General features: G+C 38.3%; 20 protein-coding genes across 22 annotated transcripts; 7 read left to right on the top strand and 13 right to left on the bottom strand.

Annotated features, from left to right (window-relative positions):
- Positions 1-4,172: 4,172 nt before the first annotated feature.
- Positions 4,173-7,363, top strand: LOC133719932 (uncharacterized). The gene is made up of 3 exons (XM_062146123.1): positions 4,173-4,425; positions 4,804-5,886; positions 6,175-7,363. Exons 2-3 carry the CDS (start codon positions 4,809-4,811, stop codon positions 7,224-7,226), a joined length of 2,130 nt encoding a protein of 709 aa, XP_062002107.1. The 5' UTR covers positions 4,173-4,425; positions 4,804-4,808; the 3' UTR covers positions 7,227-7,363.
- Positions 7,364-8,081: 718 nt separating this feature from the next.
- Positions 8,082-10,560, bottom strand: LOC133722776 (uncharacterized). The gene is made up of 5 exons (XM_062149647.1): positions 9,629-10,560; positions 9,067-9,253; positions 8,735-8,962; positions 8,429-8,664; positions 8,082-8,338 (listed from the first exon to the last, which is right to left on the bottom strand). The coding sequence occupies exons 1-5, from the start codon at positions 10,558-10,560 to the stop codon at positions 8,182-8,184; spliced, it is 1,740 nt and encodes a 579-aa protein (XP_062005631.1). The 3' UTR covers positions 8,082-8,181.
- Positions 10,561-14,390: 3,830 nt separating this feature from the next.
- On the bottom strand, positions 14,391-15,754 carry LOC133720056 (uncharacterized). The gene is made up of 4 exons (XM_062146249.1): positions 15,375-15,754; positions 15,060-15,287; positions 14,739-14,971; positions 14,391-14,655 (listed from the first exon to the last, which is right to left on the bottom strand). The coding sequence occupies exons 1-4, from the start codon at positions 15,588-15,590 to the stop codon at positions 14,490-14,492; spliced, it is 843 nt and encodes a 280-aa protein (XP_062002233.1). The 5' UTR covers positions 15,591-15,754; the 3' UTR covers positions 14,391-14,489.
- Positions 15,755-20,651: 4,897 nt separating this feature from the next.
- On the top strand, positions 20,652-22,788 carry LOC133720102 (hsp70 nucleotide exchange factor fes1-like). Its single transcript, XM_062146285.1, has 6 exons — positions 20,652-20,930; positions 21,026-21,168; positions 21,293-21,343; positions 21,486-21,707; positions 21,819-21,921; positions 22,048-22,788. The coding sequence occupies exons 1-6, from the start codon at positions 20,845-20,847 to the stop codon at positions 22,592-22,594; spliced, it is 1,152 nt and encodes a 383-aa protein (XP_062002269.1). The 5' UTR covers positions 20,652-20,844; the 3' UTR covers positions 22,595-22,788.
- A 159-nt stretch (positions 22,789-22,947) lies between these two features.
- Positions 22,948-28,307, bottom strand: LOC133720101 (calcium-dependent protein kinase 13). Its single transcript, XM_062146284.1, has 7 exons — positions 27,254-28,307; positions 25,761-25,904; positions 25,444-25,596; positions 25,051-25,166; positions 24,795-24,962; positions 23,661-23,891; positions 22,948-23,580 (listed from the first exon to the last, which is right to left on the bottom strand). The coding sequence occupies exons 1-7, from the start codon at positions 27,873-27,875 to the stop codon at positions 23,431-23,433; spliced, it is 1,584 nt and encodes a 527-aa protein (XP_062002268.1). The 5' UTR covers positions 27,876-28,307; the 3' UTR covers positions 22,948-23,430.
- Positions 28,308-36,823: 8,516 nt separating this feature from the next.
- LOC133721166 (trihelix transcription factor GT-3b-like) lies at positions 36,824-38,476 on the top strand. The gene is made up of 2 exons (XM_062147702.1): positions 36,824-37,428; positions 37,731-38,476. Exons 1-2 carry the CDS (start codon positions 37,063-37,065, stop codon positions 38,301-38,303), a joined length of 939 nt encoding a protein of 312 aa, XP_062003686.1. The 5' UTR covers positions 36,824-37,062; the 3' UTR covers positions 38,304-38,476.
- A 16,961-nt stretch (positions 38,477-55,437) lies between these two features.
- Positions 55,438-57,196, bottom strand: LOC133720612 (uncharacterized). Its single transcript, XM_062147020.1, has 2 exons — positions 56,147-57,196; positions 55,438-56,059 (listed from the first exon to the last, which is right to left on the bottom strand). The coding sequence occupies exons 1-2, from the start codon at positions 57,072-57,074 to the stop codon at positions 55,746-55,748; spliced, it is 1,242 nt and encodes a 413-aa protein (XP_062003004.1). The 5' UTR covers positions 57,075-57,196; the 3' UTR covers positions 55,438-55,745.
- A 6,291-nt stretch (positions 57,197-63,487) lies between these two features.
- Positions 63,488-66,176, bottom strand: LOC133721351 (omega-3 fatty acid desaturase, chloroplastic-like). The gene is made up of 8 exons (XM_062147933.1): positions 65,374-66,176; positions 65,175-65,264; positions 64,994-65,060; positions 64,786-64,878; positions 64,521-64,706; positions 64,288-64,368; positions 63,994-64,131; positions 63,488-63,915 (listed from the first exon to the last, which is right to left on the bottom strand). The coding sequence occupies exons 1-8, from the start codon at positions 65,880-65,882 to the stop codon at positions 63,742-63,744; spliced, it is 1,338 nt and encodes a 445-aa protein (XP_062003917.1). The 5' UTR covers positions 65,883-66,176; the 3' UTR covers positions 63,488-63,741.
- An 849-nt stretch (positions 66,177-67,025) lies between these two features.
- LOC133720247 (selT-like protein) lies at positions 67,026-68,631 on the top strand. 2 transcript variants are annotated; one of them, XM_062146460.1, is made up of 4 exons: positions 67,026-67,450; positions 67,567-67,643; positions 67,875-68,193; positions 68,326-68,631. In XM_062146460.1, the coding sequence occupies exons 1-4, from the start codon at positions 67,253-67,255 to the stop codon at positions 68,434-68,436; spliced, it is 705 nt and encodes a 234-aa protein (XP_062002444.1). In that variant the 5' UTR covers positions 67,026-67,252; the 3' UTR covers positions 68,437-68,631. The 2 variants fall into 2 exon arrangements, with proteins under 2 accessions (XP_062002444.1, XP_062002445.1); XM_062146461.1 differs by having other exon boundaries at positions 67,027-67,450; positions 67,570-67,643.
- LOC133720246 (uncharacterized) lies at positions 68,603-77,625 on the bottom strand. Its single transcript, XM_062146459.1, has 24 exons — positions 77,394-77,625; positions 77,029-77,159; positions 76,629-76,713; positions 76,123-76,176; positions 75,664-75,755; positions 75,454-75,557; positions 74,630-74,705; positions 73,591-74,050; positions 72,749-73,087; positions 72,415-72,621; positions 72,191-72,289; positions 72,037-72,109; positions 71,795-71,922; positions 71,400-71,694; positions 71,068-71,306; positions 70,847-70,971; positions 70,499-70,613; positions 70,342-70,397; positions 70,111-70,204; positions 69,836-70,022; positions 69,648-69,722; positions 69,466-69,569; positions 69,321-69,383; positions 68,603-69,083 (listed from the first exon to the last, which is right to left on the bottom strand). Exons 1-24 carry the CDS (start codon positions 77,445-77,447, stop codon positions 68,976-68,978), a joined length of 3,363 nt encoding a protein of 1,120 aa, XP_062002443.1. The 5' UTR covers positions 77,448-77,625; the 3' UTR covers positions 68,603-68,975.
- Positions 77,626-87,401: 9,776 nt separating this feature from the next.
- LOC133723334 (acyl-coenzyme A oxidase 4, peroxisomal) lies at positions 87,402-91,831 on the top strand. The gene is made up of 13 exons (XM_062150143.1): positions 87,402-87,561; positions 87,783-87,884; positions 88,325-88,431; positions 88,581-88,658; positions 88,758-88,881; positions 89,081-89,154; positions 89,252-89,311; positions 89,475-89,584; positions 89,798-89,957; positions 90,457-90,533; positions 90,632-90,803; positions 90,884-90,976; positions 91,526-91,831. Exons 1-13 carry the CDS (start codon positions 87,540-87,542, stop codon positions 91,655-91,657), a joined length of 1,311 nt encoding a protein of 436 aa, XP_062006127.1. The 5' UTR covers positions 87,402-87,539; the 3' UTR covers positions 91,658-91,831.
- A 708-nt stretch (positions 91,832-92,539) lies between these two features.
- On the bottom strand, positions 92,540-94,243 carry LOC133723493 (protein RESPONSE TO ABA AND SALT 1-like). The gene has a single exon (XM_062150339.1). The coding sequence runs from the start codon at positions 93,326-93,328 to the stop codon at positions 92,630-92,632; it is 699 nt and encodes a 232-aa protein (XP_062006323.1). The 5' UTR covers positions 93,329-94,243; the 3' UTR covers positions 92,540-92,629.
- Positions 94,244-94,443: 200 nt separating this feature from the next.
- On the bottom strand, positions 94,444-97,031 carry LOC133723495 (PHD finger-like domain-containing protein 5A). The gene is made up of 2 exons (XM_062150341.1): positions 96,895-97,031; positions 94,444-95,099 (listed from the first exon to the last, which is right to left on the bottom strand). Exon 2 carries the CDS (start codon positions 95,071-95,073, stop codon positions 94,741-94,743), a length of 333 nt encoding a protein of 110 aa, XP_062006325.1. The 5' UTR covers positions 95,074-95,099; positions 96,895-97,031; the 3' UTR covers positions 94,444-94,740.
- Positions 95,470-97,030, bottom strand: LOC133723494 (uncharacterized). Its single transcript, XM_062150340.1, has 2 exons — positions 96,895-97,030; positions 95,470-96,377 (listed from the first exon to the last, which is right to left on the bottom strand). Exon 2 carries the CDS (start codon positions 96,280-96,282, stop codon positions 95,650-95,652), a length of 633 nt encoding a protein of 210 aa, XP_062006324.1. The 5' UTR covers positions 96,283-96,377; positions 96,895-97,030; the 3' UTR covers positions 95,470-95,649.
- An 801-nt stretch (positions 97,032-97,832) lies between the features above and the next one.
- Positions 97,833-103,198, bottom strand: LOC133723491 (phosphoinositide phosphatase SAC8). Its single transcript, XM_062150337.1, has 20 exons — positions 102,808-103,198; positions 102,628-102,702; positions 102,181-102,308; positions 102,004-102,095; positions 101,772-101,829; positions 101,567-101,623; positions 101,359-101,390; positions 101,135-101,217; positions 100,929-101,035; positions 100,609-100,695; positions 100,442-100,519; positions 100,228-100,292; positions 99,874-99,972; positions 99,657-99,756; positions 99,416-99,524; positions 99,268-99,340; positions 99,090-99,183; positions 98,883-98,957; positions 98,333-98,399; positions 97,833-98,218 (listed from the first exon to the last, which is right to left on the bottom strand). The coding sequence occupies exons 1-20, from the start codon at positions 102,977-102,979 to the stop codon at positions 98,091-98,093; spliced, it is 1,779 nt and encodes a 592-aa protein (XP_062006321.1). The 5' UTR covers positions 102,980-103,198; the 3' UTR covers positions 97,833-98,090.
- A 486-nt stretch (positions 103,199-103,684) lies between these two features.
- On the bottom strand, positions 103,685-105,807 carry LOC133723492 (bifunctional monothiol glutaredoxin-S16, chloroplastic). The gene is made up of 2 exons (XM_062150338.1): positions 105,388-105,807; positions 103,685-104,478 (listed from the first exon to the last, which is right to left on the bottom strand). The coding sequence occupies exons 1-2, from the start codon at positions 105,769-105,771 to the stop codon at positions 103,972-103,974; spliced, it is 891 nt and encodes a 296-aa protein (XP_062006322.1). The 5' UTR covers positions 105,772-105,807; the 3' UTR covers positions 103,685-103,971.
- A 2,054-nt stretch (positions 105,808-107,861) lies between these two features.
- LOC133721952 (protein trichome birefringence-like 3) lies at positions 107,862-110,141 on the top strand. Its single transcript, XM_062148730.1, has 6 exons — positions 107,862-108,147; positions 108,254-108,500; positions 108,804-108,975; positions 109,067-109,266; positions 109,374-109,532; positions 109,674-110,141. Exons 1-6 carry the CDS (start codon positions 107,952-107,954, stop codon positions 110,005-110,007), a joined length of 1,308 nt encoding a protein of 435 aa, XP_062004714.1. The 5' UTR covers positions 107,862-107,951; the 3' UTR covers positions 110,008-110,141.
- A 421-nt stretch (positions 110,142-110,562) lies between these two features.
- On the bottom strand, positions 110,563-111,755 carry LOC133722775 (UPF0481 protein At3g47200-like). Its single transcript, XM_062149646.1, has 2 exons — positions 111,189-111,755; positions 110,563-111,078 (listed from the first exon to the last, which is right to left on the bottom strand). Exons 1-2 carry the CDS (start codon positions 111,753-111,755, stop codon positions 110,563-110,565), a joined length of 1,083 nt encoding a protein of 360 aa, XP_062005630.1.
- An 8,346-nt stretch (positions 111,756-120,101) lies between these two features.
- On the top strand, positions 120,102-122,216 carry LOC133721167 (uncharacterized). 2 transcript variants are annotated; one of them, XM_062147703.1, is made up of 5 exons: positions 120,102-120,230; positions 120,420-120,518; positions 121,682-121,743; positions 121,824-121,873; positions 121,965-122,216. In XM_062147703.1, exons 2-5 carry the CDS (start codon positions 120,439-120,441, stop codon positions 121,980-121,982), a joined length of 210 nt encoding a protein of 69 aa, XP_062003687.1. In that variant the 5' UTR covers positions 120,102-120,230; positions 120,420-120,438; the 3' UTR covers positions 121,983-122,216. The 2 variants fall into 2 exon arrangements, with proteins under 2 accessions (XP_062003687.1, XP_062003688.1); XM_062147704.1 differs by having other exon boundaries at positions 120,229-120,333.
- A 607-nt stretch (positions 122,217-122,823) lies between these two features.
- Positions 122,824-129,726, bottom strand: LOC133720994 (AMP deaminase). The gene is made up of 20 exons (XM_062147490.1): positions 129,199-129,726; positions 128,459-128,598; positions 128,063-128,249; positions 127,481-127,659; positions 127,335-127,386; positions 127,102-127,229; positions 126,816-126,995; positions 126,574-126,641; positions 126,296-126,438; positions 126,119-126,180; positions 125,644-125,757; positions 125,369-125,509; positions 124,792-124,944; positions 124,395-124,448; positions 124,209-124,319; positions 123,946-124,119; positions 123,774-123,854; positions 123,422-123,520; positions 123,188-123,307; positions 122,824-123,105 (listed from the first exon to the last, which is right to left on the bottom strand). Exons 1-19 carry the CDS (start codon positions 129,545-129,547, stop codon positions 123,239-123,241), a joined length of 2,484 nt encoding a protein of 827 aa, XP_062003474.1. The 5' UTR covers positions 129,548-129,726; the 3' UTR covers positions 122,824-123,105; positions 123,188-123,238.
- Between the last annotated feature and the right edge of the window lie 8,412 nt (positions 129,727-138,138).

Here is a 138,138-nt window from a genome sequence, read left to right as displayed (position 1 = left end):
CATGCTACTTGTATCACAGGCAAAACCAGTGATCCACTGCAACCAAATCCAGCGATGCCAGACGAAAGGGAAATCGCTCCCATCCTCCCCACACGAGAAGCTCTGATCTGAGGCCAAACCAGCCCTAAGCCAGTCTCTCGACCTCCATCACAGACATCGAAAAGTCTGATCCCAACCCGGTCGTTGTAGCCATCAGTCCAGCCACCGCTACCAGGCATACTAACCTTCGCCTTCGTTTCAATCGAACTCCGATCCAAATTCTGATCGGCCGCAAAGCCTTGCGCCAGCAGCCTACCTGCCACAAAAGCCCAAATCCCTCCAGTTCTCATAACCCGAGAGCCATCACCAGGAAAACCTGGATCGGCAAACCGATCTCTAGCACTGCCATCCCAGGCGTCAATATTACTCCTAACGTAGAGACCTCGTCGAGCAATCCCGCCAGCGCCCCCAAGAAATAGACGAGAAAGGAATGGAAGACCACCCTTCCCTGTCACAGATGCACAACCGTCGCCCCCCTGAGTTGGCCGCAATTGAGAAGTCTCTTGCGAGAGAGTCAGAGAAGAAGCCATAATTCAAGTTTTAGGTTTATGCTAGCCTAATCATAAATTGATCCTCATTGTTAATCACACAATGAGAAATTCAAAATTGATTGTGAGTCTCCCACAATTCCTAAGAATTATTACAGCAAAGGTGTTAGTTGAGAAAGATCCAAAATTCTATAGTATATCTGATGTATTGATGCTCTATATTATATGATATTATGTTATACAGTGTTATTGAAAAACTAACTTTTAAATAGTTTCTTATGCTTAATTAGTAATTTATAATATGGTGCGGCTATTGACATCCTACTAACTACTTTGTTCACCCTACATTCTCTTCTCACCCTACACATATTTTTTTTAATTTCATGTTTACTTTGTTCATACATTTGCAGTACCTAAAATACCATTTTTCAATATAGGGTTTAATTCGAATCTTTTTTCTATTTTGCTCCTTCTACATCTCTCTTAAGTTGTTTTTGGCTTCCTCTCGTCTCTCTCAATCAATCTCATGAAGTCTTAGTCAACTAGTCTCACTGAGTTTAACGATGAATAAAAAGATTAAGAATGAAGTTTAAATACGTATTCTGTATGGGTAATAAGAAAAACTAATTGTAATTTTTAATAGATATTGTCTTTTATTGTAATTTCATATTAGGATATTTTAGTATTTTAATAAATCATAAACTTGTAGGTGAACAAAGTACTTAGTAGGGTGGCAATAGTAGCATCCTTTATAATATTAAAATTAAAGTTTGTAGATACCTCTACTAGCAAGCTTGTTTTCTATGTCACCAAGCATAAGCAACACCCTCTTAGGGGGCCCACAAGCCATGGTAGGGCCCAACCTCGAGATACATCCCGTAGCCCGAGATCTAACCTATCTCATGGTGGTCGGAGGCGGCCAAGACCTTTCTGAGAAGCAACCTTCCCGGCCTTGCCAACTTGCCTTCACAACATGCTTTGAAGACTAGAAATTGGACTCTTTGTCCCACATTGAAAAAAATGTAAAGGAGAGGGGCTCCCTTACTTATAAAAGGGACCCATTCTCCCACTTAGAGACCATCCTATTACATACTCTACTCATGTAATCAACTTGGGCCGCAATGCCCAAACACATATAGTTAAATACTTCAAGTGGACGTAGTCTCCCACTAAAGCGGGAGACGAACCACTATACGTAAAGTCTCTCACTCTCTTTCTCTCTCTCTTTCTTTCTCTAACGTTAACTAGACCCCTCGGTTCTAACGTTAACAAAGTTATTTAGTTAAAAGAAAGATAAACAGTTCATACTTGTAGAAACTAGATTTGATAATTTTCTCAAAAAATAAATTATAAAATAAAAAAAAATCTGTACCAAAGACATAATTTCTACCAATACCATAAGCTATCATTTGCAGAACATAATTTTTACTAGGTGTTCAAATTGATGGAACGTCGAAACTTCGAGCAAATTTTTATTTAATTTTTTTTTTTCAAGGAATAAGGTCAAACTTGTATCGAGAATCAGCAAGCAGTGCAAATATAACTCACCTCTTCGGGGTCGTCAAAAAGAGTTATCTTACATAGTACCAAAATCTATTCTAGACAAAGAACAAGCTCCCAATAGCTCCAATACACCCACATTTGAATATGAAGCACATTTATTATAACAAAAAATCTAAACCTCCAAAGTAGACTAAATTTGATCAACAGAGTGAATAGATTTCTTGCGACCTAAAAAGAAATTAAGCAGACAATAGAATAATTGATGGAGGCTCACCATTTGCACCCTCAGTTGGAACAACTACCCCTTCCATGCTTGTCACATTTACAAGTTTTTAGTTTTTCTCTGCAACCAGGACCTCCTTCTCATCTTGTGGATACCATTTCCACTTCTTAGCCTGCTTACCCTTCACATTGATGCAAAACACGGGAAGCCGTAGGTTTGTTCTTGCTTCCCTTTGGTCGTCACAATTTCTTCTTTTTTGGAGAGACAAAAATCTTTCCATGCTTTTGTTTCAAAGCTAGAGTTTGATCCTCCACTTGCAACGATGGCACAGGCAGTGCAAGCTATCTCTTGCCAAACCTGTCAAGATCATATTCAGCACGCCGTTTAGTGCCAATCAATAAAGCTTGCACTACTTTCTCTAGATTCACAACAAAGTTCTTCTCCACATGAGAATCAATAACTGCTAAAGGAATAGAAGTTGTAAAAAAATTAGGAGTTATAGGGAATACCAGATCCTTTAGGAATCCTGCAAGCTTAAGCTAAGATTGAAGTTGATTTGGCAAAACTAGGGTTCCAGGTTTCTTGGAGTCAGACCCCGAAGCTATCTGTCCCCTTGTACCCCACGACCTGCAGCCCATGCATCAGTTCACGGCGTCTGGCCTCTTGCCGTCGCTTCACATGCCAGTAGCGCCTGGCCTTCCTGAACACCCATGCCAGCTGCTCTTGGCGTTGCCACCGAAATGAGGTTCAACCTCTTTAAAGCGACTGCAAGCCCCTGTACCTCCTTCTCCTCTTTCTCAAGCAAAAACAACTTACCACAACCAATTGCATCATGTTGAAACAGTCCACATACCTTGCAAAAGCCTCGGATTCGTTCAAAATTGAACAATAATTCAGGTTCAACCTCCGATGAAAAAGAGAAAGATTTCAAAACCCGAACCCATTGTCGAATATCCAACTCAAGCTGAACCCACTGCTCCTCCTCCTTCCTCTTCAGTGCAGGTTAATCAAATCGGATGACCCAACCCATTGAAGAGCCGACCAGCGAGAGCGCAACCTTCTTGCGTAGCCGCGGTGCAAGCCCACGCACTCTAACCCAAGTTTCCAGTGTCTTCAACGGAGGAGCATGTACATCACCAATCCCGTCATACTCTTCTAGAACCACATTGTGTTCTTATAGTGCCACGGTCCTCCATGAAGGATCTTGTTTCTCTCCGACTCCCTATCAAATTGAAAGACAAACCTATCCCCTGCATCTTGAATAGACAAACTTGATTTCACCTTCGAGATAGTCAGAATTGTTCCCTTGAAACCCAGAAACTTGTTCTTCGGTCCCAGAAGACACCTAACCATATAGGAGTGATCATCTTGAAAAGCTGCTGCACCAGCCGCTCCGAGTTCCACATGAGCGGTTTCAGCTGAGTTGAAAGGCTGCTGCAAGGCTTGCAATAGTGTCAGCCATGGAGGTTTGATAGTTTTGTTGAAGAAGAGTCAACGAGAAACCCTAGCAGAGAAGACGGCTAGGTCAAGAGTTTTTTTTTTCACTCCAAAAAAAAAAATCCGTATTAATTTGAATCTTATTGTTTTAGTATTTGAAAAATTGAAGAATTTTTTTTTATTTTGAGTTCCGTCAGTTTGAAAAGTGCTTAAAATCATAGGGAAATGATGGAAAATGTCACTTTAGATAGTGAAATGATAATAAGGTCACCTAGTTTTCCACTTGATAAGAAGGTCCATTGTAAATTGTTATTAATATTAGTTTAGTCCTTATGAATAATGAGGTCATGTTAAAAAAGGTCAGTTTTTAATTTTTATCATTCCGATTCTGCCCCTAAGGTAACAAACCTTTATAACATTCCATTTCAAAATCGGGGAGCTCAAATTTTCTCTCTCCTTTGATCAGAAAGCTTCTGATTCGATTTGATCGGAGATCTCTTTCCGAGATTTTTTCTTCGCCGCTCTCTCCGTCGGAAGCTTCCGATTTCTCTTTGTGCCTCTGCGACGATCTGAAAGTGGTTTTGGAGCTTCCTCAGCTCTTTTCTCTTTTTCTGGATCTCTGGCTTCGTCGGTGTTCGTCTTGATCACGTTATTGTGTTCTTCTTCTTCGTTGACTCAGTGCTTAGTTACAGTCTCTCTATTTCTTCCTCTCTCTGGTTTTCTCTGATTTGATCGGTAAGCCATCTCTCTGTGAATTTGTTCGTTTTGGATTTTGCAGTGTATTTTTGTTGTTTGTGTTAAATTGTTGAATTGTTCGTTTTGGATTACTGTTTTCTTCTCCTTCGTCGGACTCAGTGCTATGTTGAATTGTTGATGATGTTTTGTGCTATTGCTGTACTATATTTGTTCTATACTGTGATTTTTTTATCAGTGACATGGCCAGTTACATTTTTAATACTGCTGTTTTGTTCAGGAATTATCATTTATTTTGCGAGTATGAGGTTGTTCTTCTGTTCAGGCATTAACAGTTACTTTGGCAGTGACTTGTTTGTGTTGATTCTGTTGATTTCCTTAGTAGTGACATGGATAGTGATTTGTTTTATTCTTGTGCAGTTGTTATGGATACTAGCTATGTTGTCAAGTTTATTTATTCTGGTGAAGCAGCGACAGTTCCATTGTTGCATAATTGGTCGTTTGTTGACCTATGCAATTCCATACGCTCTCGTTTTCCTGATTTGATTCAAGGCAATTTCATGTTGAGGTACATTATTCCTCCGGATTCTACTTCATGTTTTCTAGAGAGTGAAGTTGATATGAGAATGATTTTTAGGAATTTGGTTCGTTACAATTCTGATTTTGTTGAAGTGTTTGTGACTGATTTGCCTTCTATTAGTGAAAGTGTGGTGAGTAACACAGTGTGTGAGGATTCTAGTACCATGCTTGAGGAGAATGATTATTTGGGGTGTTATAGGGCAGAGGCACCGAAGAGTTATATGACGAAAGGTTGGGAGAGTTATATTCATTCTGAAGGCCAAAAGTTTGAGGGTGGGGTTGTTGAGTTTAGGGATAAGCTGCGTAAGTATGCTATAGAAATTGGCTTTTCATATGAGTTTGTTAGAAATGACAAGGTTCGTGTTATTGCTCAGTGTTCTAAGAAACATTCTCAAGGCTGCAATTGGCTGGTGAAGGCTTATTTATGTAGGGCTAATGGTTTCTTTATGATTAAAAGGTTGGTTAATGTTCACACTTGTCATGGTGTGATTCGTTTGCAGAAGAGTAAGATGATGGGATCCAAGGTTGTCAAGTCTATTGTGCTTGATAAGATTCGTGCCAATCCAAACAAAAAGCCAATTGATATAGCTGATGAGATCAAGAGTGATTATGGTTTGGATGTTGCTTATCGTACAGTTTGGTATGGTACGGAGTTGGCAAAAACAGCCCTACATGGTGATGAAGCTGAGTCTTATGCTCAGCTACTTTGGTTCAGTGAGTCTGTTATGAAGTCAAACCCCGACTCTAGGATAGTGGTTGAGTTTCATCGAGAAACACACAGGTTTCAGCGTATGTTTGTGAGCTATGGTGCATGGATGAAGGGTTTTCAATCTTGTAGACCTATTCTTTTCATTGATGCTACATTCATCACCAACAAGTACAAGGGGCAGATTATTGCTGCATCGGCAAAGGATGCCAATCAAGGTTGAATCTCCTTCATTACTTGTAGTTTTTTATTTTTCTTGTTTTCTATTTGCTGCCATGTCTTGTTTTTTTTTTTTGTAATGTAAGTGACATGGTTAGTTACATAGCTACTGACATGGTCACTTACATGTTCATTGACAGTTACATGTCCAATGACCTAAATGTTCTGTGATTTGAATGACATGTCTCTGGCCATGTCACTGTCAAGTAATATGCAGTTATGTCAGCGACATGGTCAGTGACATTAACAGTTACATGACAGTGACATCATTTTGTTTTTCTGTTCAGGCTTGTATCCAGTTGCTTATGCTATTGTGGATTCTGAAAATGAGAGTAATTGGAGTTTTTTTCTTGAGGTTTTGGCTGAAGAGTTTGCAAAACACCCTATGAGGAGGGTGACATTCATTTCTGATCGTCATGTTGGGCTTGTTAGTGCTTTCCCTAGAGTGTTTCCTAATAATCCACATGGGTTTTGTTTTAGACACCTGATGTCTAACCTTTCTGACAAATTTCCAGCTGGATCTTACCTCAAGGATCGGATTCCTTACTTGTTTATGTGTTGTGCTTATTCTCGCACACCGGAGATGTATGAGTTCAACATGGAAATCTTGAGGAGTGAAGGCGGGGACATAGTTGCTCAATTTCTGGAGGATCTTCCCAAGGAGAACTGGTGTATGGCTTACTTTAATGGTGAAAGATTTGGTGAAATGACAAATAACTTGGCTGAGTCTTTCAATAATTGGGTGTTGCCTTTGAAGAGTCTTCCTATTCTTGATATTAATGATGGCATTAGAGTGAAGTCCATGGCTTCAATTGCTGCTCGGAAGCAGGATGCTCATGAATGGTTTTCTGAGTTGCGCCCAGTGATTGAAAAGAAGCTGAAGGACAATTTGGAAGTCGGAAGGCATTGGAGAGTGAGCAGGTCTGATACCTATGTGTATGAAGTTCACTGTCAGAAGTACAATAGCATGGTAAATTTGGAAAGTCGGTTTTGTTCGTGTGGAGAATGGCAGCTGTATGGCTTCCCATGTTCCCATGCACTTGTAGTGATCCAACAACATGGTTCTTCCCCGTATTTGTATGTCAATGAGCTGTACAAGGTGGATAAATATCGAGAAACTTATTCTTTCCCAATTAATCCTCTTCCCTCTATTTCGAAGCAAGTGCATGATTTTGGTAGAGATGCTGTGATCTTGCAGCCGCCTTTGACTAGAAGACCACCGGGAAGGCCTAGAAAGAAGAGGTTCAGAAAAAGGAGCGAGAAAACCAGGGTGATCAAGTGTGGTAGGTGTGGAAAATGTGATGGTCACAACAGAAAGAGTTGTACAGCTCCGATATAGGTTCAATTCTGCCTACATGCCTTTAACAGTGACATGGCAAGTGACATAGCAAGTGACTCCAATACAGTTTGAATATTTGTTTTGATTTTTCATTTTTTTCAATAAATGATAAGAAGTGCTTGTAAGGTGCTTACTCATTGGAATTTTTTTTTTTGACTATGAGACAGTTTTTCTGCTTTCTTCTTTTATAAATCCTTCAGTATTCTTTGTGTCTACAGGTTTTAATAGTTACATGTACAGTGACATAACCATTTGTAAACTAATTGATTTGTCCATTGACATTAGTTTTTAGTTATCTTGTCGGTGACTTGTTCTATGACTTGTAGTTGGATTACTGCATATAGATTTGGTCATTGGCAGCGGAACGCTGCCGTTGCGGTGCAGCGGCACGCTGCAAATATTAATGAAAATTAAAAAATGAAGTAGCTACAACAACTTTGGTTTATTAATTGGCAGCGGAACGCTGCCGTTGCGGTGCAGCGGCACGCTGCAAACTGAAATAGGAATATCATTTTGGCTGTGACTTCTCTAGTGACTTATAGTTTTAATGTTTTTTGTCCAGTTACATATTCAGCTACATGTTTAGTTACATGTTCAGTTACATGGTCAGTTACATATATTGTAAGTTACATGGTCAGTTACATGGTCAGCTACATTATCAGTGACTTGGTCAGTTACTTGAGTTTTACAGTAACTTGCCTAGTGACTTGGCCACTGACATTCAGTTTTCTTTTTACTTGGCCAGTGACTTAAGCAGTTACATAATGGGCAGTAGTGAATTTAACAATGACACTTTCAATTATATGCGTTCTTCATATTTACATAGTCAGTGACTTGCCCTATGAATTCAGAAGATGCATTAAACTTGAATAAAAAGATCCATACAAGTATATTTGCTGAACTAAACAAACAAATTTCTGAAATTCTGAACTAAACAAACAAATTTCTAAAATTCTTAATTTGCTGAGTTCCAGCTCTGCTTATGTTCTGCAAATTTTTTGAATATTTGAGCTTTGAACTTCATCATCTGAGCTTTGGTGACTTTGTTTGGCAGCTTCTCCTCTTTTGCCATTCTGTCCATGTAATACATTACAAAAGGTCCGCAATCTAATCTGTTGACAATTAAAAATTTCAAGTTAATGATTTTGACCAAACTTAGTAACAGTAAAGTTATCATTTTAAATTTTTGAATATAGACTTACGATCCTTGGTCTTGTTGGGGGCAGATTCTGGCATGGTTCAAAGGGATCCTTCCACCATCATAATTTTCCTTTATCCAGCTTATTGTTCTTATTTCGTCATCGCTCAAAATACTTTCAACCATCTTTAATTTTGTGTGAGTGCTTTGACTCTTGTCAAATTTCATTCGGCAGCCTTGCTGCAGCATATCATCTGCTTGATCTTTCACTGCTCTCATCCACAGCTCGACCATTTCAACCTGTAGTTTTTAACAGATTAGTGAGTGATAGTTACATGGTAAGTTACATGGTCAGTAAGAAGTTTCTTACCAATTTTTTTATACTTTTAAAGCACTCCCCTGTTCCTGCTCTTCTTGGTTTCATTGAATCAAAATGCAGCCATTGCGGTATGTCCTTGTCAAAGACCAAGAGCGTGTGGTGAAATTCTTCATTATGGGTAATTGGGAAGAAAAGCATGTTGCATTTTCCCATGTTTTGGAACAGCGGCTCACACAAGTATTGATGGAGGTTTCTCACAGTTAAATGTATTGTCGAATACTATTTAGAAAAAGAAAGAAAGAAATACATAGAACGAGTTATAAATAAACAAAGAATGAGAGATAAGGATTCAATGTTTATGAGAAAGTGCTCGTCATACTTACCCAACACATGCTATGCATAAAAGCAGATCTTCCCAAACTTTGTGAACTTTCGTTTTGCAGTTCATCCTTCAACATTTCCCCATAGCAATCAATCCAGTTGTTTGCTATTGATTGATCGCTTATGAACATTTTGACATCTGCCCTTGTGATTTCGCTTCCAGGCTCTTTTCCCTCCCAGAATAATACGCTGCATAACATAGAACGTTGTTAGTCCTGTGACTTAGCCAGTTACTTTTCACTTGCCAATGATCTGGACAGTGACTTGGCCAGCTACATGGCAATTGCCATGATCTGGACAGTGAGTTGATCAGTGACTTAGCCAGCTACATGGCAATTGCCATGATCTGGACAGTGACTAGGCCAGCTACATGGTAATTGCCATGATCTGGACAGTGACTTGGCCAGCTACATGGCAATTGCCATGATTTGGACAGTGACTTGACCAGTGACTAGGCCAGCTACATGGCAATTGCCATGATCTGGACAGTGACTTGTCCAGTGACTCAGACAGCTACATGGCAAGTTAAGTCACTATCTTGTGAGCTGTAACATGAAACATTACCTTTGTTCTGCCTTGTTCCAGTACTTCTCTAGTTTGCTTTTAGTTGGGCTGTCAAGTAGGTTGTACAGTTGTCGTTTTTGCCAATCTATCACTTCAATTTCGTTTTTTTCTGTTTGTTCCTCGTCATCCACATTAATCGTCAAATCATGTATCACTTCCTCCTGTGGCTTCTGTTCAGCTGTCTGTCCTTTTTTCTTTTCCTGTGCTGTGATTCTGGTCATTTTCGCCCTCTGCCTTTGCTCTTTCACCTCGTCCCACCAGAAAATATGATGTGTTTTTTGTACTCTCTCCTTTCTCTTCGTCCTAACCACATAACAATAGAGGCCAATAGATTCTGAGTCCTGCCCTGATATCTCCTCTAAAATTGGCTTGATGAACTCAGCTCTTGTCATCTGTTCTGTAGGAGGAATGTAATTGACTGGTTCGACGTCAAAAACAGGCTGAACCTCTGGTGATATAATGATCTGATACTTGTTTGGCTCTGCTTGCATATCTTCCAAACTGACTTTTCTTGGAGGTGGAGTTTGAAACACGCCCGGAGGTGGAAACACAAACAATGCATTAACCCAAGTAGTGTTCGGTGTGCAAGCATCTTCCGTCATTCTCAATTTAACCTCAGGAGAGGTTGGTGAATGAATCTGTGCAGCTGCTTGGGCAAGGCATTGAAGTGGTGACTGATGTCCTTGGTCGGTTGAGTGAGGTGCTGCAGATGCCATCTCAGATGCGCTTGCTGTGGAGCAGGCAGGTTGTGATTGAGTTCCCTGACTACCACCTTGAGATTTTGTGTTTTTGGAGTGCTTGCTGTCAGTTGGCTTGTCCTGAGGGGCCTTTGGTTTTGGCGGAGGGAAACTAGGTGGTGGGGGAGGAGGAGTTGAGTCGTTGTCATCACCTGGACGTGCTATTGGCGACTCAAACTTCTCAGTTAGTGCCATCACTATGCCCTCCAAGTGCTTCACTCTGTTAATTAGTGAGGCTTTCTCAATTTTCAGCACCTCATTTTCCAATAACACATCCTCATTCTCTTCATTTATTCTGCCAATTTCCTTGTCCTTCTCCTCAACTTCTTTTTTCAAAGCACTTAGCTCTTCTTCCTTTCCCTCCAGCTTTCTCTGTAATTCCTTCTTCTTTTCATTGTTCTTCCCTATCTCTGTCTCCATCTTCTCATCCTTAATGTTTCCACTGGTTCTATTTTCAACAATATCTTCTTGCCCATCATTCTCTTTTTCTTTACTTTCTGTGTCTGTATTAGACTCAGAATCTTCTTCCTCTGCATCTTCTTTAACTTTATCAAAGATTTTCTGAAACAAAATTACAAAAGTTGTCAGTGACATAAGCAGTGACAGAAAAAAAACAACAACACAATCATAGACATGCAAAGATACATGCACTGTGACATGAAAATATAACAATAACATGACCAGTGACATAGTCAATGACTTGGTCAGTGACCTGACCAAGACCAGGTCACTGAGCAAGTGACAAGACCATTGACCTAGTTTATCTACATCAAATTAACATACCTTCAACTTTCCCATGGTGTTGAAATCCCCTTTTTTTTCTATCAGGGTCTTTAATTGCCACTTTCTTATTCCGTGTTTTTCGGTTTCTCTTCCAGAGATTGGCGGCACTACTCCTGTCTTGTGGCAAAACCAATACTGTTTGGAAAATAAAAAATAAAAATAGAAAACTAGTTAGTTATTTTTCAAACAGCTGCTTACCCATATGAATATCACAAACATAACCAATGACATATGCAAATACAACAGTGACATTGTCAGTGACAAAAACTTGACAGTAACATTAACAGTGACCTAGCCAGTTACCTGTCCAGTGACCTTAACAGTGACATGACACTGATCTAGTTTTTGTACTTACAACAGCATACGACAGCAAAATGATGCATAAACAAATTTTTAACAAGTTACGGGAATTTACCATCACCAATATCACGCAACCTGCCATGTTTTGGGATTCTTTTGCCTTTCGTTTAATTGATTTTTTAAGGAAGTCGCCAACTTCCTTTGCCCAGCTATATTTTCCCAGACTTTCCACCTCTTCACATACTCTTATATAGTCCCAAGATATTGTTCCTCCAGAGTTTGGGAACAGGAGTTTGATGAAAAAGTTCAAGAGTACTAATACGGCAACATTTCTGTCCCGTTTCGTTTTTTCATCCCCTGTTTCTGGAGTTTCTGCCAATGCCTTCTTCAAAGCTTCCTCTGCAGCCGCCTTGTTGATCCTCTGCTTTTTGTCAAAGTATTTAGTCACGAACTCAGATTTGTATGCCCCTTCTTTAGTCTTTGGTACTGATAACCCGGATGCCGGCACTCCTAAAATCATAGATATATCACTTGTTGACATTCTGAATTTCCTGTTCCCAAACACAAAAAGGTCTGTGTCACTGTTGTATGCTTGTAGCAGAAGTGTGATTAAATCATCTGATTTCTTTGCATCCTTTTCTTTAATTGAACCTCCATGGAATGCATCTATCAGCGTTGCAAAGGGTGTTTTCTGCAGCAGCTCTAAAGTACCTTCAGTCAGGTTATTTTTGTCTTCTGCAATTGTTTTCAGAAAAGCAAGCATTGTGCAGCGATACTGCACATAACCCTCTTTTACATATCTTTTCCTTTTCCCTGGGACTTTTTCCTCTTCATCATCCTTTGTATCTTCTTCCTCGTCAGTTTCTTCCTTCTTCTTTGTACTCTCTTTTTTGGTCTTCCTTTTATCCATTTTCTTCTTCTTCTTTGCACGAACTTCTTCTTCATCTTCATTTTCTTCCCTTTTTCTTCTTTTCTCCTTTTTAATCTCATTCTTCTTCTTACTGCGGACTTGTTCTTCATTAGATTGTTCTTCATCTTCAGTTCCTTCCGGTTTTCTTCTTTTCTGCTTTCCAGTTTTCTTCTTTTTATCCTTCTTCGTCTTGTTACGCCGGACTTGTTCTTCATCAGATTCTTCTTCATCTCCAGTTGTTCCTTCCTCATCTTCACTTGATTCTTCTTCATCTTCAGTTTTCTGCTTTCGCTTTTTTCTCTCTTTCAGTTTCTTCCATTTTATCACTTTCAACTTTTCTGCAATTGTTTCTTCTGGACTTTGTCCTTCAGATTGTTCTTCTCCAGATTCCTTACTTTGTTTTCTTTTTAGTTGGTCCATTCCTCGAACTTTTTTAAAAAAATCCTGTAAACAGTTAAGAAAATTAGAATTCAATAGTTATTTTTGACAGTTACTTAACCAGTGACATATTTATGCACATGTTTATGATAGTGACATGACCAGTTACATGACCAGTTACATGACCATAGCCAGTGACCAGTGCAGCGACATGGGCAGTGACAAAGACATTGAACAATGACAAAATGCTGAAATTTTCTCGCATCATCCCACATGTAATTCAAACAAAACTAACATGGAAATTCATTTTGTCATCAAATTCCACATGTAATTCAAACAGAAATCATCATTTTCTCTCATTAGATTCCGCATGTAATTTAAACAAGTCTCACCATTTTCTCATCAGATTCCACATGTAATTCAAACAAATGTCGCATGCAAATTCATTTTCTGATGAGACTCCACATGTAATTGAAATATGTCTTTTCTAATTCAAACAAAACGCAAGCTATTCAAATCGAAATTATATGAAAGAAGGAGGAGGAAGTTACCGGTAAATTTTCGGTAAATTTGTAGAACCCTAGAATTTGGGGTTTAGTCGGTGAATCACTCTTGCTTACCCACCGTTTACGGTGGAGGAAAGCAGTCGTTGTCCGCTGTTTTAGCCGGAGAGAAAATCTTTGAGCAGTTTCTCTGAGTTTAGGGCAAAAATCGTATAAAGTTTCTCTGAGTTTTGAAATTGTGAAAATGAACCAAGAGAAATAGTCGCGCTCGGGTTAGATAACTGCCACTGGCAGTTTACTTGTAGTTGAATGGTTAGATAGGTAATTTCAAACATAGAAAGTGACATAAGCAGTGACTTTAATTTTTACAGGTACTTGTACTTGTTCTATTTATTGGCTCATGACATTAGTTTTTAAAGTTACTTGGCCAGTGACTTGGCCAGTTACTTTATAGGGTACATAAGGACATGAATTTTTTTTACAGTTACTTGCTTTATGTATTGGTTCATGACATTAGCTTTTACAGATTTTTAATTGAAACTTAAACTTTGTTTGTTGTTGTGCAGCGGAACGCTGCAGTTGCGGTGCAGCGGCACGCTGCATTTAAAAATAAAAAGATCAGTTTGGTAATGTCTTGTCTTTTGCTAGTGAGTGACTTTGTCAGTTACTTTGCCAGTGACTTGGCCAGTTACTTTATAGGGTGCATAAGGACATGAATTTTTTTACAGTTACTTTGCCAGTGACTTGGCCAGTTACTTTATAGGGTACATAAGGACATGAATTTTTTTACAGTTACTTGCTTTATGTATTGGCTCATAACATTACCTTTTACAATTATTTTTGCCAAATCATGGCTGATTACTTGTTCAGTGTCTTGCTATAAGATCTGTAGACTTATTGATTGACTCGTTTAGTGTTTAGGCTAGTTACTTGGGCAGTTACGTTGTCAGTGACTTTGCCAGTTACTTGAGACGTACAGTGACTTGACCAGTGACTTGGTCTATGACATACAGGTTGCCATTTCCAGTGACATTCAGTGTCTCTGTAACTTAGCCAGTTACTTACTTTAAAAGGTACCTAAGTACATGAATTCGTTTCAGAAGATCATATCAAACAAACTTTTATATACTGAAGCAATATCTGCAAGAAAATATTAAAAAATTGAAATTCCGATTGAACAAATGAATGGATATATATGATGAATCAATTCGAAAAAACTATATAACCTATCCTATTCCCTAAACAAATTTCTACGATTCTTCATGTGTTGAGTTCCAGCTGTGCCTACTTTCTGCAAATGACTTTACAACATGAGCTCTAAACTTCAAAATATCATCCTTTGTGAGCTTCTTTGGAACTCTCCCTTTTTTCGAAATTGTCTCCATTGTGTACATTACAAAAAGTCCGCAATCCAATCTGTTCATCATATAAAAATTGAAGTAAATGAATTTGAACTTTATAATGATTATATTGACATTTTTAAAGAGCTGTGTACTTACGAATCTTCTCCTTGCTGAGGGCTGTCTTTGAGTTCTGTCACTGCCATTTTTGTTTTATAGTTATTCTTGATCCACTTTATGCTTTCTCTCTCGGTTTTAGTCAATGGAACTTCCATCATTTTCAGTTCTTCTTCTGAACTGTTCTTTTCATCAAATTTCATTCTGCATCCCTGTTCCAGCATGTCATCGGCTTGTTCTTTTACTGCTGTCATCCAAAGTTCTACCATGTCAACCTGCATTTCCAACATCGCAACATAATCAATAATATGCTTTCTGCTTAAATTAAATATATGAAATTAGTATGACGAAAGTGTTCCATACCATTTTTTGTACATTTTTAAAGGATTTTCCAGTTGATGATTTTTTCGGTCTTTTTGAATCACAGTGGTACCAGTTCTTTAATTCCTTGTCAAAAATGAGCAGTGTATGATGAAATCCTGATTCATGTGAGATTGGGAACAATATATAGTTGGATCTTGCCAGATTCTGGAACAGTGGTTCGCATAGGTACAGATGTACATAATACACCGTCAAATTTTCTGCAGAATTCTGTTTGTAAGAAGAAAAGAAGACAAGTTATTATCAATTAAGAATCATTTGCTTTGATTGTAGATTGATAATCGTTCCACTACTTACCCAGCACAAGGGATTCATAAAAGTTGGGACATCCAATCCTTGTGATTCTTTCTCCAACAGCTGATCAGTCAAGAGAATTCCATAACATTCGATGCAATTGCTTGCTATCGGTTCGTCCATGATCATGTCTTTTAAATCCTGTCTTGAAACTTGTGCTCCATACTGTCTTCCATCCCAGAAGTATACTCTGCAAAGAATGAATAGTGTAAGTAACATAGATAGTGATGTCGTTTATTTAACAATCACATGTCCAATGACTTGGCCTGGCCAGTGACTTCCACAGTTACATGGACAGTGACTTGGCCAGCGATTTACTTGGCCAGTTACTTTGTCAGTTACATGGACAGTGACTTGGCCAGTGACAATAAGTTTAAAATAGAACTTTCGTCTTGGCCAGTTACTTTGATAGTTACATAAACAGTTACTTGGCCAGTGACAATAAGTTTAAAATAGAATTTTGACTTAATTAAAGTATTACCATGATGGTGCATTTTGCCAGTATTTCTGGACTCTCCTCTTGGTGTCCTGGTCCATAAATTTGTATACTTTGCTCTCCTCCCAGTCTACGACCTCAGGAGGTAGCTGCTTCTCTTCTTGCTCTTTATTGATTTGTGCATTTTCTGCAGCGTCCATCTGTCTTATTGCTTCCCGAACATCCTCTGGTACATCGTCCAACTTCTGTTGTGCTACCATCTGTTCTAGCCTTTTACGTTCAGCATCTGGCAGTGAGGCCTTCATCTCCTTTTCTTTTTCTTCTTTTTCTTTCTTTTCAGCCTCTTTCAATCTCTGTTCAATCTCCTTTGCTTTCTTCTTTCGTTTTGCTTTCACATCCCCCCACCAGTAAATGTTGTCCTTTTTCTGTATTCTTCTCCTATTCTTTAATCTCACAACGTAAGAGTAGAGACCCATTGATGATACAGTTTCACCAGAATGTTGCTCTGTAAGGCGCATTGTTAACTCTCCTGTTTTGTTCTCCTCTGGTGTCTTCTCCTCTTTCTCTGGGCTCAACGTACAAAGTGGAAGGCCACGCGCAGCTACAGGACTTTTTTCTATCTGAAACATGTCAGCTTGTTTTTCCATTTCTTCGACTGTGAGCATGCAGACTGTGGGGCTCTGGAACAGTGAGTCCTTTTGCGATGGAGTTGTCGATTGAGTTTCTTCTTGCACTGTGCAGTGAGGTGGAGATTGAGCTGCTGCTGCTGCTGCACATTCTTCGACTGTGCAGATGCCATGGGACTGAGCTTCCTCAACAGTCGATTGATCTTTATTTTCTGCGTTTTCAGCAGCCTTAGATGCAGCTCCATTTGATTCATTTTTTTCTTCTGCAGAGGTAGGTGGTGGGGAGCTGTGCTGCTGAGCTGCTGTTGAGGTGTGAGTCTTTTGGCTCAACATTTGCTCCAATTCCTTCAATTTTATCTCTAACTCCTTCACCGATGATGCAAGGCAGAAATTGTCGGTCACAAGTGTAGCATTTCGTTCCTCCAGATTCATCATTTCCTCCGTGATTTTCCTCAGTTCCTGTTCCTTTTCGTTCAGTTTTGTCTTCAAATTATCTTTCTCCACAGTGATATATCTTATCTCCTCCTCCTTTTTCTGAAGCTCTTTCTCCCACTTGTTTTTTTCTGAAGTTGTTTCCTGTTCAGCCACCTCAACTTGTAGGTTATCTTCATTGTTTTCACAATTCTGATCATCAGTTCCTTTTTCCTCTCTTTCCGGAACTGTCTTTGCTTCATCTGATCTATTCTCCTCTTCCTCGGATTCTGATTCCTCTCTATCCTCCTTCAGGTTTTCAAAGATTTTCTGAAAGAAACATATTCAATATGTCAGTGACATGCTATGTGACATGAGCAATGACATGTTTACAACAGTTATGAAGGCCAGTGACATGAAGTGAGAATTGGCCATTGACATGCAGTGTGATAGTGACTTAATCGGTGACTTTTAACCAAGATAGTTACTTGGCCAGTTACTTGGCCAGTGACAACTACTTTGACAGAGAAGAAAATACCTCTAGTTTTTTCAAGCTATTAAAACTTGTCCAATTCTGTATCAGCTTCTGGATGTCCCATTTTCTCATCCCATGATCTTCGTTCTCCCTTCCAGATATTGGGTTGATTTTTCCAGTCTTTTGACAGAACCAGTACTGCTTGCACAAAAAAACAAAAAAAAATTAGTCATAGTGACTTGACGAGTGACATGCAGTTTGTCTTGATTAGTGACTTGACCAGTTACATCTCAGTCTGACAGTAACTTACCAGTATTATCAGAACGCAGCCCCCCGTATTACCATATGGGCTGCTTGACTCCTTTTTCTTTTTCAAAGTCTTTATAGACTTTTTTAAGAAGCTTCCAACTTCCCTTGCCCAGTCATAAGATCCGATCTTATCCAAATTTTCGCAGGCTTTGACGTAGTCCCATGAAATTGTTCCTCCTGCGTTTGGGAACAGAAACTTGATGGACAAGTCCAGCAAGATTAATCTTGCCACATTTTTGTCCTTCTTCTCAATCCCATCCTCTGTTGTTGGATTGTCTTTCAGCGCATCTTGCAGAGCTTTCTCTACGGCTTTCTTGTTAATTCTCGCTGTGTTTGAAAAAAACTGCTGGACAAAGTCGGACTGATATGCACCCTCAGAAGTCTTTGGGACCAAGTCACCTTTTTCTGGCATTCCTAGGATCTTTGAAATATCTCTTGTCGAGATCCTGAATTTCTTCTTTCCAAAGAAGAAGAGGTCAGTTTCATGGTCGTAGGCCTGCAGGAGGAGTGTAATGAAATCATCAGATTTCTTGGCTGACTTCTCCTCTATGTAGCCACCATGGAATGCATCGACAATATTTCCAAATGGTGACTGCCTGAGCAAATCTAATGTTCTTGCACTGAGATTCTTCTTGTTATCTTTAATTGTGTTCAAGAAACTTATTAATGTGCACCTGTACTGCACATGTCCTGGTTTCACATTTCTCTTCCTCTTTGGTGCTGCTTCAGTTTTTTGAAATAGCACCAAAGAGGAACCCTTGTTTGGTGATTGTTCTACTTTTTCTTCTTCTTCTTCTGTTTCTTCCTATCTTTTTTTTTTGATTTTAAGCTCTTCTTGAGAATCTGCTTCAGTGATGGTTCTTCTTCTTCTTCTTCTTCTATTTCTTCCTGTCTCCTTTTTTTTTATTTCTTCAAGCTCTTCTTCGAATTCTTCTTTCTGTGTATCGTTCGATCGTGTTCTTCATCTTCTGATTCCACCTCTTGGTAGTCTTCGTCATCATCGCTTGGTTCCCTTTCTTTTCTTTTTGTTCTTGCCATTTTCTGATGTTTAAATTCTGTTGAAAAAATAAGAAGGTTAGCATTGAGTTTGCAGTTACATAATCAGTTACGTAGTCAGTTACTTGGCCAGATACATATATTGTAAGTTACATGATCAGTTACATGGTCAGTTACAGCTCATTTCAATGACAACGTCAGTTACATGATCAGTTACTTGGCCAGTTACATATGTTGTAAGTTACAACGTCAGTTACATGACCAGTTACATGATAAGTTGCATGCATTGTAAGTTACATGGCCAGTTACATGGCCAGTTACATGGCCAGTTACATGATCATTGACAGGAGTTTAACACACGTTGCCAATGAGTTGGCCTTTTCCAGTGACTTATTTGGCCTTTGACTTGTCTAGCGACCTGGCCAGTGACCTCACTGGCCAGTTTCATTATCTGAGCCTATAAAATATGTATTTGCACTAGCAGAATTTCCATTCAAGTAAAGCCTAAAGCCTAAACAGCATGACACACAGTCATTATCTCCATATAAATTGTTATGTTACTGTCCATGTCTCTGTATCAAATCACACCAAAATGGAAACAGAGCCCCTCCAAAATCAAATGATACCCAGTCAGTAGCCTATGTCACTGGCTATGTTACAGCATCAAACTAAAATTTGAAGACAGTCATTGATCATCTCCACTCAAAAAAGCTTTAAATCTTCACTCAAACCAAAACTTGGAATCGAATTGTTTTGTTTCAGAATCAAATGCAGAAATAATTATATCATATTCGACTTATAATTCCAAAACTAAATACTATATCAATGACTCGAAATTAAGTAAGAGAAGTTTCTGAGAATCAAGGCTGAAAGATTACCCGGTCGAGGTAGACGATTCGAGTTCTGCAATTCTTCAAATCCCTAAAATTTGGGGCTTTTTCTGTGAAGTACTTTTCAGAGTTGGCGTTGCTTCACCGTTGAGCAAAACAGTCGTCGGAGAAGGTATGTGTCTAAGAATGTGGCCGCCGGAGATTAATATTTCTCTATTTCGGAGTAGGTTTGAGCGGTTTTTTGAGGTTTGAATTTCCGAAGTAATGTGGAGAAGACGAAACAATAGTGCCGTTTTAGTCTACCTCTTACAAACCGCCAGAGAAAACTGACGGTGGCAGTTTTGTAATTAAATTGAAGTACAGTGGTAGAACGTGAACAAGTGACCTTAATTATCATAGGGACATTTGTGCTGTTTGAATTATAATAAGGTACTTCAAAATGACCTTTTTTATCATTATCCCTAAAATCATTGTTTGAGGGTAAAAAAAATTTAGTGAGAAAATAATATCTTTTTGCCAAAAATCTTTAGTCCACAGTTTTTTATGAGAATTTTGGTCACAAAGAATGTTTTATTTATTTATTTTTTTAATATATATATATATTTTTTATACAGTTTCAGGGCATGAAATATATATATTTTTTAATTTGATAATAAAAAATAATTTTGTATTGAATATTATAAATTACTAATTTGAGCATAGAAAACAAGTTAAAAAGTTAGAGACTTATAATATAATGTTATATATATCATCATTATATCAAATCCACTATAAATTTTTTGCATAATATCCAACTTACAACGAACAAAATTACTAGACATATTGCTAATCATCTTTTAACACTTTCAAGAATTCTAAAAGTTACTATCAAATATTGTAAAAACTTAATTAAGAAGTGTTTTTTTTTTTTTCTCAAAGCACTCCTGAATTCCTGTTGAAGCATATGACTAAAACAAACACATTAAATTTCGAAAGAGGAAGTGTTTACAAATGCTTCCTCTTAATCTATACGTATGAAAATCGTAGAAGAGTGTACAAAAAAAAAATGTTTTGCTATGGATACCAAATGTTACCAGAAGCTTGTCCTCGAAATCATTGGGCCTAGAAAATGAGCCGACAAAATGGACTAGCAGGCCTCAGGCCCTAACCAGTGGTGCCTTTCCCCTCCTAGTCTCTTCTTTTTCCTATACTCTCAGTCAGGAAGTTCCAGAGCCTTCAAGAGGTTTCGGGAACCTGAAGTTTAAGCGGTGCTCTACACTTCCTTTCTATTATATATGTAAACCATTTGCTGCTACCTCAATAATTCTCCTTCACAATTTCCTGTCTCCCATCAATTAGCAGAACCCAAGTCATAGTTTTCTAGGGTTTCTTTTGCTCAGACAGAGCAACAATGGCCGGAGACGCACCCAACTGGGATGGACTGCTTAAATGGAGTCTTGCCCACTCCGACGGCACCCGCCCTAATCGAAATTTGAGGTATCTTATCTCCCAAAATCTTAGTTAGTCTGCAATTTCCTGTGTTTTGATTTGTTTGAGATGAAATTGAGTGGGTTTGTGGTTGTGGTTTACAGCGATGAGGATCGAAAATGGTTTATGGAAGCTATGCAAGCTCAGAGTATTGACGTTGTAAAGAGGATGAAGGAAATAACTCTTGTGATGAAAACTCCTGAGGAGGTTTTGGAGTCTCAGGGAGTTACTGCTGCTGACATTGAAGGTACCTCATTTCATTTCTTGCTTTATTTTAGTACAAATGGTCGTGTTCAAGTTTTCGGCTTTTTGGATTTTTGAACTATATCTTGCTTATTGGTATTGTTAGTAATTGTTTGTGAACTTGGCAGATTTGTTGGATGAGTTGCAGGAGCATGTTGAGTCCATTGACATGGCCAATGGTAAATTTTCGAACCTTTTTCGTTGAATTTAGTCTCTGTTGTGTGTTACGATGTTGATTGATAATTGGGTATTGTATGTGATGAAGATCATTGTAATGCACTGGCAATGTTTAATTAGCTGTTAATGTTATGTGTGTTATAGATCTTCACTCCATTGGTGGTTTGGTCCCTCTACTCGATTATCTGAAGAACTCCCATGCTAATATTCGAGCCAAGGCTGCAGAAGTTGTGACCACGATTGTGCAGAACAATCCCAAGAGCCAACAACTGGTTATGGAAGCAAATGGCTTGGAATATTTGTATTCTTTGTTCACGTCTGACCCTGACGTCACTGTTCGCACCAAAGCTCTTGGTGCAATATCCTGTAAGTGCTGTTTATAGAACTATCAATTGTATTTGCTTTGCTGTACATGCTTAAGTTTTGAAGGCACTGGTTGCCATGCTCTGATGCTTTGCAAATGGATGACTCTTTCAGCTTTAATTCGGGACAACAAACCTGGTGTCATTGCATTTCGTCTAGCAAATGGTTATGCAGGCTTGAGAGATGCTTTATCTTCCGAAAGCGTGAGATTTCAGAGGTAATCAAAGGATTTACTTTTCATCTTCAGTTCCTTGTATTTCGCCCGCTATTTGCAATCTTTGTTGTCTCTCATTTAGTCTCCCCAATGATGCATTTCTCATGAAAGTTGACCATTGTTTTTCAGGAAAGCTCTGAACTTGATTTCTTACCTTCTGCGTGAGAATAGTTCTGATTGCAACATAATAAGTGACCTAGGATTTCCACGCATAATGGTTCACCTTGCCTCCAGCGAAGATCTAGAAGTGCGAGAAGCTGCACTCCGGGGCCTACTTGAGCTTGCTCGAGAAAAAACTGATGGTGCCAAGGTGACACTAGCTGAAGAAGATGAGAAATTGAAGCAGCTTCTTGAAGACCGAATTAAAGGTATTAGTCTGATGTCTCCTGAAGATCTTGGAGCAGCTAGAGAGGAGAGGCAGCTGGTAGATTCCCTATGGGGTGCCTGCTTTAAGGAGCCATCTTCTCTTCGTGAGAAGGGGCTTCTTGTGCTTCCTGGGGAAGATGCACCGCCACCTGATGTTGCAAGCAAGCATTTTGAGCCTCCCCTTAGAGCATTCGCTCCACATCCTGCTCATATAAAACCTGATACTGAGAAGAAAGAAACTCCTCCACTGCTGCTAGGCGCAGGCCCTCCTCCCGATGCTAGAGATGACTCCAATGGGAGGTTACAGTGATATAACCATGGGTGTTCTTGTTAGCTAGTCAGAATTTGTTTATGTATCATCCTTTTGGTTGTAATTTGCTTTGGTCCTTTTCCATCTAGATTCTAAAGCTTTATTCTGCATCCTTTTTGCGTAGCCGGGTTTTATTGAAACACGGCTGAATTACAAGTTTAGTACCAACAACGTGCTTTGACACCATTTGTATACATTGCATATGATTTTTTTTTTTTTAATTTAAAATAGAGGAAAGCTATATTAGCACCTTGTTAGCTGTCTTTGCACAGAGCGACTACCCTCCCCGTAAAGAGGATTTGATACTTGACAACCAACAAGGGCAATTTTATACTGAGTGAGATTAAGGAGAATATCCAAGTTCAGTTGGGTATCTCATTCACAAACTCTAGGCATTGGTACAATTAGGAGGGTTTGAAGATTAACAAATCAATAGCAAGGTTCAGTACAAATGATGACCCTGACCACAGTAAAGGGTATGAATGATGATGATGACACAAGTAGCCCAGAACATGACGGCCTGGCATTCATATTTCTTTTAAAGTATACCACACTACAAAGACAGTTCAATCCAATATGATCAATGAAAATACAGCTACAGAAGATTAGACGTGGACAGGGTAGGAGAGAATCATACATGGTGTGCCATACCTACTAGGTAACCCCGTGCCTCCATGATCCTTGTATGGCACCGAAGAAAAACGAGCCCCATCTCTAAACCAAAAAAAGGACTCTACAACAATAATCACAAAAGAAAGCAAGTAGCTGATTTGCAGGAAAAGATCCACTATTCTTTTGCATCAATAATCCGAAGACCAACTTTGCCGAGTATGTTTTTACTCATTCCCCAAATTTATTGAACCATCCTTCATCAGCTTTATGCTTAGGCTGTTAAATCTCCCTCTTGAGTAATGCCGAGAAGCCTTTCTCCAATCTGTCCCGGTCTTCATCATAGCAACAAATTCATCATAACTGATAAGCCCATCCTGCATCCACACAAAAAATAACATCAGTCTATCATCTGCCATATCATAGTTAAAACATAAGCAACTGCTTGGGCTCTCACCTTATCTGTGTCCACTTCGTGAAAGATGTCGTTTGCTACATCTGTACAATCATCTGCGCCATCTTCCATCAAAGCATCGCGGAGTTCGTCTGGCTCAATGTAGCCATTGCTATTCTTGTCAAAGTACGAAAATGCCTTGTGAAGATGCTCATCATTGGCCATTCTCTGTAGGTGGAGGGAAACAGCAACAAACTCTCCATAGTCAAGGGTTCCCTTTCCATTAGTATCAACCTGTTACAACAACCTCACCCAATCAAAATCACAAGAGACAGATATTGATAGAAAGAGGACTGGTGAAGATCAATACAACATGATGGCAATCAATCTAACAGAACACCACAACAGGTAACATAAATAAGCTTTATCATCACTTTCTCCTATGGTTCCTTTTCCATACAAATGACATATATGTAATATGTTTCCCACAAGAGAATCGAGACGGATAATTGTTTCCAAAGTGAAAAGTTTTTGGGTTTAGAAGTCTAAAGACAAGTAGGACATGTCTTAGCAGTGTCAAGGAAGGTCATTTCCAGATGAAAAATGTCTTTTAGAACTGCCCTCAATGAGGAAACCATAAGTCGCAAACAACAAACCAATAACTTATGTCATTGGGTGAGGAAGCTCATCTAAGACTTGTAACAAAGGCTGTCTAAGCAATGTGGAAATATTCTGTTGAACAGCCTACCGTCCTCGTCAATTGAAGCTTACCTGCTAGAACACTAGTTGCAGAATCCCAAGACTGATGATTTATGAAAGGCTGGAACATGCAATGAGGTGGATAAAGCAAGACATCCTGCTGTAAGTGTGAGGCCCAATTTAACAGCCTTGAGTGAAGCAACTCCCTAAATGAGCTAAAAAAAAGTTTGGGCTTGAAGAAAACCCAAAGAAGCCATCTAACTAATATGAGGTTATGAGTTAGGCAGAGGGTCCCTCTCTGATATTCTTAAACCCAATCTTATACGGAAGATCATATCTAACTACTAATATGAGGTCTTTACTGTTAAAAATGGATGAGATGATTAGCCTTTGTCTAATTAATATGATACTTATGTTTAATGCACAAGAGACTATGCAACAGGTGAAGTCATGGAACAGTCAACTGTTAATTAAAGCAAGCTATGAAGTGATACTCACGGCTTCTATAAGCAATTGAACGTCTGACTCGGCAAGTTGTGATCCATAATTCTTAAGTCCTGATTTTAACTCTTCAATTGAAACAATGCCATCATTATCAGTGTCCATCTTCTTAAACATCTCTTTAATGTCTTCCACTTCTTCCTTGGAAAAGAAATCAGCAATAACCTGTTTGAAGTTCAGAAAAATTGTTCATACATTCAAAAATACTACTACAAACAGAAAACATAAGAAGTTTTGCAAGCAGTCAACTAACCCTCAGAGCCTTTCTTTTGAATCTGTTCATCATGGAAAACTGCTTAAGCCTTGACTTGACAACATCTCCCAGAGGAACATTTGGAGCTTTCTTAGCATTTGTGAGCCAAGGATGCTCTGGGAAAAGAAAACAGACAGACATCAGTTATAAATTAACTACACCTTCTGCTTGCACATAACAAACTGTATTTGGTACTTAGTTAAGTTAAATTTAACAAGATGGCAAAGAAATGGCTGAAAAAATCATACTACCTAGTATAATTCATCCTAACAACAAAATAGCGCATATTGATGTACGTAGCCACAAATAGCCATGGCAAAAAACTTGCAATTTTCCCTAACCAATTTTACCATTCGATGGCATCAGAAGGTATCAGAAGGACCAGAAAAGTACCAAGCACTTGCTTTGCAGTTAATCTTAGCTTTGGGTCTGGCTCCAACATTTGCTTCACTAAACTCTTGGCACCCTCTGAAATACTTGGCCACGGATCACGTTTGAAATCTATCAGCCCACGGAGAATTGCTTGTGCAACCCCTTGTTCAGACTCTGCATAGCCATGCAAAAGTTAAAATAGAAAGCCCTTTTTACGGAGGAAAGAGATAAGAGAAGTAAATTTAGGCATCAGGGTCATCCATAGAAAGAACACCGACAGGAAAAGAGGGAAGTGTTAAGCTTTTGGAAAGGAAGAAGGAAAAGTAGGAAATAATTACCGGCCCAAAAGGGAGGAACCCCACACAACAAAATATAGAGTATAACTCCAGCACTCCATATATCTATTTCTGGCCCGTAATTCCGCTTCAGCACCTCAGGAGCCATGTAATATGGACTTCCAACAATTTCTGAGAACCTCTCACCTAAAACAAGGAGAAGTTAGGATTACATATAACAAGAAGAAATTAGCATAATGAGTGAAAATGGTAGGTCAGTCATGCCTACAATGTTATAATTTTCAGCAATAAGGACTTCAGGATTTCCTAACTTACACCCCACAATAGGAGTTGTAAAAAAAAAGACATATACAATACATATGTATATTCTTGTGAACCTCTATGGTTGGAAATAGAGTTTGTAACTCATTCACTTTCCACTTAAGAAGCTCTTAATTTCTTATCAAAAATGGAGAAATGTTCCTTCAACCACACTTGCTGTTCTGGTATTCGAATATCCATCTCTTAGAATAGCTCAAAACTATTTCGGATTGATGTTTTTTTCTCAATTTAATGGTCTGTTTAGCTGTTACAGTATTCTCTTGCTAGCTACTGTAAAAAACTCTTTCAAGTTCGTTCATTACCTGAACAAAGCACCTATATTAGATTTCATTTCCTCCAGACTAAGAAGTTTAACTTCCAGCTGCTAGCAACTAAGGTTTCTCTAGCACCACTCTTCTAACATTCACAGGGAGTTCACAGGATTGGAGAACCTAAGACCAAGAAACAAATTTTGGAAGCACTATAGAAATTCATCCAAAGTTAAGTGTAAAATTAAGAAGAATTGACGTTAACTATGGTGCAACTTCTCTAATAAGACACTACACATGTATTACTAGACTCTATTATCTTAACCACGAATGCTGTACTTGCCCTTCATCTCTTTCACTTCCATATTATTGCTAAGCTCTGCGCGAGTCCTTTAATTCCTTGCTGCATTACAAGAACCCCAGCTCATTTATCTTTTCCCCACATCACCCATTCAAACTCACATACACAAAGAGAAAAGATAGATAAACCAATTAATATTTCCATAGCTTCCACTTCTAGCGAGCTGAAATGAATGTTTTCGGCTACGCATCCAAGACTGAGATTGCAACATAAGGCTAGAACCTTGAAATATGACTTTTTCACTAAGAGCCACATCAGCATCCATTTGTGTATGGTACATTAACTTAACCTGACTGTGGAGCAGTAAACACTAGAGGTATTGCAATAGAATAAACAACACAGATTCAACTGCTCTACAGAACTAAACCACAGTTCAAGCTTTACGAACCACTATAAATCAGTAAGTACAAATTCATCGAATATGAATAATCCAAGAAACAAGTGACGCCACAATAATAAGCCAAATAATTTTCCGCAGAGGTCAAATCAAAACTCTTCAAGACACTATACAGATATATTTTCACACACACACACACACACCAGTAATTGTTTCAATTCGAAGACTAGCATTGCAAGAATCAAAAGCCCTAAGTTCAAATTGGTACCTGGCTTGAAGAATATAGACAATCCGAAATCGATAGCCTTGAGAGGCGAGTTCTCCTTCTTGTTTGCAAACAGAAAGTTCTCGGGCTTCAAGTCCCTGTGTATGACTCCATGCTTGTGACAGAGCTGCACAACCTCCACAATAGTCCTCGTCACCGCGGCGGCGGCTCTCTCAGTATAATGCCCCCTGGCCACAATCCGATCGAAGAGCTCGCCGCCCTCGCACAACTCCATGACCAAATGCACGGCGTGGTCGTCTTCACAAGCCTCCTTCAAGCTCACAATACTCGAATTCTTGGGCAGATGCTTCATTATCGCCACCTCGCGCCGCACGTCCTCCACATCCACCGCCGTCCTCAGCTTCCGCTTCGAAATGCTCTTGCAGGCCAAGAGCTCCCTGGAGCTCCGGTCAATACAGAGGTAGGTCACCCCAAACTCGCCGCGGCCGAGCTCCCGATCCACCAGGTACTTCTCATCAATGTTCTCCTTGGGCACGCCGGTCAAGACAGTCGTCGGAGCCTTCTTGCCGGCACTGGAGTCCCTCCGGCCGTGATCTTGGCCGGAAAAGCTCGATTTCACATCCTCCCTGGCAACGGCAGCCGGAGATCTGCAACAATTTCCCATTTCTAAACCCTCCGCTCGCACCACCACTCCACGGATCTCACTGAAACCCTAACAACCCCTGCGCTAGGGTTTCCACATGATAATGCGGAAGCCCTAAGCCTCAATCTAGCAGTACACCGAAATCAACAAGAAATAGAGAGAGATGAAAAGGTGTGGAGAGAAACAGTGAGGTCTAGTGTATAGTACGGTGTACCTTCGCTGTGTAGCTGAGAGAGTGAGAGAGAGTGATGGTGGTTTTGAGAGAGAGAGAGAGATTTAATTATTATATTTTGAAAATTTTAGAATAAGGGAAAGAAGAAAGTTATAACATTTAGAGAATATTTTATGTTCTTCTTTGGTTCTGGGACTTTTGTCGGCTAATCGAGGAGGAGGGGTTGGTTTGAACGGGACGGAGGAGGAGGGAGGTGGGTTGGCCGTTGGGAGGGTTTATATGTTATTGTTGTTGTCCTTGGGTTTGGGATTTTGGGATTTATTTTATTTTATTTTATTTTTGGGTGTATATTAATTAATTATTAAGCAACACCTACCTAGAACCAGAGGCCAGGGCTAAAAGAAACAGACAGAATGATAGGGTGTGATTAATTAATGAATATTTGTTGTGATGCCCCTCAATTTGAGGTCATTCCAATATTCTTCCTTAATTAGATTTGGGTTTCTATCTCCAAGTCAGGTTCTTGCCTGAAATTTTGATTCATTTCCTCACATGGAACATTGCTATATTTGAGAAGGTGTGGGATAAAAATAAGTGAAATGGAAATATGAAAGGAGGTGTATTATTTTGATTATGGGGAAATTTCTTATACATGAATGACTTCTCTGTCATAATATTTTAACATATGAAACAAATGCAACAAAAAATTATAGCCCAAACACGGTAATCTATAAAACAACCCCCCAAAAATAGAGAGCTCAATTCAGACTATTGATTACTAAAAAATATTGAGAAGTCGCTTTCTTCGTTGAGAAATATATTGTTGTTGAAAAAAGTTGATATAATTCTGCCACCATCTTTTTAAATTTTTTTTTTTTTTTTTTTGCCACGGTTGAGCTTATATCTTTTATTTGTGTATTATATTCCATCAAAATATGTTATGAATTCTCTCAAATAAGTAATGTTCTGATGACATAATGTGTTCATAAATTACCTTCAATTTAAACTATCGTTTGTCCTAAGTTTCACAAGGTCTATTGAAAGAACATATCGGGAATGCAAGCAAGGAAATGTAATAGATCATTTTCATATTTTCACTCTTACATTTAGTTTCCAGTCAAACCTTTTACAATAAGAAATTTGGTCTATACTCAAGTTGAATCGAATTAAATAGAGTATTTTTATAATGTAATGAAGTTCATATTTACTATCTTGTGCGGAGTGTCAACCCCATAAATTCCTCATCAGTTTTCACAACATACATTTACTTAGTAAGGTGCACAGCATGAAGATCAAGGTAAACAAGCTCACTTCATTTTTAACTCCTTGCATCCAAAGCTTAAGTAAGTCTACAGCCAAGAATTACATTGTTTGCTTGACTACAATCGCTTTACAAAACACTTTGTTTTCTTTTTAATGATACTGAACAAGCATGAATTATCCCCTACTTGGGGAGTTGTGGAAAGGAAAGGAATCATTTTCCTTTCCATTGGGAAAGTGGATCCTGGGGTGGGTTGGGAGAATCATTTTCCACCTCTTTTTCCTTTCCATTGAGAAGCATTTTCTCTTCCATTGTCACTCCCAAACACAGGAAAGGAATGACACATTCCTTTCCTAATGCCCAAAATCTGTGAAACAAACACAGCCTTAGGGTGAAGGAGGATTCAGACGTAAAGAGAGCAAGTGTAATGGGCAATAGTTATAATAACCAAATAGCATGAGGGCTTAAACAGGATTAAGGAGAATGTCAGGCCACAATGAGAAAAAGCCAAACAGAAAAAGAAAAACTCTGAAAATCAAGAAGAGAAGATGCTGCAATGCTGTCTGTTTTATTAGTGCACATTGGAGATTAAAGAGGGACTTGTTGTCTGCTCCCTTTTGTGTTCATTGGGTTCAATTCAATTCTCAAATTAAAGACTGGTTATGAGTGAGTGGGTCTCGTTTGACACTCTAAACAACTTTTTTGATATATTTTCTTTTGCTTCTGTTTTGCTTGCATCCTCAGATTGGAGAAGAACTTGATCATTTTGTTTGAATGTGGGCTTGATGTAAATTGCTGGGTCCAATATGTTGTACAACACAAGATTACTTTTGCAATTTTAGATTAATTTTCATTAGTTTGATCAATAAGCAATTGACAAATTAGTTCTAGGCCTCCACACAAGTAGATTTTCCTTTTTCGAGCTCCTTCTACTTTCAATATTTTCGGTCATCCTAACCTCCGGTTCCGTATGCCACTCCGGTCGACTTTGTTCATTGGGGTAGTAGTTCTTTTACTTAGTTACGTAATAATAAGTACATAGGTAATGGATCGAAACCCGCAAGTAAAAAAGACTATATCCAACTAATGTAACAAGCGTAATGGGATATCAAGCGTAGTAAGTGTAATTATTTCTCGATCATGATCCGAATTAATCTGACTGCAGGTAAAGCTGGGTCAATGAGCTCTCTAATCAGTCTAATTAATCCGAGACTGAAAGTGTGAGAGAAACATTTGAATGTCCCCTGATCGGAGGACCAAATAAAACCTACACACAACAAGATTAAAAGATGATATCCAACATACAACAACTTCTCGAGTGTGGTATTGCCAAAACTCTCTTTTCTGGAAAAAGCAATCATGACAAAAATGCTTCTACGAAAGACCAACAAAGGCGACATGCAATGTCACAAAATAAAGAGTGCGGCCGAAATGGCAAAAGAAGAACATTGATTAACAACAAAGAAATTATGTGCATATGTGACACTAGTAGAGTAGCTCATTCTCAAAAAAAAAAAAAAAAAAACACAAACAAATAAACTAGTAGAGTAGCTATATATTCATGTATTTTTGAAGAATTAAGGATATTTAAACTGGTTGTTAAGTAATAAATAAACACAAATCCAAGGCTGAAGATAAGGGCAAGAGAGTGCACCGGATACCCCTTCTTCTACCTCTGCTCGTTTCCAAGTTCCTCCATGAAAGAGTAGGGGTAATATGTGAAGTGGTGGGCAGTAAGCACGGCTTCCCGAAAGCTCTAATGATGTCTCGTAACATAATTGTGTATCTTCGCGAGTGTTTTTGGAATTTTTGATGAAGTGATGATATTAGCATTTATTTGTGTTTTAGTTTTCTTTTCGATTCTAATGCTCTTCGCTCACTTTAATAAATCATGAGTTAAAAAATTTTATTTTCGGTTTAGCCACTTTTAAGTGTGCAACCTAATTAATTTGTAATAGCTATGTGTATTATTTGCTAAAAGTCTTTCCGTTTAGGACAAATATGATACAAGTGCAATTTTGTTGCTACGAGACAAGCTCTAGAGTTGTAATACTCTGTTATTAACATCATACGATTTTTTACTTTTTAAACCATACTACCATCCTTGATGAGGCTCGAATATATGACTTCTCAAATGAGAAGTCATTGTCTTGTAACCTTACCAAACACACGCACTTAAAATATTAAGCCCCTACCCCAATAGGGGATTGAACCTCTAACCTCAATACGTTGTTGAATATTATATTTATTCCCATTAGAATAAGAAAAATACAAAATACATCAACACACTTATTAACAAAAGTAGTGAAATTGAACTCTTATAATCAATATCAAACATGGAGGACATTTGTCAATCAACAAACATGTAGTTTATTGATAGTTTATATTTTTTTCTATGTTCAAGTCTCTTAAGCCCTTTAAGTCACAGTATTATAAAGATGCTAATCATGATTTGTGAACTTTGACTCTAAATTGAAGGGAATCAAACCCCTTAAAATCCTCCGATCAATGTTACAAAAGTGAAACACATGCAAACTTGGGACATAATGTGACCAATCCAACCACTTGGACTAAGAAAATACTTCTTCTGATTCTCCGGGTTTTTAACTTTGACCAGTTTAGTTATGGTTGTAGTATGGATTTCTTTTTCTTCTAAAAAAAATATTATGAAAGTGAAACACATGCAACACTATTTACTTAACAGAGTCAAACATCAACGATTAGAAGTATACAGCTCAATGAACACCAAAATAAAATTCATTTTTTCTTCTAAAAAAAATATTATGAAAGTGAAACACATGCAACACTATTTACTTAACAGAGTCAAACATCAACGATTAGAAGTATACAGCTCAATGAACACCAACATAAAATTCAGTCGAAAAGTGAATAAGGCATGAACCTAAATTATTGTATGAAAAATTAGAGAAATTCTTGCGTAGGGGCACCCGCACCACGTGGCGGTGCGGCCCTCCAATTAGAAGAAATAAATTTTTCTATCTTTTTCGAAACTGCCCCTGATTTTTAATGTGAAATACATAAAATATCCCCTGCTTGGACACTGATTGAGCCGCCGCACTACGTGGTGCGGGTAGGGAAGTCTCTCTCGAAAAATTATTGTATGAAAAGAGAAGATCGAAGGTCCTGACTCATTTCGACACTGATACAGTCCCTGCTCCTCTCGATTCCTAGCTAGCCCACGTTATTTAGTGAAAGGTCATTCCCTCCCACTCTCATTCAGCAAATAAAACAAACACAGACAGAAGAAAAACAAAAAGGAAAGTATACTATAGCTACTAGGAGGCTATTAATGACTTGAACTGTGAAAAACTATATCTACATGCATTAATCGTTACGATCGAGTTACGGAGGAATGTCGGGTCATTTCATATGATGCAACTTTGATTTTATTGAGTTTTGAGGTTTTTTTTTTTGTACAAAAAGAAGGAAATGGTGTTTGAGAATTGAGATGATGGGTAATTGGGGAATACTGCAAGATATTATTCTTTCTCCTTTAATATATGTGAATATATAATTTAACAAAACCACCAGTACCCACTATCTGAGTAGTCGTGTCGATCCTCTCAGTAGCCGTCGGCTCTCTTCACCAACATTGGGGCCACCGCTCTCCTCCAACAAAGGGAAATCGAAGTCGACGGAGAAGGCCAAGACTGCCACCTCCGAGTACTAGGTTGTCATGTGTAGCTGGTACTTTCATTATGAACAAGAGAGAGAATAGAGAAGCGTACACACGTTAGTTTCTAAGGCTCCACATTATTCAGTAACCACCCGTGGTCGAATAAAAACGATTGTGCCCCTCAGCACACTCGGTTGTCACATTGTCGAAAAAAGAAAAAAAAAATTGTAGGATTAGTTCTATCTCTAAACTTAATTATGGTAAGGTCTCATTTCAATCTAAAATTATAGTATAATTCGTACATCAGTTCTCTATTCAAAACCATTTATCTCTAACTAAATTCCTAACTCCACCGTCGATGATGACTCAATGAGGTTGAAGTTCAAGCTTTGAATACTACAAGATCGACTTGGTGCTAGATCTAATCTTTACGTGCGTACTATGAGTTTTCACATCCTACATGTGAAATCACAATGTAAAAGTGCACAAAATGAAGTATGGCTTCCATTTTTGGGAGCTGCATAGCCGCTTGGCTGTTGCCAATCTGCCATGTGTAAGCAATAATAAGCTCTGTTGTTGTTCTTGTTGATCTTTCCAGCTAACTTACTAAATCTGGCTTGACTTGAAAGCCTGGTTAATTGGACTTTCGGATTATGAAGGTGACTCACGTAATTCCAGAAAATGATGAGATCGATTACCTTCCAATGAGGCTAGGAAACAAAAGTCAAAGTGTATAATCGATTAAGATCAAAGCATCGCAATCGAAAAACAGAGAACTACTTTCTTTCATGTAAAACATCAATCATGCGTCGGATGGTTCGTCATCTTTTGTATCTTTTACTCTTTGTTTCAACCTTGCCAAGTACAAGAGAGATTTACTTTGCTGCTAGACTGCTAGTGCGAGGACAATAATTATTATCACAACACAGCTAGGGTTTGATGAGGTTGATAAAAAGACCTCTGTATTGGACACTTCAAGGGCTTTTTTTTTTTTTTTTTTTTTTTGAGAGAGAAGGAAAACCAATAACCATTTGCTTAGGACTAATTATCAGTGAGGTTCTTGCTATATCAAGTGTTCACGTTTGTTGATGTTTTTCATTTGCGTCTGATGCAATGTAGTATTCGTGCTAGCCAGAGATATTGCGTCTGATGCATTGGTGGATTGACACTTGGGGGCTGAATGAAGATGATCGATCCCATTCACTTGCCAGGTTTTTTTACTTGTGAAATAAAAAGTGATTCTATTTTTGATGATTGGGCTGGGATGTTGAACGTAGTTATTGCCTCAAAACACTTGAGGGTCCAATTAGAGAAATTGAAGAGTTAAACTTTGTGTCTAAAACTCCGCTTCATACAATCTCTAAAAGAACAAATTTTAGAATTTACCATTGATAAAACATATGTAAAAAGAATTACCTATACAATAATACAACACTAGCTCGCTTAATAAGCGCTATGTGATTACATGATTTAGGGTTTTGGGTCTCTAAATTTGGATTTGACTTTGATTGATTCACTTTTTTCTAAGAAAATATATGGGAATATCTGAGCTAGGTTTACTGCGTGGTATGCGTGACCAACTCCTTGGTGGCTTATATTTCATATACACACTTAAAATGTCGTTTCGTTGCGGCAACTGTGAAAAAGGTCCCAATTTCATGATGAAGCCGCTATAGGGATTTTTTTAGCATACCACTGACTTGTTCATCACACATTTCAAATTACTTTCAACCCAAGTCTTGGAATTTTTATAATACCCTTTGAATTTGAAGATCAATATCATACAATAATCCTAACTCCCATTTTCATTAGTCAAAGTCACTTCCATTTTCAACTACAAAATATTGACGCTTAGACAAAAATCAACAACTTAATACTATCATTTCCCTTAATTTCATTTCCCCCTCATGTAGTAGGTGAAGTATGTCTCCATTCAGGGCAATAAATTCTTTTTATGGCACTAATTTGTAAAGTAGGCACTAATTTGTAAAGTAGTTGATTCGAGAGCATACCACTTATATATGACAAAATAATTAATGTCAAAGGATATTATCCAAAAATTGCCTCTTATTAAAACAAAATCTTACATTCTTGGGAGGAGATTTTGAAGGTTGAGTTTAGATAAGATTCTCTATCACTCAAAAAAAAAAAAAATAGAGAGAAAAAAAAATATAAGATTCACTAAAACTGCTATCACATGTTGTTGTGCTTCGATATCTATAAAAGAGAGGTTACTTTTAATTTCATTTAATAATAATTGACATGTGGAGTCAACACAGTGATTATTCATGTGAGAGCGGATTTCTAGTAATGGTTTATATGTGGAGTAACACACCAGTATTTATTTATGTAAAAGATGTAATCATTAAATGTAATACATCTGAGCGATATAAATGAGGTAAGATTATTTTAGTTCTTTCTTAAAAAAAAAAAAAGGTTATTCTGTTTTTTTTTATCTGATGGTAAGATTATTCTAAGGTAGTCCCTTTCTCATCCTTTTCAAAACAATTGGCCTTTGCCATTGTCTCATCAAAGAAGATGGTCAGTCATGTAACCAAAAAAAAAAAAGATGGTCAATGAACAATCCACGTTTTACCACTTCTTTCTTAATTTTTACCAATTTAATTAAGGCGGTGTGCCCTCTCCTCCTTTGTGTCCTTCCCTATCAGCGTGTCCAATTTGGTAATCTTGTCTGCATTGTTTATGACGTGGCTTTCTTGTATTGGTTGAATACTACCTTGTCGGGTCAAATAATTTGTGTAAAGGACTTGAATGGGTCGCATCAACCCACAAATTAATGTGAACCATGAAACTGGGGGGCCCACGTCTTTCTCAATTCTCGTATCTGCATGCACGCCACCTGGAAAGAGGTAGTAGGCGTCCACACGTGTGACATGGCCCAATAGCGCGTAGGTGATTAGACAATAACGGCCCATAGAGAGTCTCTAAACAGAATTAATAAAACCAGACTACAAAAAATAGTAAAAAAATTTTAAATTCTAATCTCCTTTATGTATTTTTCCATTGAAATTATATTATATTATTTAATTATTATTCCTATTAATACTTTAACTTTTCAAACCAATTGATCCAAAAAAAAACTTTTTCAAACAAATTTTCTATGAAATAGTCCCTACTCCTACTCACAATAATTGAGCTTATACAATTGTGATTAAAATATTTAAATTAGTCATTCAACTATATAAGTAAACAATTTCATTTTGAATTAGTTCTAAGTTCAATGTGATTAAAATATTTAAATTAATCATTCAATTATAAATTATAAACATAAACAATTACGTTTCGAATTAGTTCGCATTATTTTTACAAATGATAACACGTAAAAAAATCGACCTCGAAAACCAAAACTTTAATTACTAAACATAAACAATTTTATTGCTTTCTTGTCAACAGATACTAGCTTTGGCCCAAAAAATAAGAAATAAGATTTGCACAAGCTTTTGCACTTTCCATGCAAAAAGAAGGATGGAAATCAAAGATTCAAAGCCCTCATTTCCGAGTCTAGGAGCCTTTAGTTTCTTGTCACCCTCACACGCTTCAAAAAGCAAGGACCAGAAAGCTCAAAAATAAAAACAAAATTAACTAGCATAAAATTTTGAATTATTTATAACCCCAAAAATATTTTTTCAACTAATTAATTAACATTTAAACAAGCTTAGCTAGGCTTGCAGAAGAAGATTTTAAAAAAAAATGCAGGAGAATAAAGACAGAGGCCCAGCAAGTCCAGCACAGCACCTCTCAGACTTTTCTCGTCAGCGTGACGCCACGTAAACGCAATGGGAACAAATGGGGATGTGAAACAAAAAAAAAAAAAAACAAAAAAAAAAAGGAGCGTTTCCGCGTAGACAGATGAGACTGAGATAGATACACAAACAGAGAGAAGAAGAAAGAAATGAAAGAACAGATGGCCAGAGAAACCTTTTCTTAGTTGCTTGGCTTCTTCGTCTTTCTTCTCTTCCAAAATCAAATCTGAGGGGATAGTTTATTAAATCAAATTGATTTTTGGTTTTCGTTTTTCCAGATTCACACCTGCTATTCACACCACCATGATCATATAACCAGCTTTACCCGCACCTTTATCCAATTCTTCTCCTTTCTTTTCAAGATTTTATAAGTCATGGAAGGTCATTATCCTCACCATCTTCATCAGCAGCAACAACAAGAGCTTCATCAGTTTCAGCTCCAACATCAGTTTCAGGTGGTTCAGCAACCCCAACAGCTCCTTCCTCCTCCGCCGCAGCAGCATCTCAGTCCTCCTCCCATCACCGTCCACGTGGACGCCAGCGACAGGTTTCCCCAATGGAGTCTCCAAGAGACGAAGGAGCTGATAACGATCAGGGCGGGGCTGGATCAGACGTTCATGGAGACCAAACGAAACAAGCAGCTTTGGGAAGTGATTGCGACCCAGATGAAGGACAAGGGCCACAACCGCAGCGCCGAGCAGTGCAAATGTAAATGGAAGAACCTCGTCACCCGCTACAAGGTATAAATCGCCAAAATGAATCTGCAAAACCTAATTCAATTTTTTTAATCAAAATTAGTGCATAGCCTTTCGTGATAAACATTACTTCTGTCATGTTTTGGTTTGAGTTATTCTTATTTCTTCCCAATTCTTCAAGATTGTAGCTATCAAGTTTTTATCATGAGTGCAGATAACAAACACACAGCCGTGTTATCTGCACCTCTACTCGAGTGCAGTAAGCTTTATGGGACCGTGAATAATATTTCTTGTCTGGTAGTAGACGGTGTATATTTCTTATTCTGTGGTGAACTGGTGATGTTTAGGGTTGTGAGACTGCGGAGGCGGAGACCATGAGGCAGCAATTCCCCTTCTTCAATGACCTGGCAACCATCATGGCTGCCAGGGAGCAGAGAATGGTGTGGACAGAAGCCGACAGCATTGGAGGTGCAAGCGGGTCGAAGAAGAAAGCAGCGGCTGTTGCGCTTTCGTCTGACGAGGAGGATGAGGATAACGAGGACAGCGAGGAGGCTGGGGAGAAGGGAATCACCGCGGCAAGGAAGAAGAAGAAGGTAATGAAGACGGGAAACATTGGAAGCAGCACTGGGATGGGTCTGGGTGGCAACAATGTGAAGGAGATATTGGAAGATTTCATGAGGCAACAGCTTCAGCTGGACATGCAATGGCGAGAGGAGTTTCAGGCCAGGGAGAACGAGAGGCGGATGAGGGAGTACGAGTGGAGGCAGACAATGGAGGCTCTTGAGAATGAGAGGCTGATGTTGGAGAGGGAATGGAGGGAGAGAGAAGAGCAAAGGAGGATGAGAGAGGAAGCTAGGGCTGAGAAGAGGGATGCTATCCTCACTGCTTTGCTAGACAGGCTTAATAGGGGGGATATGTAAACAGCTAATTTAGCTTTGAGCAAGAGAGAGGCTTCGTAGTTGTTCTCATCAATTAGCTAGCTTTAGAATTAAGTTAGAAAGAACTCTCATTTGGGATTAATGTGTTGGTTTCAAATGGATTTCATACACATCGATCTTTAAATTCAATGAATCTCTTTATTAGTTCCTGAAAATGGTTTTCTTCCATTCCGTCTCATTTCCATGATTGATGTAGATGCATCACATTATGTGTATGGTTTTCTTAAGGTGGTGACATTCAAGTGCATGACTTTTTTTTTTTTTTTTTTTTACTGCATTTCGGAGTTCAAACTGGTTTGAGGGATAGACTTGTATTCTTCGACCCAATTATTATTACTTTTTTATATTAATGGTCATATATATGTGTGCAGGTGGCCGGGTAAATCGATCATGCTGCTAGGATGAGAACTTGTGCATGGACAGAAGATTTAGTAATCACTTCTGTGTAGTTTTCTACCCCATGAAATAGGATCATTTGCTGGTAATCTTGTTTTTATGTCCGAAATGAGGTCTTCTGGGGTTTAGATATTAAGTTTTCTAAGTTTAGGGCTCATGGTTTGGTATTTACATAGAAATATAGTTAAATAGTTATAACTCGATGTTATGGCCGCCGATCAAGGATTCGAATCCCTAGCTTATATATCGAGCTGAAATAGTATAAGTTTTACGTCCGTATAAATGCTTTTAGGTAGTTCGACATGTATATCATGTTACATGTCGATTAGTACGAACCTTTGAATGTTATTAAATATAACGTATCTAAGTGTGTAAGTTTAGATTGACATCTGGATAGCATAACATTGTCATACTGTCTGATATGAACGCTTTCTCACTAGATAGTACAGCTTACTCAAATTGGTATTCATTACCAAATTTGTCGAGTAGTATATATAACGGTCGGTATTTAACAGTTATGATATTCATTTTTGCATCCTTACATGCGAGCTGTGTACGCACTATAATAACATTATGAGAGAGGCGTTGTATATATACACAAATTTGTGGTATGCAAGTATTTTTCCATTTGAAAGTTAGCAATTGTTGAGCTCAACCTTTTGTTGTGTGTAACTTGTTGAATTTCGACTTCCATTATGTTCAAAGTCTCACCTGTGGTAATCTCAATTTTCTTTATCAATTCTGTACTTTTAATATTTGCTTGAACTAATGAAACTTCTTTTATCATGAGTCTGAAATTTTTCTTGAGGTAACAAAATTTCACATTACGTCTATGTTTTGTACTTGAAGGCTGCGAGCGGTTTTTCAAGCACGACGGGTCTACGAGCGTGTTGCAGACTATGTGCATGTGTTCTTCTTTGACATTCTAGCATTTACACCAATTTCGAGCTATATATGTATGTATGTATATATATATATATATATATATATATATATATATATATATTTTTTTTTTTTTTGATATCCACACACACACACATTATGACTCAAGAAGAAGAAATAATAGATTTATTATTTATATATAAGGTGTGTTTTGCATAATGGGGAGGATATTTCCCAATCGAATTTAAAATGCTTTTGAATAAAGCATTGTTTGACACCGTACATGGCATGTACTACTATATTTGAAAATGTCTCCACCTTTTTCTTGTGATTTTGGTCAATTGCCAGATCAACGACTAGCTCGACTAATAATTTTTATCACAAAATCTCTGGTCAAGGAGTTTATTGAATAACGTTGCTCGTGTTGCTTGTCATTGATGGATTATACGTACTCATTGTGCTAGTTTGATTTACATCAGTACATAATGTATTTATGATCTAACATTTTCAGGTTGGAGACGAATTGTCTAACATAATATCGGAGAAATTAATTTTGCATTTTTTTTTTCAATTATTCATTCCTAATTCTTTATTGATTGATCATTAATGCAGAATCAGGCCATACCTATTTCTCTGCTTACTAGCACATCTTAACTAGTACTCTTTCAAAAGTCTACTTAACAAATAAGTTAAGAAGTTAGGAGAGGTTTGTAAAAAATTTTGTAAGCAACAAAGAAATTCAACCATTTTAAAAAGACTTATCTTTTATAAGCTCAAGTTATTGCAACTTATTATTTTCGTTGTTTTTATGCACCTTCATTCTAAAATTGATGATTGTTTTCTTAAAAAATCTAAACTTTTGGGATTAATAATTTTTCGGATCAGTGATTGTATAACAGTGTGTGTATGTTAAGATTTTTATTTCTTTTTGTTTTTGTTTTTAACAATGTGTACAAATGGGAATTATTGAATGGACTCAGGAGCTAATAAGTAAGGGGTCGACCCATTTCCCATTGCAATAGATTTTTTACAGCTAATATATGCCATATTGCCATGTCTTTTCCATCTGCTAGCAGCTATGGCGTTAGTCAGAAGACAATCAAGACATAGGCCAATAATCGATCTACTTGGTGTACAAGTTTCACATCCATATTGATACTGATATGAGGTATCCAGCTAGCTCAGCTTAGCTTAATTAGCTAGCGTTACCGTGTTGTTCCTGCCTCCCTGGCATGAATGGAATATATACAAAATTAAACTGAATGAAGTAGCCTAGTAGAACTAGAACTAGTACCGGTGCGCGTTTCACCGACGCATCCATCTGGGTTGGTGGACCAGGATTAGTCTTTGATGTAACAGTTTGCCGTCACAGAGAAACATGATTCAGTTCATATCGATCACTAGTCAATTTCATATGCATTCTCTGTTGGATACTGGACCACGGATCTAATCTTCACCAAAAAATTCTCCTACATATTTTGAGTTACCATCATGCATTGCCTTTTTTGCTCCATTGGAAAGTGATCATCTGATAACAACACGTACGTTTCTTAATTTACAAGGCATTTCATCATCAAAGTAATATACTCTAGTACTAAATACAAGCTTTCACGCGCGTTCGGTTTACTTTGATACATGTTTGTTCATAGATATGGTCGCATGTACTCGATTGAAGAGGTGAACGGTTTTGGTGTTTCAAGCGTATTAGTACCCACGTATTAAAGTTTTCTATGTGATTGAAGGTTGGTTTTTTCGCATTATATATATCTTTAATTTAAATGCAAATCAAATAATAGTGACTATACATGTCAATGATTGAACAAATCTCTGTACCATTTGGTCAAGTGGCATTAGTTTATTTTCTGTAAGTGAGAGATTGTGAGTTTGACTCATGAAAGACTAATTGTTGTATATGAGTTTCTTGATGTAATAAACAAAGATATACATATCTAGAATATGAGAGGTAATCATTGATTGTCCAACCAAAAATAAAAATTGTAACTAACAAGTATGGTTTTAACATTTTTGCCTATATGTCAAACTTTTACTTGGTAGAGGAAATATCAACATATCTAAGAAGTCATGGAAAAAAAAAAAAAACTCAAATTTCTTTGGCACTAGCTAGCAGTATTTTTATTTTTCGAAAATCAGAAGAATAGGAAAATCGTGAACATAAAAACAGGTCAATATTTTCAAGTTCTGTTAATTGAAAAACCATTTTAAAAATCATGTTTTAACAACGGTGAGTTCATGGTATGGGAGGTTAGAAAATATGAATTGACATGGTTTGGCATGTTATGATGTTCCACGGGTCATCTTCTGAACTTTGTGTGTCATTTGAAATTCACATATGCCTTGAGCTTAATATTCGTAGAGCATGACTTTTTTTTTTTTTTTTTTTTTTTTTTTTAGAGAATTGTCAACTCATTTCATTGATCAGCGAAATTACACATAATGACCCATCCCGGTGGGACTGTCAAAAGAGCCACTACCTAAGTAATTCAACATTTTTAAAGACCATGAAGCTCAGCCAAAATCTACCCTAAAATGTCCTAGAAGATCAAGGGGCCAAGACATTCCGAGTATTTTTGGCGACAAAACTCAGAGAGAACCTACGAATTCATTCCCCATAGGAGAATGAATTCTTACATAAAAGTAATGAAAATGAAAATAAACTAGCCCAGCAGCCCAACTACTCCATATGCCAGACAGAGGCCCAAAGGAAAGCGAAACCCTAGCACTAGGCCCAGAAGGGATCAAAGCCCAACTAGACTTGCTAAGGCCACCAAAACCCATGGGCACCCGAACCCAGCAAGGCAGAGTACCAGTCCACCTCCATTCGACGACGCCGGCCGAGGAAGACTTCCCCCACCGCCCACCACCATCGCCGCTCCCAACAGCAACCAGCTTTACTCCGGCACCGACGCTGGGCGAGAAGATCTGACCCTGCTGCCTGCCGCAACCGTCGCCACACCAAGTCGCAGCCAGCCCCAGTCCAAGAACACCAGATCATCCCTTGAGCAAGATATCATCGTCGCCGCAACCCCAAGGCAGATAGACGTCGCCATCCTCGGCCGCCATCAACCGAAGTCGAGATCCCATCCCAGGCAACCGCCCGGAGCCCCAGTCCGCAACCCAGCCACCACCGGCCATCAGGTCACGAGACGCTGGAACCGTCACCGATCCAAGTGACCCAGGAAGCCATCCCAACGTCGCAGCCTCGCACGACCCAGGATCTCCAGTTCTGCTGCCAAGGCATCCAACCCCGAACAAAAGAACAAGAAACAAAACTTTGAGACTCCGACAACGAAAAACCCCGTCGCCTTCAATCTCCCGGCGACCAGATGAGAGGGAAAAACCATCTCGTCCGGCCCAATTTGCAGAACCGCCGCCAGGAGGCCACGGCCTCCACCTACCTCTCAGAGAGAGTAACCTAAGCATATCTTTTGTTTATTGACACATAAGGCTTGTCCGTAGAGCATGACTTTTGGATATACTTGAAATTGCGGAACACTAAAATAATAAACAATTTTTTTTATTAGTTAATTTCTGCATTTTGACTGTGAAAAATTGTTAAAAAAATCCTTTAGAATTATTAGTATTCCCTCAATTTGAATACATTTTATAGATCATGTTTTATAAATGGTAAGATAAAAAAAATATTACAATTTGAATAGAAATGAAATTTTGCATGATTTGACACTTTTAGACTTTGGATGGTGCCATGGGGCACCCGTGGAATATGATAGCGTGACAAAACTCGTCAAACCTAATTAACACTCTTCTTTTATAGAAATTCCCCTATATCATAAGGCTCGAGGTTTTTTTTTTTTTTTTGAAAGAAGGGCCGATGCGGCTGCCCTCAAGCCTTGATTAATGAAACTGTAGAATACATGGGGGGACATAGTGCCTAAATCCCAGAATACAATAAGCATCAAGAGAACTTTCTGAGATAATAACAAGAGTCTCAACTAAAACACGCTTCCTCTATATCATAAGCTCGAGGTTAATAGAACATGATTTTTAGAACGCGCTTCAGTTGGTGAACACTGCAATCTCAAACTAATTTTTTTATACTAAATTTTAGTGTAATTTGACTTTGTAAAACAGTAAAAAAAAAAAAAATTTGTGTCCTGATTTCTAAATTTTTTTTTTTTAGTTTGAGAAGTTATAAATCATTGTTTAAAGAAGCAAAATTTTTGGCGAGAAAGTAAAAACATGCAATTTTGAAAAAATAAAAAGGGTCTTTCTAAATGTACCCAGCAAATTTCTAAGTATATCCAGCAAAATATTTATTTTTAATTATCTTTCCTTATATCTAAATAAACTCATCAATTGTTCCTAAATTACCCTCATAAGATACACCCAGCAAAGAAAAACCTCTTATCGAACACGTCTTTCTACTCGTCGATTTCGGCTATTCAATATTCAATTCTACTCATCGATGGGATGGTGCGTAGTGCACTTACGGCGTTGGTGGTGGCGGTGACTTGTAGTGGTAATGAGGAGAAGTAGGTGGTGGAGGAGGGGAGTAAGGGTAGTTTGCCGACGTTTACTAAGCGAAAGCCACTACGTACTGCCACTAGAAGACTCAAAACTAGAGAGGTCCACATTTTTCCCAATCTTTAATTTGTTGATTTTTTTTTTGGCAAACTTTAATTTGTTGATTGAATGGAAGCTGCGAAACTTGAACTATTAGAAGAATAAAATCTAGCTTCCTATTATGTACAATATAGTGCCATAGATCAAACAGAGCAATTCTTCCATATTTTAGCTTGTTTATTTATTCTTTTATTTCATGGATCATTGAGGAAGAGAACGAGTTTTGAAAACGTGTGTGTTTTGCCTAACTTTCTCTGATTCTTGACCAGCGGCTTTCATAAAAGGATTGAAATATGAACTAAGACATGGGTCAGGCATGATGGGAATGAACGAGCATAAAAATCTGGGGTTTTGTTTTGCTGGGTACATTGTATTCTAGGGTATTTTGGGAAAATCAGTTGGTTTAATTAGACATAATTAAAGGTAATAAAAAAAAATTTGCTAGGTCACTTAAAACTTTGCTGGATACATTTAGAAAGACCCAATAAAAATTTGTGTGCTATAGACTTATAGTCCACAGTTTTGAGTATATATCATAATCTTGAAGCTTTCTTTTTTTTTTTTTTTTTTTAAAAGAAAGTTATCATGTCTAGTTTCCACGACGTTGAGGTATGAACTATTTTATACATTTTCACTTTTTATTTTTCTCTTTTACCTTGAGAATAAATGGATGCTGGTAGCCTTGCATGGTTTCGCATCGATGGAGGAGAGTGCAGAAGGGGTTGTAGTTCTAAAGCGTAAAGTTGGTTGATCTCTCTCATGGAGCTAAAAATAAGACTCCTGCCATGCCCAAAAGCTTGCTGTCACAGTTGAGCAAAAATCCACTTCGAGGAACGGTAAGCAATCTGTTTAAGAGAGTGACAAGCGGAGTGAGACAAGTGATCAGGTGAGCAAGAATTTAGAGAAGGAGATCAAAGCTGGGATGCCAGAATTTGTTTTCCCTTAGTAGCATGCTAATTCCGATCCTATGGGGAAGGAGTTAGTTGTTGCTTAAATTTAATACTCTATAGGTTTCTTTGAGGGTCTATGGTTTGTTGGGTTCACTTCTATAAGCTTTGTCAAGATGTTTCTACTTTCATCATATCACAACTGAGTGTTGAAGCGGGTAATTAGTAGATAGAAGATGATTTTGGCTTGGGAGAGCAAGGTGTTCCTAGTGGTTTATAGGCTTGCTTCAAATCAATTAAGCTTCAGTATGTTTCGAATGTGTAGTACGTATTTGTCAAATTTAGAGTCTGCCCGAGACATTAGATTACAAATTCAAATTTGACATATGTACTATTTTGGGTTTCGGCTTTGGTTAATGAAAATTGATGCTATGTTCAAAAGAAAATACTATAAATTACTAATTAGAGCCTAAGTAATGTGTTAAAATATTACAGCCTTAAGATGACACCAATTTCTTTTTATTTTATTTTTCTTATGGAAATATCTTTTGGTGAATAACTCGTTAGCAAATGTGCCCAGTTATGAGAGAAATGAAGAAATAAGCTAGAGAGAAAATAATTAAAAAATAATAGGATTAAATACTTGTTACTCCTCAAACTTTTCGCTGAAAAACAGTTTAGTAACTTTCAAATTAAACTGGATAGTCATTATTCTCTTTAATTCTCACACAACAGGTCCAAAACAGGTCTAAAATGACTATTATACCCCTGAGATCTTTTTTTTAATTTTTTTTCTCTTTTTTAAATTTCTCTCTCTTTTTTTTTTCTGGTTCTCTCTTTCTCCCTCTCTCTCTCCCTCTCCAAGTTCGTATATGACCTCGAGTTTATCCACTCGATCCACCTCCGTCGTCGTCCCCACTAAGATCAGCCACCTCTCCTCCTCATCATCCTCCACCACTCCCACCAATAAGCCCCGCCAGAACTGCAGTTTCCCAACCGAAAACGGCGCTGTGACGCCACGCCATCGGCCGCCGGAGCTCGACCTGGAGCTTCTGTCCCTCAAAAGCTCGAGTCCTACACCTCACTCAAGGGCCTCCTCCCCTCCTCCTCCTCCTCCTCCTTCGTCGCGGTCTAGTCCCCGATGGCCAACTTAACCACCAACTCCGGCTACGAGATCTCCATCCGTAGCCGCCTCGTCAAGCGGGTCGCCTGGGCCTTGTTTGGACCCAAAATGAACATTTTGGCCTGACAAGGCATGTGTTGGAGAAATTGAGCCAATGTCAGTGGTTCAAGCTATATATTGTCGACAAGCTCGAAATATATATTTAGAGGCTAAATAAAGCCTACTATGGAAGCATGGAAACATGAAAAGTCAACTTTAGCACATTTTCCTACTTCGGCTAGGAGAAACCGAGCTAAACAAGGAAGGAGGGGCAGCAGACTAACCAAATGAAATCGAAATGAGCTAAACATTTCCAGATTAAATCTAGACATCCCAAGGATCATTTCTTATGAAGAGTTCCAGAGATATTTTTGAGTGGAAGGCCTTCAAACAATCAGTCCAATCTTTTGCAGAAGCAAAACTGGAAAAACTGGACCTGTAAGAGGTCCAGCAGCATTTCCAGCCCAACCGCATGGAATAAAGCTCTGAAAATTTGTCAGGATGATCTACACTCATAGTGGAACATTTTTTATGAAGAAGTCGAAGGCTCATTCTGAAGTCTTGTTGGAGAAATAATTGAAGGAATAAAGGGGCAGAAACTGACCTAAAACCAGCTCAATATTCACATGTTCATGTTTCCTACCCACATGAAGAAAGCTAGATGCTTTTCTTTTTTTCCTTGGATATATTTTTCTACTACAATCTCTTTAATAGATCATCATCACTTCCATGTTTCTACACCTTCATGCTTTGCTTTCATTTCATCATTTCTCTATCTTTTCCATATTTTACAAATCACTTTCATACTCCACTTTCCTTATTTTTCTTCCACTCATCATTTCACTCTTCTTTTTCTTCCCTATATAAACACCTTCTCCTCTCATTCTAAAACACACACACACATTCACAACATCAAAACATCTCTAAGATGATCTAAGTTCTCTCTAGAGCAACCTCTCTAAGAGCAACTCCTCTCCTTCTCTTTCTCTTACCGGTGATCACACTCCTAGTCCTAGTCTTCTCAGAAGCCGACTTTCAGTGCCACCAAACCCTCTGTCAACGTGCTTCGGTCCTAGTCTCCTCGGGAGCCGACGGTAGTGCCGCGACCACAACGGTTACAGAACCAGCCAAGCAAGGGTAACGCCCTAGCAACCCAGCCAAGCTAAAGTCACGCTTTAGCAAGATCTCAATACTTCCCGGTGATTTCGCTCTGCTCAATCTGCAATATTGAGTATCGACTTGTGAACAAGAAGAAACTTCAGCAAAGTCTTCACCACGAGGCACAAAGAATCCCACGACGAGGTTGGTGCTCTCCTCGTCTACAATCGCTTGATAGAAGTCAGGTCAAGGGACACCCCCGACGACCGCACCCGAACGGTGCTGGCACGCTCGCGCAAGAAAAGAGACGTGTGACAAACCCGGTGCACCATTCAATGGTGTAGGGGCTAATCCTGCAGGTCAGGAAAATCGTGGCTGAAGCTGAAGGAGCTTGTTGGCAGCAGAACGGGTAGGAAGCAATTTTTGTTGGCTTTGCCAATATATGACTTCCGCTATGCAGTAAGCTCTGAGGAGCATTTACGTTTTATTTTGTGATGACAATTTAAATTCGTAAATTTTTGTAATATATAACTCTGTGGAGCGAGTGTATATTAACTTGGATGGTTCAGTGTATCAGTAAGTACTTGTTTTAAGGGAAAGATGTTCCAGGTATTTGTATTGATGATTGAACATTCACGCATGTATAATTATGGGATTATATATATCGATTTTTATTGTTGTTAAAAATCAGGGGCGTGACACTGTTGACCAGCTGCAGCAAAATTGGAGCCAAACAGGCCTATCTCCAGTTTGTGTCCTCCACTTGCGGCCCACACTTGCTCCGCCGCAGGAGCATTGCCACGGTTTTGAGCCATGGTTGATCGAGAATAGGGTAGGTGGATTCCAAATACGCCCTCTCTCTCCTCGAGTTTTCTCTCTCTGCTGTGTCTTTCCTTGATATGAATTCGATGAACCCATGGAAATTTTTTGGGTCTGAGACAGATGTGAAAGGAGTGAAGGAGTACGAGTGGTGAAGTGTAATCGGGCAAGAGAAGAGTTGCAGCGATTGTATTGTTGAAGGTGATGAGTCTCCACGAAGAAGAAGGTTTGGGTGCCCAGAGAAAATTCTGGGTACCTGCGTGTTGGCGTGTGGACCATTTTCCGGTGTCGCTGGATGATGCGGAGGCAGGACCAGACTCGTCGGAGGCCGGTGAGTACAGTAGTGGTGGAGGTGAGCTGCATGTAGAGGTGGCAAAAGGGCCGGGCCGGGCGGCCCGGCCCATTTTAAGCAGGCCTAGTCGTGCTTCGTGCCGTGCTTGGGCTGGCCCATTTATTATCGTGCCGGGCTCGTGCCGGCCCATTTACTTAAACATTAAGTCTGGCCCGAGCTCATATCGTGCCGGGTCAATAACGGGCCGTGCTCGTGCCTACCCACTATAAAGCATGATTTTAAAATCTTAATTTGAACAAATAAAAATTAATTTTATTTGACTATTTAGAAAATTAAAATAAATTAAGTTCTACAACGTTTTTCTTAATCTTAGCTTTTTAAGATTAGATTTCTAATAATTTTTTATATTCCACTATAAGAAAGAAAGAAAAAAAAAACTCAAAATATATTGTTTTTAGTATATTATTGTGAGATTAATCTTTATTAATATAATGAAGATTAGTATCTATTATTCTTTCCTTCATTCTATAGTTGTATTATTATGAGATTAGTCTTTATTAATAAACATATATTTAATATTTAGAAAAAATGCTTATGTCAAAATAAGGATATAATGTTTTGTTTCATTATTTTGACAATATAAAAGAAAGCATTGGTGGAATTGTCATGAGATTTTAAATAAAAAGATCTTATATTCAAATTTCATCATTGTAGTTTTTTAATATTTTTAAAAACAAAATGAAATTTTGTGTTTGTAACGGGCCGGCCCACAATATGTCGTGCTCGGGCCGTGCCGGGCCCATTACGGGCTCGGGCCGGGCCGGGCCGGGCCAATGGGCCAATATTCTTAGGCCTAGCCCGACCTGTTATTCTAACGTGCTCGGGTCGTGCCGGGCCACTAACGGGCTTGGGCCGTGCCGGGCCGCTTTTAAGCGTGCCGGGCCCGTGCCGTGCTCGTGCTTAGTGGCCCGTTTGCCACCTCTAGCTGCATGGTAGTGTGAGAGACCAGTCATGGAGGAGAGAGAAAATCTCAGTTCCACTTTCTCTCTCCTCAAAATTTTCTTTCAAATTGAAACCCAGCAACTTAATTGCTTGATTTTCATGTGGGAGATAAAATCAAGAAGGAGACATGAAGAAGATGAGCTGCAGGAGTAGTCGGAGCATTTGTGGGTCTTGTCATGAAGGCCATGGCAGAGGATCCTGAATCCCAAAGAGAGATAGAGAGGAGAGAGAGAGAACCATAAAAAAAAAAAAAAAAAAAAAGAGAGAGAGAAATTTTAAAAAGAGAAAAAATAAAAATAAAAAAAGGATCTTAGGGGTATAATAGTCATTTTAGACCTGTTTTGGACCTGTTGTGTGAGAATTAAAGAGAATAAGGACTATCCAGTTTAATTTGAAAGGCGAGGGACTAAACTGTTTTTTAGGGAAAAGTTTGAGGAGTAATAAGTATTTAATCCAAAATAATAATATAGAAATACTATATGAAAATTAAATTTTATTATTAAATAAAATAAATTTGGTTATTGATTGAATAGTCGAACACCATTCATGAGGCCACATTTTAATCATTCGCCTCAGACCTCTATAATGTCAGGACCGCCCCTGAACTCATCAGATTGGCTCACCACGGTCCACTTAGGTCCAAAACCGGCCTTGAATTTGACACAATTGTTGGGTTGCATTGAGTCTTTACATAATTATGTTGTCTCAACCGACCAACGTACTAGTTATTAATGTAGTGATACGTCTCAATAACAATATAACATATAAAGTTGTAACTTCATATTTTTTTTTTTATAAAAAGACGTATAACTATACAGACAACTAATTAATTGAGACAAAGTATTTAAAGGCTACTTGGATATAATGTTAGAAACTTTCTCCTTTCAAACATTTTCCATCAACTTTTCGTCATTTCTTTCCTCATCTTATATTTCATTATCATAATTAGATTGATTATTTTTTCAGATCATTATTTGTATACAATTTCTCTTTCTCTTATTACATGAGAAGAGAAAGTTGCTCGTAGATAGTTTCCAAGCCATGTGGTCTCTGCAAAGTCTTTTCTCTTACGACTTGCCTCTTTCAATTATATTTTAAAAGGAATGTCCGGCATTTTGCCTGCAAATTTCAAGCTTTGACCAATTGCTCTCTGTCCAACTAATAGGAAATTCAAGTGAACAACCTCTATCTGCGACCCTCATTAGTCTCTATATAATAATCTCTTTCTTTGACTTTCAGACCCTAGGCTTATTAATACTACTAATAAATTGTTGTTGTCATTGTTAATTTTCGGAATAGCGGAAATAAAAAAACACCGTTAATCCTAGTTACTATCAACTATTAGTGGACTTTCCATTTGGTCTAGAAGGAGATTAATGTTATACATTGGCACATTTGGTCAAGGGGAATGGGAACGTAACTGGCTTGATGGGCTCACCATAATATATATATTGGTACAACGTGACACTAGTTTTTTTGGGGTTTTGGGGGATTTATTCGTCAACTATGGCAGTAATATTCGTCAAAGTTTTGTTCTTTAGGAACTTGATCAATAAATAATTGAACATGTGAAGCTCTCACCTTCTTGTCCCACGCATGCTACTTTGTAAGCTTGTTTATAAGTAATGAAATTCATTCGAAAAAGACAGAAAAGTCCCCATTAAAGATCTGATTTCTGTAAGGATTTTGGGAAGATACAGAAGTTTGAGGGAGAAGTTTAATGTGGAGCTTCTATTTTGATTAGTTTATTGGATTGAGTATAAGTGGGAACGAAAATGGATAGAAAGGAGCTTTTTCAAGTTGTTTTTGTTAAATAAAAAACCGACCGTCCATTGTATTTATGATATGAAAACATCACAAAAGAACTCATGATGCAAGCCTTTTGTGATGATTTTTGGTTTGGATGCCTTCACCTTTAGCGCCCAAAAATGGAGATTGCGTCTTGGAGAAGAACAAATCGGATTCTTGGGTTTGGCAAGCAAATCTTGAAGCCATTGATCGAAAGACCCAACATAGACACAATAAAGGTGAAGCCCCGCCGGCTAGCCTAGAGACATTATAAGAAGAAGCGAAGAGGCGTAAATGCAACCGAAACTAAGACAATAAAGGTAAATACACCTCATCTCTGCCCATCTTTAATTTTTTGGGCCTCTCATCTTTAAACATTCGTGCTCCGAGATTTATTCCAGTCACTTGGGTCTGCCCCCCTCCTCCTTGGCTCAAAGCCAACACTGATGGTTCATTTCATGATGTCAACTCTGCTGGTTATGGTGGCATCTTCAGGGACAACCTTGGCCTATTCCAGGGAGCTTTTTCTGCAAAGGTTTCTGTCCCTTGTGCCATTGATGCGGAGGTTCTCGCAGTGATCGAGGCTTTGAGACTCGCCTGGGTTCGCAATTGGACTCACATATGGATTGAAACGGATTCCTCTCTTGTGGTGACTTATTTTCGACATCCCCATATGGTTCCTTGGCGTTTAAGAGCTCAATGGCTTAATTGTTTGCATTTCACTCGTCAGATTAACTTCCGGGTGTCTCACATCTTTAGAGAAGGCAATGCAGTAGCAGATCGTCTTGCTCGATATGGTGCTTCAATTGATGGGTATATGTGGTGGAACTCTCTACCTCCTTTCATCTCTGACCATTATGGTAGGGATTTGTCATCCCTGGTTTCCTACAGATTCAGATAATGTGTGAACTGTTAGTTGCAAGTGGTTGGTCTTATTCGGTTTTCCTCCTTTGTATTGCTCTCATGGCTCTTAGTTATGGGGTTTTGTACTTGTTTTCAGTTTTTGCATCTTTTGCTCTCTGTGGAGAGGTCTAGGCGTAGTCCCCCTCTCCTTTTGTTCCTCTGTTCTTTTTAATATTATATGATGAAGGGCACTGAGCTGGCCCTTCTTCGCTTTAAAAAAAAAAAAAAAAAAAAAAAAAAAAAAAAAACCGAAACTAAGCCGCTCCACGTCTAAGGAATCCGACTCGAGGAGTCTAATGAATGCACTAATGAGATGGAGTTGTGTCCACATTTTTTTTTTTTTTTTTTTTTGAGAAACAGACTACACTTGACACAACTGTTTCGCATGCGGTCGTACGAGAATTTAAACTCAACAAGCGTGGTAGGAGCAAGATGATACTAATGTCGGAAGATGGATGAGCAATTGAGCATACCAAGTTGATGAAAGAGACTCAAATCTGAGACATTTGTGAAATTTGAAATATATTAACAAGAATGTAATTTTGAGGAGTAATTTTTTTAAATTTTTTTGAACAAAGAGTAAAAAGAAAAAGATATGATTATTAAACAAAAATAAGAGACCAAAAATGTCAGCTAAGGCTTCTTGGACTATAGCCCTACTTTATCAATTGCAGAATGCACTGAGTTAGCTCTTGATTTGTGCATTTGAGCTCAGGAAGAGATCGAAGGAAAAGGGTTTATCTCATGTGCTAGGTTTAAGGGTGAGAAAGGTGAGAAAATATTGAAAAATCAAAAGTTAGATGTAACTATTGAAATTCAAACGAAGGTTTATTGGATTTTGGTAATGAGATTAAAAGGATTTTTACCATACATATATGCATATTCATGTATAATAAACTACAGAATTGACAGCATTTTGAGGAGACACTAAAAAACTTAGCTTTAAATGGATTAGATGCTCTTCGGTTTATGGTATTGTATTCTTCAGTTTAGAAAGATTAAGTGGATGCGGAATAAGGAAATGCTAGAGTTATGCAGCTGTAGCTCAAGCAAAGATTAATTGGTTGGCTAAGTTTATAATGCTTTTAGGCTTTATCTGTTGGCTTTGCTTTATTGAAGTCGAAACAAAAGCAAAAGCAGAACAACTTAATTAACACATGAACAAATGCAAAACCCTAAAAGAAGTCGAAGAAGTACCAATGCAGGCGAGTATGCAGACCTATCTTTTGCTCAGCTCCATGGTTGGCTGAACAGAACACCCCAGTTCCTAATGCACGTATACAAAGTCAAAGCTTGCCAAAGAAGTATCTGTTACTTCCCAAAAAAGCCATGCTCTTTTGTCCACGACGGCGAATTGGGACGAAGGTCGAGACTTGCTCAGCCACAGTACAGCTCTGTCCCTTGCTTGGAGTTCAAGAATGGGTTCTGTGCACAAGGTGATGACTGTGGCCAAGCACATGGAATTTTAGAAGACAGGTTTCATCCTATGCTGTTTCGAACCCGTTATTGCTGGTAAATGACCACGTGTAAGACAGTAAGAGACAGGATTGTTCCTATGCTCACAAGGAAGAAGATAAGAGGCCATCAACTGTTGCTCCATTTGTACCTTCTCTCATACCACTTAAACCAAACACCTCTTGTGCACTCACCATCAACAGTGCAAATATTACCATTTACCCAACTCACTCCATGATGCAAACTTTGTGGCAAAAACAGCAGCAGCAGAAACCTCTAATTGGGTACATGCCTAGTTCTTATCCGTAGTTTTGTAGTGGCACGAATATTAGTGATCAAAAGTTCAAAATCAATATGGGAACTTTCATAGACATATATAATGGAGTAGAACCCTAGTACTTGTACTGCTACTACTATTACTGCCACTACACCTTATTGTTCACCACCCTCGCTACGTCAGAGCTTAGAATGGGCTTTCAATAATAACTAGGCAGAATTTTCATGGGTTTATGATCTGGCAGAAGATGATCAGCCATTTGGGTATGTAGTGGAACAACCCAATTTGTAGGAAGAGAATTAATTATTGGCCATGTTAAATATACATGTACAAGTACTTATATATACGACAAATATAGGAAGTATGCCAATCGTAAAGCTTACGTTTCTGTTTCTACTTTCTACTTTCTACTTTCTACAATACTCGAGAGCATCGATTCTTCACGAACATGAACTGCTAGACGGTTGGATGTCAACTGAGATAGGAATCATTGCTCTATATTACTATAGAACAACATCCCAAATTTTTCAGTGAAAATCATAAAGAGATCTGATCTCTATCTGCTTTATTTCTTTCATAAATTTTTCCCATGTAGATTTACTGACCGCACTAAATTTCCTGTAGTTTTCAAGTACCAATGCCTTTTGCCTTTAAGAAGGTGGTTGATCAATAGCCATGATTCTAGGTTTCCATTCTTCTTTTTCCTGCTTCTCCTCCTTTGTCTCTTTCCGTTCATCTACTCACTCTTTTTGTGGATCTATTATCCTTCTTCTTGGAAACCTACACTCTGTTCTACACGATAGGAGTGAAATAGATATAACATGAACTGCGTACCATTGTGACATAAATAGGGTCTTATTCTTACCTGGTTATGCATGGTGTCATTTCGTCAAACACGAGCTGGGAACTCTTCGTGTCGTTACGGAACTTTTGCATGTGTATATGCCTAAGTGCTTTTGGTAATTTGGTGACTCCCAGCTGGCTTCAATTTCCGATAAGTCCATTCCATTTCACAAAGGCACATATACCAGAAAGCTTTTGTGCTTTCTCAGCTCATATAATACCACCGGGCAAAATAATAGTGCAATTGGGGGGTTGTAATTCTGCTATGATGACTCGATATTTTTAGAAATATAGTCTCCACCTACCGACCTTTTTCTAGGGGTGTTGAACTGTTGACAATCAATAATGCCACAGGATTTCAAATTTTGTAAACTAAATTTGTTTTCTAAGTAATGTGGGTGGTTAGTATGTTAATAACTTCTTCTTGTAAATAATTAAATCCTAGCGTGAGATTTAATCATGAGTGAAACACTTACTGAATTTGTTATGACAGATTAGCTTACGCACAATTTCTACTTACATTTTACACCTTCAGAAAGAAGCAAAATTATGCTCACATTCCAAGCCAACCCTAAGAAATTTTGATCTGATGTTGATTGGTTTGTAGAATTGTAGAATTTCTAGATTGCAAACCAAATTAATGCAACAAATACATGGATTATCTCTCTTAGCACCCAAAAAATAAAAACGAAATGCTATCGAACTAGATATGAGAATTCAAAATTTCAATTATGATACCATCAAATCAGATTAGATTTCACAGAAAAATCTGCCCCCTAAAATGTCTATTTCTCTAGGGTGCAGGGGACAAGCAATTAAATTTTCCAGTTGCCGCTTGCTGCAGCCACAGCGAAACCTGTAAGCCAATTCCAAACTCCTTTCACACCAAAATTGCTAAAATTTCAAAGTCAGGATTTCAAAGTTACAGAGATCGAAACCTTGAAGAAGTACTATTATACTATTATCAAGTCTATTAACTATTTACAGGTTTGAGGCAGCTCCTTCTTCTTCTTCAAGCTTAAGAAAGCTGCACAATGTCATCAATGGCCTGGTTCAGTAGCACATCAAGGATCAGCCCCTCAACTTCCACACAGATTTCTTCGAATCTTTCATACTCGACCACATTCTTTGATACCCAATTTGACTCTTTCAATTCTTCTTCTGTCAATCTGAAGACTTTCGTGGCCAAAAGCTCCGTGGAATCTCCGCTGTCCTCGTTCTTAATTGGCTCCATATCTTTGATTTTGACTGCTGTCAATTCAGGGTCTTCATTGTAAGAAACTCTCGGTGGAGATTTCATCTGGGATTTTAAATCCTTGGGACTTGAATATTCTACAAGAAACAATAACCCAAAAGCAAATTTAGGATTGGTCATAGAAATTTAAAAAAACCCATTTAGCTCTGGTAATAGTAACTAACCTGATACCCAAGTTTCATGTTGGATCAAAATGTCATCAATATCAAAAACCGAAACAGGGCTTGAATTCTCCGAGCACGAACTATTATCAACAGCCTCTCTTTTCTTAGCTTCATTCTGATGTTTTCCCTTTTTGAATTTTGGCTCTTGCACCACTTTCTTCTTCTTCTGAGTCGGCGTTTTCTTCGGTGGAGTATGTTCCCCACTACCTTCTCTTAAACTTGCTCCACCATTTTTGCTCACAACCTTCTTATACGGTCGAACAGAGTACCCCAAACCCTCATCTCCTTTGCAATTACGACTAACCTTCGAAGATTGAGCACTGCATTCTCTTCTAGGCTCATCTTTCAACTTCGAAACCTTCTTGCTATTTTTCTTCACTATCTTCTCTTCATTCTTCTTCTTAATCACCTCACTACTCTCTCTGTTCTTACTCCTCTGTTCCTTCCCCTGTTTCACTTCCTCTGTTTTCTTCACCTTCGACCCGAACTCCTTCCCCTTATCCACACTATCCAAATACACCACCAGAAACTCCTCACTCTCCGGCTGACTCATAACCGCCGGAACCTCCCGGAAAGAGACGGAGGTCCGGACACGGCGGTGCAGATTAGTCGGAGTCAAATCAAAATCCATCAAGTAATCTGCAAAGCTCACCGACTTGCTTCTGGTAACCAAATCCGGGGCTCTCACCCAGTTCGTCTCTGGAAGAGACTCCAGCCCCATTAACCTGGCTACTATTCCAGGCGTGGCTGTAGCCGAAGGCGAAGGTAAAGTTTGGAACTTGGGTTCATGGTTTGGAGTTTTGGGTGGTTTAGCGAGTTGGGTAGGGTTAGAGTCTAGAATGTAATCTGATGACGGGTGAGTCGGAACGTTGCCGGTGCATAAAAGCCGGCGTACGATGCCGTTGAAACAGCTAGAGTTCTCGGTCATTGTTGTTGTGATGGTGAAACAGGGAGAAGTAGCAGAGATGGGAATATGAGGGAAGCGAGAGCAATAGAAAAGAGTGAGTGGAAGGTTTTAATGGCTTTCTACGACTTTGTGAGGAAAAGTTGAATGCTTTGGTCGTTGGGTTCACATTGGAAACTAGAAGGAAAATCCGAAAATGTGGGTGCGTGTGTGGAGGTACGCGCTCTTGGGTCGCGTTTGGAACGTGTAAGGTTTGCTAGGAAATTGATTGAGTTTGCCATTTTTGGCCTTGATAGCTATTTGAGGCCTCCGAGCATTGAAGTGACAAATGAGGAATTTGAAAAAACGCGTGGGTCTTATTTGGTGCTGGGCATAGCAGTAATTGTGGGAGATTTAAAGAGGGTCCTACAGGGGATGCCGATGTTGTTGACTATTTACAAATGCCGGGTCGGTCGGTCTGGTACGAATTCGGATTCCGACCGACTTTGCTGACTGACTAAACCCATGGGCTTAGAGTCCTAACCACATGGGTTGGAAGTTGGGTTGAAGGGGTGCAAGACCCAAAGTTATTCTTTAATTATTTTAGTTCTAGAATTGATGTTGACCAGACTTGTTAAAAGATGAAATTTGGAGTGGATCGATCTTAAGTTGGATTTATTTAACAACAAAATAATTTTAATATGAGTCTAACAATTAATCTGTGAAATGATTGATAATTATATTCAGATATGTATATGGATATCCAATCTATTAGTTGAGTCTGTTTATAATAAAATATTTAAACAGAATAATTAATAGTATCATTAATTGCAAAACCAAAGTACTGCTTGGAAGATGACTACTTCTCTTGCATTTCTTTTTTCCTTTCTTTGATTTGATACTAGATTGAAGATCCGTCTCGTGTCTCTTTTCTCTTATATTATCCATTAATTAGTATATATCGAGTTTAATTGATTTAAATCTCAATCAAAGAAGATTTCTTGTATGATAGTTATAAAGTTTCAATACTTTAAAAATAATAGTCTTTGGAATGTATATAAATATTATTTTTTATGAATTTTATATCAATAATTTTTTATGGGTTATTAACGGATCAATTGAATATTGACTTAAGGATGATCTAACTCTTTTAGTTAATGGATCCGAATCTTTAATAGATTAGCAGATCAAAAAACTAAGTCTAAATTCTTTTAATGATTATAAATATAGATTGGAATTGGATCAAAATCCGATATGTTGAGAGGTCTTAATTTGAATGTGTTATGTACGTATGACTGTATGAGGTCGATATTATTAGTTAAAAATCAAGGTCATGTTTGGCAGTGTTAATGGAAGACGTGAACATTAAATTTGTTTTATTGTTAGTTTGAATGAGTATCAATCAAGGTCATGTTTGTCAGTGTTAATGGAAGACGTGAACATTAAATTTGTTTTATTGTTAGAATTGCCATCTTTTCAAGAAATGTCAAAATGTCAGGGCAATGGAAGACTATTGAAGATACTAGGGCTGGGACGGTTCGGTTCAGGAAAAAAAAATTGTAGAACCGAGACCGAACCGCATATAAGCACTTCGGTTCGGGTTTGCCATTTTCAAAAGCAAGAACCGACATGGACCCGAACCGTTTAACTTCGGTTCGGTTATGACGGTTCCTTGGGTTCTGTAGTTCTGCTAAACTCCTGTTAACAGATTTCCATCTTTCCAGGCTTCCAAGTCCAATCTGGGCAACTCAAACATTCAAACATAAGCCAACAATGACCATTCCAAGTACAATCTAGGCAACTTGATCATTGAAACATAGTCTAAACATCCAACAGTTTAAATTGATCCAAATGCTTATTGATCGATGAAACATTCAAATTGCAACAAATAAACATGTTAAAATATGAGTACATGACCAATGTGCCAAACTGGTAAACTGAACAAACAACAAAAGTTCAAATTGGTAAACTGAACAAACTACAAAAGTTCAAATTGGTAAAAATCACAAACTCACAAAGTACCAAAGTGATCCAAACTCCAAACTCCAAACCAGTAAAAAAAAAAAAAAAAACTATGAAGCAGGGCACTCAAGCAGGCAGCAGTACAGCACAGTCCAGCTGCTCCAGCAATCATGCAGCAACTCAGCAACATCAAACTGCATAAGTGCATAATATACAAACTGCATTACACAAATTGCATATTACAGAATCAGATCAACTGCATATTACACAATACACATACACATATACACTTCACATTACCTAAACTGCATATTACAAACCTGAACCATTTAAAAAAAAAAGTGCAAACCTTTAACTGTTGGAGACTTTAATCATTTTTTGGATTTGGAAAGCTTAGAAGTCTTAGAAGACTTTGTTGCATTTGATGTCTTGGAAATCTTTGCAGCCTTTGAATCCCTTGCTGTCTTTGGATCCCTTGCTGTCTTCGAAGCACTTGCATTTTGAGCTTTCTGTTTTCTTTTCCTCTCTTCATCAGCTTGTTCTGCATCCAAAAAATGATAATGACTTTTGAGTTATGACGAAATTCAACAAAGAACAATTAGAAACTCATAAATCTTTTCAATAAATAAATGTACCTTGCTCAACTTTTTCATAAAACTCCATTTCTTCAATGGTTGGAATATATTCCAACCCTATAATACTATCTGACTTGAGCCAATTTTGAAGGCAGATCAGTGCTTCTATAGATTTTGGAGTCAGTGAGCTCCTATATGGGTCAATAACCCTTTTTCCAGTACTAAAACTCGACTCGCTAGCCACTGTGGAGACTTGAATGGCTAGTACATCCCTAGCAAGAGCCTGCAAGTTGGGATATTTACTGCCATTAAGCTTCCACCAAAGCAAAATCTTCCAATCTTCACCTTCTTTAGGCTTTTCTATCGGGTCAAGCAAATATCTATCAACTTCATGTCCAACCACCATTTGATCACCTTGTTCAAGTTGTCTATTCCAATCTTCAAGCATAACCTTCCTTTTCCCAGTAACTCTTCCCTTAGTTTTATGACTTTTACTACTGCTGCTCGTAACCATAGCTGTACTCTCTCCACTTCTTGACTTTTGTGAACCTTGTGCACCCATTGATGCTGCATATAGGTCACAGAGGTTAACCAACAACTCTTTCACATCATCTGATCTCCTTTTGCCCAAGCATATTATCACAATTGAATTCAAAGTACCTCAGCTTGTACCTAGGATCCAACATAACTGCTACAAGAAAAAGCTGATTGATGTCGTCTAACTGATCAAAGTATTTACTATACTTTTTTCTCATCTTGTTTGCCATCTGAAATAGCAGCTTATCAGTCTCAGTTGACTCTCCATCTATTGGCTTATAAAACAGATCATCGATCTCAGCCTTAATGGCTACAATGTCATGGAAAGCCAACTGTGAAGTAGGGTGCAGAGAAGCACTCACATTCACTGTGACTTGATAGAAAACTCTAAGAAAATTCACAAAAATTTCATCCTTCTCCCAATCTTCATCCTTTGGTGGCCCAACCCTCTTCCTTGGTGTTCTAGACCTGTGTACAACTTGATCATCCTCCTCCTCCTCTAATTCTTCTTCTTCATCAAAATAACTTTTGTACTTCACATCTTCATCCTCTGCCATTCTATCAAATGCCTTCCTCAACTCCAAAGATGTGTCCAACATCAAGTAGGTGGAATTCCACCTTGTTGGAACATCCAAAATGCAAATTTTTTTACACTCTACCTTGGTCTGTTCCATACAAACCTTAAATGCATCTGTTCTAGCCTGAGAACTCCTCACATACCTAATAGCATTCGTAATTGAAGCTACTGACCTTTCCATTATATGCAAACCAGACCTCACAATTAAATTCACAATGTGAGCTAAGCATCTCACATGCATAAACTTGCCTCCACAAATTGGCTTCCTATCCCAAGTTAACATTTTCTTCCTAACGTACTCAATAGCAACCCCATTTGCAGCTGCATTGTCTACACTAATTGTCAAAACTCTATCAATTGTCCACTCAATCAAGGCATTCTCTAATATTTTACCAATAGTGTTGCCATGATGGTTTGGAATTACACAAAACTTTAAAACTCTTTTGTGCATTTTCCAACCATAGTCTATAAAATGGGCTGTGATGACCATGTAATTGATGTTTTGACAACTAGTCCATGTATCTGTTGTTAAACAGACACAATGGGACTGCAATTCAGCTTTCAACTCACTCTTTTTTGCTTCATACATCCTCAAAAAATTCTTCACAATAACCTTCCTACATGGCACCTCAAATCTAGGAACAGCAATTTCACAAAAGTGCCTAAATCCAGGCCTTTCAATGGCACTGAAAGGAAGCTCATCTATCACTATCATTCTAGTAGCAGCATCTACACAGGCATCCTGACTCCAAGTCCTACTAGTTAAACTAGGCTTCCCATCCACCATATCAGTACTTAAAATTTGTTGTCCCTCCTCTAAATCAACTCTTCCTGGATAACCCTTACAAATAAGCTCGATGTGTTTCCTAAGTGAGCTAGTGCCATTCTCTCTAGAATCACATGCTAGATGGGTAGGGCAATACTAACATTGAGCTCGTTTTGTGCTCCCAACAACCGTTTCAACTCCATCGACCACCTCGATTAGTGGCTGATCAAACTTGGTGAAGTGCTCCCAAACTTCTGAACGTACTGCAGCTTTTTTCTCCCTCTTCCTCTTTGAAACTTTCAGAGTCCGATCACATTTTCTCTTCTTCCCTCTCGGACCAGCAGCAGTGGTTTCTTCTTCTTCTTCTGATGCATTGGCACTAATAGTTTGATTGGTTTCTTCTTCTGCTGGCGCAGCACATTCAGCCACCAACTCGTGACCAACAGGACTGGGACTTGAATCAGAGGTCATTGATGATTTAATGAATAATGAATAAGGTTGAATGCATCAATCGATGAATCGAACAATGAAATAGGGATGTTGAATTGTTGAAGGGAGTTAGGATTTTAGGGTACGGTTTTGCCGTTTTGGGAGAAATGGGGAAGAACTAGATGAGTGAGATAGGGATTAGCCGATTAGGGATTTAGGATGTTGAAGGGATTTAGGATTTTTGGGTACGGTTTTGACGTTTTGGGAGAAATGGGGAAGAACTGGACGAGTGAAATAGAGATTAGGGTTTAGATCGAAAAAGATGGAATAAGAAAATCTCGATTGAGTCGATTCTGATCGGGATTTATATATATATATATATATAGCTAGCGTGTGCGGTTCCTCGGTTCGTGGTGGTATTGAAGTATTGGAACCGAAACTGAACCGCAGTTTATGAACTCGGTTCGGTTCTTTAAAACTGATGCATTTTCAAAGCTTGGAACCGCACCGAACCGCCAGTTTCGGGTCGGTTCGGGCCGGTTTTTCTGTTCTTCGGGTCTAAAGTCCCAGCCCTAGAAGATACTAACTTTAGTCAGGGATAAAAGATAAGGTCCTTAATGTATTTCGAAATTTGGTTACTACATTAATGTATTATGTAAAAGTTAAATACCCTCGTAGAAAAGAAATCGAAATACTTCTCGCAATGTAAAAACACATAAAATGTGTTTCATGGAGGGGGAAGTATTCAGTGCACCGACGTGCACTTGCACCGACATAAATGAATGGTTAGATTATATTAAATACACTCTTAAGTTATTAATAAAAATATTAATTATAAATATTAAGGGCTGAGATCATCTTATAAGTGTTGGGTTATTTGCACCGTCGGTGCATAGAATAATTTCCATTCATGAGGAGGAAACAACCTTTGAGGTGGAGATAGTCTTGGATTGGTCTGCCCGTCCAATTAGAAATCAACATGTAAACAAAACAAACAAAATCGCATACCCAAATATCTCTTGCTTAGTCTTCTAAAGATACTTGGGTATCTCTCCCTCCTTTTAAACGTCCAGATAGAAGAACTCAATAGTGGTTGTCGAAAAAGCTACATATGCTTGAGGTGCTTCTGAGAATTACACTCGTACAAAAGTACCAACTAGTTTGTTGATAACGCTGCCAAACAAAGCCTGAAAAACTGTTAAAAAGTTTGGTACCTATAAGTTAACTTCATGTGACACAATTCTTATACGACTGTGAAGTGACAACTCCAGACCTGTGAAAGAACAGTTTTTATAACACAAGACATACTGAACAAATTTCCAGAGAAAATGGCTCGGCCACTGTCGGCAGCTAAATGGCCGATTAGTCATTCATATAATCATATATGACGTTCAACAGAATAGATAGAAAATGATGGGTGGTTTATTTATGTTTTTTTTGTGGTTTGTTTCCATTTGATCAAATCAAACTAAAGGTATAACATGATTAATGTTTTTCATGCTTCCCTCCCTTTAACACAAGATTTGCAGAAATCTTAAGAAACACGAGGCTCATTTTCATAATAGAATCCTTGGTACATTCACCAATTCCAAACAAAAGCACAAAAAGATAGTTGGTTTCTTCAATTATTTTCCATTTTATCTACTTGAATGTTTGTTTTACAATGCATTATAGATTTGCTGAAGAGAGATTAATTCCTCTCCACAAAGAATAAAATACTACACTCCTATTTCGACATACAATAACAGGCTGCTATCTGCAATTGCTCTTCTCAGCCTTGGGTTCTCCACTGCAACAAAAAAAGGCAAGCAAATCGTGCTGCTTGAAACTTTTTTTTTTTGGTCTACGTAACTAAAGATTGAAGCTTTACTTTGAACTAAGCTCGGGGTCGGTTTGGTAGTACACAACATCCCCAGAGTCACTGACGTAATTGTCTTTTTTCAAGCTTGTTATAAAACTTCCGAGTAGGTGGAACGGTAGAGGTCCTGATTTCTTCGGCTCTCTGTAATATTTCCCAAACACCGGCTTGGCCGCCTCTGTCTACAAGTTCAAGAAGCAAAGCATCAACAACCTGCAGGTATGTGTATTAATTCGAATTAAATTCACGTTGGTACTTACTGCTTCAACTAAATGGTAGTGAGGGATTTGAGGAAAAAGATGATGGACCACATGGGTTCCAATATCGTGATGAATGTTATTGATCAATCCGTAATCACGATCAAGTGTTGTGAGCCCTCCCCTCAGATAACTCCATTCCTACCAAAACATTTGGAAGAAATTTCAAAACCTTGAAACTTTGAAAGAGCTATATGACTAGCTTAAACAAGACTAGATGAAAAGTATCCAGAGAAATTAGTTCCTTGTGGTATGATATGGAAGACAATCCCTATCATGAATGCAACAGTTTTGTACCTTTCCACGATACCATGGTAACTTGTCTTCGGGACCATGATGGTGCAAGTAAGTCACTAAATCCAACCACATGACAAATACCTAACATTAAAGCAGAAATCAAATATAAATTTTCTTTTATTGGACAAACACCTAACGTTGAAACAGAGTCCTACTTTGATTGGATTGGTAAAAGCAATCCTACTTGTAGAGTAGAGTGTAAACCAATATGAAATTAAAGATGTAGAATTTACCAAGTAGGGAATTCCATAGAGCTTAAGCATTTGAATAGGACCAATCACAAATGATAATCCCACAAGCAAAGCAGCCATGGCTATCCAACATACAGTGGAAGTGATCACATCTTTCTTCTCAATGGGGACAAAGAGGTCGCTGCTTGGCTCAAAATGAGAACCAGTCTTTCCTGGACTTCTATTCCACTGCAGAAAACCAATAATAATCAGCTACTAATTTCAGAATTTTCTGGGCCGGATTAACATTCAAGCACTTAAAACTTACAAGGTAGAAAGGGTATGCAAGCAAGGGAAAAGGCAAAGTGAACCGCAACATTTTTGTTGTTTTATCCAAAGTTCTGTAAATTCTCTCGGACAACTGCAAGAATGCAACTTTATCATCTTCAAACAAATAAAGAAACCCAGGATGCTTCAAGAAAAGCAGAACAAGAACATTGAATTCATAAAAAAATAAAATAAAAAAAAAGACGAACCGGATGCCATGATTCATCATTCTCAACATGTCCATGGTTTTGATGGTGAGTCCTGTGGCTAATTCTCCTACACAATTTAATCATCATTTCACACTTTAATGCATCTTATGCTAATGCTGATCAAACACATGAAAACAAAACTCATAATGACAAAACAGTTTATCAATCATCACTAACATACCATCCATGATAGGGTACAAGTATGGAAGAATGCAATAGATGTCCAACCACACTATTTAGCTTTGAATTGTTCGAAAAGCTTCCATGTCCACTACACAATCCAAAACCACACAAACAATTAACACCACCACCACACAAAAATTTACAAAAAAAAAACTTTCAAACAACAAATACAAATTAGGGGAGTGATTAGAGCTTACCAATCATGACCAAGAACAAAGAGAGCCCAAAACATGGTCCCCTGAGCAACCCAATACAGAGGCCAAACATACCACTTGTTCATATAAACCGCAGCCGCAGCCAACCCAAAAACCACCAACACATCCCTAACCACATAGCTCATGGACCTCCATGGGTCCTTAACCCAACAATGCTTTGGGATTGCCGCTCTAACATCACCCAATTTGAACGGTGGAGGTGAGCCCGGATCGAATTCAATCCCTTCTTCATCTCCATTAACGCCATTGACTCTCATTCTCTCTGCCTCATCTTCTTCTGTAGAAGCAACTTTCAATGGGGCACTCACCTTCACTCCCCACCTTCTAAAGCGCCCACTTGAAATTCGGGTCGACCCGAATCCAAGATCTGCGAAGTTGTTCTTCTGCAAAGTTGGAAGCTTTATTGGGTTTGCGGCGATTCTGGTTCTGGGTCTGGGTGAAACCTGGGGGAGAGGCCTTAGGCCACATTCTGAGAGGACCCAGCTCGCCATTGGAGAGACCCAGATGGAGCAGAAACAGAAACACCAGGGCTTCAGGTTCTGGGTCTCCTCCCTCAGGCTTTTTAAGAGAGAGAATATTCGCCTGAAGCTGAGGCAGAGAGAAAGAAAGTTGAAAACTTTGAAAGACAAAAATATCTGGGTTTTAAAATTGGAATATATTTCCTTTCCTAAACACAGAGATCTATTATTTTAATGCTTTGAATGGGAACTGTGATTTTTTGTGATGATGATGACGAAGATGGGTTTAAGGACGCAGAAAACGGTTAAATAGCGATGCCAATGTCAGCTAGGTCTGGACTTGTGTGTTCAAATTGGACCATAGGACTTGTTCCAAGGTCAACCAAGTCATTTTCCATTTTCCCTTGTTGAAGTAGCTACCACATATCAGAATTTCATGCTTCACCTTTTACTTTTACCATGCCATCCAATTATTTTGGATTTTTTTTTTTTTTTACTTTCACAGATTTACCATTCTACCTTTTGTTTTTGGGCTTCACAAAGGATTAAACAACCACTAGAAAAGAGAATGTGAAGGTGCTCTAAATTAGAACTGGTAGTTTGCATGATTGCATCATATTTTGGTGTGAGGACAATAAGAAAGACTCGAAACTACTGGCTAAAATAGGAACACAAAGCTAACATGCAAATCTGAACTTCCTAAGAATGGAAGCTAGGCCAAGTCTATGCCTCATGTTTTCTATAGGGAAACCTAATCACATCAAATCACTCAGAAAAGATGAATGACATGTTTAGCGTGACGTGAGGAAAATAAAAAGCATATAAAACTGTAATTTTAGGGCCTAAAATAGGAATACATAGCTAACACGCAATGCTAACTTCCTAAGTATGGAAGTTAGGCCAAGTCTGTGCCTCATGTCTTCCATAGGGAATCACATCAATCACTCAAAAAAGATGAATGACATGTTTAGCATGGTGTGAGGAAAATAAAAAGCATATGAAACAGTAATTTTAGGGTCTAGAACATTCTAGTTTGAATTTTGTATGATTTAATTGACTTTTAATTTTAATCGTGTATTATAAAATTTAAAGGTATCTGATTATCTGAATAAAAGAAATATTTCAAATACTTTTTAAATATGTGTATTAAGGATTAATAATATTTAAATTTATGATACAAGACTATAATTGATTCAAACAAACCGTACCAAATATAATCCAAGCAGATTAACAGAGTGTTTGGGTGATTGGCATTTGGCACATGATTTCCCAAGGAAAACGAAGATCCTACTAATCAGCAAAGCTTCTATGAGCAAATGAATCCTAGACCTTGGCAATAGCCTGAAACTCAAAGACAATCACTCTCTTTCGTTTTCTGGTCTCTCTATCACTCTGTCTCTCCAATGGATCGAGCTCAGTTGGTTCTGGTTGCGTTACCAATCTTTCTGTTCTGCAGAGACATTTTCAACCTTTTCACACCTAGACCTCCAAAACCTACCCAGTATCATTATCACCAGATTGTTGATCCTGATGAACCAGACCCTGATCCCCAACCCGAACAGCAACAGATTCTCCAAGAGCCGCTAAAATTCCCAGTTCAGGTCTCTCTCCCAAACCCCATATTTCATTTTCTGTTTACTCACATGCATAATTGCATCTATATGCACATAATCTCATATATGCTGAAAATTCTGATCGTGATTTGTCTTTTCAACAGCAGAAATCCGATGGCATTGGAGAAACTGGCATAGGAAGCACCATCAACATTGATTTTTGCACATCTTGTTCTTACAGGTTTCCATACCATTAATACCTTCCTTTATTTCTTTTTTCTTTTTTCTTATTCAAATCTTGATGAATTGTAATAGTAATCAAGGGATTTAACATAGTAAGATAACCAAATTCCAGTTTTGGAATTACTCTGTGTAAATAGGCTCTTGGTCTTAACAGAAGTATAGAAGGTTGTATAAGTTGTCTCATATTCTCATCGCAACCTTCTTCTCTGCTATGTATATTGTGTGGCAGAGGAAATGCAATAACAATGAAAAACATGCTGGCAACATCATATCCTGGGATCACTGTAATCCTAGCAAACCATCCTGCTTCATTTTCGAAACGTCTGTTGAGCAAATTGGTACCAGTTGTTCAAGTAGGAATCATCGGGACGATATTGGGTGGTGAGCAAATTTTTCAGAGGTTGGGGATGGTGCCACCACCTTCTTGGTACGAGTCCTTGAAAGCTAATAGATTTGGGAGCATTGCAAGCAGTTGGCTTTTGGGGAACTTCCTCCAGTCCTACCTTCACAGTACAGGAGCTTTTGAAGTCTTTTGTAATGGTGAATTGGTATGATTCACATCTATAATTTCTCGCAGACCACAGATGATGATGACTTGATTATGTTAGGAGTACCAAGTCTCTCTTTAGTTTCCATTTCTCTCAATTCTCATCCTTTTGTGCCTCCTTTTGACATTGTAGGTCTTTTCAAAGCTGAAGGAGGAGAGATTCCCCAGTGAAATTGAGTTGAGGGATCTGGTCGGGAAGAAGCTTGCTAATTTGAGAAAAACTCCAAAAGCTGATATCAAATAATACGGCCATGATATGTCATAGACAACTGTTTATGACTAATTTTCGAGCATAGGATCAACAATGCCTTGTCTTTTATTTTTCTTTGCAACAAGAGCAAGGGCTGCCATAACTTTCGTATGCTCTACACGTTGCAGAGTCGAATTGTAAAAATTACCAACGAAACTGATGAGCGTTAACTTCGCAGTTTTCAGATTATGATTTTTGCACATATGGAATTTTTTTTTTTTTTTTTGACAACCATTAACATATTAGGAAAATGGTGGCTTCCAATGTTCTGAAGCCGAGCAACCACCTAAACTATGCCACATAAATTACTTTGCACCAGAGGCAACATACAATGAGATGACAAATACACTGCTATACACTATAAGCACACAAGAACCTTTCAAATGTCTGCTGGTTCACAAGCTGCAATGCATCAGAGGCAACATACAATGAGATGTCCTTGCATGAACTTTTGGTCTCGTCTCCCCCTCTCTCAGAAAGGACCAGCAACTCCCCATATGAAAACTCGAACCCAGCACATAAAGTGAAACTTTTTAAATATGCCACCATTTTCGCGCTTCTAGTGTCTTGACTAGCTCATTCGCCATTGATGAAAAATCTTCAGCTCCATTCTGTAGATCCTCAGTGCGCTTGCTGAGTTTCTGACAGAAGTGAAATTTTGAATTAGAAGAAAGAAAAAGGGAAGCCAGTTTGTTCAAGAGTCATTTAAACATTTGCTCGTTGAAGGTACACTGTCACTGGTCTAGGAAAGACTGAGATCAAGTAAAACATATTCATTACACTGTCACTGGTACCCCCCAAGTGACAGTATCACAGCATTCTCCATTTTATGAAAGATGAAATAAGAAGCCATCAGTTTCTCAGATCTGTCCACCTACCTCAAGTTTTTGCCCCCTCTCCATGAGCTTATTTCTTGCTTGGGAAGCCACCGAAGAAGCATCCTGAAACCATATCGGAGAGAAAATTAATTCTAGAGCACTTCTATATCTATCATATAAACCTATTATCATCATCTGAAATTACCTCAGCTTTTCTATATTTAGCTTTAACTTCTTCTGCAGTCCTAACTCTGGGCTTTGTATCACTAGTCCCACCTTGAAATAATCTATCCCTTTCTGAGTCCCCTTCTGCCATACAAAAATGTTATCATTGTTGTACTTTTTAACATTACAAAAACATCAGTCAAATATAACAAAAGAAATTACCTCTCCTTTTATTATCAACATCATGGGATGTTGAAGTAGATGCCATGCGTAGAGGTTCATCAATTTCAATGTCATCTATACCAAAAGCATGGATTCAGTTTAGAAGTGAAAGGTTGACCCAAAAAAGTGAAGACTCAACCGAGAGATGGAAAAAAAAGGGGAAAGGTTGAGGTAGAGTAGGACCAGACCTATATTAAGCTCCAGATTTTCTTGATGATCCAAAGCTGGGACCGAGTCCCACTGCTGGGACTTGCAAAACATGCCTTCTAAATGATCGAACCTGGATTTAGGAGTTGCAGTAGAATCTCCACTCTGAACCATTTTTCCTCCTTTCAAACCTTTGACAATACCACCTAATATTGCAGGGGCAGTACTCTGTAGTGAAAACATTATGTTAGGAATGCAACATAACGAATTCTTCAAAATAAAAACCTAATAAAACTAAAATTTGTTTTCTTTAAACCTGTTTCTTCTTCTGATTTAAAGAGACACTTAATGCAGCATCTGCAGCAGCTGCAAGAACTGCATCATGGAGACAAGGCAAAGAATCTGGAATCCTATAGAAACAAAATTTCAGGAATCATCTTTCTCACTCCCAATTCATAACCCAAACTTCAAAGCTCGACTTCATATCTCAATCACTGCACCAGTAGCTAAACTAATATTTATGAAAAGAAAAGAAAAAAGAACGTACCTGAAATCATTTTCAGCAGCTAACAGAGAGATGAATACCGTTTCATACCCATTTGCCTATAAAAGTCATAAGCATCAGTCATGCATCAATTTAACAGCTAGAAATCAAGAAATGAAGTGCCCCAAAATTTCTTAAACTTTCAAGACAACAATATTACCAGTGTGATATGTGCATCATCGGAACTCATTGTCTTATCCATATTTGCCTTACAATTCCACCTTAGAATTGACATTAAGGAGCTTTCTTTCACCAATTCTAAATCAGGAATAGATCTGCCCATGGACAGGTATGAACATCTCATTAAACGGTTGGAATGCACATCAACAATATCAATCAATACTCAATCAGTTTGCTAGGTGGATATGCTATCCTAACAGGAGGGGAGGGAACTATTCCTCCTGTATAAACATAGGAACTTTTTGATGCACTGATAAGGTATTCACTTAAAGCTGCATATTCTGTATATTCTTGATTATTGATGCAAAGAATATAAGAGAAACTTTACCTAATTTCAATCTCTCCAGTCTGAAACAGCAAAGTCAATCCCCAAACTTTTTCAACTTTTTTCAGAGTTGCCGTCCAAATGCAAGGTCTTGCATGTTTCACCTTTCGAATGGGTTCATTGTTTCCCTACCAAAACCATATAGCCTTAGCATGCTTATAAACATATGATACAAGTAGTAAACAAGAATAAAGTAATATGAATAAAGGTAACATAACAAGCACCTGAATCACAGATTTCGTGGAGTACAATCGCACTGAATCCACACAACAAAGCAAAATCAGTGAATTCAACAATCTTTCTTCAGAGTATGCATTTTCTGAATTATAGTCCTGGTCCACCTCAAGTGAATCTATAGGAATTGGAGAACTGCCTGCCATAGACTCATTCTTGGTTGAAGTATCCTTAGAAGCCTCTTCCGGCGGATTTGCATCAGATACTTTAGAGGCTGAAATTCTGCCATCTGGTGATAATAATAGAAACTCAGAATTATAATTATTAAGTGAAACAAAAAGATGAAGTGTTTTGTGTTTTCCTAGATGAAATTTGTACTTGCCTATAACATACATTGAAATTGCAATTGACTCCTTTTTCAAGTGCCATGGCCGAGGGATGATCATATTACCCGTGTTTCCACAAATTAAATGTATATTTGCATCTTTGGTTAGAATGAACATTACTTCCTCTGCAGGGTGAACTGGTGATTTAGTTTCCGAGAGCTTTGAACTCTTCAAGAGGCCTTGAGGATTTGTAATTTCTTTCCAAGTCATTGAAATGATTGGGGAGCTAGAGAAATATGCATCTTTTATGAAGAACAATATAGATAAGGAACTTGTGTCCAGCATTGCAACCTGAGACAGAAACATCAAATTTAGAATCCTTCTGATTGGTAAAAGCATAAATTATGGCCAATGTACAAACTATTAACAACAATGAACAAATGATACTTACATGACCGCATTCAAATCCCACAGCAAGTTTACCTCCATGCTTCACAAACTGAAGTGCTTGAACTCGGGAATTAGTAAGACTGAAAACAGCTCTGCATTGAGGTCCTTTTCCTTGAGACAAACTGTGGGCTAATAATCAAGTTATACCATTGTTAACTTAATAAAGTAAAGGTTCTAGAAAAACTACTTCAAGATCAGCATAGTATGATCTGGTCATAGAAAGTCAAGGACATTGACAAATACCTTCACATTTGGTTTCGGTCACAAAGAGGAATTTTACCCCATCTGAACGCCCTTTGAGGTTATAAATTCGAACCTATACATGTTGGTAGAAAGACGATCAGTATACTAAAACTTAGAAGTGAAATTTAGTAGTCAATAGTGAAAGATATCTGACCAAACCAGATTCACTGCCAACAGCCAAGTTTAAAGTGAAGCTGCAGAAATCCATTCTCGATACTGGAGAACTTAAACCAGCCACTTTTATACCTTGCACCTGCCAATTAGATGGAGATAATTTGGTATCAAATATGTCTCCTTTATAGTAAAGAGATGTTTTATGTTCTTTCCTTTCCTTTTTATACAAGAATAGTACATTCAATAATCTAAGAGTGGTGATACCTCGCCTTCTAAAACAGAGATAAAGGATAAGAGCGGGTAGGTGGCATTCCAGATCCGAACAGATCCATCTGAATATCCAGCTAAATATACTCTCTCAATACCACTACTCTTCGAAAGAGACAAGTGACTGGGCACACCCCCAGTCAAGGGCCATTTTGTACCATCTAATGAAGTTGGTAGTGAGCCAAGGTTCACAACTGAGGATAACTGAGAAATAAATTAGAGCATGTGAGGTAGAAAGAGAAAAATATGAGCCTTTCATGAATGAGAAAAGTGGAAGACCTCTGCTAGATATATGAATATAAACCACTCATACTTGAAAAAAATGTCACACCTCTGATGGAGACTTTAACGAGTTCTCCCCAGTAGCTGTCCTAATAAGTCTGGCAGCAGTCATGGTTGGATTAGTGGTAGGTATCACCACTGGAAACTCCAAAGCAGAGACAGATGGTTTCTTTTCTTGCTGGGATATTAGGGCCGAGAGACTGGTTTCATCATAAAAGTGCAATTGCCCAGGGTTTGTTAACACAAATGCATCAGCTCTGTGATTACCCGCAATTGTTGCAGAATTTGGTAATAAAATCATGTCTGCAAACGAACCAGTAAGGGTAAGGTCCGTACGGCCAACACATCTTAAATTCCCCATCCCAGAAGACCAATCAAGAGTCAAAACCTGGACAGAAGGAATCTCATCAGCTCCATCTTGAATGCCAGTACATTTCAAAGATACGACAAAGCAGTGAAGCGCCACTTCAATAAAGAGTTGAAAAGACAATACAGGCAATTTTAGATGCCAAAGGCATCCAGTATACAATCATAAAATTGAAAATCAATTAATCAATTCAGAATCAGAACTGGAAATATAGGCAATGAAACTAAAAAAAAACTGCATGTCTGCACAGAGTAAAAGAGAAATCAAAATGATGTGACAAAATGTGAAAATGTTCTAATTTGAAAATAATCTGGCATATAACCCAATACTATTGTTTCAAGATATAATTTCACTTTGAAACTTAAGTCTTTACTATTTCTAGGTATGTTGCAATGTTGTTGAGCAGTGTAAGCTTGGATATATACTTTATATCAGGAGAAAGCCATAAAATAATCAGTGACTGCATTCAATTGCAACTAAACACCAAAAAAGCAAAGTCAAACAACTATAAACAAATGACGCACCGTCAGAACTTCGTCTGATCCTATTTCATCACCACCATAGATAAATAGTTGTCCATCAGAATCATTATGGGATTTATTTAATGTGGACCACTGTAAGACAATGACAGGAAGTCTTCTTTCTGATGATGATAATCGTAACTTAACAACATTATTAGATGATGACACTGCTTGCTGACCCTTAATGGAAGCAGCAGATGACGTGTTCCAGAACAGAATATCTCCATCTACGTATCCCACAGCCAGAATGGACCCATTGGATGATGCCCAACAAAGAGCACTTATCTCTTTCTCTCCCAGTTGATGTTCTATTGTATTTTCTGGAGAATCTATATTGACTTCATCAGTAGGCTTAACAACTCCATCCTTTAGTTGGAGATCCTTACCACCTCCAATAAAAACAATTTGAGCTTCGGAAACATCCCAAAGAATAAGCAACCCATTTTGATACGCAATCAGTACTCTGCCAATACAAAAACCCTCATCATTCAATAAACTGCATAGATAAACTGTATAGGTAATTTTTATCATCACTATTTGTTTTTTTCTCCAGTAATATGATGTAAGCCTCGACAAATAAGCAGGAAGCCAGAGTTAAATACTCTTCATATGTTACTGGCATCAAGTCCAAACTGTAACACTATTATTGATTTTTTTTCCTCACTCTCAAATATTTAAATTCCTCATTGACCATAGGAAAATCTAAAGTTTTGTCCATTTTGAGATGCAAAATATTGCATACTAGCCTTTATTGGTGAGAGCAGTTATGGGTTTCAAAATATCTTCATCTTATGAAAACAAATTGCTTTATTAGATGATAATTTGATGACCAATATTAGTTACTATGAAAATTAGACACAGATACCAGTTAATACTTAACTGATAAAAGAAACTCATATACTAGCTTAATTTAACAACAATATCCTGCATTGATAATGATTGTGGCAACATCAGAAAGAGAAAACCTAGGCCCATTTGTTTCCCACTCTAAGGAGATATGAAATATTGTAATGTGAGAGACTTCAAATATATTATATCTTGCCTATTTCCAGATGAACCAGGTTGGGGAAGAAGTCCAACTATCGGTTGGTCGGTAGGAAATGGAAACTCGGCAGCTTCTGTGTAGTAGCAAACAATATTTGCATGAGGTAATAATCAAAGCAAATAAAAGTCAAACATTCGATAATAATATTTTACAGATATTGATTGACGTCACCAAAAAAAGAAGACATCTCATGGTAAACTATTAAGATATAGGTATTACAATTACCTTTCACATCCTTACAACTTCGAAATCCAAATCCAACACTTTCTCAGTAACAGATTTTATTCAAACATGCATTCAAAGGTCACGCAAACTCTTGAGAATGTGTTGTCCAACAGAACAGGAACAATAAACAAAAAGGACAAAATCGAGGTATGAAAAAAAAATATCATAGCTTGAGATTTAACTGAATATGGGATCCCTGATTGATCTGATTAAAAAGAAAAGAAAGACTGAGAATTTACTGGCACAAAGTTTGCATGTAACAACTATATCACCATTAACATTATTACATCATTCTCCAGTGAACTGATGCTCACATTTAAGAGATTTCTGATAAATTGATTATTGATCTCAAGCATTACAGTGACATTTTATATTTGTTTATACATACATTCTCTTTTATTTTTTTTATTTCATTTTTTTAGGGGGGAGCACACCTCCTTTATAAATTAAGCCCTTGCATCTTTCAGTTAGCTTCTTCGGGGATGAGATAAAATACGTAATGGAGGAAGCTAATATGAGCTAAAAGAAATGCTAACTGAAGGTCAAATTATGCACTTCAGTTATCAACCAGCAAAGAGAAGAAAATAAGATATTACCGCTTAATGAATCTGCAGATATATGATATGGCAACTGCAAAAGTATTCCCTCGTCAGCATCATACTTTACCACAGCCAATAGAGCATACTCATCGCCCACATACCTGCCAATTGTAATGTACTAAACAGGTTATCAAGTGCACTTCTCCAGCCAATAAATAGATGACTGAAAATGAATGGAAAAAAAAAAAGTTCTGGTCAGTAGAATACATTAAGTTCGAGCCATGGATTACAGAAAAAGCAGTTATATTTGATTCCCACTCTAGAGAACAAACTAGGCATCTGCCCTCAAGATTCCAAACCTGCCAAAAATTGAGAAGTTATTGATCACTTCTAAACAAAAATTAGTTACATGAGTAAGAACTTCCTATTAAATTGTTAGCACTTTATTATCAATTACAAGTGCCAAGTAAACGGCCTTTTGCAACCATCAACTATCATCTGCTTCTGCACTGGATTTAGTTAAACTGGTAAACATAATGAATTCAACCACGAACACTAACACCTATGCCGAATAGTTAGTTATAAGACACTGGTCTTGATAATTGCCAGAAGGAACTTAAAGAGGACGCATGACATAGAACTACTTTAATAGAGTTCTCAAGTTTGACATGAACGTTAAGTTTGGCATGGGAAACAGAAACTGCACAGTTGACAAAGAATCAATACCTCAATGTTATTATCATTTAAGATGCTGACCAAGTAACCCTGGTTATGTAGAAACTGCCAAAAGTACAGTAAATATTAGTTTGCTGCTTAATCAATAAGTAATAGAGAAGAAGAGTATTCAAGGAGGTTTAGCAGACTGAAAGGAAAAGGTGTATCAGATACTTATATAAACGTAACGTTAAGGCATAGACTTTGTTAAGTAATTCCCACCACTTGGAAAAGTTCATCCGGAGTTCACAGACCATATGTATGGTCACGAGTCCTTTCTCCAAGTATAAAGGAACAAAAAAAATTGAATGGTCTCCTCGATAAGTGGGAAACTATTTCTAATAATTTGTTTTGCATGAATGAGAAAGTATCAGCCTTGTTTCAAAAACTTTGAGAAATATTCCTGGAGAATGTCACCCTGCTATATGATCTTGTATTACTAAGACTAAACTAGGGGAAAGGTAAAAAAAAAAAAAAATTTACTGGAAAATTATAGTTGATGGTGTGTGGACAGATACCTCGATGTATTTGTAAGGCAATTGTTTTGGGGATATAAGAAGTCCTTCAATACCGTCACCACCAATTACTTTAATCCTCCCATCCCTATCAGCAAAAATAGTATCCAAACAAAGCAATAATGTCACAATGTAGTGTATGATTTGTGTCAAGCAGGAAGATATACTGTGCATTTAAAGTTAAATGCAAGGCAGTCGCAGTAGCCTTCTTTGCCATATGGACACAATAGGTTACGGCATCATTTAATAGTACTAATACCGCAATCAATTGAATTTTACTAATAGTACTTTTGCGAAGTTAAAAGCCAAATGCAGAACAACAAGTCAACAATGCTTTATCCGATTTCAACCAAATGCCGAAGATAGGGAAAGAGGAAAAAGGATGCATGCATTTGAAACTCACAATGTCCCGATGGCAAGAAGCCGCTGAATGGGGTCGAAAGCAAGAATGGACGCCGTGGATGGAACACCATAGTGAGCTGCAACTCGCAGGTCCAAGTCTGCTGACGTCATACTTTCTTGTTGCGAACTATGCTGAAAATCAAATTCAGAAGCATGATGGTCAAAATTGAATTCCAAATTCAGTTTCAAGAGCTGGAGCTCAGAAATTCAATTTCGCAGCGGCAGAACTGTAAGACGAAAGCTTTAGCAAAATTGCAGTAAGAAATGAAAACCCTAGGGCAAATCAATCTCGGTTTTAGTACACTAGTTATGACGGAGCTGAGGGACAGGTGGCGGCGATAGGTTGGCCGGAAAACGATGGATTACCTGAGAATGGTGGTGGTGGTTGACGGCCTTCTGTAAGAGTCGCTTGGCGAACATAGCGAAAGGATTTGAAGGTGAATCGGAGAAGGAGAGGAGAGAGGAGACTTTCTATGTTTGCTTCAGTGATCAAACCGATGACATTTCTTAGTCTTTGAGAGAGAGAGAGAGAGCTGTAATCGTTTCGGGTGAAAAGCCCGGTTAGGAGTTTCAAGGGTGCAGATCGTCTGTGATTGGGTGTATTTAGACTTTTCTGCACCGGACTGCTTTGTCACTTGGATTTAACGGACCTTCACTTTTTGACGTGGAGTTGTTCTGTACGTTTTGTGCACGCAATCCCAAACTCGGGAAAAATTTTGTAGAAATTTTGATTACCAGAATAAACATGGTCAAGATAACTAACTGGTGAGCTCAAAATATGCAAAACGAGTAGCTAACAAGAAACAGTTTCATTTCAATAGTTTCGTTTCTATTGAAAGGGTGTGAATTTAGGCCTCGTTTGGTTGTCAGAAATAAAATTGGTTCCTTGGTCTTTTTCATGAGCATGGGAAAGTAAATTTCCCACTACCAATGTTTGGAAACACTGGGAAAGTAATCGCAAAATGTATTTTACTTTCCTTTCCGATGTTTGGTTTGTGCATGAATAGGAAAGTAGGTAACATCAATTTTTCAATAATATCCTTATTATCAAAACATAAACAATTCAAGATTTAAAAGTTTCTTGGATAATTTGATAATAACAACCATTAAAATAATCTTTAGAGTAGGTAATTAATGTGCAATTAATGCATGGAAAGTATGAGGGAAAATGAATCTCATGGGGTGTGGGAGGATCCATTTCCCCCCCTATTTTCTCTTCATGCAGAAAAATTGTTCATTTCCTTGGGTGTGCTAAACACAGGAAATGATCAACTTTCCTTTCCCAACCTTTCCATTCCACGAATCAAATGATTGTCAATATTAGAAGCAAATATTTGTACCAAAGAAAATATTAGAAGCAAATCTTTTCAAAAAAAATAAATAAATATTAGAAGCAAATATATATACAACAAATGAATTACATTTAAATATCAAGTTGTTGTCTAAAATGTAAGCGCTACGACTTTTACTTTATAACTCTTACTGGCTAACATTAGATGTGCTTATCCAACGTCTGAAAACAAGATAAAAAAAACTCCTAGTCACAGTAAAGCGCAGGTTGTCTTACCAGTGTTTGTTAAACTGGGAAAATTTTAAGATTAATTATTGTTTACTTCCTGTACTTTTTCTGAAAAAACAGTTCAGTCTCTTACATTCTAATTTCAACAGTTTACTCCTTGCAAGCCCTTGTGATAGAGAGGCAGATTCTGATAATAAAATTTTATGGATCGGTCGAACTAGCAAACATACTAATCACCGGAGACTACATTTGAGATCCATCAATTAAGAATATTAATTCGGATTGAATATTAATCTCAAGGACTTAAAGAATCGCATGGGTAACTTCATTCCTTTGTTTATATTTTGTTATGATAGTTGATTTGCTTTCCTGTTCGAGTTAGGAGTTTTTGCTTTGTTTGAAACGCAATGTTTTGCTTATATATGTTGTGCACCGTTTTGACATTGTAGAAGTAATATTGTACTTTGGAATTCTTCTGTAGTTTTCCAACACGTGGCTACTTCAGCTACTATAAAGCTTGTATTCTTGGAGTATTCTTGGAGAAAAATTTATCAATGAAGAATTTGCATTTTCTTTTCTTAGCTTTCTTTCTCTAGTTTCTTTCATTTTCTTTGTTAGGGTTTGATATCCTAACAATCTAATATCAAGAGCTAGTCATGGTCAAGCAGAAAGGGGTAGAGCTCCACACTTTCTGTGAGCTCAACCAGAGATGAAACCTTAGATAAGTTCAACGCTTTGCAAAGTTCTACGCACAATTCCTCATCATCCATCCGTACCAAAATGCTAGAAGAGATGCGTTTGATGAGAACCTCTGTTTAGGATGTTCATGAGATACGTTTATTTTTATTATTATTTTTTTTATCAGGAGTTGTTTAGTACGTTTTGTGCACGCAGTCCCAAAATAGGAAAAAAATTGTAGAAATTGTTGAATCTGTGCTGCTCAGTGTAAAATATAGGAAAAGAAAATTTGAGGAGAGCCTTGAGAGCCTCTATTTAGGATGCTCATGAGATATGTTTTTTATTTTTATTTTTTTTCGAGAGTTGTTTAGTACATTTTGTGCAGGCAATCCCAAAATTAGGAAAATTTTGTAGAAATTGTTGAATTTGTGCTGCTCAGTGTCGCAGGAAAATAAATTTTCCACTGCGACATATATGTACAATAATATATACAGCTGAGTGATTCATTTGTAAGAGAGTTTAAGGAACGTGTTCAAGTATTTTGAGATAAAACTTCACACATGATGATAGTAAAGTTGTATACAGATCGGGTTACTCAATAAAGGTTGGTGAGATGCGGCACTAAGAGCAACAAAGCATTTTGGTGCAGAAAAATACATATGTCCTACCTTTATTAGTGATCCAAGGGGATTTTGTTGCATAACACTAGCGGTGGTCATATATAAAAAAGCTCGTAAATCAAAGATTGATCAATGAATTGTATTCAAGTCTTGTTGAACTCTTCAAAATAGACCTTTAAGCAACAACAACACTTCATATTGAGCAGACAGTAAACTTTTGAGCAGGTGTCAAGATCTCAGAAGCTTAAATTGAAGAATTTCAAGCATTTGAATCTTAATATTTTCGACTATCCAATAAATTAACAAAGTTTTCTACCGTCTCATTTCTATCAATTAATACTCTCAAGACAACCATATTTTGTAAGGCACTTGAAAGCAAACATGTCAAATCCTCACGCAATTACTTATGTTATAAAAAGAGTATTACTTTTTTTATTCAAGTCACATAAGAGGGAACAAACTTTAGAGCTAAAAATCTTAGGAAATATAGTGCAAACATTACCTGATCTTTGGCCCATTCTAAACTTTGGTACTTTAAGTTATAAAAATATCACAATAATATATGAGGTTTTGACCCCGACCTAAAGGTCGTCATCTTTTGAAGGTAGAGTTGTCATTCCCATCAAACGCAGTTGTTTGATATTGACATGTAGCATTCCTAATTTCTTTTATTTAATTTTTTAAAAACAATTAAGTGTTGCTTTTAGTTTTCCTCTTTTACCCTCTTCTCTTCTCTGTCTCTTTATTACCATCTCTTTTATTTATGTTCTCTTTGTTTTGTCCCCAACAATTATGCGACAGACTTTTATGCTCCGAAGCTCGTATATTGCCTTGCGACTGGCGGCAATGGATAATAATCACTTTTACAATGGGTGATGTTCTAGCAGTGAAGATGAAGAGAAAGAAAACGATACTGATACTCTGTTTTCCTCGAACACTCACACTTTCGATTCGTCCGGGTCTCACCAGCGACTGCGTTCGAGTTCTCAGTGAAACGGGGAAAGGGAGTTCTAAGGTACCATATCAATTACTGTTGACTTTGACATGAATCGAAGGGAGAGCTGGATAGGAGAGTCAGATCTGGATACATGCAATCTCGATCGGTACAGTGGCATTGAAAGGTCTGGGTGATCTCATCAGTATGAGGGGGTTTAGGATTAATGCGGGTTGGTGTGGTTTGGTATCAAAACGTTATCCTTTTGTTTCGGTTCGGAAACTGAACCGCTTTTTCCAGTGCGGTACCGCATTGCTCTTGCATAATGCCCAGGCCTTACCACAATAAAGAACCAAGAAATTGACCATCCTCCTCAAACCTGAGAGGCCATCCCTCATCGAAATAGGGGCTCCAAAAACAGATAGGGACTGAGAAATTAATATCTTGATAAGCAAAATTGCAATCCATGGCCTCTTGGACGAGAAGGCAGAAGCCTCACTCAATGAGTTTGATGAAATTAGGATCAGATTAGCTATCCATCTATGATGGAGGAGAGTAACAAGGTGCCAATTAAGGGCGGCGTGGGCACAACACTAACAGAGCCATTAAGATATGTGTATTTAGTATTTTAGGATTCTGGTTGTTTGAAAATTATATGATTGTAGTTATTTTAGGAACTTGAGTGAGGCTCAGTGAGAAATTTTAGTATTTAAAAATTTGATAAGAGGTGTGAAAAGCAGAGAATGTCAGCTGAGTAAATTTGGAGGTTTCAATAGAAAATCTCCTTTCGAAATCACAATATTATAAACATGGCACCGCATACTGGGAATTATTATTTATTATCCAACACTTATAAGATGATATCAACCTTTTTTTTTTTTTTTGATCAAAGAAGAACTTTATTAATAATGAACTGCTTACAACGAGTTTTAGGCAACATCTCTTACACAGAAATGGTCACTAGACTTCACTCTGGAACTCTATAATGACCAACTCCAAACTTGCACTACAACTATATGACAAAGATAACAAGCGTAGAAGCAGTGAATCCTTGACATCTCACCTTTCGTCCAGCCGATAAGAACTCTGAAAACCAGACAATCACTTGTGTCAACACTAACTCACCAACCAGAATCCTCCTGACCAGCTTTTGATCGACCAAGTCAACACTTGTTGTGACCTAAACCTGACCAGAAGGATTGTCGGACATTTAGACCTGGGACTAAGAAAATCCAACACCATCAACACCCTATTGTCGACACCGTCAATCCACACCTGCTCCAAACGCCATCGCCTCCGACCCAACCAGACAGGAACGACCCACTAGAAGGCCAATAATGCTCGTCTATGGCACAGCCATACTTTTTCGCTGACCCAAAACCAGATAGGAACGACCTACTAGAAGGCCGAAGAAAAGATTATCTCTGCCACATCCTGTAGTGGACTCGACCAACAGCTAAAACCTAACACAACAACTAATACCACAACCGAAACCTTGGTAGTGTCCTATTACCAACAAAACAAAACATTAAAATAAACCAAGCCCTTAAACACTAGTAACAACATCCCAAAAGACCAAGGCAGCCAACATTCTTCTCTCTAGCCCAGCCCAGAGACGTGCCTGTACCCTCACGCCACCTGTAAGACCTCAGAAATTTGTTATTAATTTCTAAATGTTTCCTGGGATTAATAAAGTGTTCGTTTGTACGATTTCGTGGTTCGAGGGTGGAGCGGAAAGTATTTCGAACAATTATTTGTTGGAATGCTTTGATTGAAGGGTTGACTTTTTATACGTTTAGATTATGTGAGAACTTCCTTCACGGAAATCGTAGAGCGCGTCGATACGAGTTCGTGGACATGCGGAACGCGAAAATCGGAGTTCGTATGAAGAAGTTATGGCCATCAGAAAAAGTTTCCATTTTGGTATATATGAGATTTTTCCGGAAATTATTTCAGAAATTCGAACTTTCCATTTTGGGAAAGTCGGACTCTCTCTCCTTCCGACGCCGGAAATCGCCCTCTCTCTTCTTCCGGCCATTTCTTCCTCCTCCGGCCACCTTTGGATGTGAAATTTTTGGGGTAGCCTCGCCTCGACCTTGCGCACCTCCCCGTGCCCACCTTGCAACCTATCTCGGCCTGTAGCCGCCGCAACAATGAAAACCCGATCTGACCTAAGTTTTGGGTCAACGCGGTTTTCTCCCTTCTCCGGCCACCATGGCTCGAGTTGTTGGACACCCTGGGATCGCCTGAGGACGCTGATGATGCTCCTAGAAGGAATTAGGCTGTAGTGGAGCGTGGAAGCAGATCGGAGCTTCGCCGGAAAACTGGGAAAATTTCGAGTTCACCGATTTTCGACCCCTTTTACTTCTATTCAAGCTTTGTGATAGTTATGAAAGTTGTTAAGATTGATGAAACGAAGAGAAGCAGCCTGGCCCCGACACTATTGGCGGTGGTCGGCGGCGGCTCTGCCTCTAACTCCGGCGGCCTTTTCCGGCCACCTCCGGGGACCTCTGGGGCAGTTTCTGCTCCTCAGTGCGATCTACTCGTCGATACGAGCATTTCGATATATAGTTTGTAATTTTTGGAAATCGTATGAGCATGTTATGAATTTTCCAAGTTTTAGGGTTTTCGGTTCGATCGGCTTTCGATCCGTGAGGATTCGGCCGTCCAATTGACTTGTAGTTTTGTTATATTGATCGTATAAGTATTCTGGAGGCCTCTGGTGGTCTCGGATGTAGTTTCGCCTCGATTGGCATTACTTTTGGGGATTTTAGTTCAACGGGGGTTTGAACTTTAATCGTTTTCGATCCGTATACTAAGTTGTGATGCATTCTACTTAGGTGATTGATGGAGTGTGTTCTGTACTTTATCTCGGCTGTAAGAGAAGACGCAGCGGGATTTAGAGGTGAGTAAATCTCACGGTGTTTCGGTTGATAAAGTAGTTATGTTTTAATTTAGTAGATTTAATTGTTAGCATGCAAAATCATATTTATCAAAATAAATTATTTGTTTTAAAATATATGAACTTGATCGACAACGGTTCATGGGTAAGTTAAAACAATATTTTGATATAAAATGATTTTCGTGGTTGATAAGTGCTTTATGTTGAGAGGAAAGAAGTGTGATTTCGTGGTTGTGTTGTCAAGACTGAATATGATTTGAAACGTCACTGAGATGACAACTACTTTTGTTGAGTTAAATGAAGGTTGATTTTGTAGTTCGTTGTGTTTTAAAATGTATAAAACATAATTGAGTTTAATTGATTCGTTGAAGTATTGTGAAATTGGATGCTTGAGTCGAGAGTCAGAGCATGTTGATTTTGATATGAGTTAACTTACGTGAGCATGATATTGAATGATGGTTTTGTATGTTTGGTTGTGTTTTGTGAAATTAAATGTTGTTGCTTTAATTCTTCTCACGAATTGAGAGATTATAAGCATGCGTGACGTGAGTCACTTTATTTGAGTTTACTCATACGGGCTGAAAGGCTTACCGGGTTTGTTGTTTACATTCCCGGTGCACTATTCTATGGTGTAGGGGTTATTGTGCAGGTTTGAATATCGAGTGATCATTATCAAAGCTGAGGTGTACGTTCGATGGCGTGGACGTGGAAGGGTGCTCTTAGTTTTAAGTCTTCCGCTGGGTAGTGAGTTGTGGTGGTGTGTTTACTTATTGAATTGTCATTCAGTTTGATTTGTAAACTATCTGTAATGTAATATGTGACTCTAAAGAATGAGTCAGTATTGACATTGTGAGTTCAGTTTGTTTGTCGCTTAGTTTATTTGAAAAATTTTCTAAGAGTCTTTTTTTGTATTGTTTGTTCTCGCGTTTCGGATTTGAATTTAATTATTCAAAATTCGGGGTGTGACACCACAACTCCCGCTACTCCACCATCGATGTGGGCCTTCACCGTCGCCGCTGCTTCATTGTCGTCGGACGCCGTCCACCTCCACGAAACCAGATTCAAACAGCCTCCATCCAGATCGCAACGCTAATCCAGATAACAGACCACCCATCTCCAACCTTCCCCTCCTCCATGGTGGCACCGCCGCGCAATGGATCTTCCCCACACCAATCCTTCCCCATAACCACAATCCAGATCCCGGTACAACCATCCCCATCACATGAGCAAGACGAGAACAAACGCCGCCAGACCCCAACCTTAGAGCCACTGACAAACGTCACAAACCATCAACTAGAACCACCCATCCGGCCACACACACCGTTCGCAGGCGAGGCCGACAGCCACCGCCCGCGCAGAGGTGCAGCTGGACAGGATCGAACACGATTGAAAGCGAGTGCAGGTCTAGGGTTTAGAGAATATTAACTTCCTCATGATATATTAAATTTATAATCAATCTTTTATGGGCTAAATACTAGTTAGTACCCTGTGGTTTAGGTCCAAAATCAATTCAGTCCCTGGACTTCTAATTTCATTAAAAACACCCCTGCACTTTCAATTTTGATCTAATAGGTCCAATTCGTTAATATTCTTTCAAATAGTTGGATTATTTGTTGAAAAACTATTTATTTTTAATAGTAGGACTCACTCCTAAATTGACAATGCAGACCACCTTGACACCGCATCATAAAACATAGGCCATATATAATCCACATTAACAAGTTAAATAACTCAATTGTCGGAAAACTAACAAATTGGACCTATTAGATCAAAATTGAAAGTGCAGGGGTGTTTTTGATGAAATTAGAAGTTCAGGGACTGAATTGATTTTGGACCTAAACCACAGGGTAGTAATTTGTATTTAGCCCATCTTTTATTAATAACATGTATTTAATGTAATTCAACCATTCATTTATGTTAGTATAAGTGCACTTCAATGTTCTGAATCCTCATACTGGGAACATTATAAACATGGCACCGCATACTGGGAATTATTATTTATTATTTATAATCAATCTTTTATTAATAACAAAAAAATGTATTTAATGTAGGGTTTTTGTCCATTTACCCCATTTCTAGATATTTTTTTCCCACTTACCCCATTAAGTTTTTTTAATTCCCTCTTACCCAAAACACTCTAAGGAGGTCTTCCCTAATACCCCATTAAGATTTTTTTTTTGTTTTTATTTTTTTTTTAATACCATTTTACCCTCACCTTTGTTACTTAGAGAGAGAGAGAGAGAGAAAATAGAAGAGAGAGAAACCATAGGGGACTTTGCCGGAGCCCGGTCACCGGTCGCCGGATTCCGGCCAACTTTCGCCGGATTCCGGCCACCGGTCGCCGGATTCCGGCCACCGGTCGCCGGATTCCGGCCAACTTTCGCCGGATTCCGGTCACCGGCCAACGCCCACCGGACTTTTCTAAAAACCTCACCGGAAAGGTTTATTGCCCCCAATAGACATCTATTGCCCCCCAATAGAGGGGCAATAGACCTCTATTGCTCTCCAATAGACGTATATTGCCCCAATAGTCTATTGCCCCCTAGTAGACGTCTATTGCCCCCCAATAGACGACTATCAGCCGTGTATTGCTCCCCAATAGACGTCTATTACCCCCCAATAAGACTTTCAGTCGCCAGAATGAGAACTAATCTCCCTAAATTTAGACAAATAAAACTTTGATTACAACAAAAAAACAAGGAGATTACATCAATTCAAAACGTCTATTGCCCCCCAATAGACGTCTATTAGGAGGCAATAGACCTTTAACAGACCTCTATTACCCCAATAGAGGTGTTTTCTTTTTTTCATTTTTATCTCATTCTGGGCCCTGTGCCCCATTTTACCAACAAAAAAAAAAAAAAAAAAATTGATTTGGGCACCCAGAGAAAAGCTCTGGGCACCCGGATTATCATTCTCCACTGCCACCCGCTTGAGTCGAGCGCCGGAGAGCTGAGTTGAGCGTCGGAGACGTCCGGGCTCTCCAATCTCAAATGATGACGTTGACCCTGACGACGAATCGGGGACAGAGCTCTGGAGCATCGGCATCCGGTCACCAAAATCGTCTTCCGGCGATGTGGATCATCTTCCTCTGTTGCCAGTCACCAAAATTGTCTTCGGGTCCGGAATCAAGGCTAGGCCTTGTCGATTGGAATCGGAGGCGTCGGGTTGAGAAGGATGAGAGAGTCTTGATCTGGATTTGGAGGCTCCGGTCGCCGGCGAGGAGTCTCGATCTAGATTTGGAGGCTCCGATCGCCGTCGCTATCGGTAACTTCGTCGCCGGTGAGAACGTCGTTGACTAAGAGTGGAGCGACGGGGGGGGGGGGGGAGAGAGAGAGAGAGAGTTGTATGAGAGAGAACCAGCGTCTGGAGAAAGAGAGAGAGAGAGAGAGAGAGAGAGAGTCGTCTGGAGACAGAGGAGACAGAGTGGCAGCAGCTGTAATTCCGTAATTGTGTTGAGGGCAAAATGGTCATATTGTGTAAGTGGGAACAAAAAACTGTTGCTGGGGTAAGTGGGATAATTTTTTCTTATTTTGGTGATTTGGGTCAAGGACCCATTAATGTAATTCAGCCATTCATTCATGTTAGTGTAAGTGCACTTCGGTGTTCTGAATCTTCCCCGCCAAATCCGGCTGCTAATAATCCACACTTTCTCATTTTCATGTGAAATTTCCATATTACTATTTTGTCCAATAACCCGATAATTACAATTTTTGGCAATATCCGATGATTACAAAGATAACATATAAAAGCTTCGAGTTGCGTGCCAAATCGTCACTGATCCGCCATATCCCCCGTCTGGAGCTCAACAATATCGCAACGAACCGGAAGCACTGAAAAAGCCCAAGTCTAGTTCACCATGACAATACCTCCAAATCAAGGTAACCCACGATTCAGTTCAATCTTTACTATGAGCTATTTCGCGAGAGGCTGAAAGATCAGTAATTTATGGCACTTGTAGTTTGAGACTGGGGGAAAGCTGGTTTCTTTTTTGTTTGATTCTTGAGCTGAACCAAGTCTCCAATGTTGATCAGCTGCTTTAGTGTTGTGATTTAGTTGGGGTTAACGGTAACTGTTGTTTTGGTGATGATCACTACTGCAGATGATGCTAACAAAGCGAGGACTACTTATTTCAATTTACCTGCATTGGATGTCTCCCTTGCTTTCCCCCAAGCAACTCCGGCGGCTATATTTCCTCCTTGCAGTAAGAATCATAGTCATCACTCTATAGTCTATGCATACATATGTGCATACCTGTGAATTTGAGAAATTTTTCTCAGTTGCAGCACAATTTGGTACACCGACATGGTAATGTTGTGAGAGTCTTGTTTGAAATATATAGTGCATATGTTCATGTACGTGTGTATATATGTGATTATATTTTTACTTATGCATCCATCGTGTGAACATAAACATTTGTACATCCTTTGTTGTTTTTGAGAATGGTTCATGTTCGAATCTCGTCATATTTATTCTTTTTGTTTTTGTTTTCCCCTTCTTTATTATTATTATTATTATTGTTGAGTATTTTGTGCAGTGAAAGGTTTGCTTAGTTGCAAGTTCCATTTGTAGTTATATAAGCCATTAGGCGATTTCAGGTATTAACTTCCCGTGTTATTATCTCGTGACCTTGAAAATTTACAGCTTCCGACTATTATCAATCTAATGACCTATTGACGCCTGAGGAGCAGGCTCTCAGGATGAGAGTAAGACAGTCTGTAGAGAAAGAAGTAGCTCCAATCATGGCGGAGGTATACCTTTTGTTAAACTCAAAAGTTTTTGAGAGAGAACCATATGATCGTTTGTGTACTTATTAAATTATAAACAGTCAGTAGACTGTAATTCAGATATATTCAAATCCATAAATATTGAGATATATCTGGGAATTTTAATTTTTCAGTATTGGGAGAAGGCAGCGTTTCCATTTCATATTATTCCTAAACTTGGTGCCTTGCGAATTGCTGGGGGCACAATCAAGGTAGGTAGTGGATGCCTTTATCTGTTATTGTTAAATGACTTACAGTTCATGATTTGGAGGATGGGTTGTTAAACTTGTTTTGGACCTTCTTGGCACCAGGGTTATGGGTGTCCCGGTCTTTCTATTACAGCAAGTGCTATTGCTACAGCAGAAGTTGCTAGAGTTGATGCTAGCTGTTCTACTTTCATCCTAGTTCATTCATCACTAGCAATGCTCACTATTGGTGAGAATTTGGAAAATCTTGTACTTGGAGTTTCTTAACTTAAAATATAACCAAATGATTAATTGTTCACTTTACTGACTAATACCTACTTCTTTACTTTCGAAAGGAAATACAAATTTATTATCATGCACCCAAAATACAAACAATGCTGTTGATAAGTTGTGACTTGGTCTGACTCTTTTCTTGCTGTCAATAATAGCATTATGTGGATCAGAGGCTCAAAAGCAGAAATATTTACCGTCTTTGGCTGAGTTAAAAACCGTAGCTTGTTGGGTAAAATGCTCCTTTAAAGCATAGCATTTAGAATATGTGTTTACGTCCTTTTATGCTAATGCCAAGATACTCAAATCTGCTTTTCTGCATGATACAGGCTTTGACTGAGCCTGACTATGGAAGTGATGCAAGCGCCTTGAAAACAACAGCGACAAAGGTCAAGACTCTCAACCTTCCCATCTTCTTCTTTATTTCTATTAAGTGGCAATATAGTGTCATTTTGTTTTTGTTTCTATTAGCTTCTGGATCCATTTAAAACTATGATTGTGGTCTTAAATCGCATGCTATATCACATATTCTTGTGTAATTGGGATTATTAGGTGGAAGGAGGTTGGATGCTTGACGGCCAAAAGCGCTGGATAGGAAATGCTACCTTTGCTGATGTGTTGATTATTTTTGCTAGGAATACAACAACAAATCAGATCAATGGGTATGTAAAAAATAAATGTGTAACAAATTCTCTATATGTGATGAAAATTGTTTGTTACGCTTCAAAGCAATGCTGAAGTGTATAATATTTCCTCTCTCTCATTACTTGTTTCATCCATATTTCATTGGTTTTTTTTTTTTTTTTTGGGTAATGCATTGGTATTTAGATGCTCTGGTTTATGCAAAAATCACCAGTTTTCTGCTTCTGTTTCAGATATATAGTAAACAAGAATGTCCCTGGACTGAAAGCTACAAAAATAGAAAATAAAATTGGTTTGCGCATGGTTCAAAATGGAGATATTCTCTTAAAGCAAGTTTTTGTCCCTGATGAGGACAGGTTACCTGGTGTTAATTCTTTTCAGGATACCAACAAGGTATGATGCAACTGTAAGAAAATAAATTCTTGCTTAAAATTCTATCTTTTGTGCACCTTGAGCATGAATATAATTCATACTCAACCTTATTATCTGACAATAAAAGAAAAGCAGAGAGTATTTGATTTGATGTAAAATTTAAAGACAACACCATAGACATCATTAGGGGGTTTATTTTTGTTCTTGCAACTTCTATGTCCCCTTTGAGATTTAAGGCTTGATAAATAAGATGACATTAAACGACACTTTTAACTCAGAATCTTCTTTCCATAGAGAAATATAGCAAACTTGCTACTCCGTTTTCCTCTATCCAGTAATTCATTCTTAGTGAATCTTCAAGAGGTTTACCTCATTATGCTCTCTCATTTCTTACACTTGTCCAAATGGCATGCACCTGTGTTGTACATATGAACTCATTGTTTCATATTATAAAAAATGAGTGTTGTCTTAATGATTACTTATTGTTTGTATGTTGCCTGTTTTGAATTACGGAAAACAGGTACTTGCTGTTTCCCGTGTTATGGTTTGCTGGCAACCTATTGGTATATCTATGGGTGTCTATGATATGTGCCACAGGTATAAACATTTTACCCATCTCTGTCTCCCCCTTCTGCCATTAAGTGTAATTTCAAGCTTTTCAATGTTACCTAGTCTGATCTTTGAGGGATTGAAAGGTATCTGAAGGAGAGGAAACAATTTGGAGCACCCCTAGCAGCTTTCCAAATCAACCAAGAGAAACTTGTTCATATGCTGGGTAATGTTCAAGCTATGATACTTATTGGTTGGCGCCTCTGCAAGTTGTATGAGACAGGTAAAATGACTCCGGGTCAGGCTAGCATGGGGAAGGTGAGACAAAACTGCATCCTCTGATTTATTGCAGTTATCATGTTTCGTATCCAATCTTATATACTTTGGTACATCTTCAGTCATGGATCAGTGTGAAAGCAAGGGAAACTGTTGCTCTAGGGAGGGAATTGCTTGGCGGCAATGGAATCTTATCCGATTTTCTAGTTGCAAAGGTTTCATTCTCATCGCTTAGTTTGTTACTTATGTATGGGATAGAAAAAATATTTGATTACGAGGAAACTAGACACATTTCAAGCTAAGATTAAAAGGATTTGAGTTTAATTTTTTGAATTTGGATTCTTTCCTGCGCTTATTTAATATTGTTTCAGTTCTAGCCATGTTGTAAAAATCCAATTATTTGAGTATGAGCGCATCCACATACCCAATATGTGTTGTGATTTAATTTCCTCTTTGCTCACATACCCTTGAATTTATAATACACGGTTAGAGTGAAAATCAAGCATAGGATCCAGATTCTAAATTTTCTCACTATCAAACCTGCTCTTTGTTTTTGATACATTTATACCTATTCTTTGGTCCCTGTCCTTTGTTTTTGAAAACATAGTTCCATACTTTCAGTTTTAAAGAAAGTGAATCTGAATGCATCGGATCTTCAACATGGTATTGGGGGGACTATATGTTGGCCACTGGTTTTGTTAGATACACACATTTCTCTCTATGACTTTCTGATCATCTTTGATATTTTTGGTCTCACCTTGCAGGCTTTCTGTGATTTGGAACCCATCTACACCTACGAAGGCACCTATGACATCAACAGCCTAGTCACAGGTAGGGAAATCACTGGGTTTGCCAGCTTCAAACCAGCTGCATTGAGCAAACGAAGCCGCCTGTAGCAGCATTACTTTTCTAGATCTCAACTCTGGAAAACTTGGTGTTGTACTGTTGTCTCATGTCAACACGGTTTAAATAAGACAGACAGACAGACTTGTATTGTTCATTCTAGACTTCTAGTGTTGAATAGTTGACAATAGAAAATAAAGAGTTCTAATAACAAGTGTATTTGTCTATCTTCCGATGCCTGATGACCAGGTTCGTGCATCCAATCAATCTGGTGAACCCATTTTTCACCAAAAGGACAAAATCTTGAAGATCGCATTTTCCAGCCTAAAGTTTCCGGAAATGAGATCTAGTCAAGGTTGCACAGCTCTGTGCCTCTGTCTGTATGGACCAAAGTCTCTGACCCCAACCAAATCTAGTCATGCACAAGCTATGCCTATCTTCAAACACAAGCAAATTCTCTGTTGAGGCGTAATGAACAAAAAAAAACAGCGTCACCTTTTTTTACAGTTGAGTGCACCAAAAGTCGTTTGGTTTGGTAAAGCTAACGACTCGAAATGTAGCCAAACGTCACAAGCAACTAGTTTTGTAACTTTCTATTCCTAAATGTCTGCTTCTCCCGGGAAAATGGAGCCGTTGGACATCTCCATTATTCAAAAATTGCCTGAAAAATTGGAGACACATTGTTGGTTTAATGTCCGGCTCATCAATTACATTTTGACTCTGAAATTTGATTGGTGAATCAAACCACCAATTCATTTCTAATTGTGAAATTTGATTGGTGAATCCAATCATCATTTACATTTCTAACTGGAAAATTTAATTGATGAATCTCTGGAAAATTTAATTGATGAATCTAACATGCTTGGAATGCTGGAATTTGTAGAAAAATGGCTGAGACGTATTAGTGTTGTAATTAACAATTATATACAAATGAGAAATTATGCTAATGACATACATATATTCTCTTCATCAAAATCCTCAAACACAAAAAAAAAAAAAGGTGACTCAATTTCTAAACAATTGAACTACCACCGTCCTCCTCCGCCGGACCGCCGCTGTTTCTCGGCTGCGTCCCTCTCCAATCCCCAGTTCCTAATCTTGAGCTGAAACTGAGCCACCGCGACCAAAAACCGAACCGCCTGAGCACCGCTCAGCATCTCCACCAGCTTCGTAGCTATGGTGACCCTCAGCAAATTCGCATTCGCCACCACGCCCTCCAATGCCGACTTCAACGACCGCGTCGCCGCCTCCTCCTCCTCCGCAGTCTCACCGTCCAAACACCGCGCGTGGCGACGCGCCACGTCGACGAGCGGTGGGGCCGCCACGCTCTCGTGAATCTTGGCCAGCTTATCATCCAGCGCCCGCTCCTCGACCCGGGTCTCCTCCATGAGCCGGGTCATCCGGACCCGCTGGTCCTCGGACAAGTCGGGTACGGAGTCCGAGACCAGCCGGAATGCCAGACCCGGCTTGAACCCGGCGATCCAGAGCAGGGCCCGCTCCAGCGAAGTGAACCAAGTCGGAGAAAACACCAGAAACACATCTCTCTGCGCAAGTCTCGATTTCTCTTCATAGTATTGCCGGTAATGGAGCAGCACCCGAGAGACCAGGTCTCTCAGATCGACGTCGCGGGCTTCATGGGCTCGCTGCTGGGCCGATTGGAGTTCGTCCAAGTAGTGCTCTTGCCGAACCAGCCAGCCCTCGAAGAATGCCTCGAATGAGGTCATAGAAAAAACAGTGAAGAAAATCGTCACAAACACAAAACAGAGACAAAGGGAAATTTGGGGTTGGGGGAAAACTTGGGTTGTGGGGTTTGGTTTTTTTTTTTTTTTTAGCTTTGGCGGCAAGCAATGGTTGTTGGGTTGTTATGGTGAAGGGAATACTTATATGCAAGTTTCTGTGGGAAGAAGAGAGTGAGAGAGTGCCTCAAAGGCACGTGTGGAAATGGACGCCATTGGGGTTAGAAGATGGAGTAGGATAAAGTGATTAATCGGTGGCGAAAACTACGCAATTTTCTTACAGGTCACCGACTCATGCACTGAACTTACTTGAGCTCGGTGTTTATTGTCGTCTAGTTGAGAGAGAGAGAGGGAGGGATCAGATATCAGAGAGAGAAGAGAAGGGTTTGTGGTATTTAACTCCATCCATGGAAACCCACAATTGCAGATATCAGAGCAAAGCCAATGGCTCGGGTTTGGGTTGTGGGTTTTGGGTTTGGCGGACTGGGCAGCACGTCTCAAGGCTGCAGAGTGTCGAGGTAACGTGAAGCCAAGTCATCGGGTTCAGTTGTGTTAACCCTCAGAAGAAGGAGCCTTGAATTGTAATTGCTACGAGCCTACGACCAAGTGGGTTAATGGCTATGGCTAAGATCAGAGAAAGGTAGAAGAAGATTTGATAAGAGATTTGAGTGAGCTGTTGAGCTTATCAACTCATCAGCATTCAGCAGCATCTCTCAATTTCGGTATGAAGCAAGAAGGCATTTCTAAAATATGGGGCCATCTCGCAATCTCATTCCCTACAGCCATTACTAACATGTAGCAGATGATAAAACGACCGACGGCTGTAGGGAAGAACTTTCGTCGCTTGCCAAAATCACAAGAGTGCATCTGGACAAAGATTACATTTTGGAACTTGTGTAACAGAGAAATTGGTAAGTTTATCGATGGACTCTAAAGTCGCACGTATGGTGTGGGATTGAATACTGCAAAACTTTGAACCTGAGTCAGTAGAGTGAATATGGACAAAGATATAACCCATTTTGGAACTCGTGTAACGGAGAAATTGCTGAGTTCATCAATGGAATCTAAAATCACATATGGTGTGGGATTGGATACTGCAAAACTTCAAACCTAAGTAATTCATGGATGGATGTCACTGAGTAACAACAGTGATCAAGAACTGATTCAACATTTTACATTCCTCAACTAGATGTCACAGACTGGCCATGGAAACATATTCCACAAGAAAATGCAACCAAAAGGGCCAACCACTGGAGCAGTAAAATATGCGTAAAGACAAATGGAGCATCAATAAGAAGATTTCCTAAGCAAATCCACCTGATAGTAATATAAGCTAGCAACAATGTTTGAGCACAACAAAATGATCTCACGAAGCTAAGCAAGACTTCACCTCCGAATGGTCACCTTTTCTTGAAACCATACTTCTTCCGTTCATAGAATAAATCTGTTTTGGCACTTCCCAGATTCACAATTTTTGGACACCCATCTCTATCTTTCTCCTGCTGAGTACACTCTTTGCAGTAATAAGCATCAGAAATTCCAACACCTCCACAGATAACACAACGTCCCTGGAAGGATCCGTAGTTGCACTCATCGCAGACCCTAACCAGTGTGCAGGGACGCACATAGGAGTCACAGATCACACACTTACCATCACACTTTTCGCACAACCTTCCAATAGCTATTCCTGGTTGTTTCCGGCACATAATCAGGTCAGGATGATGCTTTGCCATGTTCTCGCAACAACGCTATGCTAGTCCTGCAATTTTAATCCATAAGTACCAATGTCAATGCTTTACCATCATCATAGCTTATAAATCCATAAGATAGAAACTAAAAATGACCAGTGAAACTTGTTGATAAATGGGTTACAAAATTAGAGCCCTATTCCAGAGAAATTGCCAGGAGCAATGCAAATGAAAGCAACGTTTCCAAACAACAGTCTTAAACAGTTTTAGCACTAATGTCATAAATACGTTTTTGTATCAGATATGTTCATCAATAATTGCAAGCTGAACAATCTCAATACTAAATTCAAGATGCCAAACCAAAACTACAAGAATATCTGCTGACTTTCAGCAAATAACATTATAGGTGTGTGTAACAACAGGAAAGGAACTAACAAGCTGGAATGTTAAATGGTAGTTGAATTATTAGCTGTACTGCAGCATGCAGCAAGTGAAAATACAAGAAGCTGATGAAGGAAGTAACAACAAAAGAATGGAACAGTTAGACAAGAATTCTAAAGATGCCAATATCATAAGATAATGACTTCCATACAACCCTCTGAGAACAGGCCAGAAATGGCTTTACGCCCAAAGCAATGTTACAGCGAAAAACAAAACCAAGGCCAGTCCAAAGCAAACTCCAACAATTGCCGCAAAAGCCTTTCCCTGAGACTCAAAATGGAACTTGATAGTGAACCAAGACAATCCCCTGTCCACAAAAGGAGCAAGAGCAAGGGCTCCTCCAGCTCGTATAAGCTTAGTAACCTGGCTACCAGCCCACACCATGGCCATTATTTTAAGAAATCGCTGAGCAGCAGCAAGGTAACCCATCCTTCCAGGTGTTGGTGCAACATAGAACCACACAAAGAGAAATGTCGTAAGATAGTAGGCAGTATTCAATAACCCATATGACAACAATCCAGCAATCCCATATCTCCTCAGTTTCTTCAAAGTCTCATTGGATGTCGCAGTGCGTCCTTGACCACTATCACTATTTCCACTTGAATCTTCAGGTCTAAAGGACAAGCTTTCAGAATCAGACAAACCACTACCAGAGTTGTTGCCATCGATCGAAGACAATCGTCGAAATCGGTTGTGATTCAGTGAACTGTAGCCAAGCTTTGGCAAGGAAATGCAGGGGTTGCTCAGGTACAAAAATTTATTGCAGCCCCGGGGATGCAAAACAGGAATAGGGAAAGCCACGGAACAAGCCATGATCGAGACAGAGAGACCGTATGTATGACTCTATAACCGTCTACAAATCCGGACAATGTTTAGCCAGAATGTTTATATTCACAACCCATGCAAACCTAAAATTATCATAGCGAATGAATCAACAATCGAGACTTACATAAATTCCAATTCCATGTGCATTATTCCAAAGTGGTATAATTTATAAGATCAATTCATCAAGGGGCCACAACTAACAAAGAGAGCAACATCCCCGAGAAGAAAGAAATATTCTCCCATATTAACATCATCCAAAAATCCCTAATTTCTTTTTTGGCTCAATTTTTCTTCTTCAAAATCTAGGTGCTTGTGATGGTTATCCATTTCCCAATTTCATTTTATTTTCACTACAAAGGGAAATTCTGAGCTTGAGACATGTTCGTCAGCGAGATTAGACGCCGCACATAATCGAACAAAATGTTCATAACTTGAACAGAAGAGAAAAAATTATAACATAAATTCAAAGAAAATGAGATGTAGAAACATGATAAATCAAATGCGCATCCATAGTTGGAAAAATCAAAGAAAAGCAGCAGTTTCTACATTCAAGAAACTCGTTAAGGAGAAGAAGAAGAATCAGTTAACAGTAATTCTTACCGAGGCTGGAGAAGAGGAGCTGCTTCTTCACTGTGAGACAGGAGGAGATTAGGGCACGACTGACTGAGATTGAGTGTGAGTGTCAAAATCCCAACCCAGCAACCACGTCGTTTTAGGGGTTTTATTTTCTTAATTTTGATCCCCTTGTTTTTACTCTTGGGTCCTTTATCTTAGAAATTTTCTTATTTTGAGCCCTCAAATTTTTTTATTTTATTTTTGTTTTACTCTTCTTTTTTTCTCGACCTATATTCGACCCTTGACAATATAGGTTGTCAAGGGTCGAATATAGCTCAGATTTAGTTTGGTGTCTAGCAAGCCTGGTTTCTTGTTGAGATAGGTTTTTCATTTGGTAGTTATATTTACGAATCAAAAACTGTAAGTGAACAAGTTCTTGTTCATTTTGATTATATAGAAACATGTATGAGGAATTGAGGATTGAGGCATTTAAGTATCAAACTAATTTTACTTTGGACTCTTACTGAATTGAGAGTTACTTTGAAAATGTTGTTTTAGCATATCCCCCCTCCCCCAATCCCCGATTGGAAGGATTTATATGCCTATAGTTATCAAAAGAGGAAAAAATATTTGGTTCTGTGATATCTCTCTCTCTAATATTATGATAAAACAATTTTTGAGTTAAAAACGTCATACATTGTGCAATTCAGCGAACAATACAATGACTTGCTCATGATGGGCCGTCAGAATGAACCATTACTAGCACACTCACATTTTAAGATTTTGTAGAAAATAAAAGAACTCGAACGAATACAGAGGAATAAAATTAAAAAATGAAGTTTCTATTTTCTTTACGATCTCCTCATTCAGAAAAAGAAAAGCCAAAGAAGATTCAAAATTAAAATCTCTCTTTTTTGAGATCATATGGCCCCAAAAAGAGCTCCAATAATGATCAAACAGTTGAAATGAAACATTGGAGAAGCTTTTCAAATGAGGTTATGCTATTAATAGGTAGTTAGGTACTTCAAAGTGAGTTTCTAGTTTTCATTATACACCTTCTTTTTGGGTCAATCGTCAACCCAAGTTCACGTAATGAAATCTCCAAATTCAGATGGCACTTCCTCGCAAACAATTAGTAGCTCTATCTCAAAGTAAGAAGCCTAAAACAACAATGCCACAATGGCAATGTACAGTTTTCGAGAACTACAATTTAAACAACTAGTAGCTCTATCTCAGAATAGTTACACAAGTCCGCACAAGCGAGGTCTAGAACAGAACTGTCTTCCATTAGCTTTCACCACTGCTGCTAATCCGGCAGTCATTCCAGCCCAAAGTACAGAACTCATAAATTGGTGGGCGTTTCGCCCCGCTGCAATACAGATAGGGTTTTAAGGACTCTGAATTGGATAGTGAACATCAAGTGGAACTTATGCCAAAAAAAAAGCTCCAATGTGTTAAGTTTCAAGACAGGAAATAGTAATACCTTGCTGAAGTGTGAAAGATGTCAGCGTCAAACCTCCGATTAGCAAAGCTGATGCCACCGGTAGATACTGCAATATACCATTTATCCAGTAAAAACTCAACCATCAGTTCCAAATCTAAAAAACGACACAGGTCACTAGCATTCGGTGCCATCTAAGAACAATTAATTGGAAACCAGACAAAATGAGCATGAAACTTGGCCAGAATCAAATTTTACCTTTTCCTTCCTAGTTAATACATGACTATTGTAGAGGACCTACTGATAAACCCCATATTGTTAAGACCTCAGGTTTCTAACTAATTTGATTTCAATAGATACAGCAGGACCCTTGACCTAATTCCCAACTATCAGAACCTAAAATAGATGTTTGATAACTGTGTTCCAAAAGTGATGAGGTCAGTGAGCTATTATTTTTACTTCCATTAAGATTAAGATGAACCCAAGAGATTTGTTTTGTTGTACAACTGCCAGGAACTGAAAAATGACACAGATATAATATACTTTAGGGCACTTATATTTCTTAGAAACTCCTCATTAAAAGAGTACTTACAGAAAAGGATTCCATCTGGCGTACTGAACCATCCCTCCTAACAGTATAGTGGCCACTAATAAGATCAGCAGCATCCTGAACACATTTGAAACTTATCTAATCAACAGCCATGTATGGTAAATTAGCAATCACTCTTTCAGGCCAATGAGCAATTATTGAGGACTAATTATATAATTGAGAAAGAGAGAGAGGCAGCTAGCTGCTTACCTGCCGAATACCATCCTGAAAGTTATTCAAATAATATCTTGAAAGAGCACTCATCCCATCTCTAATCATTCCTCCAAATGTCTGTTTTCCATACCTGTGATAATGTGAAGAACATATCACAAAAAGATTTGCATATTGACAATGATTCTTGAAAATCATAGTTTTAGATAGGAGTTACCTAACTAGGTCCCCTTTCAAGGCGTAAGTCCCAGCATACTCAAGGCTTATCTCGTCACCATGCTCAGCCCACACTAAACAACAGAGTTAGAATAATAGACAACTAGTGACTCATTATGGAAGGATAAATACATAATACAAATCCATACATGTTCGGAATTTTTGATACTCTTCATCAAACACAGTAATGGACTCAGTTGAATCAAGCACTCCCATCCTCTGCAACTGGGCATCCAGACACTTCTGAGCCAAGTAACTCTGCAAATTACATTTGAAGGCAGCAGTAATCAATTTATATTAAAGCTCATTTTACTCATGGTATGGCATGCTATCATTATATGTCACCACAAGTCATGAGAAGCAATTAGACTAGATGATACTCTTAGAAACCTGGGTAACATTTGTTCTATCAAGACAGTCGATGCAGTTAGATCTGACAATTCCTTTCTGGTCCTCCAGTATGTTTCCTTCCGCATCAACAAGAAAGTATCTGCTCAGCTGGAACAGTAATGATTAAAAACAGTATTACAGATAGCCAGCATACCTGGATTATGGCATACTTAAATGAATCTGATATAAAGCATAAGAATTTATCTACTTTAATTACCCTTGCTTTTCAAGTAGCTCTGATAGTTGCTCGTATAAGACCTTTAAGTTTTCAAAATTTGAGTTGCCACATATATGATGGAAGTCAAATGGAACGTATCTGCCATCAAAATTAAAGAAAAAATAGGATGTCAGTCCTTGATATATTTCCATAGCCAATCAATAAATAATTTAGGGCGAAAAACCACAGTTGATGTTGTTATAATATTATAAATGACAGAAAGGAAGGCAATTAAGGGTTTATCTAGTAAGAATAATAAATGAAAGACTAGAAGCCTAGAATTGACTATATAGTAAGCTAGGTGAAATTGGGGATCTCAACATAATTACATAAATAAAAGTGCAAAATGGTCACCTCACGTTTGGCAGATTTTGCGTCTCATTAGCAAATGCCTTGCTTAGTTCACCTTCATCACCATGCTACAAATAAATAAATGGAAAAGTTATAAAATTTCAAATATATGAGACAGTATAAACATCGCATAACAATTAAAACAATAAAGTATGAGACATACATCCATCTGGAAAAAATTATTTTGAAGTAAAAAGTAAAAGAGAATAAACCTTACTTTATCAGTCAAGTCTACTGCTATTGTCTCTCCATATCTTTGGAAAAGATCATGAAAATGTCGCTCCACTACATTTGACTGTAGCCATGTTAGAAAATCTCAATCAAAAAAAAAAAAAAACAGCACCATGAAGTGAGAAGAAAAGGCTATTTTGGACAAAAAATTACCGTCTGCTCATCATCAATAATTTTAAGTCGTGGTTTATAGCTCAAGTCAACAATTTGCTCCCAAAGAAGTGGAATTGAACCCCGAATCTGAAAGACATATGAAACACTGTTATGGAGTTTTTCTTTATACTTTCCCAGAAAGTTTCATCTTCACCCAACACTATTTCACTGTGCATGCATAATCATCCCAAGGTATACTTGGTGCTTTATTTTGGCAAAGGAAGAGAATAGTAACTAACCAAACCATACTTAGTTATGGAACTGTCGAGTAAAATGACCTCGAACAACAATTATTTTCTGAACCTAAATATGGGAATTACCTGAAGTAATGAGGACTTGAAACCTTCAAATTCCGCCAATTGCTCAGTTTCAATAAAGTTAGCTACATCTCCTTCAAGGTTAGCTCCTCTTCTCCACATTCTTGTCCCTATGTGGCCATATGATAATGTCATGGTCAGATATCAAAATCTCAATGATATAGACACGTCAATGACTAAAAGGAATAATCATCTGTATGAAAATATACCTAGACGACGGGTACACCTCCTTGAGAATATTGTAAGTGTGACAGGCAAGTCTTTTAACTTCAACTGTGTAGTCTGGAAGCTTAAACCTAGATTAAGGTACACAGTATACCATCCCCCAGCTGAATATATGACCTAACCACATGGGAGGCAAATCTGTGTGTGTGTGTGTGGAGGGTAGATAATTTAAGTAATAGAGAAGGAAATCAGTGACTTGAGGATATTTCCTTGTAGAAGAGGAATAATAAACCCGTCCAGCTGCCACAAGAAAGTTAATGTGCATTAAAAAAAGAATCGTGAGTTTCAGGAACTAAAAACTTTTGGAAAATGCTTTGTTTAAAGATATAAGTAAAGATGCTTTAGCTTTGGCAGAAGAGAAAAGACTCCCAAGATTTTTAACTAATCATACCTTAATGGCAGTAGGAAAATCTTACCTTGAACTCGATAAGCTCATCTAAAAGATTTTTGTTCCAAACAAATCGAGGGTCAGCCTGAAAATGCATAAAGGAAACTTAAAGTTCAAAAATTCTGACCAATCGTACTAGTCACATATTATGATACTTGACATGGATTACTTTCAATAGTCTTTCAGGGAATAATCAATTCACAGTAAACTCATAATTCCGAGTTTCCACCAACCTGCTTCCATAATGGTTTGGCCATCCAACCTTCAATCAACTTGCGTCTTCTCTGAAAGCTGGTAGAAACAATCAAACACATATAATTAGCATAAACTGATATGATAAAGGACAAGCAAAAGTTGACATGATACACGTCTGGATGAAATAGTCAAGAAAAATCACTGGAAACGTATGGCAATAGTGGTGATCTACTTGAAATTAGTGACTGAGTGCTAGGTATAAGAACTTACTTTAATGTTAAATCTGTTTCATATGAAAAGTACAGCCCTGGAGTTGATTGGACTGTTTTCAACAAAGCCATGAAGTAAGCTTCATCTTTTTTCTGCAGAACGAGATGTGGCCTCTAATAAAACTCCAAGAAACACTCACATTTGCTTTTTATATGAAGTAAAGAAACAAAACCTTACTTCTTGAGCAGTTGAGAGCTTCAACACCTCATTGCAGGAAAGAAACTTCATAGAAGTCACCCGGTAAACAGGGAAGCCAAGATAGTTCCCAACTTCTATCCGAGAAGTTATTACAAGCAAGTAATTTCCTGCACCAAACACATAAAAAAAAACAGCAAAAGCCATGCTAATTTGTTTTTTTTATTGGAAGCAAAGCCACATTATTGTGCCAAAAAAAACAGATTTTACCGCTACCAAACACAAAAATTAGGCAAAAATAACATCATTCTATTTTATTCGAAGCAAACAAACATCATTGCCCATAAAAATTTCTTGATGCAAGTTTCTAACAACAACTTCAATATACAGGATCACATACTATTAGCAGCAAAACCACATTTTCTAAAGCTCATTGTTACTAAGCACGCTTATAAAACCTCATCAAAGCAAGCCAAGGGAAGCTATTACCTGCAAGCAATCTGATCGTTCCGACGACTCCATATATCGTCGACGTTTTGGACGGACTTGCAGAAGAAGAATCACCTTCACGATCAAAAACAAGAAAAACGGATTCCGATTCCGATCAGAACCAAACGCAACGTTTATAAGCTATTGAAAAAAAAAACGACGAAACGAAAGGTTTCTTACCGTCAAGCGGTTCGATAGTCCCGTCGCGGCGGGCGATCACGAAGCCTTGATCGGGAGCTTCGACGGATTTGACGACGAACTTGTCCGGAAACTCCTGCAACTCCAACTGCTCGTAGAGCTTGAAGTTTCCGCCGGAAGATGAAGAAGAAGAAGAAGAGAATCCACCGTCCATTTCCCACGGGGTTCCAGTAACCCTAGATTTGAATGATCTCGCCTTCGTTAATTGATCGGAGAACAACAGAATGAGGAGGATTACAAATTTTGCATTATTCTCTCAGACTCAAAGAGTAACCAATCTAACGAATTCTCAGAGTCAGAGGGTGCGCTGGAGCTGGACTATACCGGAAATGACGTTATTGCCCACCAATAATTATTGAGATTTATCCAATGGAGTTATGTCTTCCTTCAATGATTTTGATATTTTTGGTAGCGATTTGTAACAGAACGGTGGTGACGGGAGTGAATGACGTGGCGGCTATTGGAGCGCGCAAAGTGGCGGTTTGGTGAAAATGAGAGGCCTGTGATGGCATGGCGGGCAAGGAAGACTAGACAGTTGGGCGTTACCTACACGTATTTGCAATTAAGAGTGCAACTTTCATTTATTTCTTGATGTATTGATATATTACTGTACCATATGAATCCGTTATCACGGAAGATTTTTTTTGTTTTTTTTGATTTTGTCAAAGGAAACCCAAAGGCTTCCTAGGCCCAAAATAAACCCCTTCGGCGCATGTGAAATGCTCCAACTGTGAAATTTGGCTCACTATGAAGCGTGAACACAGATAGCTGCATTTCAGGCACATATAGTTAGCGGAAGGGTTTTAACAGTTTTGGAAGGAAACAGCACTCTGAGAAGAAGAAAAGAGCAAACCCAAAAGAAGCCGAAGGGAGACCTTGCAGTTTTCAATACATGTGAAGTACAAATCGAGTAGGAAAGCCAAGAGAGCAGACCAAACTAATGGGAGATGTTCATAATCCAGCTTGATCAATATTAATTTTTTTCACTAAACTTGAAACCTTTTTTTTTTCTCTAAATGGATGCAGCTTATGGAGTACAGGCCTAGATATGCTGCATAAAACTAGTCACTTGTTACATGAATTGCCTAGCTAATACAGTTTCATGCTCACATCCCATCTACATAGAGACCAAAACTTGGCTAATGATCATTTCTTAAGCAAGCTAGCAAGCTCTCCCTTTTCGTGCATGGATGTTAGAATATCACAACCCCCGACCAGTTCTCCATTCACAAATATCTGCGGGAAAGTAGGCCAATTACTATAAGTCTTCAGAGTCTCCCTCAATCCAGAGTTATACTCTTCGTCAAGCACATCAACGCTCTCATAATCCACCCCTTGATTTTCAAGAATGCCAACAACCCTCTGTGAGAAACCACACAATGGGGCGCTTCTCGAACCCTTGATAAAGGCCACGACCTTGTTCTCCTTCACCAACCGATCCACGAGTTGCTCCAATGGAACTGTCAACTGCACGTGACGACCTGGTGTCAGCCGCAGATCAGGCTTCTTCCTTTTAGGTGCCTGCCGGACCCAGGTGGCGTTGCCTGATTCATTTCCTGGAGGCACTTTCCCAGTAGCTTTTATGTGTTCTTCCATCCATGATTTCCAAGCTTCAGTTAGAACCGTCCTATCTGGTTCATCTACTATCCCAACCTACATTACAATAATACAATCACTTATAGCAGAATAATATCACAAAATTGATTTTACCACTGTGCAGAAATCAACACTGCTTCACCAGACTATGCCTTGACAGATACATAACAATGTGAGTACTGGACTATTAGTTAATCTCATCATACTTAATTTCTAAAGGTGCATTAATTTCATAAAGAAGCCACTGATAGCAGCCCCACACCTCTTTTCATATCCTCATTTAGTTAACATACTATTTTGACCAGATTACACCTTTACCAAACAACTTTATAGCTTACAGCAACGTTGATTCTAGCTTAATGTCATCAATCACTATAATTGCACTCTAAGTGTGCCCCATTTATTCTCATTAAGACTAAAAGGCAATCTTAATTCTTAAGCTGGTAGACCTGTTTTACTGTAGACTATGACTTGTGCAAACATTTAATCTCACTATACTCAACTTCTAGATGATGTCCAATTTATTTCACAAAGAAGCCACTGATAGCAGCATAGTTATTAGCACCTTCCTTTACATACTTATTTGGGTATTGTACTAAACTCCTGTTCTTTACTTCTACCAAACAACTTTAATGCTTATAGCAATATTGCTTCTAGGTTGATCTCATTGATCATTATAATTGTACTCTAAATGTGCACCATTTATTCCCCCCAAACACCAAAATCATTGTCCAAGAAAGAAAATTATGTTGGTTTTTGATGCATTTGGTATCGGTTGATTAAGTTGACTTCCAATTCAATCCTCGAACCAAACTATGGATATCTAATTTCACAACCTAAGAACACAATTTTTTTATAATCAGAAACAAATAATGTAGAACCGATTTTGGCAACAAAATATGGACTTTTTAGTAACAAACTGAAATAAGCTCAAAAATTTCAAGGGACCAGAAAAAAAGTCCGTACCTTGACGGAGTGGCACAGCTCCGGCACCGATTTCCGGTGTATAAGAACACTCGCGGCTATGTTTCTCGATAAGCCGACGAACTGAAGCTCACCGTTCTGGTCAAAAACGGCGTAGACGCCGGTCTCCGACGGCAATTTTCCGGCGACTTGTTCGCCCTCCACTGAGACTAGCTCAGTCTCCGAGAGGCTCTTAACAGCCGAAGTGACGACCAAAGCGCGAGGCCTGGCCGGCGCGCAGGGCTTGAGAGAAATGGAGGGAAAGGAGAGGGGTTTGGGGTGTGAATTGAATGAGAGGTGAAGGGTATTTTGGGAAGATTGGGGAGAAAATAAGCGAGGAGACGGCGGCGAAGTGTGAATCGGAGAGAGGTGGATGATTGTGGCCATTGAGACGGAGTTAGAGTTAGCCACCAAAACTCTGGTTAGAACTATATCAGATATTATTGGACCGCAAACGGGTTTTGGTTTCGGATCTAGCTCTTGGGCTCGGTATTGCATAGAAATGATCCTAAGAAATTGGGCCTTTACTTTTTTTTTTTTTTTTTACGTCACCTAATTAACAACTACCTATCGATTCTGTCTGGGATTGTTTCGCTTTTAAAAAAAATCAACTTCTGTCTAAATTTTAGATTTGATTGTATTTGGTAAATAAATAAAAATCAGCTTTAATTGAAAATTATAAGTCATTGAAAGCAGATTTTAGAAGCAACTCAAATGTTACTTTTAGAAGTTGTTTTCGAAACAGAAAACTGTTTTAATTTACAGCTGATTATTCTCACAACATAGCAGCAACAACAGTTTTTTTTTTAAAGTCACAGCAATCTCAAACTAGCCCTTAAACTCAAGACCTCTCACTTATGAAGGAAAAATTTATGTCAATGGACCAATGGTTGTGGGCAAATGATTCTTTCATTTCATATTATATTATTTGGTAGTCGATCGCCTACCGAATGCTCTTCATAGTGTTTATAAAAGAGCATTGAGTAGATGATCACATGAATTTGGTTAAGTTTAAAATATATACCAAATGAAAAGTAAGAACATTGACATATGAGTCAACGGATCCGTCCATATTCATGTTTTATTTGAAGTCATGAACGGCTTGTCATGCTATTTTGCTATGAATTATTGTCGAAAAAAATCTGATTTCGAATTGGAATATATACCTAATGATACTCCTACCACAACTTGTGTATGCGTACAAGTGCTGTGGTACCATAAAGAGAACTAGAGGTATGATAGACTTTTTTTCAAGTGGCTATGCAAGGGTTTGGAGTAAAATTGCAGCAAATGCTTTAATGGTGGGCAATGATGTAGATGCTAGGACTATTGTCGTACAAGAACATGATGCAAATTAATGGTAGGTTTCTTCTAATTAATTTCCACGCAAACAACATCATAACCTTCACAAGTTGAGTGAGGTTGCCACTCTCCTACTTTACTAAATCTATACATTGCAACTGAATTGCTTTAGACTCTTTTTTAGGGTCAAAAATTTCTATTCATTGTTTTTTCAATTTTCAGAGTCACCCAATTGGCCAATTCAATAGCTTCAAACAGCAGTTAGCTTTCTTTTAATTTTTGTGAAAGATGTTCAGGTTGATCCATCAGCTTTTAGAATCATTCAAGTGATTTTTATTAGATTCAGGATCAATCCCATCATGGGGGGGGGGGGGGGTTATGGTGTCCGCATCAACGTCCTCAAAAAAATAGGAGAAGGTTCTTAAATAGAAGTTAATATTAACCTTAGTATGCAACGAGAGTTACGAGTGTCTCTTAAAAAAAATTGAAGACTTGTAGCTCTAGTTGTTTGAAGCATCTACTTTTAAAATAGTGAGTCTCTGATCCTCCTCGTAATGCTAGTCATGCGATCAACCCTGTAACAATTGAACTTACAGACTCTTTGCCCACATTTCTCCTTTGGGACCAAAACTTTGATAAGTAATGATGAGATATGCAAGCTTACTGATTACTGATATACGGCTACAAATTTGTACCCTCTGAACATTATAACTGCATCCATCATTTCAATGAATAAACCCTAACAACCTCAAGAATAATTTCTTTTTTTAGAAAAGGGAATTGATGGCATCCAGTGTTGATTAGCCAGCTGATCAGAAACAGATCGATATGCACTTTATACAGTTCAAGCTATTATAGTTAGTCTAATATATATGTGTGTGTGTGCATGTATGATGGGGAAGTTCTACCATTTGAATACATATACTTTGCAATGATATGTCCTGGGAAAAAGTCATAAGAAAGAGAGAGCCCCTGCCATGACTACTACCTATTGAAGAATTTGAATGGTTTATATGAACATGAAAGCAATAGCTAGCATATATAGTTGTTGGATCCTCAAATAGCTAAATTCCACAAAGGATGTTAGCCTTGCAACTTACCACTAACCTCTCCATTAAATACTCAAAGAATAGATAGGAGCCCAACCAATACAAGGCTTTAGCTTTACTCCTACTCAAAAACCCACAATAAAATATCCCTCATAATTAAAACAATCACCAAGTCCTCATCATTCTGTTGCAAACCAATTCATATAATTTTACCCCATGAGCTCAGGACAGTCCACCACTGCAGGCACAATGAAAGGTTTTAGAGGAAAGCTACATCTTCCTATTATCATGGTCTGTTCTATTGCCTTGATCAGTCTTTTGTTTACTGAAAGAATTAGTATTATTCTTTCTTCCAACCCTTTTTTCAAGCATAAATCCTGTTCCAGAAGAGCAGCATCTGTCACAAGAAAGAGTAAGTGTCCTAGCTGCTGTATCAATTCTAATCATTCATGTTTTTCTGTTGAAATTGCACAGTTATTGATTCTAATTAATGTTCCACTATCACTATCTAATGACAGATGATAGAAATGCAACCAAGGAAAAGATAGATGATTCAATTGTAGATGATAGATTTGTGTTCGACCCGGAGGAGTGCAATGTTGAGAATGGAAAATGGGTGTTCAACCGTTCTATCATGCCTTTTTACTCGGACAGAAGCTGCCCGTATCTTGATAGGCAAGTTTCTTGTGTCAAGAATGGAAGGCCGGATTCTGATTCTGATTACCGGCACTGGGAATGGCAGCCAGAAGATTGCACATTGCCTAGGTAGAGTACCGGCCGGTTATAAATCATGCATGGTCAAATTTCATATAACCAAGTTTATATATGGAGACTCGAATACAGATCTATTTATTATTATGTTCTCTTGCTAGATATGTGACACGTTATATTGTCACACACAATATACCACCGGAAAATCTTGTTAATAATCTAGATTGAGAACATTTCTCACTGTATGTGTAGATATATACGTGTTTATGCAGACTAGAAATGCTGACACATGCCAGTGAAAGCTTACAAGCTTCTGCATGAGTTTCTGTTAATCTAACAGTTATATTTCTTGTGTAGATTTAATCCAGAACTCATGCTTCAGAAACTTCGTAATAAGAGGCTGATGTTTGTTGGAGATTCTTTGCAAAGAGGTCAATGGCAATCTTTAGTCTGTATGGTTGAATCCATAATACCTCAAAACAAACAGTCCATGCACCGGGGGCGCGCTCTTTCAGTCTTCAGAGCCAAGGTATGTCTTGGTTTCTTCTTCTGTACTAAAACAAGCAAATTGAACATGGTGATAATGAACTCTGTCATAACTCATTTAAATCCGTTTCCAGGAGTACAATGCTACAATTGAATTTTACTGGGATCCATTTCTGGTAGAGTCCAATTCTGACCTCCACATTGTTATCAATCCAAAGGAAAGAATACTAAAAGTGGATTCAGTTGCCAAGCATGCAGAACACTGGACTGGAGTAGATATCCTTGTGTTCAATACTTTTGTTTGGTGGATGAGCGGCTATACGATCAAGTCATAGTAAGTTTCTCTCTGCAACCAGCTAACAAATGTTAGCTATTCTGCGAATGAGTATAGCATTCTCTACATTTAATATTGATCAATCTAAGAGACAATGTTGAAAACAGCTGGGGTTCATTTCCAAATGGGGAAGAAGGATATGAAGAGTTGGAAGCAGTAGTTGCATACAGAATAGCATTGAAGACATGGGCCAACTGGGTCGATACAAATGTCAATCCCAACAAGACTCGTGTCTTCTTCACTACTATGTCTCCTACACACATGAGGTCTCTGTCTCAAGCACAGAAGAAAATCAAGTTTTTGTAGTTTTTTTTTTTTTTTTTTGGTTACAAGATTTTGTATTTTTACTATTTGATAACTCTAAATGTAGTTACTGTTAATTAACAACTCCAATCTGTTATTTTCAGGAGTGCAGACTGGAACAATCCAGAAGGGATGAAATGCTTCAATGAAACAAAGCCTTACATGAAAAAGGGATTCTGGAGTACTGGTGCTGATAAGAGGATCATGCGCGTGGTGGTCGAAGTAATAAAGAAAATGAAAGTTCCTGTTTCAGTTCTTAACATAACACAGATGTCAGATTACCGAGTTGACGCTCACACAAAAGTTTACACTGAGACTGGAGGCAAACTACTAACAGATGAGCAAAAGGCCGATGTGCTACACAACTCAGATTGTATACATTGGTGTCTGCCAGGAGTTCCGGATACATGGAATCAAATTTTTTTGGCAAATTTGTAGCCACTTGATATGGTCAAAGTATCACATATTTCTTCGTTGTGGATTGCTTTTGCAATTTTTTTCAATCACATATTATTGAATAGAAGTGCACAGCAAAGCTGCTGAAGCAGGTTTGTTGCTTTTGTATGGCCTTACAGTCTTAGCTCTGTTTTGGTAGCATAACTCAACATTTAAAGAATTTCATATCATCTAAGAAACTAGTAACTATCTAGATCATTTTAATTAGATTTGAAGGCTTATACCCTTGACAATATATGCATTTGGTTCTCCTATCATTAGGACATAACTCATGCAGAGAAAAATTAGTATGTACATTACTTAACCAAGAGAAAGAAACTAAAGCCGTCTGCAGATTAATTGGAAGAAATACTGTTAGAACGGATCATTTCTTGAAAGCATTCATGAATTAAAGACGATCAATTCCTCATACAGAAGAACCATTTCTGGTTCCATACAATTAAACATAATTATGAAAACTGAAACTTGATATCTAGTACTCATGCCCCAACTGCATCAACGAAAAGAGGATACATATTAACATATATGAAGCAAGAATTAGCGAGCTGGGTTGATGGTGAAGTATGTTTGTAAGACCGTGAGAATGAAAAGGCAAATGGCAGCAATGAATGATGTCATACTCCATGCTGTTGAGAAATAAGTGCGATAAAGAGCGCTCATCTTTCTACGAAACCAGAACTTATTCGCGTAGGCATCCACTTTGCCACAGAAAGAACCGAAATAGAAGTCCGTGGGAAAAACTTCATCTAGAAGATTTCTGAAGTAAGTTGAATATTCTTGGTCGTCGATCCAATACTGAGATATGATGCCTTTTTTCTTAAGAAGCTTGACATCTCGTGGAGAACGGATAAGACTTTTCATGAGGAAAACATAAGGTGTAACATGATGACTAATTTTGATACTGCTTTGCTCGTAGGCAATCAGGTTCCTGAAGAGTGAATCCCTTTCCTCGTCAATGAACACCGGTGGGATGTTGATGATCAGCTGGCTGTGGCTTGTGGCGGTTATCTTCACCAGAGAGTCCTCTGACTCTTTACGAAGCTCAATTCCGGACTGTACAAGTTCTTATCAGCGCAATAATGTAATCCCCAATATTGATTCCCTGGAGTCAAATTAGCAGCTGCAGCATGGTTTAGAGCTATTCTCGATCTCCCATCTCCAACGTCATAGGCTGTGAAGGCAGTATCTCCTGAAACTGCGAGCAGGGAGGATTTGTGCAAGAGATCAAGCAAATGTTTGCAGTCCGGGTACGAATGCTCCGCTATATTTGAGTTTTGGCTCAGCATAGGCTTAAAGAAATTTAAAGCAAGACTACTGACCGACACTGGTGCTTTGCCGTTGCTCCTTTCCATTAGAGAAGGCTTGATAATGTCATATAAATTTTCAAGGACAAAGAAGGGGATTTGGTTTTCAAGCAATGCTAGATCGTGCCAAAGAGCTCTGATCATCCAAGCATTGTTTATTAATGGATCAGATTTGTGGTCATCTGAACTCATAGTCGTGGACAAGTGGCTTACCCTGAGGAAAAGTTCCAATATGAAGCAGCCATCTACTAGCACTTCAGTAAGCTTATCACTGCCTTCTTCGCATATGATCTCTTCATCGTAGTATTCATCAACCCGCTCTTCAACATATTCAGAAGCAACAGTAGAAGTGTATTTTTCAGTAGCTTCGATAACCTCTACCTTAACAAGAAAATGTTGCGTGTAAAAAAGTTTATGTTGTTTCATTGGTGCAAGGTTAATTTTGCCTCGATGGAAAGGTCCAATTGAGACAGCGCGGGGATTGTAGGCATCCTCCTTCAGTTTTCGAAGTTTCTGCGGAACTCTATAAATGCATCTCTCTGCTCCTGGACAAAAAATCCTTGGCTTTGTATATAAACAGGGCCGTCCCAACGGTAAGTGAGGCCTAAGGCGAAAATCATAACCTGTTTTTTATTTTTCTGTATTTTTAGCATATTCTTGCTACTTTACAAACAAAGTATTTGGTACAAGAATTTTGGGTCTCTACTATGAATATAAGAATAACATAACCTATAAATGGAGCCTAATTTCAATTAGTTAACTACTTAAGTTCAAACAAATCGAGTATATATGCATTAGTTAAAGATAGACAAGTACAAAATATACAAGAAAGTTTGTAGTGACTTAGTAATATGTTGGGTAATTTAGAAGTTGTATTCAATTTTTGTTGGGCTTTAAATAGTATAAAGTACAAAAACTTGTTTCAAAGTGAGGCCTAAGGCAGTTGCCTTGTTTGCCTTGGGCTAGGACCGGCCCTGTATATAAACCCAGCCAACCGCTCTTTAAACATAACTTGCAGCTTCGGCATACCTCGCAGCTGTTTAATGTTTTTTTTTAATGGATACAAACGAGTTTTATAATGATATTTAATTATCTTCTAATGTTTTTTTTTTTAATATTGAATTTGAATATAAGGAATGTCCTTCTAAACGATTGTAATAGCTAGTTCAATTAAATGCCATTTTTTCAATTACACCAAATTCACATTTTCAAACATTCCATATAAGGCGTATGTCTGTAATTAATATTTGGGTTCTTGACTCAAAGCACCAAAATGAGATAAATTTGTCCCACTTACCCCAGTAAGAGATTTTTATTCCCTCTTACCCGATTTAAAATAAAATGACAACTTTGCCCTCCATCTAATTAATGAATTACATCTATGCCATCAAATTCTCTCTCTTCTCTCTATCCCTCTGCGCGCGATCTGCACTCTCTCTCTCTCTCTCACTGCCGCCGTCAGATTCAGACTCTGCCGCCGGTCTCACTGAGCTCGCCACGTCGCCGGAATGGTTTGGGTCATGATGCAGAAGACGCAGAACCGGCGGAGGCCAGGAGATTTCGTCAGAGCCGGTTTTGGACATCGTCTCAGAGCGCCGGTTATGGACAGAGGCGACGCCGGTTATGGCAATCGTCTCCGAGTGCCTCCGCCGATGCTTCACCGCTTGCGACACCGTCAACTGCACCAGCTCCAGCTTCGACAATCCCAATGCCGGCGACCGAGCCGAGGACCACAAGAAGGACCACCACCGGAAAATCATCACCAACAACTCTTACGCTGGAGACGACGGTATCGACCCGACCCGGTCAGGGCTTCGCCATGTTGGAATTCGGATCTCCATGGTTGATTCCTATATTCGAGTCCAGTTTGGCAGGGTTGCAGCTTTGGCACAGTTTCGAGCCAGGTTCACGAAGGGATCTTACCAAAAAAAAACAAAAATCAAACCAGCAATTTTGATTTGATTATCATGTCTTTCATGCAAACAAAGATGAAAAGCAAACCTCAGCTTTTGTTTTTATTTTTTTTAATTTTTTTTTATGACAAAATACTTTGGTTGAATACTGTTTTGGACGTTTTGGACTATAGAGTGAGAAAATGGGGGCAGAAGGCCCCGAAAGAAAGAAAAAAAGGTTTTATTAGAGGGGGCAATAGACGTCTATTGGGGGGCAATAGACGTCTATTGGGGGATAATAGATGTTTTGAATTGATGTAATATCCTCGTTTTTTTCTTTAATTAAAGTTTTATTTGTCTAATTTTACGGAGATTAGTTCCCATTCCGGCGACCGAAAGTTCTATTGGGGGGCAATACAGATTTATTCAGGAGGCAATAAACCTCTCCAGCTTGATATAAGATCTACAACAACCTCTTTGGAGACTTCCGGCGAAATTTCATATATTTCTATTGCCCCCCAATAGAGGGCAATAGACGTCTATTGGGGGGCAATAGAGGTCTACTGCCCCTCTATTGGGGGGCAACAAACATTTCCAGTGAGATTTTCAGAAAATTCCGGTGGGTGGTGGCCGGTGACAGGATTCCGGAGGCCGGTGACCGGGCTCCGGCGAAGTCCCTTATGGTTTCTCTCTCTTCCATTTTCTCTCTCACTCTCTCTAAGTAACAAAGGTGAGGGTAAAATGGTATTAAAAAATAAATAAAAACAAAAAAAAAAATCTTAATGGGGTATTAGGGAAGACCTCCTTAAAGTGTTTTGGGTAAGAGGGAATTAAAAAAACTTAATGGGGTAAGTGGGAAAAAAATCTCTAGAAATGGGGTAAATGGACAAAAACCCTTAATATTTTTCTCATGTCTAGTTTGCTCTTTTGAATGTAAAATTAACCCTATTATTAGGTATATATCTATTTATAGTAGTGTGTGTACACACACACACATTCTCATTATATTTAACTAGCAACATGCCCGCGTTTCTTATGGTTGACATTGTGTTGAGGGAAAATGGATCGACTAAAAAATATAGTGTTTTTTTTTTTTTTTGAGACATAGAATAGTGGTGGTTTGGCTATTTTTTCAGTTTACACTTTATCTATTTATATTTTATTGACTGAATTTGATAATTATGTTATGAAAGGGTATTATAGGCACTTCAAATTTTTTATATTTTTTTTATGAATAGGCACTTCAAACTTTGGTGAAGCCATTTGACACTAAAAGAGAGCCCCGTTTATAGTAGTAGAGATAACTATTAACCGATGAGTCATAAAAAATAATTATCTTTAATTTTACCATTCTATTCTTATTCTTTAAATTAATTTACCAATTTTTTTTTTTTTTTGAAAGGGGCTGGTGCGGCTGCCCTTAAGACATGCGTAATAAAACGAGCTATCAATATCTAAGATATAATAAAAATCAATGATTACTACTCCAATTTAGAAGGAATACAACTAAGAGGACGATGTGGTGTTAGCTTAGTGGTTAAAGCATCCACTACTTAGGATCCAGGTCCTGAGTTCGAGTCACCATGAGGGTACGAGTGAATACCTTTGATCCTCTTTATTAAAAAAAAAAGAAAAAAGAATACAACTAAGAGAATTAATAAGACATATTCAAGATATGCATAATAAAAAGAAAAAGGAATACAACTAAGAGAATTAATAAGACATATTCAAGACATGCGTAATAAAACGAGCTATCAATATCTAAAAGGGTTTTTGTCCATTTACCCCATTTCTAGGGATTTTTTTCCCACTAACCCCATTAAGTTTTTTTAATTCCCTCTTACCCAATACACTCTAAGGGAGTCTTCCCTAATACCCCATTAAGATTTTTTTTTTTGTTTTTAAATTTTTTTAATACCATTTTACCCCTCACCCCTTTGTTACTTATAGAGAGAGAGAAAATGGATGAGAGAGAAACCATAGGAGACTTCGTCGGAGCCCGTCACCGGTCGCCGGAATCCGGTCACCGGAATTTGTTGAAAATCTCACCGGAAAAGTTTTTTTGCCCCCAATAGACATCTATTGCCCCCCCAATAGACCTCTATTGCCTCCTATTGCCCCCCAATAGACGTTTATTGCCCCGATAGTCTATTGCCCCCTAATAGACGTCTATTGCCCCCCAATAGACGACTATCAGCCATGTATTGCCCCCCAATAGACGTCTATTGCCCCCCAATAGAACTTTTGGTAGCCGGAATAGGAACTAATATTTCTAAAATTAGACAGATAAAACTTTGATTAAAGAAAAAAACGAAGAAATTATATCAATTTTAAAACGTTTATTGCCTCCCAATAGACGTCTATTGCCCCCCAATACAACTTTTTTTTTTCTTTTTTTCCTTTTCGGATTTTTGCCCACAGTTTACAAAAAAGAAAAAGAAAAAAGAAATTGATGTAATCTATCGGACCTTTAATAAACATTTCTTATTTTTTTGTCGGATTTCCTTCTCGGTTAATGTAAAAGCCATTGACCACACCCAAGAGAAGCTACAAACACCACTTTAATTTGTCTTTGATTCTCATTAGTGGTGATTTCAGTTGGGTTTGGTTTAAGTAGAGGATACCAAAATAGCTTTTGTTAGGTTGATCTCTCTGTTCAAATTCTTTCTATAGAAAGATCAATCCCAACCTCAGTGTTAACAAAGCCATGACTCAAAAGCTATCGACCACACCCAAAAGCTATGGGTTTAAAGTTTCTTACCAAACCAGGCCCAACCCGGTTTCAGTTCACCTCGACGATCAGCAGCTCATCTGCACGCCAAAGTCGTTCAACCAGAAACCTGGTGCAGCACCGACCTCAGCGACTTCGGCTACGGCGCGGAAGCTCGTCTCTGAAGCCTCGACTACAGCGCGGCGGAGAGAGACAGCGCGAAGGAATCAGAATATGGTTTGGAAAAGCTATCCGGCGCGGAAGCTCGTCTCCGGCGCAGAAGCTCGTCTCCGGCGCCACCAACAACGACGCCGGCCCCAACTCCATGGTCCTCACCTTCGCCAACCCTTTCTGGATCAAAATCGCCGTCCTCGCAAAACGGTCCATGAAAAACGCGAGACGAGTGCAGGAGCTCTTCGGAATCCGGCTCGGCGCCGTCATGGTCACCGAGTTCATCCTCGCCACCATGTTCTGGAACTCCTAAGGTTGTCCAAGAACGCCTCGGGTTGGAGTAGAGCATGAAGAAGAGAGCGCATAGGCCTGAATTCTACTCCGGCGAGGTGGAGATCGGAGGGGAAGAGAGAGAGAGAGAGAAAGAAACAGAGAGAGTCGTGTTGTTGGGGGAGAGAGAGATGAGTGGCATAAAATGTAGTTTGATAATTAGGTTAAGGCTAAAATTGACATTTTATTTTAAATTGGGTTAGTGAGAATAAAATTTTATTGTTGGGGTAAGTGGGATAATTTTATCCTATTTTGGGGCATTTGGTCAAGGACCCTATCTAAAAATCTCCCACATGAATATATAAGAGTTGTAAGACATGCCTCCGATTGATTGGTTGTGAAACTAAAGGCAGATCCCTTTTTGTTTTTTGGTGAAACTAAAAGCAGAGCTATCAATACTTACATCATTCAAATGTATTACGGTGTTGACAATGTCTTCTCCGAATATGTCCGTCGCTTTGTCACGTAGGATGTCTTTAGCTCTGTCCATCATATCGCTCAATTCAGAATATTTCACTTCGTCTTCCGGCGTCGATTACCAATCTCAGCTTCCTGGTACTACTGTAATCGATCATTAATTATTGTTGTTTAGTTTATAGCCCAAACTTCGAAGATAAGATAATAGAAGAAAGAAAACCAAACACATGAGCTGCTAGCTCCAATTGTAAGAGTATGCAAACAAACATTCATCATATACATTCAAGAAACACGTACAAATCATAATTGTGATCCTAACCTGATGATGTAGATGGGTTAGACAAAGCACAAGTCTTCTATTCTCTCCATTAATAATTTAGCAGTCTATAATGGGTTAGACAATATTGCTTGATTATTGTGAGAACATGGACCTTACTTTATATAGAAGTTGATGATTCTTAAACCTCTACAGGAAGTTCCTAGTGAATCATGGAATCAACGCCTCCGCAAAGCATATATCTTAGTTTATGTCTATGTAATCATAATCAAATTTTTCTTACGGTAAAACCTCTATAAATGAATAATGTTGGGACTACGGAAAATTATTATTTTAGAGAGGTTATTATATTATCGATAAATAAATAATTTATTCATTTATTGATAAATGAATATTTATTACTTTAGAAAGAGTTCTATGTTATTCCTGGTATGTACGTTAATCCTAGTTGAATTATATAACGCAGTCGAATTTATTTAGGTTGCTTACCGAAGATGATCAAGATCCATATGACAATTATGATATACCAAATGCATGTTTTTTCGAAAGAAACATTTCAGGCAGTGATAACTTACTTTGAATAACTACTTGCTACAAAATGAAAAATAATATACCAAATCTGGTGCATGCATTGCAATAGATTAAGGACGAACTTCCATTCTGTTAAGACATAAGGAAAAAGCAAAAGACTATAAAAGGATATTTTGGGAGATAGTTGTGGGTCGCAGGCAGTGGGACGGCAGCGGAGGGGATCGAGGCGGTGCCGGTCATGGCGGCGTGCGGCTGAGGGAGCTTCGCTTTGACTGTTGTGAACGACGGGAGAGCAGATGGTGTTGGTGGACTGGACCGGACCAACTGAATGGGCCTTGGGTGGACTTGTTGTGGTGGCTGCCCTAGTTGGGCTTTGAGTTTTGGGCTAGGACTTTGGCCCTAGTGCATTAATTATGTATTAGCTTAGTCTTTTACAATAAAGTTCCTGTTAGGAAGCTAATGCACGTTATGTGCACTCTATGTATCTCTAGCGCCTCTGGAGTAGTACCAAAGGAGGATCTCCGCTATGTCTACGTCCATGACATGTCTAATGAGTGGGTCTATTTCTATGTATCACTGTGAGTACTACCACTATCTTCTTGTCTGTCTGTACATGGCAGCGGAAGGGTATGTAACGGTCTATTCTGGCTTTAGATGAATACATCTATCAGCACCCGGATTTGGGTTTGGTTCAAAAAAAGCAAAATTAAAATTGTTAAACTTCCTTGATTAATATGTATTTTGAATTATTATATACTATTTTTTCTTTATTTCATCAATTATTAATATTTTTTGCGATATTTCTTTCATTTATTGCATCAATTATTACTTTATATATTCATTGAATCCTTAAGAATGTCTAGAAAAATTATTATATTATGCATTTAGCAAGGTTCTTAGTAATATACATTGGTCCCAAGTTGGGACTGAAGAAATTTATTATTTAATCAAGGTTATTAATTTATCGAACATTCATTTATCGAGGTTTTACTGTAACTGCAAGTTATCCAGATTGCATCATTTTGTGTAATTTTTATTCTTGTTTCTAATATAATCTTTTATTGTGAGTAAAGAAGTTCCATATTGTATAACAGTCCAATTAGGTTTACACCAATATCTTTTGATGACTGGTTGTACTGGCTACCTTGATCTTACTATGAGGGTAGCTAGAGGCATAAACCATCATCAAAAGTTATTAGTGTAAATCTAACTGGATTGTCATACAATATGGAACTTCTTTAATCACTATAAAAGATTATACTAGGAACAAGAATGAAAGATTACACAATATGATGCAATCCGGATAACTTGTAGATAAGGAAAGTTTGATTATGATTACTGAGACATGTATGCTTTGCGGAGGAGTTGATTCCATGCATGATTCACAAGGAAATGTTTATAGCAAGGTTTAAGAATCATCAACTCCTATATAAAGCAAGATTCTTGTTCTCACTCATCCTCAAAGCATACCTTACTTCATGCATGTCGAAGTAGAGCACAGCAAAGATGCTGAAGCAAGTTCGTTGCTTTTGTATGGCCTTAGAGTTTTAGCTCTGTTTTGGTAGCATAACTCAACATGTAAATAATTACATATCATCTAAGAAACTAGTAACTAGCTAGATCATATTAATTAGCCTTGAGGGATTATACCCCTTGACAATATATGCATGTGGTTCTCCTAATCATTAGGACAACTCACGCAGAGGAAAAGCAGTATATATTTTACTTAACCAAGAAAAATAAACTAAAAGCCGTTAGCAGATTAATTGGAAGAAATATTGTTAGAACAGATTAAATTTTTGAAAGCGGTCATGAATTAAAGACGAACAATTTTCTTACACAGAAGAACCATTTCTGGTTCCATACGATTACACATAACTATGAAAACTGAAATTTGATATCTAGTACTCATGCCCCAACTGCATTTACAAAATGAGGATACATATATGAAGCAAGAATTAGCGAGGGTTGATGGCAAAGTATTTTTGAATGACCGTGAGAATGAAAAGGCAAATGGCAGCAATGAATGATATCATAATCCATGCGGTTGAGAAATAAATGCAATAAAGAGTGTATCTTTCTACGAAACCAGAACTTACTCGCGTAGCATTTACTTCGTCACACAAATAACCGAAATGGCAATGATATAGGGTCTCAATGAGGCCTAAAATTTGTGGCATCAATACTATGTGTCATGTCATGTCACCTACACACATCACTTATTTACCAAATTATAAACAAAACAATTTTCATATGTGCTAGACTTCAAACGATTTTGATAAAACCACGTTTGCCAAAACCACTGAACACTTTTTCTGTAGACCTGCATGATTTATTTACAAAATTTTCTTACTTTCCAAACTTCAAAATTATTTGCATTATATTATTTAAAAATATTTACCTAAAAACTAACTCAGCCGCACTGTGGGCCTTGGGCCCATGAAGTGGATAGCCCAGTCCGAGCTCAAGTACCATTTATATAAGAAGCTGAAGCCGCATTCCTGCTTGCTTCTCGGAGATTCGAGAAATCGGGAAGGTCTACAAAAACAGTTTTGGACGCCAACGTGGTTCAGGTAAATCTAAATCTCTCCACCAATTAGGGTTTCTATAAATCCCCAATTTTTTTATCTTGCTCCAACTTTCACTTTCCTTCTGTTCTAATTTCTCAAATTAAAGGTCAGAGCTGGGGTTTATGTTTTAGGGTTTAACCAAATCTTCAACCTCTTTCCCCTAATTGGGTTTGTACTTGCTCATATTTTCAGGTAATTGGAATCAACAACCATGGCCGGTGGTGGAAATTTCGTTAACAGAGTCATGTCATACCTCGTCAATGAGCTTCTGGTCGATAGCCTCGCCAACAGGTTATCTCTCCTTCTCCTAAATCAATCAAATCTGGTAGTGTAATTTGGTCAAAGCTTCATCTCTGGCCACAAGGATCATACTATTCCCGATTGGCTCGTTCCATAGAAGCGAAAATTAGCTCTCAAGGTTATAATTTTTTGTTTATTCAAGCTGTGGCGCTACATTTGATGCGTTGAGGCTTTGGATGCTTGAGGAAATTTTTGATTTTGGTTGTTGGAGGTCATGTTTCGATGATAAGGGTTGATTTGTGATAGGAATATGTTATGTTTAGTTTTTGTTCTGTTCTGTTCTTGCTCTGCTTATAGTTAAAGTGAGCTGGTGGATAAAGCTTCTCAAAAGGCCGGCAGGACCATTGTATTTGTTCTGATTGGTAGGCTCTCCGAAGCGAAACAATTTCAAAACCTCCAGTTTGTTCTCTTCTGCAATGTAACTTTTGATACGCTGCAGATATGGAGTCTTGAGAATATTTTTGCCATATGGCTCGGTCAATGTTTTACTCTCCTTTGTATTCTGTCTGTCACATCCATGAACACACATTAATATTTTAAGCTGTTTTTGGGCGACCCGATTATTATTGTCCTATAAAAAGTTTTCAAGCTTGGGACAATTGTTTTCGGTGAACTTGTGATACATACTGGTATCAATTGGGTGACTATTCTGAACTCTGAAGTGAGATATTTTGCAATCTTCCACTGTTACTGTAGCGGTGTGTAGCTGAATCTTATACTGTAGCATATACAGTAGACCGCCATATGGCTAGGTTGGGAAATGTTGCCTCAATGCTGACTACTTCTGCAGTTCTGCCATACATACTGATATCTCTACGTAGTCTTGTAAATGCAAGAGCCCTATCCTGCATTCCCGCAATGAGTGCAGTGGAGGTTCTATGCTGATGTCCTCTCTGGTAGAAGCCCGGTCCTTACATAGCAGCTTCTTGTTTTGTTCATGACTTCATGTAGACAAGTCCTGTTTGATGCTAGAGTAATTAATTGTCAATCTATGTGGTCATTAGATATTCATTACTTTGCATACTAATTTTTCTTCTAGTCATGTAAAGGACAAATATGTGCTAGATGACCTGCAAGTCCTCAGGAAAGATGTCGTATATGGGTTTTCATTCCAACACAAAGTTCTCTAATATTGAATTTGTTCTGGTTTTCAGCAAATCATTCCAGAGGTTTGCTGTGAGGACATCAAAGCAGATGGATGAGCTTTCAAATTTGGGTAAGCGCAATATTAGCTGGTCCTTGTGCTGCACATTTGAGTATGTATTTTGCGGATATTGAAAAGGTTTGCTTTTGCAGCTTCCAAGAAGAAGGAACAACTTGCCGAGCAGATGAAGGATATCTCCAATGTGAGCATTGTTTCCCCTTTTCAATAGAAGTTTTCTATATCTGAGGTTGAGAACATCTAATGCTGTGTACTTTTTTGTACCCCGTTTGCAGTCTCTCAAAGATCGGTGAGACATAAGTGGTGATCGCAGCTGTCATTGCGCCATCTGTATACGTCCTTGATAAGAGTGTTTCTGAGCTGGGTCCCTTTTTTTTTTTGTTGCTTGTAAGATGTGCTTCTAATTGCACATTAGTTTGTTACTAAACCTCCTTGTATATCGAAGAGTAGTTTATGACCTCCCTCTCTAGTTCAAAGCTACTTGCATCCCTTCACTGAAATAAATTTGTAGTTAGTGATCTCGATTATTTGTTGTTGGAGAACTTCAGACTTGCCTCAGTTTTGAAACCCGACAGATATCCATCGTGATGTAAGCCGACTTTTTTTTTTGATAGTGTAACTTAACGTTAATATTAACGTTAAACAGAATTATCCATTAGTGCAGATTAATGTTATAGGAATCAGGATTTGTAGGTTGAAAATTGGATCATAGGTACTGACCCGAGGAAGAGGCAGATATGCTCACTCAACTAAATTGTAGACGGGTGAAACTGGGAAAGCAACTTGGTCATCGACTTTTTCTTTTTTTTTGATTGAAAACTTGGTCATTGATTGCGATCAATACTCTGCGTTAATACACAATTGGATTATGAAGATTGAATGGTTCTCTTTCAGTCTCTGTTCAAGTCATCCAACTTCCTTGACCAAATAGGAAAAGATACCAATATACTTTCATGCAAACTATGCACGGCTACACATGATACGTCTGAGAATTGCTCTAAAATCTGTCTACGAGTTATCATCGGGGGATTGTGGAGATCTAACTTTGGTCCACCCACATATCCCATTGTGCCTGCACTGCTTTAAAGCTTAAAATCCAACTCAATACTATTTTAAAAAGTGGAGAACACAAGCTAAGGAAGAGAAAATTTTCCTTTGTTATCATAGATAAGCTTCCTACATACGTATAATACTCAGGACACAGCAGTCTAAAATTTGAATTAACACTAACTTCATGCGAAAATCACTACTTATGAAGCATCTTGACCCTATTTGTGTCTTGATGCTTTGTCCGAGACAGTCTTGACATGCAGCAGCACACACATCCCCATCTCATTCTTAGACATTGCCTTTTGCCAAGCCAATTCTCAGCTTGCATGGGCTAGATAACATAGGCATGAGCAGAAAATTCCTGACCTATAAGTGAAGGATACAATTCATTTCAAGTCTGCACAACTTGCAAGTAGAATATACAATATCCAAATGATAAGAATTTTACCTCTACAGTTACTTTTCCGGTATGGTATCAAGTTGCACATCCCTTGGGACCTTATCTGTCAACTTCTCTGGGGATAATAGCCTTGCCAAGATAAACCTGTTTCATCTCCTCCCTCCAGATCTGCAATGTCATCGGTAAATTTTAAGTTATTTTTTTCAAGTGTTGTGAACTTTTCATGTGCCATTAGACTATATATGCATCTTCAAATAATAGACAAGGAAGAAAATATCACACCGTTTCCCGGAATTCCACCCGGATATGAGGAACGTTTGTTTTGCGGATATCATTTCCATCTGGTCCTCTCTTGTAATACTCTCTCCCAATCCAGTGTGACTGAAGAAAAATAATGATGACTCAGGTTCAACAACAGCTAGAGTAATCAAGCAAGATGTAACAATTAATATGCTCAATCCCAAATGTGGATGTGATGTATACACAAAAATAAAAATAAATAAATAAATAAAGCTAAACAAGCTTAACTGCTTATGTTACTGAAAAAATTTAAATGCATGAACCATTTCATATGGGATAATTTTAGTATGTTGCTATTAGACCAGTAACCAAATTATGTAGCATACTAACATACCTTCAGAGCATGTGAGAAACCTGACTGGTAAACTGAATTACGGGCAATTTCACATAGATCACATGAACTCAATTTCCATACCTGTAAAGGAAGAAATTTGGGCTGTCACATACATTCCTTCAGCTCTGCAAAGAGAGGAAGAGGGAGAGGGAGAGGAAGAGAGAGAGCTTACAGAAGCAGCTATACTATATTCTTCTACCAAGGGTTCTTTCGTTAAGTGGATTTGAAGAGGATCATCAGTCGAGAGAGAGACATTAAGACCCCGTAAGAAAAATATGGGAAAAGGGTTGCGATGGTAGTCCAAGAACAATGAATTGTTGCTCAGGGGCGACATAGCCAGACCAATCTGATGAGACAAACAAGAGACAATAGCCAATTAGAAATTGCAGAAGGCTGAATTCAGCTATATGAATAAGTATGTCTTCCTCTTCTGACCTGAGCTAAATAATACAGATATTGAAGCACAGGAGACTTCCTCAAATTGATTCCGTGTGCGATGTTAGTCGCGGTAAGAAACGTTGCAGCAAGGTGGTCAATGTCCCCAGCCTGAAAATTCTTGAGTAAGTGCCTGACGTTATGTAATACATGTGTTCAAGTATAAAATATATCTATAGTAAATACCTCCCCAGAATGTGGACGGAATTTGATGGTTGTCATGCCCTTCGATTCACGAAGCTGAAAAACAAAATTTCATCAGGTCAGCATTTGGACAATAAATATTGCAAACATCTACCAAACAAGACCATAGCTGAATAGAACTGCAGAGAAGCATCAAATATGCTGGCAAATACACCCGCAAGACATATACAGAAGCAATAACATTCTAAGTTCATGAAATCTCAGACGCAATCCAACGGAAATGAAACTATCACCCACCAAAAAAAAAAAAAAAACTAATACACAAATTTGTTTGAATCTCATTATTCTGAACAGGGAATTGGTTATTTGAATAGACATGGGGATTAGAGTCCAGATTATATACATGGTGCACACAGTAAGTGAAAATTTGTGTCTATACCTTGTTTAATGTGTAGAGATTAGCATAACAATAGTACACATAGTACGAAAATGCAGGATTGAAAACATTTGTCCATTGTGCTGGAGTTGGCATGTGTTTTGTGGGCCGTCTTTCAGGTTTGCTTTCATCATCGACCAAATCTAACCCAACAACCTGAAAATCCAAACATGTTTAAGTCAAACTACAAGCAGGTATACATCTGTACAGATTACCTAAAAGCAGAACAAATATGAACCAGAGACAACATGAATTTTATAGAAAAATGTCAGGTCAAAAATTTGATATTTATGCCCTCTGCAGAAAATGATGAGGAACCAAGGGATTGAAATAAATTGTAGTTTGCTCATAAACACAAACCAGTAGCTTACTAGCTTCGCTCCCCATCATCATCTTTATCATCAAGGAGAATACTTGATGTAAAATCCAGTTATAGTAACTGGATAAAGTATTATTCTAAAGCATCTCAAAAGAAAGGTAATTTAAAGACTTCCATTCAATACTGAGCATGTATATTAGCCTAACTAAGATACAAGTTCAATTAAAAAAAAAAAAAACTTTTAACAAAGAGATGGCTAACCTGTTTCAGAAAAACATGCAACTGTGGATGGGAATCTGGATTTATGGTAACCTCAAACAGCGGTATAAAGATATTGTCAAGAATGTTCTGAAATGATGTCACTATCCCCATTTCCTTGTATATATTGTACAGCCGTGGCAGCTGAAAGAAGACAAAAATTGCATAATAAGACTTCAAGATTTTTACAGAATCCTAAACCCTAAATCTAACATTGTTACAAGAACTCCCAAATTCATATGACCTATTTCTGAAAGGTAATACATTCTTGCATTTACCTGTATCAACCATACAACATTCTCACTGTACAATTCATTGTTCACTATCCAACTAGCCATTTGGTCCCACTCACTTTGCTTCCTGCCATATATTGATATTCTGTACTCAGCCATCTGCAGTACAAAAACAGAGCATCAGGTAAGGAGCCAATCTGGACATGCAGAGTAATAAGAAAGACAAACAAACAAGAAGGAATGGAGAGGGAGTGGTCATTTGTTCCATATCAATGAACATTCAGAGAGGCAAGGAAGGATGATTCAGAAACCTAAACTTCATCCAGATATCTAAATTATTATAAACACCAGCATTTACATCCAACAGATTCGGAAATTAAAGTATGTATGAATTAATTAATATTTGGAGCGTGAATCCCCTACTAACTAGCAGTCTAGCATTCTTCATAATTGATGATTAAAAAAGAAGAAGAAATAAAACCATTAAAACCTATACAAAAGTAGCAGAGAAAGAAAGCACCTGATATTTACTGGCAGAAAGATCAGAGAACACTTGCTTTGTCAGCTCAGCAAGGAAACGGCCTATTCAACAAAAGATAATCATTAAGACTAGACAGAAATAACATCTCAAAAGCCATGGCTTGAGAATCCAATACTTCACTATGAAAAGAGCAAGTAAGCCAATAAACAATTATACCTTGGATAAGATTATCCTGCTTAAGGAAAATCTCCCTGAGCCTACTTTGACCACAGGGGTTGTACTTGAGATTGAACTTATCAAAACGATGAAATGTGCTTTTGTCTGCATGAACATCCAAAAGGTCCACATTCAGGTCGTACCTGTTGAAACAAATGTGACAAGTGTTTATGTCATCCATGGCGCATCTTCACAAATATATTATAAATACACAAATAAGGACCTCAAAGAACAGAAGTCAAATATGTTGAAAATTGAAAGTGGAACAGAGGAGATACCCAGTCAAATCCAGACTCTCAAAAACTTCTCTCAAGGTCAAATAGGTGCCATCTCGAAATATTACAACCTGAATAGAAAAGTATACGAACTTTAGCAACCAATGATTATCATACATGAGTCGCAACTCATAATGAATAATATAAACTCACTACAGCTGATCATTCAGCAACTATAATATTGAAATGAAGGAAAGAAAGACAGTATCACTTGACAACGTATTGGCATTGAAATGCCAAATTACCTCATCAGGCTCCTTCCTCAACTTTGACTTTATAAACCTCAAAAGATGCTTCTGGTTCATGCATGCCGAGTGATGAACATGGGTATCAACTTTCCTAACATTATAAAAGTCACGATGTGGAGCACTTTTCTGGGCCAGAAATTCCTTATCCGTATTAAGCATCAAGTGAAGATTGAATTTCTACATGGTAGACAAGCATATTGTTAGAAAACTATTACTTGTCCTCCATTCATAAGAGCATTTGTATGCATTTGAATGACTATCTGATCAATACAAGTCTACTTACTTGTTCCAGAAGATTCAAGCGATGATGGCATAAAGTTCTGATATTCCCTGCTGCTATAACTCTAAGTATGTGGTGAAGGTCAGTGAAAAAGGTAGTTGCATCAGCAACAGGATAAAGCTCTTCTGTTGCTGCAAAAGAAGGGGAAAAGGTAAACATTCACTGAGAGAGAATCAGGAATCCAATCCATGACAAATAAGAAATCTGGAAAGGAATAAGAATCCTTAGCCTCTTACAATCTTTATGTGGATACACGTGAATTACTCCATCTTGCATCTCAAAATGATGCTGCAGAATAAGAGGAGCATGTTAATTGGAAAAACCAAAAGCACAACCTCCTTGATTTATAGATTAGATATGAGATTCAAAAGTTCAGACTTACATCAGACTTTTCCTCAGAAGCGTAGAAAAATGGTTCTGGGTTAGGCTTTGGGGTACTGGGATCAGATATAACTTCCCTCTCCCATGGAGCAACTGCCTCACTGAATACATATCTCTTTCGCATTTCAAGGCATTCTTGAAGAACCACATAGACCTCTATCTCATCAGGTGATGGTACTTCTGTAATTTTATAGATAGAAAGAAAGAACCATGAAAATTTCATCCTGAAACTCAAGTTTTGAGATTACATAGAACATCAGCTTCTTAATACTAGTTTAACACCCAAATTTTGAATTAGTAACTCGTTAAATACCACATCAGTGCAACCACCAAAAAGACAGCCGATATCCAGTGATCCAGTTTTATATAAATGTTCTACAAGAATTTGGGAGTCTTCGTTGATTTTCAAGTTCAGTAGAATTCGTTATCTGGCACTCGTCTGTTAAGTCCATTTAATTAGCAGCAACACAGTGTTCAATAATACACAGTGCGGTCCATACACAACTCTGTATGTGTATATTTAAAGAAAAAAATAAAACAACCAAAAGGGAGGGCATCAAAGGGAAAGAAGATAAATTCATACCAGTAGGAGTAATTTTTAGTCGTGCAAAAGTTTCTTGCTCAGGCTCTTTCCTTAGAATGTCAGCTGCAATTGGATCAGGCTGGACACCATGCAGATCACCAGATACAGAATGGGACCTAATCATACTTGAAGCAGGTATAGCAATTTGCTCTCCATTGGCAGTAACATGGTTTGGTAAATCTGGCCCCTGCATAAGTGACCAAATGCAATTGCAGAGAACAATAAGAAATTTTCGGGGATAAGAGAAATTAATAGAAAAACTTTCTGTGAAAGAACAAAAAAAAAAAGGGAGAGGTTATGGCAGTTTCCAACTCCCCTGCTGACACACACACACACACCCCGCATATGAGCCAAATAAACTCACCGAATTTCATTAGCATGATATATAGTGCCTACCTTAGCATTGTCAGTCAAATTATCTTCATCATCCGAACCTTCAACGCTCTCAAAGGCACTAGCGCTTGCAACTGGAGACTTGGGAGAAACAGGTCTGATACCAGTTCTCTTAGCTGAACCCACCGGCTGAGCCGATTTTCCTGAAACATGAAAAATTGTACTTAACCGCCAGAAGAAACTGACATTTCTCATGAAGGGAATAAAAATTTATATTCCAAAACCAACATACAATCAAGCTTAGTCTTGAATTGTTGCTTAGTATGAAAAGTTTCCTATGGGCCAAAAGTACTTTTAAGAGCTTGCTTCATACTTTATAAGCCAAAATTACATTGTGAAACAAATTATTTCCTCATTAAGTTCAATGATGTCTTTCACCACCAGATTACGGCCTCAGATGCCCTCTAACTTTTTAAGAGGAAATGGAAAATCCAATTGTCAATTTCCAGTAGGATATGGAGACGATATGAACAATTTAAGCTCATCAGAGTGTGCAAAACAGAGTCTACAATCTGTTCTATTCAATACTTTATTAGCATTTTGTAGCATACAGAGCTATATCTTACAATATTCACATACTGTAGTTTTAAAAAGTAGCTTTTCTATTGAGGCATTGATAATCCTAAAGAAAACTCCAAGAGAGAGAAGCCAACTCCAAAACGACTGCGTGTCACACTAGTATGCAAATCAAAACAGCATGAAATCAAGAGCGACCGAGATTGATCAATCCGGGCGAGATGTACCTTCCGGAAGCGTGTGCAGCCTCGGCAACCCAGCCGGAATACCGTCCACCATTCCGTTCCCGTCAACCCCGCCGGAAATCGCCGTAACGTCCGGCAAAGACGCCGAGCCACGCCGGTAATACCCGCCGCCCTTGCGCCGCCCGTGTCCCTTACGCTTCTTCATGTGCTGCGGCGAGTCCCCGCCGCCGCCTCCATCGGAGTTCTCCTCCCGCTCCCTCTCCCTCTCCACCGTCTTCGCAAACTCCAGCAGCTGTGTTAGGGTCTTCCGGTGCATGTAGTAAGCCGAGACGGCCACCAGCGACGCCCCGACGAGAGCCGCCATGGCCAAATGTACCGCGTACGACTCCATCTCCTCCCCGCCGCGTCAATCTCCGGCCAAGGTCTCCGGCCAAAGGTCACCGGCAAATGAAGGCTGATCGGTTTCCGGTTAGAGAGAGAAAATACACACAAACCCTACTGATTTCAGCTCAGCAGCGGAGAGAACAGAAGAGTGTGCTCTGTTTTCTTTTTCGTGAGAAGCCAGAGTAGCTCACTATTTATAGGGTGAGAGATAGAGAGCGAGACCAGATTCCTCTCTGCTTCTTTTTATTATTATTATTTTTTTAATTTATTTATGGGGTAGAAAAATCAAAAATGAAAATAAATATTAAAACGCTGAGTGCTTTGCTGCTTTTTATCGCCGCTTAATTTTTAGGGGGCACTAATTAGTTTTTTTGGGGTGGGCCAGGGATTCCAACGAAGGTGGGTTTGGATTGGAAGAGGGGGTGTGAATGGCCGCGTGGATTGTTGAGTCACTTTCGTTATCCATGCATATGGTGCCAAGATATGGCTTAATTTTAGGGTTTGGAGGCACATGTTAAAGGAGGACTTGATATGAAAATCCCAGATCGATCTGTGTCCCTTTTTAAGCATGGAATTACAGTCTTGCCCAGCCAAATTTGGTAATACTAATGTGATCAAAGTCATGTAGGAACATGGGTAATGACAGTATGGGGGTCGTTGAAATTTGCAAAATTTCAATTAGGTCTGGGGCCGTAAATAATCAAATCTACATATCTTTAAAGATTGATTCTCTATCATATGTTTTTAATTAAAATTAAGTATGCACACACATACGGACAGTTTTCTTTTATGTTAATCTCGAATTCAAATACTTCTGTAAGAATGTTGTCTTTTTCTGAATGTTTTCTAAAATACGTTATATATGATCTCATCACTGACACGCCATGTCGTTTGTGTCATATCTAGTTAATAATGTCAGATTGTCATAAATTTAACGTGATTCTTGAATGGCGAGTAAAGCGAATATAAATGTATGAGGACAAAAAATATATCCTCAGTTGTCAAATCCACACTTGGTTGATCGTCACAACCCTACATACACGTAGGCAATTGTATTTGGCAACTCTATATGTAACTACAAAGTTGTCTTTAGCAATCGAATCTAGTTGGCATTAAATCTTCATAGATTTCAATATGTTTAAATAATATTTTGAATGGATAAGTACTTTCATATTAAGAGTTTGTTTTAGTATGGAGCTCAAGTTTATTTCAGAGTTTATTATCTTTTTCTTGTATGTAAAGATTATAAATCTCATAACTTTCAGTTATATATATAATAAAATAAGTAATATATCGCTATACAATATTGAAACTCCCTGAGTTGTTAGGTTAATAGTTAATGTTTGAAGTTGCCCATACATACATTTAAGAGAAAACATGCTAAATTTATGAATTTTCAATACTTTGAAATAGTATGGTGTGATATGATCTAGCACATTTTAGAGCTAACCACTAGTTGGTACGACTACCGATAATATTTTTGACGACAAGTTACATCAAGAAGGTATGCCGATCTGGTTCACGGAATAAGGTGTTCCGTGTTTGATAGTTTTGATTCTTCCTTCTAAAGCAGATGAAAGCAGGTAAGCCATGCCAGCAGCTATATAGATTGGCTTGCATTGTCATCAATGACCAAGAAAATATGATATGATTGTGCGCCTTTTGGCCAAGATGATCAAGTGCATGCCATCAAGGCTTGTCGCTATATACGTACATGGCTTATTGCCAATACCCTATCATATAATTCATACAGTGCATGGACCACGGGAGTAATATTTGGCACTAAGAATGACAAATTATCGTGCACCTTTTCTTTTTACAAAGACGATCATTTGGAGGAAGCACGATCTCCACGAATGATAGATTGAAAAGGTAAGTGACTGGACGTGCATTACACTTGTTATCAGATGTAAAAGATAAAAATGATAGATGAAGAAGTTCACATATATTACACGTACACTTATAACGCAAACTTGAGTCATCCTACGATGTATATTTGCTTAATTTGAATTAGAACATCCAACCCAATTACAATTTGCAATACCAATGAAAGATTGAGATTCAAGCTAGCGATGATTGTTAGTTAACGAATGTAGTGCCTGCACAAGAACGAAACTAATTAATTAACCAAGGAGATCGAGACTCCTCATCAAGGGAAATTACCTATTCGGACACGCATTGTGATTGAGACTAATTAACTAATTGTTACATGCATATAAATGATCAAGAATTTAACAACATATGGTATGTCTTGTAAATTTCACGGAAAAGAAATTAAGCATAACATGTAATTGTCTGACTATAATACATACGATAAAACATTGTTCTTGAAATTCTTGTGAACTTTGTTATGGTCGTACTGTCGACGCAGGTATAATTGACTAATTAATTATTAGTAACCACTCTTAGCACATAGAGAGATCATGGGAAAAGTTGCATTCTCTTGCTCATCACTTTACACAACAAGGACTGATATGTGTCTTCCACTTCGCAAATAGGTTACGAGTTTCCTAAATCTTTTGAAGTTGTTTAACTATAAAAGTACCATTAGAAAATGACAAGCATATATTACATATACAATAAGTAAGGTCTCTAATGGCTACAAATGTAACCCTACTTCCTAGTGAGTGTAAATAGGATCGAGAATATATACTTTAAAAACAAAAAACTTTTAAAGTTGTTTTGGAATCAGTCTATTATAATTTCTCAAGTACAAATGTTGAATAACATTATAACAAGTAAACCTCTACCCTAGTTTTGCCTAGTGGGTACAGACTAATTAACAGTGAGTCAGTGATGCTAATTACAAAGCAAATTGGCTATTGGCTAATGATTTCTCCGTTTTTGCTTCATTATTTTGGCTTTATTGCAAATCTTATGCTGGTTTGATTCCATGCAAACGATTCCGACCAGAAAAGGATAGTTTTTCAGACCAAAACAAGGTGGTCTCAACCAGGAAGAATCCATATAAACCAATTATCCAAGCATTCCTTTGATTTTTTGGGTTATCTTTCAAGCGTATAACCTAATATTTCAGGTTTTGCTGGCAAATAGCCTCAGAATCTGCGCAGAGTGCTCATTCCTTTTAGTTGGGAGATTAAATCCCCATGATGTTCACCTTTTGGGTTACTTATTTAGGTTCTGTTCTGGGTGGAGCTGGGAATCGCATTCCCATTAATTCAGTGTAGCAACGAGAATATTGGGAACTGGGAAGCGAATAAGGAAGAATATTATAGAGGAGCGAATTTTTGCAGACGCACTGTGGGAATTGGGGAGCATCTTTTTCTTATGCTGGCAGAAGATTCCTTTAAGGGAGATAGCTTTTTGGACTGATTCATTCTAGTCTTATGATTTGGAATTTGGTGACCCAAAGAACAGAGATTTAGAGTGAGGAAAGAGTGATCTCTTCTAGCATAAGGAACGAAGTACTCTCTCTTAGGGGTTTGAGTGATATGCTCTGAGGAGGACAGCGTTTGATACCCTAATGATGCCATAAGTACTGTTTCCTTCATCGAATATGAGAGAACTTTTATTAATGGATATTTTGGGCTGAAGTTCCTCCTAGCAGTTGAGCTTTAACTAGACATGATCATTTAACTAGACATGCATGATCATGTCTAGTTAAAGTTGAGCTTTTATTAATGGATCTTTTGGGCAGAAGCTCCTCCACTACAAAAAAATATTGCATTAGCCACGGCGCCATGCCGTGGCAAAAGCCCATTTTGTCGTCGCAAAAGAGTATTGGCGACGGCTCTGCGATGGCGATGCTTTCGACGCGAATGGTGGTGTCGCCAATAGTATTTGCGACGGCAAATGCGCCGTCACAAGATTATTAGCCACGGCAAACCATTTGCCGTCGTAAGAATTTTGCGACTAAAAAATACCGTCGCAAATACCAATGGCGACGCCACCAACCGCTACTGAAGTTTTTTGCCGTCGCCAAAAGTCATTTGCTAAGGCAAAAATGCCGTCGCAAAAATATTATTTATGAATAAAAAAAAATTGGCATGCAAATATGCATGCTATTTTTTTTTTGGATAAAAGCTATATAAAAATGAATAAAGCTAATATAAAAGGAAATGTTAAATTTTAATTTTCCTCATGAATGAACCTTCTACCAAAGTTTACAAGATACTTGAGTTTTACAAGTTAGTTATTTTGCTCTACTTCAAGATAAACTTTGCAGGAATCTTCCTCGATCCACTTCACGGACCAATTACTCTAGTGTTGTTGCAAGCCTCCTATAACAGAAAGTTAGAAATCTTCAAGCATTCATTAAAGAAAAAGAAAAAAAAAGCTAGAAAATCAATGGGAGATACATGCAACACAGCACACCAATACATTATTGGCAGTTCAATTACTAAGGCCTTTGGTAAAGTATTCCACTCACAAAAATCGACTAAACTACTGATTGCTTCTAGGAGAGTGATGGCACATGAATCAATTGAACAGGACAAAGGCACTAGATTGACCATATAATATAACTAAAAGCATATATACAAGACAGATTTGTGAATGGCATACATACCTTAGCTATTTTCACTAGTTGATCATAGTTATCACGTCCATAAAAAAATGGCTTCTTACGAAATATCTGTATAGAACAAGGCTCAAGCATAAGCATCACAAGACAGCAGTTCAATTCTTGACATGGTATCAAATTATGAACCTCCTTGCCATCTGCCAGTCATGGATGAAGGCAAATAGATCACGATCCATGGTCCATGCAATACTAAGATAAACTTTCTCTTTGCATATAAAGTACTAGTTGTAGATAGAAAAGCCATTGCAGATATTGAAGTGCACCCCCACCAAAGTAAAAGATCATAAGATCATACCAGCAAAAAACTACAACAATATAGCAGTATCTAATATATTAGATGACAGGGGGGAAAATGTGGAGAAATACTTACCATTCCAGGAAACATACAACCAAGACTCCACAAGTCCAAAGAATAGTCATAATCTTGTAAATCAACAAGAAGCTCAGAACCTTTGAAATACCTGCGAAGTGTGCCATCATGGAACAACATAAGGTAATGAACAAAAACAAACTGCATATACCAAAATTGAAAGCCAATAGGTTTCAAAGTGCTAGTTCAAATGTAGGTGTAGTTCAAATGCTTTCTAAGTACTTGGCAAAACACAGTACAACACCTTCTCTAATATTAGTGATGATTTCTGCACATTTTGAGAGATATTATTGATCGGTGCTGAAGATTGACAACAACAATTTTCTCCAGTTCTTCCACAACATGGTCAAGTTCTTGCCAACGTGCTTTACCAATGATTGTAGCTGTCAAATCACTACCATCTCTACCCAGCGTGGTCACTGCACATTATCTCCACCTCTGCAACCAGAAAAATTAAGGGTGGCGTTAACAACTAGACCCTTTTTAGGAAGAAAATACATGTAAAATTTGGTCTGTTTCAGAAAGACCTTGATCACATCCATGACCTCTAGGATAATAGAATCAGCCCTACTCCACCTCATGGAAGTAAACATCTTATTATTGATCCACAACATGGTCAAGTTCCTGCCAACGTGCTTTACCAATGGTTGTAGCTGTCAAATCACTACCATCTCTACCCAGCGTGGTCACTGCACATTATCTCCACCCCTGCAACCAGAAAAATTAAGGGTGGCGTTAACAACTAGACCCTTTTTAGGAAGAAAATACATGTAAAATTTGGTCTGTTTAAGAAAGACCTTGATCAGATCCATGACCTCTAGGATAATAGAATCAGCCCTACTCCACCTCATGGAAGTAAACATCTTATTATTGATCCCATTAGTCATTCATAGTTACAATTGATGAATATAAAATCCAGAATTCAAAATCTAATTAAAGACTAAGTTACTGAAGAAAGTAAGGTATTTTCACTCTGTTACTGCTCTTGGTCTTGATGGTGGAGAAATTGAGTTTGTTGTGAGGGATCTCATCCCTTTGGTTGTTGATTTTCTTTTGATTTGTAATTTGGGATTTGAATGGCAGCGGTTTATCAGCACGGAACTTCTGGCTGTTCTGTTTCCGGCGATACGTCGGCGGCGCGAGTTGGACGGCAGTTGCTAGGGTTTCAGTAGTGGGCTGGGCCTCTTATCGGGCCTATGCTTTAGGTTTTATTACTTTAAGGATTGATTTCCTGGGTCTGGCTCTCTTGGAGCTCAGGAGGAAATTAATTTTCCTTTCTAGTTCTTGTCTGATTGGGCTTGTCCAACAGATTGGTTAGGTATTTGTATTATCAGCCCATTGGGCTAGCTTTGGGGCAGCTTAATTGATCCCCTCTTCCAAAAAAAAAAAAACATATGGACATATTATTATACCTGCACAGCTGCTACTAAAGCCAGCAATGCTTCACATTTATCAAGCATGGCTTTCTCCAACAACTCCCTCCATCTGCTCATATAAATATAAAGTTAACAAGAAATTACACAAAAGCAAACAAGAAATTGATTGCATTTAATTCATGCTCAATGCAAAGGAATACCAACAGAAGCCAAGCCAAAGTGACATTACATAAAGTTTTAAAAATTTGTTTGCATTTAATTATGGATATGCTAAATTTGATAACTAGCTTACCTACAGAGTAGGGGTTGGAAGAAAGCGTATGTTGGTATTTGACATGTAAGGCCTCTTTTGTCATGTCCCAATCCCAAAATATGAGATCAAGAACTATGACTACAAGATAGCAAAAAGAAAGCTGAAAGAAAGAAAAGAAAAGGAAGTCAAAGAAACTCATTTTGAAACTAACATTACTTTCTTTGAAAGTTCAAGTACATTTCTAATTACAAACATACAAGATCTAGTTTTCCAAAAGAAACATATTTACTAATCCTTGTAAACTACAAAAACAAAAAGAAACGAAGAGTGGTAAAAGGAAACTGTAAGCACTCTGCACTCATGACATAAGAACACTCATAAATTGGTTTATACAACATTTCTACTATACAACCAGGCAGAAATTTCTACCATGGTTTTCAGGAATTTTGAGAGCAAGGCACGATACAAAACAAGAACCAATTTCTCAGACACCTCAAGAACCAATTTGTCAGAGTTAAAACTGGGATGTCAGCTTAGTTTTCAATCCTCACAAAAGAAAATAGAAGAAAAGTTAACAAAAGAAAGAACAGGAGCACAATACTCCATCCATACGAAACTCAATTGTAGAATTGAAAGGCACTAAATGTTTTCACCCACTCATTTTCTGACATCAGATAATAGAAGCCATGTGCAGCAAGGAAAGAAAAGCTTACAGGTTGATTCCTTTGCTCCCAATTCCATTTGGTACAAAACCAGCATCCTGACATTGAAAGCATTTAGATGATTTATAAAGCCAAAATTAGACTAAAACCTGTGAAAGTTCACATAATATGAAAACCCTATCAAATTAACAGAAACTTAACATAAACCCAATCAAATCAAAACCCAAATCTTTCCCTTTTGTTGGGTTTTATAGAGGCCGCTTTCGAGGAACGATTGGTTGGTGGATCTCTTGGCAAACTCGTCAGATTTAACCTAAATTGGCGCATTTGGATGGCGTTGCATTCCGCAGAGAATATGACAGATCAAGAGGGGAAAATAGTTGAAGGAGGTGATGGAGAGAGGAAATCTATAGCACTCATCGGTATCGGATCGAGATGGACTCAAAGAAGAAGGACGGCAAAGTAGAGAGAGAGAGAGAGGTAAAATCGTTTAGTTCAGATGCTAATCTTAAAGGAATAAAAAGCACAGGAAAATAAAAACATAAAAGCCACGGGAAGAATTGAAGAAACGCGACGGCATGTCTTTTACAGTCGCAAAATGTTAATATTTTACCACGGCTAACTCTTGCCGAAGTAAACCATTGGGTTTGCGACGCCCAGTGGCGACGACAGTTGTTACCGTCGCAAATATTTTGCACAATCGTGACCCCTCAGGTTTTGCCGTCGCGAAAGATGAGGTTTTGGCGACGGCAATTGAAGGCCGACGCAAATTGGTGAAGCCATTGGAATTCTTTTTTGTAGTACTCCTAGAAGTTGAGCTTAATTGGTGCAAAACTGCAGATATTTTAAAACAAGTGTAACATAATCGAATGAGAATCATAAGTGAAGTGAATATATGGGACTATTGCGACACATGACTTGTTAGATTCATCAATCATATGTTACGTCATTAAATAGTGAGCTATTAAATTACGTCAATCTGGTTGAAGGCCAAATGCTTTTTTAAAAAATTCATCTCAACATTTTCAAATGTGGCTAATTTTGTTTGCCAACAAACTAACAAAATTTCTAGAATAAGAGAAAATCACTTAACCTTCGAAAATCTACAGATTCTCCACCTGCAATCATCCATGCATAAACTAGAGGTAGGTTTTAAATCCCCAACCCAAAAAAAAAAAAAAAATCATCTACCTTTAAAGGATAGGAATTGTTTGGCTCCAATTTTGCTGCAGCTGGTCAACAGTCTCTTTTCTTGAGCGGGCGTGCCAGCACCGTTCGGGTGCGGTCGTCGGGGGTGTCCCTTGACCTGACTTCTTTCAAGCGATTGTAGACGAGGAGAGCACCAACCTCGTCGCGGGATTCTTTGTGCCTCGTGGTGAGGACTTTGCTGAAGT

Source organism: Rosa rugosa, chromosome 7 (assembly GCF_958449725.1).
Source record: "Rosa rugosa chromosome 7, drRosRugo1.1, whole genome shotgun sequence".
NCBI classification, from domain to species: domain Eukaryota; kingdom Viridiplantae; phylum Streptophyta; class Magnoliopsida; order Rosales; family Rosaceae; genus Rosa; species Rosa rugosa.
This window is presented reverse-complemented; position numbering and strand designations above follow the sequence as displayed.

Bases quoted from the DNA above. Each gene is read 5' to 3' on its own strand.
- LOC133719932 (XM_062146123.1), top strand. From the start codon at position 4,809: ATGGATACTAGCTATGTTGTCAAGTTTATTTATTCTGGTGAAGCAGCG. The intron at 5,887-6,174 runs GTTGAATCTCCT...TTTTCTGTTCAG, and splicing joins GGCAAAGGATGCCAATCAAG to GCTTGTATCCAGTTGCTTAT.
- LOC133722776 (XM_062149647.1), bottom strand. From the start codon at position 10,560: ATGGCACTAACTGAGAAGTTTGAGTCGCCAATAGCACGTCCAGGTGAT. The intron at 8,665-8,734 runs GTAAGAAACTTC...TAAAAACTACAG, and splicing joins TTAAAAGTATAAAAAAATTG to GTTGAAATGGTCGAGCTGTG. The intron at 8,339-8,428 runs GTAAGTCTATAT...AATTGTCAACAG, and splicing joins CCCCAACAAGACCAAGGATC to ATTAGATTGCGGACCTTTTG.
- LOC133720056 (XM_062146249.1), bottom strand. From the start codon at position 15,590: ATGTTACTTACACTATTCATTCTTTGCAGAGTATACTTCTGGGATGGA. The intron at 15,288-15,374 runs GTAAGTAGTGGA...TCTTACAAACAG, and splicing joins TTATGAATCCCTTGTGCTGG to AATTCTGCAGAAAATTTGAC. The intron at 14,972-15,059 runs GTATGGAACACT...TTGGAAATGCAG, and splicing joins TTAAAAATGTACAAAAAATG to GTTGACATGGTAGAACTTTG.
- LOC133720102 (XM_062146285.1), top strand. From the start codon at position 20,845: ATGGCCGGAGACGCACCCAACTGGGATGGACTGCTTAAATGGAGTCTT. The intron at 20,931-21,025 runs GTATCTTATCTC...TGTGGTTTACAG, and splicing joins CGCCCTAATCGAAATTTGAG to CGATGAGGATCGAAAATGGT. The intron at 21,344-21,485 runs GTAAATTTTCGA...TGTGTGTTATAG, and splicing joins GTCCATTGACATGGCCAATG to ATCTTCACTCCATTGGTGGT.
- LOC133720101 (XM_062146284.1), bottom strand. From the start codon at position 27,875: ATGGGAAATTGTTGCAGATCTCCGGCTGCCGTTGCCAGGGAGGATGTG. The intron at 25,597-25,760 runs GTAATTATTTCC...ATGGCTATGCAG, and splicing joins GGTTCCTCCCTTTTGGGCCG to AGTCTGAACAAGGGGTTGCA. The intron at 24,963-25,050 runs GTTAGTTGACTG...AACTTCAAACAG, and splicing joins TCAAAAGAAAGGCTCTGAGG to GTTATTGCTGATTTCTTTTC.
- LOC133721166 (XM_062147702.1), top strand. From the start codon at position 37,063: ATGGAAGGTCATTATCCTCACCATCTTCATCAGCAGCAACAACAAGAG. The intron at 37,429-37,730 runs GTATAAATCGCC...GGTGATGTTTAG, and splicing joins ACCTCGTCACCCGCTACAAG to GGTTGTGAGACTGCGGAGGC.
- LOC133720612 (XM_062147020.1), bottom strand. From the start codon at position 57,074: ATGACCGAGAACTCTAGCTGTTTCAACGGCATCGTACGCCGGCTTTTA. The intron at 56,060-56,146 runs GTTAGTTACTAT...TGTTTCTTGTAG, and splicing joins ACATGAAACTTGGGTATCAG to AATATTCAAGTCCCAAGGAT.
- LOC133721351 (XM_062147933.1), bottom strand. From the start codon at position 65,882: ATGGCGAGCTGGGTCCTCTCAGAATGTGGCCTAAGGCCTCTCCCCCAG. The intron at 64,879-64,993 runs GTTCGTCTTTTT...GCATTCTTGCAG, and splicing joins ATGATGAATCATGGCATCCG to TTGTCCGAGAGAATTTACAG. The intron at 64,369-64,520 runs GTAAATTCTACA...CTTTAATGTTAG, and splicing joins TCTATGGAATTCCCTACTTG to GTATTTGTCATGTGGTTGGA.
- LOC133720247 (XM_062146460.1), top strand. From the start codon at position 67,253: ATGGATCGAGCTCAGTTGGTTCTGGTTGCGTTACCAATCTTTCTGTTC. The intron at 67,644-67,874 runs GTTTCCATACCA...ATTGTGTGGCAG, and splicing joins TGCACATCTTGTTCTTACAG to AGGAAATGCAATAACAATGA. The intron at 68,194-68,325 runs GTATGATTCACA...TTGACATTGTAG, and splicing joins TCTTTTGTAATGGTGAATTG to GTCTTTTCAAAGCTGAAGGA.
- LOC133720246 (XM_062146459.1), bottom strand. From the start codon at position 77,447: ATGTTCGCCAAGCGACTCTTACAGAAGGCCGTCAACCACCACCACCAT. The intron at 72,290-72,414 runs GTATCACCACTC...TCTAATTGGCAG, and splicing joins TCTCTGTTTTAGAAGGCGAG to GTGCAAGGTATAAAAGTGGC. The intron at 69,570-69,647 runs GTAATTTCTTTT...TTTGTATGGCAG, and splicing joins TGTTGATAATAAAAGGAGAG to AAGGGGACTCAGAAAGGGAT.
- LOC133723334 (XM_062150143.1), top strand. From the start codon at position 87,540: ATGACAATACCTCCAAATCAAG. The intron at 88,659-88,757 runs GTAGGTAGTGGA...TCTTGGCACCAG, and splicing joins TTGCTGGGGGCACAATCAAG to GGTTATGGGTGTCCCGGTCT. The intron at 89,155-89,251 runs GTAAAATGCTCC...TGCATGATACAG, and splicing joins TAAAAACCGTAGCTTGTTGG to GCTTTGACTGAGCCTGACTA.
- LOC133723493 (XM_062150339.1), bottom strand. From the start codon at position 93,328: ATGACCTCATTCGAGGCATTCTTCGAGGGCTGGCTGGTTCGGCAAGAG.
- LOC133723495 (XM_062150341.1), bottom strand. From the start codon at position 95,073: ATGGCAAAGCATCATCCTGACCTGATTATGTGCCGGAAACAACCAGGA.
- LOC133723494 (XM_062150340.1), bottom strand. From the start codon at position 96,282: ATGGCTTGTTCCGTGGCTTTCCCTATTCCTGTTTTGCATCCCCGGGGC.
- LOC133723491 (XM_062150337.1), bottom strand. From the start codon at position 102,979: ATGGACGGTGGATTCTCTTCTTCTTCTTCTTCATCTTCCGGCGGAAAC. The intron at 99,341-99,415 runs GTATGGATTTGT...TCTGTTGTTTAG, and splicing joins GTATCAAAAATTCCGAACAT to TGTGGGCTGAGCATGGTGAC. The intron at 99,184-99,267 runs GTAACTCCTATC...ACATTATCACAG, and splicing joins TTGAAAGGGGACCTAGTTAG to GTATGGAAAACAGACATTTG.
- LOC133723492 (XM_062150338.1), bottom strand. From the start codon at position 105,771: ATGGCCACAATCATCCACCTCTCTCCGATTCACACTTCGCCGCCGTCT. The intron at 104,479-105,387 runs GTACGGACTTTT...ATTGTAATGTAG, and splicing joins AGCTGTGCCACTCCGTCAAG to GTTGGGATAGTAGATGAACC.
- LOC133721952 (XM_062148730.1), top strand. From the start codon at position 107,952: ATGAGCTCAGGACAGTCCACCACTGCAGGCACAATGAAAGGTTTTAGA. The intron at 108,976-109,066 runs GTATGTCTTGGT...ATCCGTTTCCAG, and splicing joins TTTCAGTCTTCAGAGCCAAG to GAGTACAATGCTACAATTGA. The intron at 109,267-109,373 runs GTAAGTTTCTCT...TGTTGAAAACAG, and splicing joins GGCTATACGATCAAGTCATA to CTGGGGTTCATTTCCAAATG.
- LOC133722775 (XM_062149646.1), bottom strand. From the start codon at position 111,755: ATGAAACAACATAAACTTTTTTACACGCAACATTTTCTTGTTAAGGTA. The intron at 111,079-111,188 runs GTTGGAGATGGG...GAACTTGTACAG, and splicing joins CTGCCTTCACAGCCTATGAC to TCCGGAATTGAGCTTCGTAA.
- LOC133721167 (XM_062147703.1), top strand. From the start codon at position 120,439: ATGGCCGGTGGTGGAAATTTCGTTAACAGAGTCATGTCATACCTCGTC. The intron at 120,519-121,681 runs GTTATCTCTCCT...TCTGGTTTTCAG, and splicing joins GTCGATAGCCTCGCCAACAG to CAAATCATTCCAGAGGTTTG. The intron at 121,744-121,823 runs GTAAGCGCAATA...TTGCTTTTGCAG, and splicing joins GGATGAGCTTTCAAATTTGG to CTTCCAAGAAGAAGGAACAA.
- LOC133720994 (XM_062147490.1), bottom strand. From the start codon at position 129,547: ATGGAGTCGTACGCGGTACATTTGGCCATGGCGGCTCTCGTCGGGGCG. The intron at 128,250-128,458 runs GTAGGCACTATA...TCACTTATGCAG, and splicing joins ATTTGACTGACAATGCTAAG to GGGCCAGATTTACCAAACCA. The intron at 123,308-123,421 runs GTGTGATATTTT...ATGACATTGCAG, and splicing joins GGGTGGAATTCCGGGAAACG to ATCTGGAGGGAGGAGATGAA.